Source organism: Castor canadensis, chromosome 2 (assembly GCF_047511655.1).
Source record: "Castor canadensis chromosome 2, mCasCan1.hap1v2, whole genome shotgun sequence".
In the NCBI taxonomy this organism is placed as follows: Eukaryota; Metazoa; Chordata; class Mammalia; order Rodentia; family Castoridae; genus Castor; species Castor canadensis.
The window spans coordinates 101,974,290-102,118,468 of NC_133387.1; the positions used below are offsets into that span (position 1 = coordinate 101,974,290).

Sequence of the window (144,179 nt, forward strand, 5' to 3'; positions counted from 1 at the left end):
CACCCAGTGCACTTCCTGGGGCTTCTCCACCCTCCTCATGAACACTCCCGTTCTAAGCAGCTGTGGGCTCCAGCTTTTTCCTGGGTATCCTCTCCTCAGGAACACTTCTCAGTAAACCCTTTGCTGGGATTTCAGCCATCTACCCACCTATCCATTCTGCACCTCTTTCATTTCTAACTTATGGTACTGAAATTCATTATCGTGTAAGTTCAGCTCTCAGCCCTCCAGTTTTGTGACCTGGGAAGCACAGAAGTGGTGGCTCTTCCCTGGCTCACTCCCAGATCCTGAGCAGAGGCTAGAACAGTCCTCCACCATCCCCTAGAAAGAGGTAATCAAAATAATTACTCATGTTTTATGTTGATCTTCTCAAACTTTTAAATACTTAAACTAAACCTTAACTAAATTATGAGTTCATTTAAGGTATTTGCTAATGTAAAGGTCTTTCAAATGATCACCTTTTAACTGTGTTCTGTGACTAGGTTTTAAATAGTGTACAAACATTTGCAAACTTAAAAGTGTCAGTTTAATATGTGTTAAATATCTACCTAAAGCTTTCTTTTACCTAAAAGCATTACATTAAAACCTTTGGCATATAAAAAGGTTAATGAAACTTTTGACAGTTGTGCTGTTTGTGATTAGTAACATTCAGAAAAACCCTGCCATTTGGACAATCCTGCTATTTAAAACCTGGCCTATATTTGTCTTAGCCAAATGAGTGTTACTGTTTTTATGAAATGTACTTGTCTATTAGACATTGTCTAACTTGTAGGAGATCTGTAGTTAACAATGCTAGACATTCACAGGGTTTGTGTCCACGTGCTCCTAATTGTAAAAAGGAGCACTTAGTGTAGCTGTTTTAATGCTGTCTGTCATAATTATTTTCCTAAACTGCTGTCTGCAGTTTAGTTTCTGACAATTCTTGAACTACATATCAGTGTTTTAACCATGGCTATTCTAAGTCTTGTCATGCACAGTCTGGGTCCTTCTCTGAAGCATTTGCAATCAAACCCTAAAATGACTATCAGGTACCTATTTTTCAGTTAAGCCAGCCATTTAGATATTTGCTTTTTTTGGCATTTTGTATTCCCCTTGTAAAAGTTTTAACTGTTGTCTGTCAATATTCTGCAGCATTTTAAAGATGTCAGGATATCATCTATAGTTCAGACAGAACTAAAAATGGATGCCAGGTAAACCCACTTCTACAAAACCTCCTTTTTTGCTTATAATTTGTAATAAGACAAGAGCAAGAAGTAAAAGGGATCCAAATAGGGAACGGAGATGTCAAACTGTCCCTATTTACAGATGACATGATTGTATACATAACAGGCACTAAAAACTCTACCCCAAAAGTATTAGAAGTCATAAATTCTTTGGGAAAAGTAGGATATAATGTGAACATTCAGAATTCAGTAGCCTTCCTATATACCAACAAGGAACAGACTGAGAAAGAAATCAGCCAAACAATCCCATGTACAATAGCCTCCAAAAAAATAAAGTAGCTTGGAATAAATTTAACAAAGGAAACCAAAGACCTTTTTAATGAAAAGTATAAACCACTGAAGAGAGAAATTGAAGAAGACATCAGAAGATGGAAAGATTACCAACGCTCATGGACTGGTAGAATCAACATAGTGAAAATGGCTGTACTACCAGAAGAAATCTACATGTTCAACATAATCCCTATCAAAATTTGAATAATATTCTTCAGGAATCAGGAAAGTCAATCCTGAAATAAATATGGAAACACAAAAGAACTCAAGTAGCCAAAGCAATTCTGAGTGAAACATCCAATGCTGGAAGCATCACAATACCTGACTACAAACTACTACAGAGCTATAACAATAAAAACAGCATGGTACTGCACCAAAACAGACAGGAAGACCAATGCGTCAGAATAGAAGAACCAGACATAAATCCATTCATCTACAACCATGTGATCTTCGACAAAGGAGCCCAAATACACGATGGAAAAAGGGCACCCACTTCAACAGATGTTGCATAGAAAAGTGCATATCCACATGTAGAAGTTTGAAACTAGTTCCCTGTGTTTCACCCTGTACCAATATCAACTCAAAGTAGATAAAAGTCCTTAATATAAGGCCTGAAACTTTGAACAAGACCATGAAGTACTAGGAAATATACTGGAACATATAGGTATAGGGAACAACTTCTTAAGTAGGACTCAAAAGTCTCACATCTAAGAGAAAGAATGAACAAATGGGACCTCATCAAACAAAAGAGCTTCTGTACAGCAAAGGAAACAGTCACCAGACTCGAGACAGCCCACAGAATTGGAGAAAATCTTTGCCAGTTACTCATCCAATAAGGAACTAATACCTACAATCTACAGGGAACTCAAAAAACTCAGTCTCCAAAGAATTAACACCTCAATGAAGAAATGGGCACAGGAATTAAACAGGGAATTCTCAAAGGAAGAAGTGTAAACAGCTAGTAAATATATGAAGTGTTCAACTTCCCTGATTATAAAAGAGATACAAATCAATGCTTAGATTTCATCTCACCCCAGTTATAATGGCCATAAACAAGGGTAATAACAACAACAAATGCTGGTGAGGTTATGGCAGAACAGGAACCCTCATACACTGTTGGTGGGAATGCAAATTAGTACAACCACTCTGGAAAGTAGTATGGAGATTCCTCAAAAAGCTAAAGATAGAACTGCCATATGATCCAGTGATACTTCTCCTCAATGTCTGCCCAAAGGAACATAAGACAGGATACAATAGAGACACCTGTATTCCAATGTTCATCACAGTACTATTCATAATAGCCATGTTTTAGAAATAACCCAGGTCCCTACAACTGATGAATGGATCAAGAAAATATGGTACATATACACTGTGGAGTATTACTCAGCCATAAGGAACAATGACATGTGCTTTGAAGGTAAATGGATGCAATTGGAAGACATCACGTTGAGTGAGGTATCCAGGATCAGAAACACAAAAGCTACAAGTTTTCTCTCATATATAGAAGATAGATCCAAAGATAAACATATACACAAAACAAGCATGATCATATACAAACTCAGATGTAGAACATGTTTGCAATAGTGGAAATACTCTATGGAACTTGGGGAAAGAGGAAAAGGAAAAGAGAATAACAGAGCATCAGTAATATTATATAACATAAGATGTGAAGTTAGAGGATATAAGGATGTGTATTGAAAGCTGCTGAAAAAATGGGTGGTGGGAGATAAAGGGGTAAGGGAGAGTAATGGAAGGGGTTGAACAGCCCAAAATAAAGTATACCCATAGTGGGCATACAATGAAATGCCCCTTTGAAAATCAACTTAAAAATTAATAACGAAAACCAGAACTGTAAAATAGGTGCAGTGTTTTGGGGGGGTTACAAGTGGGAGGGTGGAGTGTGAAGATTAAGATTAAAATGCACTTCATATAGCTTTAAGAACCTTCTGCAATTGCTTTAAGTGGGGTAGGGAGGGTGTTGAGGGGGAGACAATGGGGGCAATGTAAATAATGCACAATATAAGTCTTATCAGAATTGCCACTATGGATCCCCCTTATAATGAATATATACTAATGAAAAATTTATAAAGTAAGAAATTAAGTAGTGGGTGGGGCAGAGCTTGGAACCTCGGAGTAGAGGGACTTGGACCTTGGGGGATGGGTCTTAAAAACTAGGCAGGGCTTTGGATCTGGGAGTGGGGCTTAATAAGTTACAATTTACTTTTTTAAACATGTCGAAAAATATTGTCGTATTTGTGTTTTGAACATTATACACAAAAATGTAACACAAAATATCCAAGGTTAACACTGATCTCCCAAACCTGACTCAGATTTAGATGATCAGTATTTTATATCTTATAGAAAGAACATTCAAAATTCTGTCAATGCTTACAGTATGTGCTATTATTCCTTACCAAGATCTTCATGTAATTTAAAAGGTCTGTATTTGAAAAGGTTATTTCTTTTCTTGGATATTCTAAAACATGTCAGTATGGATTAGTCTTCAAGATTCAGGACATGGGTACAAATAGAGTACCTGAGAATATGTTTTAACACAGTTAGGGTCATTTCTAGTTATGCCAGTGATAACTAACTTTTAGATATTTAAAAAAAATACCCTAAGCAAATGTTTTTAAAAAGTCAAACTAGAAATAGGCAGGGTGATGGTTACAGAGGCTGAGGGTGGGAGAGGCAGGGAGCTAGGGAAGGAGGAGGTATGGGTCAAAGGGTCAGACAGCAGGCATCACAGAGCAGTATGAGCATGAATCCTGTTCTGTGTAGTTCAAAGACACTGAGAGGGCTTTTCACACGTGTGTCTACATGTTACAAGCAGAAAGAGAACCCAGGACTCCACAGATCCTGATGTCATGGTGTGTGGGTTAGGCAAAGTATAGTAGAAACACCTCTAGGATGGAGCTAAGCAGAAAGTTGATGCTGCTGTGAACACCCAACCCAGAGGACTCAGTCTTAAGAATGAGGAAGAAGTGCAAATGCACATGGACAAGAGGACATCCCGCTCCAGACTGCCTGGAGATGTGCAGCCCAAACCTCCACCTGGTCTAAAAATAAGGCACTCTTTCCCTTCACACATCTGCTCTGTACTTATAAATTTCTGTTTCTCGTAAGTATAATAAATTGATTTTCCTTAATGATGATCACAGGGACTTCCATTGTCTTGTACTCTCCTCATTCTTGCTTCATTAGAGCAGTGGGTGTCATGCAGTCACAGGATTATCCAGAAGACTAAGAGAAATGTCATTTCAGAGATGATCTCAGTCACCCCAGCAACAGCTAATGATTAAACGGGCTTCTGAACAGACAAGACTCTGGGCTCCCTCAGGGCAGAAACGGAGACCCAGGATTCAGTGACCTTGGGACACTGGTGTCACCAGGCTACCATTTTCAGAAGGACCATCAGGAGTATTAGTTGCATGGTTTTATCCTAATTCTGCCAGAAATCTTCAAACTCATGATGATGTCCTGTGACCACTTTGTGTTGGGAGTCAGAGATGTGACATGGGTCTTGTCCCCAGAACTCTACGGCAGTCTACAAGGAGGTTGCTTTTTACATGGAGACATCTCTCCTTTCAGAGCCAGTCTGAGATTCTAAGGGATGCTGATGAGTCAACCAGATGTCTTGAGTGTCAGAGGAGGATGGGTGGCAAGAAAGAGAAAGCCAGACACCTGGGATCATCATACAGGTCTTACCCTGTCATTAAAACAGACACACACACCTGTGGAACAGACTAGGTGCTCCCACTAAGGCAGAATATTTTACAGCGACCAAGATGTACAATCAACTTCTCATGTACATCCTGGTAAGCCAGGAATCAAAGAGAAAGCTGACGGTAATAACAAGGCACTTCCCTGACCCCTCTTATGCTCTGTCAATAAATGTATTAATCCACTCATGAGGTCAGGACTCTGAAGTCCTAGTCATGTAAGAAAAGCCCCACCTCTGACTCTGCTGCACTGAGTGCCACCCCTTCAATACATGAACGCTTGAAGGCATTTACCATCCACATCATAACACTGAATCCCTTACTTCAAAGGTTCAGGTCTAGCTCACAATGGAAAATGCATTCAGTCCACCTGCAAGATTTCCCACATTCTTAAAAGTCTGAGATTACTCAAAAGTCCACAGTCTCCTCTGAGAACAACACAAACTCTTAGCTGTCAAACCCCTAGAAAACCAAAAAGAAATTTACATCTTGCAGGTATAATGGTTCAAGCGTTAATGTTTTCATTCCAAAAGGGAGGAACAGGAAAATGTAAGGAGAAAGCATACCAGAGCAAGACCAAAAGCAAGCATGGAAAACAATATACCCTATAGCATCAGTTCCAGCATGTGGACACCCGGTGCTGTAATCTGAGCTCCAGAGATTGCAGGCAGTCCTGTCCCTGTGGCATTGACAGGTGCAACCAACATAGCTGCCCTTGGGCAAGCTATGCTCAATGCCTGTGGCCTTCCCTCTGCATTTTGTCCACCTTCCTGGCAACTGACCTCCTGAAGTCTCCATGGCAGCTCAGGTTCACTCTCACAGCTTCACACTTTGGCCTCTCGATAGCTGCTTGCAGATTGTCTGACCCTACTGCATACTGCTTGACCTCTCAGGCTTTCCTTTGAAATCTCAGGGGAAGCCTCTAAGATGCCATATTCTTGCATTCTGCAGACCTAAAAACAAGCATCATGTGGAGGATGCCAGAGTTGACCACCTCCTTGTCAAGTGGACCACAGCCTGGGTCCACATGAGCCTTAGCTTCTGCAGACTCTGAGTGCAAAGATGGCTGACCATGGGAAAATGAATTCCAGGGAAAATAATTTCCTTGAAGGCCCAGGAAAGCAGGAACCTCAGGGCTCTCCTCACACAAAAGTCCATGAAAGAGCTTTGCTTTTGTGGGTCAAACCTGTTACCCCAGGTACTTGGGAAGCTGAGTTCAGGAGAACCATGGCTCAAGGCCAGAAAGGGCAAATAGTTCTCAAGACACCAACTCCAAAATGAGCCAAGCAAAGGGACTGGAGGTATGGCTCAAGCAGTGCCAGGAAGCCCTGAGTTCAAACCCCAGTTCCACCCTCACACACACAAAAAAAAAATCTCTGAAAGGAGTTTACAGTTTTGCACACTGGAGCTGTGTTGCATGGGGTTTTGCTGATTCTTGAGAAGCTCTCAAGGCAACTTTTGAAAATTCTGGTGCAAATAACTTGGCTTACTCTTAAAAACACTATTCTCTGTAGCAAGCATCCCTTGACTACAAATTTACACATGCTTCTTTCCAGAACAAAAGGAAAGTTTTTAAAACTTTTGCCCTGGTCTTTGCTCCCAATTCTCATGTATATGTGGCTAAGAGCAGTCATCCATATCCATGTCCATGTCATAGCCTGAGAGCTGTGCTGCCTTCAACTCTCCTCCACCAGATGAAGAGATTCACCTCCTATAAACTCAGCCTCTCACAAATATCAGGGAATAGACACAATGTAGACAACTTCTTTGCCAGATTGTCATTCACATGGCCTACAGTATGGTTCCCAGCTGAACCTTGTGGCTGAGCTTTATATCTGATTTCCTAGTGACAATCTGGCCTTCTGAGTCCTCATCAGAATTGTCCATTAAGCTCTATATACAGTGTTCTAGGGCCTTTTTAGCCCACATCTCCAACCCTTTGATAACTCCTTCCTCAATACCCTTTAAGCCATCTTCAATAAAATAAATAGTGGTTTCTCTCCAGAAAACAAGGCAGTCCAGAAGGCAGTGGCACAACACATTTAAGATGTGCTGAAAGAAAAAAGCAAACATCCTGAAAGGATGAAGGAGAAATTGAGGAATTTACAGATAAAAAAGGAGAGGATTTTGGTAGCAGTAGCTAGGCCTTATAAGAAATATTAAAGATAGCCTATAGGCTGAAATGAAAATGCACAGACCTTCACCCAAAGCCAAATGAAGAACACTGGTAGAGGCAACTAATAGGTATTAGAAAGGCCAGTACTACTGCACTTTGAACTTATCACTCTTCTCTTTACATTTGATTTTAAAGTTCAATTTATCAAATGAGTGACAAATCCATGTTAAGAGGAACACAATATATATGGATGCAATCTGTGATGTAGAACATATAAAGGGACTGAACGGAGGAGCAGTATAAGAGCAGAGTACTTTAATACCACTGAAACTAAAACTAATATTATTCCAACTAGGTTGCAATGCATTTAAGATATTCATTGTAATCCCAAAGATAAGCAATGAAAAAAAAATAACAAAGACAATCAGAAAAGGAAAGAAAATGGAATCAAAACGGTACAGTACAAAAATTCAACTGAAAGGGCTGTGGTGTAGCTCAGTGGTAGAGTTCTTGCCTAGCTTGCATGAGATCCTAGGGTAAAAGTCTCAGCTTGAAAAATCAAGTAAATCCATAAAAAATGGTGATGCAGCAATGGAAAGAAACAAGCACATAAGACATCCAGAAGCTGAAAGCTGGTGGCTCACATCTGTCATCTTAGCTACTTGGGAGGCTGAGATAGGGAGGTTCAAGTTCAAGGCCAGCCCAGGCAAATATTTCATAATACCCCATCTTCAAAATAACCAGAGAAAAATGGACCAGAGGTGTTGCTCAAGCGGGAGAGTGCCTGGTTTGCAAGTACAAAGCCCTGAGTTCAATCCCCAGTACAAGAAGAAGAAAGAAAAAACTGACATACAGAATACAAATAGCTAAGTGGCAAGAGTTAGACCTTTCCTCACATTTAATTACAAATGGGTTAAACTGTCCAGTTAAAAACAGAGACTAGTAGAATTTGAAAACCATGATCTATATAGGCTGCATTCAGAGAGACTCACTTTGGGTACAAAGATACACAAAGATTGAAAGATGGAAAAACTTGTTCCTTTAAAACAGTATATTTCAATAATGAGTATAGTATCACTCATGATAGATTTTACATCAAAAAGATAGGAAGAAATGTCAGTATATATTGATAAAAGTCTCAGTTCACCAAGATACAATTTTTAAATCATAATATCCCCAAACATATGAATACCCCTGAAATATATGAACCAAGACTAGATGCAATAAAGACTTTAACACATCATATCCAAGATCCATGGGGAAGCAGAAACTTGACCAACACTATAAACCAGTAAGACCTAGCAGGCTGCACAGAACACTGAAATCAACCCCAGGAGGATACACATTCTTTTCAACTGCTCATAGAACATTGTCCAGGACAGATCATGTGTTAGACCACAAGTCTTAATACATGTAAAAAGACTGAAATCATACAGGGCCTTTTTTCAATATAGTGGAATAAAACCAGAAATCAACAACAGAAAGAAAATTGGAAGTTTAATTATGATAACATGTGCAAATCAATATCACACTCTTATACAACCAGTGTCAAAAAATGTCACAAAGGAAAAAAGACACCTAGAGACAATGAAAACAAAAACACAATATACCAAAATTTACTCACACAGTGAAATTAAAAGCACTACTCAGAGGCAAATTTGTGACTCTACAACTGTGTTTTTAAAAAAATGATCTCCTCTCACCAAAAATGAAATCTAGACCCAAATCTAGCCAAAGGAAGGAAATGATAAAGATTATGGCAGAAAAAAAATCAGTAAAAGCAAACATTGGTTTTTCGATAAAAACTAACAAATTGACAAACATTTAGCTAGACTAGCAAAGAAGAAAAGTAGAGGAATCAAGTAATAAAATCTGAAACTGAAGTGGGAAAATTGCTACCAACATTACAGAAATACAAAGGATTGTGAGTACTATACAGCACTGCATGCCAGCACCACACAATTGAGTACTCTTTGGTCATAAGCAGGGATGGACACTGATGGGAGTGAGAATGTGGACAAACCTTGTGGACTATGATTCTACTTATAAGAAACACAATTCATAGATATAAATTAGCAATTCATAGAAGCTGATGGATAGGGAAATGGGGAGTTAGTATTTCATGCAAATAGTTTCTTTCAGGTGATAAAATAATCAATGGTGCTTCCCTTTGGGATGTTGAAAAACTGCTCCCTGGCTGAACATTCTGGAAATTCTTGTGGTTGAAACTCTTCAATACATTCCCCAGCAGTTTATTTAATTCCAAAATACTCTGCCAGGGGCTGGGCATCAGTGCTCACACCTGTAATCCTAGCTACTCAGGAGGCAGAGATCAGGAGGATCCTGGGTCGAAGCCAGCCTGTGCAGAAAAATCAAGAGACCCTATCTTGAAAACACCCATCACAAAAAAGGGCAAACACACAAAAAAACGTAAAAAGCCAAATCCTCTGCCAGAGCTGTCCAGACTGGATCTTTCTACTTCCTCCTCCCTTGTGATCCTCTAAGCCAATGCTATAGTTGCTATAGGCACAGTTAATTCTGAGATCATGAGATTTAGTTTTCGACTGAAATGCAATATGATGTAAAAGTATATCAGAGTGCAGCACAGGTTAACTATTTTCCACTGTTGTGTGGAATTGCCTTCTCCTTTAGTTTCATGTTATACATGCTAAATCTATGAGGTAAGGTGTGCACACACTTAGCATTGTTGTAGCAGCCTGACAGGTGGAATCTTTTACCAATCCTTTATAGATTTGGGACTAGCTCTAAGAATGTTCTTTGATTTAAAGCTAAGTGTGTCTGGAATAAGGGTAGGTAATCTAACTTATTTTTTGTTTGCTTTTCCTTAAAATACACCTAAGCAATTCTTTCCCTTATATGTGTACTCATATTGCTATTTAAAGTCTGTACCTTGTAGTCAGCATTTGGGACATATCACACACTGTAAATAGTGTGGGGAGTCTTCAGTGTGCAGTGGTGGAGGGGACAAAACGATGATTTTGACATCTGTCCTAGGATAGGAATAGGGGCCTGATCAGTTGTAACCAGAACCACCACTACTGTACTTGTAGTCTGATCTCCCAGGAAAGGCCATCCTAACTGGATGAAATGATCCACACCAAGTAGGTACACACTGAGATATACTATCAATGCACATCGACTCAGAATTCAGAACAGGCTTGTGGATGTGTGAAGAAATTAAACACAGATCATAAGGGAAATAATGGATCAATATCATTGATCATAAAAAAATCATTCTAAAACACACTAAAGGAAGTTAAACCCAGTGTAATTTTAAGATGTTAAAAAAAGAAGAGGTCAGACACAGGGCAAATTCAGTCAAGGCAAGATTCAATTACAAAGAGAAGTGACCCAGCTCTACAGACTGGGAGCCAGAGAAAAAAACCACACACTGGAAAAAACAATGCAGTGGTCTTCTATCAATAACATGGGCTGGGCCTCAAGGATGTTCACAAAACCTGGACCTTTTAGTCTTCATGACTCCCTGCTTATGGTTTTTCTGTACCCTATAAACACAGATTCCTCATGGTGTGGGATGCTCCAGGTTCACACACAAATTCAGTGACTACAAGATTTCATAGCCAATGGACACTTACTCCCACCCTGGACGTAAGATCTCCTATGAAGACTGCATATGTAGCAGTATATTATGGTCACACTGGCGGCTTGATACTAAGAACTCTGGGGAAATGATGTTGGGTAGAAGAAAGTAACAGCCACCCCAAATAATCCCGTAAAAACAGAATGGAGATGAATTTCAAATCAGGGGGTATTATGGATAGAATTGTGTGTGAGCCCAGGAACTCAAGGTTGGTAGGTTGAAAACTCTTGAGTCATAGCCCAAGCCTATTTTTTTTAAGTTATTCTTCATGTAGGGTCTCAACTTTTGTCCAGGGAGCCCTGAACACGATCCTTCCACCTATGCCAATCACAGAACTAGGGTTACAGCTGGATATACCTGTGATGACACTGGGTTATTAGCTAAGATGGAGACTTGCTAACTCTGCCCAGAATGGCCTCAAATCATAATTTTCCACCCTCTACCTACCAACTAGCTAGGATTACAGGCACAAGCTACTGCTCCCTGGCCCCCACATTTCTTTCATTCTCTCAAAACCTGACTTGGAAATGAAAGATGACAACACAGTTTTGTGTTTTCTTCTGTATGAATTTTAAGAAAAACATGAACTGGACAAATATCTCAGGAATACCTTCCAAATTCAACAGTGGTTGTGGGTGCTGAAATGCACAGACCAAACATAAAACAGCTCAACAGAGTAGGTTTCATTTCTCACATGCAACAAATGGAGGGTGCTGGGCCAGGGGTGGAAAGTCCTCGGTTCTCTTCATTTCTGTCTGAAAGCACAGTGATTGAAGATACATAGGGCTCAAATCCCAAGTCTTGGAGGACTGCAAGGTCACTGTTACATTTCAGGCCTAGAAGGAATATTCATCTCTTGTGCCTTTATCTCCACAGAGAGCTGTGAACTCTTGGCCACAGAAAAAGGCAGGAAAAAGCTTGCCGTATCATAGAGAAATGTAAATGGCTCTTGGAGGACACATAGCCAGTCTCAGCCATCCAGGATATTCCCTTCGTGTGAATTCTCTAATGTTTCCTGAGGTTTGATTTCTGAGAAAGATCTTCTACCTTCAAGTCTCCTCTTTTGTGAGTGGTCTGATGCCTGCTCAGATGTAATTTCCGGCCAAAGGTTTTTCCACACTGATTACACTGATAGGGCTTCTCGCCAGTGTGAATTAGCTCATGCTTGGTGAGGTTTGATTTCAGGCTAAAGGTTTTCCTACACTGATTACACTGATAGGGCTTTTCCCCAGTGTGAATTATCTCATGCACAGTGAGATATGACTTCCAGGCAAAGGTTTTGCTACACTGACTGCACTGATAGGGTTTCTCCCCAGTGTGAATTCTCTCATGACTGCTGAGTCTTGACTTCCTCCAAAAGGTTTTTCCACACTGATTACACTGATAGGGCTTCTCCCCAGTGTGAATTATCTCATGCTTTGTGAGATTTGACTTTAGGCTAAAGGTTTTCCTACACTGGTTACATTGATAGGGCCTTCCCCTAGTGTGAATTATCTCATGTCTATCAAGGGTTGACTTCAGGTGAAAGGACTTTCCACACTGACTACACTGATAGGGCTTCTCACCAGTGTGAATTATCTCATGCTTGATGAGGTTTGATTTCAGGCTAAAGGTTTTTCCACAATGATTACATTGATACGGCCCTTCCCCAGTGTGAATTATCTCATGACTGCTGAGTCTTGACTTCCTCCAAAAGGTTTTTCCACACTGATTACACTGATAGGGCTTCTCCCAGTGTGAATTATCTCATGCTCGGCAAGGTTTGATTTCCAGCTAAAGGTTTTTCCACACTCATTACATTGATAGGGCCTTTCCCCAGTGTGAATTTTCTCATGTACATCAAGAATATACTTCAGGTGAAAGGATTTTCCACACTGACTACACTGATAGGGCTTTTCTCCCGTGTGAACCATCTTATGCCTATTGAGTTGTGACTTTGAGGCAAAGGTTTTATGACACTGACTACACTTATAGGGTTTCTCCTCAGTGTGAATCATCTGATGTGTGGTGAGGTATGACTTCCAGGCAAAGGTTTTTCCACACTGACTGCACTTGTAGGGCTTGTCCCCAGTGTGAATTATCTCATGCCTGGTGAGATTTGACTTCCGGCGAAAGGTTTTTCCACACTGATTACACTGATAGAGCTTCTCTCTACTTTGAATTCTCTCATGCTTGGTAAGGTGTGACTTCTGGACAAAGGATTTTCCATACTGATTACACTGATAGGGTTTGTCACCCACATACATTCCATTAGGCATACTAGGGCGAAGACTGTTCTGACACACATTCAACTCCTCGGGCTTCACTCCTAAAGAGACTGTATTCTTTACAATTAAATTTGAAATATGGTTGGAACTCAAATGAAAGGCATGTTGTAATATAACTCTCTTCTTGATAGTGACTCCACCTTGCCACAAATGGCTGTCTTGACTTTCCTCACAGCTCTGAATTATGACATCCACTTTCTGGACATCTAAAGTGAGAAAAAAGAAAATAGCCATATACATGATACACATCTAAGCATTTCTATGAAATGTGCATGTGCATATAAAGGAGCTTTTTCCCCTCCTACTGGCATAAGATTGCATAAAAACCACAACAGGTATTGGCTTGTAAATAGTTTTCTTCCTACTAACTTCAAGTAATAAATGATGGTGACAGATTTTGTACTGTTGAAATATTTTCCCTTGCTACTTTCATTTTATTTGCACGTGGTAGTATTTGGTTAAAATATTCACCTATAGCCTAGTCTTAGTTTTCCATGGAGTGCTTCTCCCCTGCCATTTCATTCTTCCGTTCTTTTCCTCTATTGTGGTGACAATGCTGGTGTCTCCCACTGCTGTTCTTCTCATTATTCTACTTTGAAGGGTGCTGGTATTTTCAGGACCAGAAAGTTGCTTAATACAAGTGGAATAAAAATGACTGCCACCTGAGCAGGAACATGGATTTGGTACAGCATTTGCATCTATATTTGTTTAGCTTTCATTCTTACCTGGTGAAAAACTGTATGTATCTAGGAAGTTTTTCCAATAAAAAATATCTTTCCCACAACTTCCTACAAAGCCCTAACTTAACCTCATGACTCTGTTTCTCAGAAATGTTAATTTTTTTCTTCATCCCACCACACTGGACACCCATACGTGAAGCCTACCATGTTTATACAATGATTTTCTGGCTCCTTCTAAGATCAAAAGCCCCAGCACCTTCCCACAATTCCTGGTACAAGCACCCATGCTTCACAATCGATTTCTCCTGAATGATATTATCTTGTGCACTGGACTGTCAGCTTTCTCCTACTTTCATAGAAAATGGAGTCTTCTGAACATCTCTCCTTTTCTTGTTTATAATTATATCCACTAAGAGAAGGCAGAAGAAGTGCAAACTTCAAACTCCACTCCCAAACAAAGATCTGTGAGTTTCAACAAGTACTCTTAGGATTGGCATCATGAATGTCCTGGCTCTTCCACAAATGCAGACCCATATATGTTGGATCCTCCATTTTCATGATGTCTGACCCCATGTTTAACAAGGCTAACTCTGGACTTTTCTCATTTTCTTATCAACTCCCTAGGGGAACTGCTCGTAACTTTAAATACCAGCTTAAAGCTACCAACTTCCAAATTTGTGCTTCCAAGGGTGATGTAGACAATCAAATACAGATCTTCATATTCACCTATTATGTGTAGAATTTTGAAAAAAATGTATGCCAGACAGCCCTCCTTTGAGATTATAATGCACTGTCCTCAGGTGTGCAACCTGGATGATAGCCTGGTGAAGTCACTGCAACATAGCTAACATCTGCTGGGCTCCTCTCTAATAGCCTCCCTACCCAGAATGCACTGACTCACCTGGTGGGCTCTGACTTGGGCGTTCTTTTCCCATCCAAAGTTCTGCTCCTTGCTCTAGCTTGATGATCAGCTCAGGTTTGGTCATGCATTGCCCTGTTCATGGTAAATGACGTAAGATTATGTCAAATGATTAAGTCAGTATATTTTCCCTCACTATCCCTTTCTGCAATGAAGGACATGCTCTGTATCTGTGCTGCCAGCAAGGGAGCTGATAGCCACAGTGGAGCTCAAACACTTGAACTAGGACTAGTCACACTGAGGATTCTCCATTTAAAATTTCATGTAATTTATTTTTTATTTTATTGATGTGTCAGCATATTATAGTTGTACTGGGGATAACTGTGATGTTCACAAAGTTGTTATAATAAATCCTCCCTTCCCCCCATTCTTAGAACAGTTTCAGTAGGACTCATTGTCCCATTTTCATACAGAATACGTAATACTCCCATCATATTCACCCTCCTTCACCCTTTCCTAATGCAATACCAAACCATGGACTTCTTTTACCTTCTTTCCTTCATTTTTGGAAAAAGAAATTGTTTATGATGGTTATACAGGGAGTTTCATTGTAATATTTCCATATGTATTTATGTATATGCCCTGAATTGGTTCAACCTCTCCATTTTAAGTCAGGTTCTAGGAAGCAACACAAACCCCAGGTGTGAAACTGTGCAATTAGGCAGCACATGTGATGTTTCATCAGACAGAGGTGAACAACTGAGTTCTTCATGGGCTGGAACTGTGCACCTAAATATCCTTCATATATGTACTAAGAAGTCAGCACTTGCTCCTGAGTGGTACAGGGCAGTTTCACTCACCCAAGGAAACCAGGCTGCTGTAGGTCTCCAGCATCACTTCGCTATATAGGGTCCTCTGAGCATCATCCAGATCCTGCCACTCCTCCCAGGTAAAGTCCACAGCCACGTCCTCAAAAGACACCAAAACCTGGAATGCCATATTTCTTCTCAACTCACTAGCCATTGGAAAACGGAAGTTCTGCTTCTGTATGTGGAGATGGGAGAAGGGGGAATGTTTATCTATATTTTGCAAAAAATCCCTTTTGTTTTGCATTCTGGATGGTAAAGAAAAGTCACAGGAATATACTGCCATTGTAATAATTTATTAAGTACTAAATAGTATTAAAATATTATAACCAAGTTTACCTCACATACCTAAAACCATTCTTATACCTAGGGAATATATTATGAGCAAAAACAGCCAGTGGTAAATGGCTATAATCTCAACACTGAAGAAGATGAGATAGGAGTATTTTGAGTTCAAGGCCAACCTGGGCTACATAACAAGTTACACTGTATTAAATAAATAAATAAATAAATAAATAAATAAATAAATAAATAAAATTTTACTCCTTCAAGGAACTTATGACGTGATATGAAGAAGCTATTAAATATGAATAAAAATCCACAATCTGCTAGAGGAACTGATTTACAGCTTCAGTATAAATGATGCAAGGAAGGAGAACATATACTTCTATTTTGCATGATGGCTCTACACTTCACTGAGAAGGCTAGGATGTTTAGCCATCCATTTGCAAAAAACATGTTCTCATGGACATGAGGCTACAGGAGAAGTCCACTCACAACCACACAAACACCATCCACCACATTAATGAAACTACACATGGTACCATGTTCAGGTGAATGAAACTGAACCATGATGAGAAATAAACACAATAATGAAGACACAGATTAATAATTTTATTTGTGTAAACAACCTCCAACAAGAAATTTTATGCAGTTATTCTTTTTGAATGACTTATAAACTAAAAGGATGCACACAGGCATCACAATATTTCCTTCCTATCTTCAAAGGATTGTTGGTGTTCACTCCAGGAATCTCTGCTATTTCCCAAACAAGAGGTGGAAAACATGAGGTCATGAGAACAGGCGAGCAAACTGAGCAGATGTACATTTCAACAGTCATCTCTGGGAGGAGAACTGGAAAGGCTTAGGGGAGATAAAGGCTAAGAAACCAGAGTGAGACATCAGATCACAGAGAAATAAGACTGCAGAAAATAGAGGTAACCTTCAAGGAGAAAAGAAGGGCAGGAACAGAAGTTGGTTAAGAGTTTGCTGAATGAAGATAAAAAGAGATTTTACTTCCAGATGATCTGCATGATTGCTGCTACTTAAATACAGTGCTATGACATGAATTTGGAAAATGGAAGAATTCAGTAGCAGGCCTGGCACTGCTGGCTCATGCCTATAATCCTAGTTTCTCTGGAGGCACAGATCAGGAGGATCCAGGTTTGAAGCCACCCCAAAGAGTTCATGAGACACTATCTGAAAAATACTCAATGCAAAGAGACACAAGAAAACACAACCCCCCCCCCAAAAAAAGAAAAGACCTTATATTTAAAAAAAGGACTGGCTGGGAACCCAAATGGTAGAGCACCATCCTAGGAAGCACCAGGCCCTGAGTTCAAACCACAGCACTGCCAAGAAAAAAAAAAATTCAACAAAGTGACACAGACTTGAACACATAACATTTGGAATGTCTGAGACCACATTTATGGGATGCTTAACTACCAATTACATAAATGATTCTAGAGTTCAGGAGAGATGTAAGCTGAAGATAAAAAAAAAATTGGAAAGTTACAGAATTTTAGTTCTGCCTAAAGTTATCACAGTGGAGTGTCTTCTAAAGAGGATAGTAACAAGAAAATATTTTAAGGAAACTAGTATTTCCTGAGAGAGGACAAGAAATAGACTACAAAGAGCAAGAAATAATTTTGTGAGGTTTTCACAAAAGTAAAGAAAATCTCAATGTTAAAAACTCTCAGGCTTTCATGGTGGTGCCTTTTATTGCAAGATTCAGGGGGCTGAGGCAGGAGGATAATGAGTTTGAGGCCAGCCTGGGCTACACAGTGAGATCCTGTCACAGAAACAAAAAAAGAAGCTCCACTGTTGCTGTTCATTGGCAGGACCTGGGTGACCAGAGCAGAAAAAGATGAGGGGACTACTGAGTCTTGCTCAATAGCTACTTTATCAAAGAACACTTCTGCTTTTTTATAAACTCTGTTTTCACACAGAGCATTTGGTCAGAAAAAGCATGCCAAGTATTACATGTCAAGGTTACATTAGTACAAGGAAGCACAGTTAAAATTAACTCTATCTTTGTTATGTCTCTCTTAAAACGGGAACAGAGAAGCAGGAGAAGCACATGGTCAGCATGACCTTCTTATTTACATCTGAAGGACATGAAGCCATCTGGGGAACCTTGAGCACTGTTATTTTTCTGAACATCTAGTCTTGAAAACTTACACAGGCACAGTCTGGTCCTGAGACCTTTGTCTCAGTTCCTTGGAGCTTTCTCACAAGGCCAAATGCCAACCCACACAGGCATGGTCTGGTCCTGAGACTTTTGTCTCAGTTCCTTGGACTTTTCTCACAAGGCCAGATGCCAACTCAAACAGGCAAGGTCCCACTGCTGGCTCCGATATTCCCCTACAAAATTAAGTATATTTATATTCTATGGGGAAAAATTCTTTCAATGGTTCACATCGACATTGAAATGTTCTTTTTCAAATACCACCCTGGGCCTGGTTGTATACACCTGTAATCCAAGCACTAAGGAGGTGGAGACTTGAGAATCCAGAGTTTGAGGCCAGTCTGAGCTATACGAGGTGGATAAGGACAATATGAGGTAAAGAGGAATCCTGCCTCAAAAACATACAATGAATGAAAATACAAGTACCATCAGTACAGGTTTACTTAGGGTATGAAATGTCCTAAAGGACCAGGTGTGAAAGGCTAGGACCCAGCCCATGGTATGATAGGCAGGTGGTAGAATCTTTAAGAGGTCACTGAAGGTGTGCCCTGGATCAGATATTGAGACCTAGCCAATTCTTGTCTTTCTTTTGCTTCCTGGCTATGTGGTAAGCAGCTTCCTCTGCCATCAGCTTCTACCATGATGGCAACAATGTGTATAATAGACAAAGACAAGGATTTAGAATCAATAATCCAAGTTACTCCCTTAGGAAAGAATGGGGGGAAAGGAAAAATTAAAACCAGCAAAAGGAGAAAAATAATAAGAAGAGCTACAAGTGGAATCAATGATATTAAAACAGAAACTCAACAAAGAAAATCAGCAATGGAAAAACAATAGAGGACATGAGCAATTCAGATTATAATAAATACATACATGGAAATGTCACAAGGATACTCCCTGAGTAGATATCTTAAACAAAACTGACACTTTTTAATTCATTTTTAAAGTAGGAGATCCAGAGGGGAGAACAAGTCCTTCCTGGGGGGGTTGGAACCAATAGAAGGAGGGAGGAGGTGGAGAAAGGACATGGGAGGGTGAATATAGTGAAAATACTGTGCACACACGTATGTAAATGGAAAAAGGAGACCTATTGAGTGCTTAAAGGAGAATGGTGGAGGAGAATGAATTCAAATATGATATATTTGATATACTGTAAGAACTTTTGTAAATGCCACAATGCACCCCCACCCAGAACAACAATAAAAAATAAAAAGAAAAAACACTACCTGTATAAAGAAAAACCACCAGCAATAAAGTTCCCAGTTATTGTGCCTCATGCCCAGCTACTTGGGAGACAGAGATGGACAGGACTGCAGTTTGAAGTCAAGCTGGGGGTGGTGGTGTCATGACACCAGCTACTTGCAAGGTTGTAGGTAGGAGGACTGCCATCTCAGGCCAACCCAGCAACCCACAAGACCCTACATGAATAGTACCTATAGCAAAAATGTTTTAGGGGAATGGTTCAAGTGGCAGAGCACATGTTGAGCACAAAGGAGACTCTGAGTTCAAACACAAGAACCATAAAAAAAAAAAAAAATCGATAAAATCCTTCTAGTCAGGTTATGAGAAAATAAAAGAAAAAGGGCACAAAGTACTAATAACAGAAATGAAAAAGGGATATCACTACGTATTCCATGAACATTTAAAGAATAACATAGTGTGTAACTCTATGTCCACATACTCGATGGTCTACATAAAATGCAAGGATTTCATAAAAGACACAATTTATTCAAATTCACAAGTTAAAATCACACAGTGTGAACACATTTCCAATAAAAGAATTGAGAGCTAGAAGGGTGGTTCAAGAACAAGGCCCTGAGATCAAATCCTAACACCACCACACAAAAAAAGGAATTCAAAAAACAATGAATAACCTTTCAAAAACAGGAAGTAGGAGGTCCAGAGGAGTTCACTGGTAAATTCAACCATGCATTACAAAACAAGTTCTCTCAATTCCTATAATCTCTTCTAGAGAACAGAAGCATAATCAGTACTTCCTAATTTGTTCCCTAATGACAGCATTACCCTAACACCCAAACCAAACAAGGCAGGTGGAGTGGCTCAAGTGGTAGAGCACCTGCCTGCAAGCATGAGGCTCTGACTTCAAACCCAATTGCTGCCAGAAAAAAAAAATATCCAGAAAGCCTCAATATTTGAAAATCGAATACTATGCTTTGAAATACCCTCGAGTCAAAGAAGGAAATGACAACGTATTTGTGACAAATGTACACATTGTTACCAATGGCTTTCTGGAAGAGTATAGGGACCACAAGTCCTCTCCAATTCTTCCCTCTGTGTTGGAAACATGAGACTTGAACCTTGCCCAGCCTCAGTGGCTTGGTCACCCAAAGGAACATGGCAAAGGTGATGTTTGTGGACTTCAGAGGTAAGGTTCCAAGAAGTCATGCAGCTTTACTCATGCCTCTTAGAACACTAATTTTGGGGAAAGCCAGTCACCTGGTAGTACATCCTACTATCCTGTGACCTCCTTGGTGCAGAAACAAAGGGAAGAAGATGTGCTTGTGGACAGCTGCAATAAGCCCCAGCAGCACCAACGCAGAAAACAGTGATTCTCCTCAAATGCCAGTGTACACTGGGTTTTCAGATGATCCTCCCCAGTTCTTACTCCACTCCATCTGTGCCTGAGATGAACCAGGCACCAGAGTCTCCCTAAATCATGGAGCAAAGACAATAAGTGTTCCTACTCACCACAATTTGAGCAGATTTTTTTTCTCTGCACTAGGGTTTGAATTCAGGGGCCCATGCTTGTTAGGCAGACACTCTTACTACACTCCAGAAGCACTTTTTTTTTTTTATAGTTGATTGTTTTCAAGATAGGCTCTCAAGAACTATTTGCCAGGGTCTGGTTTCCAAGCTTGATCCTCCTGACCAGCCAGGATTATAGGTGATTTGCATGGGTACCTGGCTGAGCAGAGGTTTTACACACATGGAATAACTAAAATCTGGAAACCAGGAGTGTTGTGGTAATAAAAAGCTACAATGTGCAGCACTGCTAAGAAACAAAGAGGAGGTGCAGCCTGCAAGACTCCTAATGTAGCTGGATGTGAGTCAGGACTCTTGGTGAGGACAAATGTGTCGCTGAACCCTGGAGAAAAAGTCCTGTGGATCACAGACCAGAGAACAGTCAGCAAAACTGCTAACTCTCACAGTGTGGAAGCCTGAGAGAGAGGCTCACTGTCTCAGGGTCTGCCTAAGGAGACTTCTGGGAAGAAGGTGGAAGGGACTACCAGGCTCCTCTCTCTGCCGCTAAGAAAAATGAGAGAGAGATGAAGTGAAGACGACCTTTCAGTGTTCAAACAGAATTTAGACAAAATATGAAGGAACTGAGTTTGAAATAAAACCATTTCTCATCCCAGTTTTTGCCAGCAAAACATTTTAAGAAAAAAAAGGTACAAATTGGCTGCAAGGGTCAAACCAAGCATTTTTTAAAAAAAAGAGCAAAAGGTATTCTTCATTCTAATGTCCTTAGGGTATGACTCACAGATAGTCCCAGTTAAGCTAGTGCCTTAGAGAAAGGGAAGCCAGGGAACAAGAACCTGTCACATAGAGTGTGTTGGGGAGGAGAGGGGATAGCTTCTGTCTAATGCATTTGAATACACAGGAAGCATACCCTTTAAAAAAAGTGATTACACTGTGTCTTTGCCAGTGTTCAAGGAGAATAGAGTCAGAAAAAATGAAAAGTAGGGACAACTAGGGGTGTAGCTCAGTGGTAGATTGTATGCATAGCATTCATGAGTCCCTGAGATCAATATATATAGAGACACACATGCACAAACACACACACACACACACACACACACACACACAATGAAAAGGGAGCCAATGGATACTCAAATTAATGTAAGCAAGCCATAGGTGGAAAAGTTCATCAACTGCAAACTGAGACATTTCTTAAGGAAACATACATCAACTCAGAGAATGGCAAGAGCCCAGAGAGCAGAGTGAAGAGGTTTGAACATCTTTCCCAGGGAATAGGACGAGGCTATAATCAAAAACTGGCACAGGTGCTTGATGGGAATAAACACTCAGATCAGTGTGCGTAGGATGTCTCCTGTAGACCCAAGCCTACCACTGTCATGTCACTGTGTGCTAGGGTCTCTAAATTTACTTTAAAGATTTGGCTAATAACAAACTACTGTAGCCCAAGATAAACTATTAGTAGAGATTACTGAAAACACACTCTAGGGATAAATCTAAAGCCTTCAATATCTAAGAGTGTACTCAGAATTAATATAATTGCTTTGTAGTCATTGTGGTGAATTTTGTGTATGTCTACTGTATGATTAACTTAGTAGAAACAAAAATCTGATAGGTATGACAACACTCTTATTGGAGACTGAGACTGACTCAAAACACCTTCCTAGAATTGACTCTTGCTTCAGCCATCAAGCCACCCCAAATCTGTCCTAAAAGAACTTGATGGGACACATCCCAATCTGCTCCTGAAAATTTTTCAAATAACTGATCAGTGAAAGTTAGGTTATGTTTAGAGGACCTGTAGGCCTCAAGGGAAAGTTCACAGGAAAGGATATAATGTCTGCCAAGTTCCTTGTCCTTGTGTCACATGTGACATCCTAAAAGGCACCAAACTATTATTCCCCTGTGGCCTACCAGAAAATGCCATAGAAATTTTCTCAAGAATCTATGTGTACTCTAGTTACAAATGTCTTCACTATATTTACTTCTAAAAAGCCCTTTGTGACTGAACTTCCCTTTCTGCTCTGCTAAATAGTAAGCAAATGTTCAGATCCAATAATTAACTTAATAAAAGATAACAGCAACAGATAGTTGGGGGTGCTCTCCTAGACGCAGTCCTGAAGGTCACTCAGCATCAAACTGGTGTTAGAGTACTTTGTTTTTCAGCCTGCAAAGGAAAATGTACTTGTGGCCACTTATTTTTTAAATGTTCTTTAGCTCTTGAATCTATGCATGCTTAAACTGACATTTATGGCATGCCTCATGTAGAATGTTTTTTTTTTTTGCATATACATGAATTTGAACATCCTTAGAATGATTCTTATTATAGATGTAATGTAATGAAATGAAAGGATTATGTTCGCTTGTCTCCCCACCTCCTCTGGTACTACTTTTAAGAAAAACCAGTTTTTCAAAGTTTTATATCAATCACGTCTAACTAAAATACAGGCATTATTTTATGGTCAGTAACCTTAATCTGTTTCATTTTGTTGTAAATATAATTTACATTCAATTCTTTCATAAATAGATCTATTAGCAAATGTGTTTTTATAAGTTAGTTATTGTACAGATGAATAGAATAAGATTGCCTTTTTCTATGGTCTCTTGAAAGATTTTCTAGGGTCATGTTGAACTACAACTTGAATCTGTATGTTCACAACAACAAGGCTATTTGAATATTGTTCTGCTCTGTAAGAAACTGTCATAAGGAAAGATATTATCACAATAATTACTCATGTTTTCTGTTGAGCTTGTCAAGTTCTTAATGCTTAACTAAACCTTAATTAAATCAGAGTTCACTCAAGTATTTGCTCATGTAAAGTTCTCTTAAATGACCAACTTATAACTGTATTTTGTGTCTAATCTAAATATTGTACAAAGTTAAAAGTGTCAGTTTAATATATGTGAAATGACCTGTTAGCCCTCTTTTATCCACAAACATTACATCAAAGCCTTTAGCATATAAAATAGTTAATGAAAGTTTTGATAATTGTGCTGTTTGTGATAAGTAACATTCAGAAAAACCCTGTCGTTTGGGCAATCCTGCTATTTAAAACCTGGCCTATACTTGTCTTAGCCAAGTGAGTGTTACTATTTATGTGAAACATACTTGTTATTAGATTTGGTATCACAGGCATTTTCTCTCTAACTTGTAAAAGATCTAAAGTTTATGATGGTAGACTTTCACAGGGTTATGTCCATGTGCTCCCAATAGTAACAAGGAGCATTTAGTGTAGCGGTTTTAAAGCTGTCAGTTATAATTCTTTTCCTACAATGCTGTCTGAAATAGAAATACTTAAATTTTCTAACAATTCCTGTGAGTCCTTCTCTAGAGTATTTGCAATCAAACCCCAAAAATGACTATACCAGTACAATATTTGGGGTACATCTTCAAACCAGGGACATTACAATTGTCCCAGTGAGGACAAAGCCCATTTGTGACCTGAGACCGCTAGGAACCAAACAACAAGTCTGCTTATTCCTGGGGATGGCCAAATTCTACCAACTCTGGGTCACACATTTTGGCCTATAGTCCATCCTCTATATGAGGCAACCCAGGAACCAAAAATGGACCTTCTTGGTTAGACTCAGGAAATAACCCAAACATTTCAGGCCATAAAGAAAATGACCTGACAATGGCACCAGCCATAGAACCTTACAAAACACTTTATCTTGTTTGTGACTGAGAGGAAAGGAGTGGCTGTAGGAGTCCTAATACAAAAACTGGTACCAGAAACCAATCTGTTGCCTATTTATCCCAGACTGGACAGAATGGTCCCAGGGTGGCCTAGGTGCCATCGCTGCTACCAACCTTGTCACCAAGGAAGCTACCAAGATCACTCAGTCAGAGTGGCTTTGACCCCATGTCAGGTAAAGGCAATTTTAGAATTAAAAGGTCATATGTGGATGACCAGAGCAAGACTGACCTGATACTAGGTTATCATGCTGGAAAACCCAGAGGTGACGGTGGACACCTATAGCACCTTAACCTAGCTTCAGTGCTACCCACTGAGCTCTGGGAGATAATCATTCCAGTGAGGAGACAATGTCTTACACAGTCTCAAGGAGACTGGAACTACTTGACATCCCCTGCTGCAGGAGGACCATGAATGGTTTACTGACAGGAGTAGGTATGTGCTGGAGGGATGATGGAGAGTGGGGTATGCAGTGGTCAGTGGTGAACAGGGCATTGAATAAGGACCTCTCCCTCCCCCACCCTTAATCCTCCCCCAACCTCACCTCAAAAAGTGTAAGAAGTGCCTTTGTCCTGAGCCTTGACCTTGGGAAAGGACAAAAGACTTAATATCTAAACAGAGGCAAAGCATGCTTTCCTCATGCTTCATGCACATGCAACCATCTGGAGAGAGAAAGGGCTCTTGACTGGGAAAAAGACCCCCATCAAACATCAGAATCACTCCAACTCCTAGAGGTTGTACAGCTACCCAAGAAAGTGGCAGTAATTCACTGGTGGGTACTGAATTGGCCTGGCTGGTAAGGAAGCAAAGCAGGTTTCCCTTAGGCACTATCATTCAGCACTGCCACTGTTCACCTCTCCACCATCTTTACCAGCTAACTATAGTCCTGAGCAAGAAAAGAATGCAGCCCAAAAAGGAGGGACAAAGCAAGGTGATCTTTGAAAGTGAGGAAACTTATTGTACCACCCACAGCTATCCAGTAAAAGATAGTAAAACTGCTACAAGATTCCTTCCACTTTTGAAGGGATGCGACTCTAGGACTATTCATCTGTGTCTCTGGTCTGCTTCAGAGCAGTGTGGTCAGCTACACAATGTCTCTTGTCCCAGCTGGAAGGTCACTAGTGGCATGAAATTTGCCATCTGGCCAAAAATGACTCACATTTCACCAAACTTCAAAATATACTTGGCTTCTCTCAGTGCCTCCAGAGTTCTTTTCTGTTTTGACACTGGTAAGAAGCTCGATTAAATCAGGTCCTGGTTGTTATCAGGGGCCTTTGTCAGGCCATTGTCTGGGGTCATGGTCAAAGACTGATCTGACAGGCAGGGAGTGCATGGCCAACTTTACTGAAAGTGGAAAATGAAGGTATCTCCATCAAGGCAGAAACTGAGGGTTAGAGCCATGCAGCTCAAGAGCACTGTAGTCTGGGGTCTCCCTGGCTTTTATGTGGTTTGAGCCAGGATGGTGGGAGAAACCTGAGTGTTTCTACAGGTGGGGTTAGGATGATTAACACATTTGATTGATAACTAGATGATAACTGATTTCTGATAGTAAATGTTCCTTCCATAATTCACTGTTACACTTGTATGCATGAAATACAATTATATTCATAAAGCCTTAAGTAGGGAAAAACACCCAAAAGGTTACTACATGTGACAGGTGGGCTACTCTGCACATACCTTCAGAACTGTTTAGAACCGGTTATCACTCCTCCACATTTTGCAGGATTTAGGAGATGACAGGAACTGAAGTATTAAGCCTGAAAGGGGTATATCAGTAGGTCAGGGGGCAGATTGGATTTTATCTCCCCTGACAGTCTTCACATTAACCCTGTAGACCCTGAACTCCTACATCAACTCCCTGCTGAGGGACAAAATTCCCCCAAATCTTTTGGGGATTGTTCAGGGAGAGAAAGTCTCTTTTTTTTTTTTTTTTTTTTTTTTTTTGTAACTTCTTCCATGTTTATCAGAAGCAGTCAACCCTACCTACAGGGGATCCTTGTCCTAAATCTGTCTTAACTTGTGGCCATGGTATACTGGTAGCAGAAGCGTTCTCCAGGCATGTCAAGTTCATTGGGCCCCAGAGCCTGGGCAGCATCTGAAAGCGTACAGCTTGTGGCTTGGGTGAAATGAACCTGGAAACGCAGTTAATAAGATAAGGGCTGATGATCAAAATCAGCGGATTACAAGCAAGTTTCCAAGGAAGGGAGACAACCAAGTTCCTTCCCAAGAGGGCGATCCTTTTGCAGCTCTTTCCCTTAGGTCTCTGGTCTTTTCCAGTATCTGTTTTATGTTGTTTTGTATTTCCCCAGATTTGTTAACATTAAAACAGCATTATTCTCCTAACGTGGCACAAGTCCTACCTTGGGAGGCAGTGATCATATCCAAGGCAGGTCTGTTCTGAAGTACCATGGCTGCTAGACAATCATACTATATTTTTAGGTCTAGGAAAGTCATGGTTATCTTATTTAGGCTTTCAGGTATTTCCAAGAATAGGTTTTTGTATAACCAAGTGGCAGTGGCAATCCCCCAATACCTGTTGAGATTCCCGATTTGACATGCCCCATTTGTAGCAACGAAGGGAACACTGGTATTACCCATGTTCACAATCTTTTCTGGACCTTGGCTTGGAGTTTAAGAGCCTCTCTGGAAGCCAGATGAATAGTCAGGAACAGGTAAGCCAAGGTGCATCCCTATCCAATTGGTAGATAGGTATAGATATGTCTGTCTCCCACATAGGAAATACATCCCTGTGGAGGATGTCACTGAGTTAGCAGGAATACAAGTGCAAATGTGCCCAGCCTCCACTGCTACCCTGGTCCCTCCTGGTGCACAGTACTCTTTTGTACAGTGGCCAGTCAGGACCATGGCAGTTAGGGGACCCAGGCATGCTGAATAGTATCCTGAGTTTTATTTTCTCAAAAGATTGAATGCTTTTGAGGTCAATAAATCTCCAGGCATTGGGTCCCAGCTTACCAGTACCCAGAGTCAGCTTATTACCTCCCAGGGATCGATGGGTTTGAATCAGTAACTCCCTGAGCATTTCTTTTTTGGTATTGGGAAGAAAACTGGGACTCTATGATATCTAGAGTCTTGTCAGAGAAAGTAGTGTTTGGAGTTTTAGTTCTCTTGGTCGCTGCCCAGTAACTGTAGGATCCTCTCCTCTCCTCCCTGTATTCATCCTTGGATGAAGGTTCCAAAACTTCTAACTGCAATGGTCAGATAGCATCTGAAGGGCTCTTGGTGTCTCAGTACACTTTTCCCACTTGCCTGTACAAAAATGGGAGCCTGGCCCTGGCAATCCATGTTTTTGAAGATTGGCCCATTGACAGGAAGTCCTTTATTTTGTAATGCTTGAAACCAACAGGAATGGAGTTGACCATGGATCTCAAAGTTTGGCCTCAGTTGTCACCCAATCCTGTAAGTTTACTGAATAGGCTGTTCACATCCCACCAGGGGAGGAGTCCATACATATCCAAGTGTATCTTATAGGTGAAATTCACTTTTTTTTTAAGTAGGTGGAGGATGGAGGCAGTCACATTTCTGTAAGGATGCCAGGTGGGGACTATGACTGTGGTTGGGGGACCAACATAAAAGGACACAGGAGAATGCTAGGAGGAGGCATTTGAGCACTATAGTGTATAATTCCATCCTTGGGGCTAAACATAGTGTCTACCACAGCAGTCTCAAATCACAAACAAGAGTAACACTCTGAGACATGCCCAAAATAGGGGTGTTTTATAGCAGAGGAGCAAGAGTAGTTTAGCATTACTTAACTGTTTGCTGAAGTTCTGGCTTTTCTCCTATAAAGAAGAATTTCAAATCATCCAGGGGCTCACAGGAATAGTCAGGCTCAGGTTACTGTGCATGAGGGAAGCTTTCCTCTGGCTTGCACTTCACTTAGAGAGGTGAATGCAGTTATCTATTCCCTGGAACTTTATAGCTGTAAGAGTGGACAAGATCACTGGATATGGCCATTTCCATTTAGGCGACAATTGATCCTAGGGTGCTCTCTGCTACCAGGTCCAACTGAGCACCTGATCCCCAGGTCTAACCCGATGTGCTCCCCCTGGTTGAAGACCAGACATGATCTTTTCCCCTAGTTCCATTATGGCCTCCTGGAATTGTCCTAAATGGGTTACATACTTTGTCAATTACCTGACCTCTAAATCCACTGGCCATTATTGGAAAGAAAATAGCCTTTCAAACAGGATTTCATATGGGCTTAAAGCATCTTAGGTTTTGAGGTATTTTTTAGTTTCATGAGGGCTATGGTTAGATTGGTGAGGCATTTCTCTGAAGTTTCCTAGGAGAATATGTTTTAGATTATCCTAGAGTCTGTTTTAGAGACTAATTAGCCCTTTCCACCTTTCCCAAGGCCTGAGGCCTCCAAGAGGTGAATAAATGGTAAGTGATGCCTAGGGCTCTGGTTATTGCCTGAGTGATCTGGGAGGTGAATGCTGTTCCCTTAACACTTTGGAGAGGACTTGGAAGTCCAATCCTAGGAATGATCTCCTTGCAGAGCACCTTAGTTACTACTTTCAAGAAAAGGCCTTTCCTTTCAGGATGGAAAGGTCTCAACCCACTTGGTGAAGGTATCCACTGGTACCTACAAAAGTTTGTAGCCCGCACAAAGAGGCACAGGAATAAAGTCTCTCTGCCAGTCTTCCCCAAGGTAAATTCCAAACCTTAGTATGGGTTCCACCAGCAGTGGGGGATAGGCCCAGGATTATGGTAAGAACACAAAGAACAGGCCTGAAAAGCCTGTAGCACAGTGTTGTTTATTCCTGTTTCAACAAAAGTCACAATGAAACACCAGGACATACCCAACACAAGCCATACTGCTCTGCCTAGTTCCCTGACCCACAAAATTGTGACATGTAATGAAAATTTCTATTTAAGCCAGTAAATTTTCTAACTGGACAACTTAAATATCACTGGAGGCCATAGGAAGTTCCTTAGATTGAAACATGGAGTATGGAGGGTTAAATTTAACTTTAGGCTCCAAATAAGTAAACAGTAAAGCACACTTCAAAAGTATGTTCTATCTCAAAATCAATTGTGAATTTAAAATGTTCAGAGTATTGCACCAGTACCAGATAACCATTTCTACTGCAGAACATTAGAAGTGCTACTTCTAGGTTGATTGTAAAAAAACTCACTACACCATCTAAGAAAGCAGGTAATGTGTTAGCCTTTGGTGAAATTTTTATGACTCATTAGAAGTTAGCATATCCTCTTGTCAAGTAGCATTCACATCATGTAACAGATGTGTCTTCCGCTTGTCATGGCATCATAAAGACTAGAGATGGAACCAGGCATGGTGGCACATACTTACAAGCCTAAATACTCAGGAATCAGAGATAGGAAGATAGTGGTTCAATGGAAGCAGGAGCAAAAAAGTTAGCAGACCTTATCCCAAAAACCAAGCTGGGTGTGTGGAGCACACCTATAATCCCAGCAACAAAGGAGATGGAGGTAGGAGGATTATGGTGCCACAGGAAAACACATGACTCTTCCTGAAAAATAACTAAAGAAAAAAGGAGTGGAGGCATGACTCAAGTGGTAGAGTGCATGTCTAAAAAGCACAAGGAGTTCCAACATCAAAACTGTAATCCCTACCAAAAAAAAAAAGACCCAAGACAAATATGTACTCAACACAAATATTCTTTAGCATCTTAACACCTGCCTATGGCTGGTGCAGTGGCTCACGTGGTAGAGTTTTTGCCCTAACAAGTTTGTGGCCCTGAGTTCAAACTTCAGTAATGATCACCAAAAAAAATAAAATAAGTAAAAACCCTGTGTCTACTTGCCAACTATATTGCATTTATGTGCATTACCAGAATGGTCTCTTATACAAGAAAAGGCAACAAAGACCCCAGTACAGACATACCTGTTAGGGTGAACAAAAGGAAGCCATGTTAGAACTGGACCTCCTCCCTCTTGAAGGTGACTTACTGGAAGCACTGAGCCCTGAGTTCAAACCCCAGTCACATTTAAAAAGAAAAGAAGAAGAAAAAGAGAAAGAATACTTTAAACAAACATTATATCTTTGCTAAAAACGCACTCAGGGCCCCCAGTACAACAAATAAATAAATAAAGCGTACTATTCAAAAATAAATGCATCTGGGGGCTGGATATCTGGGCCTTCAATTCCAGATACACAGGAAGCTGAGTGCATTGTGGGATAAATAGTTTAAAACTTTCAGCTTAAATGTATTGCACCAGTGTGGTGGCTCAAGCCTGTAGTCCTACCTACTCCAGAGAGTGAGATAAGGATCATGGTTGGAGGCCACCCCTTGCAAAAACTCCTACAGACTCCACATTGACCAATGGCTGGGAATAGTGGTACACACTCCTGTCACCCCAGCTAAAAAGAGAAACATAAATAGGAGGATCGCAGTTCGAGCCACAGGCCCCGAGACACCATCTCTAAAATAACTGCAGCATAAAGGGCTGGCAACTTGGTTTAAGTATGGGCTATAGCAAATGTGAGGTCCCGAGTTCGCCTCCCAATGCCACCAAACAAAAAGAAAAAAATAATCCATAGAAAACTAGCAGCTCACCCACGTTCAACTGGGTCACTCAGTTATTAGCCTAATCTTCAGTGCATATTATTCACAGAACAGTGATGTTTTCTCAATGATAACTTTTATTTTGTTTTGCCTTGGCAAAAAGCAAAATTAATTCATGTTAAAATGTATGCTAAATGATCCAAAGAAAATGTTTAATCCTGCTTTATGAATGGAATAGCTTGTACATAGAGATTTACTTCTTTTGCAGAGAACTCAAATTGGCACTTAATTTATAAGTAGACAGGATACCTGTTCCAGCAAACTCTTTAAAAATACCTTCAGGTCAAATTGTCTCTCTCTCCCTCTCTCTTTTTTAACTGTTACATTAAAAATGTAACCAAGTATGAGATTCTTTAGAAACTCTCCATCAGAGAGAAAAAGTTGAGAAGTGTGCCTTTTGTTTTTTTAATGGTGATAGAAATTAAGATCACACTACTATATGATACAGGTTTTAAATGTCATCTATGTGTCGTCCACTTCGCACATCACACTTAAGCTTGTGGTAGCTTTCTTCTTTCTCGTCAGATCAAACTGAACGATGCACATAACACTGCCTGTAAAGTACTTTAAGAAAGCATTTGTATTTACTTAACAGCTTCAACTGACAACCTTGTGTATATAGGTGACCTTGAAATTATTATGTCACATTGAAAAGAAGAAAACCATATAGATAACTATGAATGCTATGAAGAAAAGGTTATTTCTAGTTTTGTACTGAAAATCAATTGGATGAGCTAAATCCACAACGGGACAGGGTAGCAGCAGTTCTAAGTCTTATTTTTTTGTTTAGATATTTGAGTGCTGCTGCACCCCACCAGCCCCATCCTGAGATTTTCAGCTAAGCTTTATTTTTTAGAAAAGACTGTTAACTTTCAAAATTCCTTTTTATTTGCAAAATGGAAGTACTGTGTGAGAAGTGTTCAACTTCCCTGGTTATAAAAGAGATACAAATCAACACTTAGATTTCATCTCAACCTAGTGAGCATGGCCATAATTAAAGGTAATAACAAATGCTAGCAAGGACATGGCAAAACAGGAGCCTTTATGTACTGTTGGTGGGAATGCAAATTAGTACAGCCCCTCTGGAAAACAGTATGGAGATTTCTCAAAAGGCTAAAGATAGTACAGCTATATGATCCAGTGGTACACTCCTGGGCATCCACCCAAAGAACAATAAGACAGGATGCAACAGAGACATCTATACACCAGTGTTCATCACAGCACTATTCACAATAGCCAAGCTTTGGAAACAACCCAAGTGCCCTACAACTGATGAATGAACAAGAATATGTGGCATTTATACACAATGGAGTATTACTCAGCCATAGGAATAATGACATGTGGTTTGAAGGTAAATGGATGCATTTTGAGAACATCATGTTAAGTGAAGTAAGCCAGGAACTGAAACACACAAGCTGCATGTTTTCCCTCATACACGGAAGATAGACCCAAAGATAAACACACACACAAAAACAAGCATGATCATAGACACACTCAGATGTAGAACATGTCTGTAATAGTGGAACTACTCTATGGAACTCAGGGAAAGAGGGAAAGGAAAAGAGAATGGTACAGAGTAATATCACATAACATAAGATGTGAAGGTAGAGGATATAAGGATGTGTATTGAAAGCTGTTGAAAAAATGGGTGGTGGGAGATAAAAGGGTAAGGGAGAGTAATGGAAGGGTTTGAATGGCCCAAAGTAAAGTATACCCACAGTGGGAATAATTTGAACATCAACTTAAATATTAATAATGACAACCAAGACTGTAAAATAGGTACGGTATATGGGGGGGAGGGTACTAGTGGGAGGCAGGAGGGTGAAGGAAGGATATTAAGGTGACGGTAGAAGCTAGAAGGACTTGATACACCTATTAAGACACAGAGCTAAGAAAGCTCTTGGAATTGCATTAATTGGGGTGGGGAGGGGGCTAAGGGGCAAAGATTATGGGGGCAATGTAAATAGTGTACAACATAAGTCTACCCAGAAGTGTCACTATGAATCTTCCCCCCCATATAATGAATATACCATATTAAAAGTTTATAAAATTAAAAAAAAAGAAATATAGCCAGTGGTGGGCCAGGCAGAGCTTGGAACCTCAGAATAGAGGGACTTGGAACCTGGGGGGAGGGAGGAAAGGGCTTCAAACTTGGGTAGGGCTTTGGATATGGAGGGTGCTAAGTTATGATCGAATTTTTAAAAACATTTTGACATATATTAAGTCAAATTTGTATTTTGAACATTGTAACACAAACATGAAACACAAAACATCAAATGTTAACATTGATCATCTAACCTGACTCAGATTTATATGCTGAGTATTTTATATCTTATAGAAAGAACTTTCAAGGTTCTGTCAATGCTTATAGTATATGCTATTATTCCTTACCAAAATCTTCAAGTAATTTAAAAGATCAGTATCAAAAGTAGTTATTTCTTTTCTTGGATATTCTAAAATTTGTCAGTATGGATTAGCATTCGAGACTAAACAGAATACCCAAGAATATGCTTTAACACCATTAGGATCATTTCATGCAGGAAAACCTTTAACTTTTAGATATTTAAAAATAAAATACTCTAAGCTACACTAAAAAAAAAGTTGAACTAGAAATAGGCAGGGTGTTGGTTACAAAGGCTGAGGATGGGAGAGGCAGGGAGCTAGGGAAGGAGGAGGAGTGGGTCAAAGTGTCAGATAGGAGGCATCACAGAGCAGTGTGACCATGAATCCCATCCTGTGCAGTTCAAAGTCATTGAGAGGCCTTTTCACATGTGTCTCTGTATGTTAAGCAGAAAGAGAACCCAGGACTCCATGCATCCTGACATCATGATGTGTGGGATGGGCACAGTGTGACAGAAACACCTCTAGAATAGAGCTAGGCAGAAAGTTGATGCTGCTGTGAACACCTAACCCAGAGCACTCAGTCTTAAGAATGAGGAAGAGCAAATGCACATGGACAAGAGGACATCCAGCTCCAGACTGCCTGGAGATGTGCAGCCCAAGCCTCCAACTGGTCTAAAAATAAGACACTCTATCCCTTCACACATCTGCTCTGTACTTATAAATTTCTGTTTCTCATGAGTATTATAATAAATTGATTTTCCTTGATGATGATCTCTCAGGTCTTCCAATGTCTTGTACTCAATCGATGCAGTAATAGAAATTATCCAAAAGCCTAAGGGAAAAGTAATTTCAGAGATAATCTAGGTTACCCCAGCAGCAGCTAATGATTAAAAGGGCTTCTGTATAGGCAAGGCTCTGAGCGCCTTCACAGCAGAAATGCAGACCCAGTATTCAGTAACCCTGGAACACTGGTGTCACCAGGCTACCATTTTTAGAAGAACTATCAGGAATGTTAGGTGTCAGTGTTCTGTCCTAATTCTACCAGAAATCTTCACTCTTATGATAATGTCCTGTGACCACCTTGTGTTGGGTATTGTCTCCGGAACTCTACTGCATTATACAAGGAGTTTGCTTTTTACATGGAGACATATCTCCTTTTCAGAGCCAGTATAAGACTCTGAGGGATGCTAATGAGTGAGCCAAATGTCTTGGGTCAGAAGGCCAGACACCTGGGATCATCACAGAGGTCCTACTGTCATTACAACAAATGCACCCACCTGTGGAACAGACTAGGCGCTCCCACCAAGGCAGAATATTTGACAAGGACCATAACATACAATAAATTTCTCATGTATGTCCTGGTTGCCCTGAAGCAAAGAGAAAGCTGGTTTTATAACAATGTCCTTCTCTCAAACCCCTTATGCTGAGTCAATAAATGGATTAATCCATTCATGAGGACAGGGTCCTGAAGTCCCAGTCATCTAAGAAAAGCCCCACCTCTGATTTTGCTGCACTGAGTGCCAAGCCCTCAACACATAAATGTTTGAGGGCATTTGCCATCTGCACAACAACACAGAATCCCTGCCTTCAAAGGTTCAGATCCATCTCATAATGGAAAATGTTCACATAGTCAAAATTATTACTCATTTATTCACATGTGCATACATTGTTTGGGTCATTTCTCCCTCCTGCCCCAACCCCCACTCTCTTCCCCCCTTCCCCTCACATAGTCTTAACAGCTCCAGAGTTAGTCAAAAGTCCAGTCTCCTCTGAGACTCAACACCAACTCTTAGCTGTCAAACCCCTAGAAAACCAAAAAGAAATTTACATATTTCAGGTATAATGGTTCAAGTGTTAATGTTTTCATTCCAAAGGGGAGGAACAGAAAAATATAAGGAGAAATCAGACGAAAACAAGACCAAAACCAAGCATGGCAAACAATAAGCCCTAAAGCATCAGGTCCAGCATCCAGACACCTGGTGCTGTGATCTGAGCTCCAAAGATCTCTCAATGGCTATTTGCGGAGACAGTAAACTGCTTGACCTCCCAGGCTTTGTTAAAATCTTGATGGAAGCCTCTATGACCCCATATGTCTTGCATTCTGCAGACCTAAAAACAAGCATCATGTGGAGGATGCCAAAATTGGCCACCTCCTTGTACTGTACAGCCTGGGCCCACTTGAGCCTCAGCTTCAGCAGCCTCTGAGTACATAGATGGTTGACCATGAGGAAATGAATGTCAGGGAGATAATTCCCCAGGTGGCCGGGAAAGCAGAGAACCTCAAGTCTCTTCTCACACAAAAGTTTCTGAAATAGATCAGGGTTTGTGGCTCAAACTTGCAATCCTAGGCACTTGGGAAGCTAGGTTCAGGAGGATCAAGGTTTGAGGCTAGGTGGGGCAAATAGTTCTCAAGACACCAACTCCAATATGAGCAGAGCAAAAGGACTAGAGGTATGGCTCAAGTTGTAAAGCCAGGAAACCCTAAGTTCAAACCACAGTCCCACCTTCTTCCCCTCAAAAGAAACAAGTCTCTGAAAGGAGTTTACAGTTTCACATCCTGGAGATGTGCTGCATGGGTTTTTGCTGATTCATGAGAAGCCTTCAAACTATCTTTCCAAAATCCTGGCACAAATAATTGTCTCACTCTTAAAAACACTCATCTCTGTTGAAAACACCCTTTGACTGCAAATTTACATATGCTTCTTTCCTGAACAAAAGGCAAGTTTTCAAAACCTTTGCCCGATTCTTGCTCTCAATTCTCATGAAAGTGTGGCTAAGAGAAGTCATCCATATCCATGCCATGCCCTGAGTGCTATGCTGCCTTCAACTGTCCTCCATCGGATGAACTAGTCCAAATCTTACAAACTGAGCCTCATACAAATATCAGGGAATATACAAAATATACAAGTTCTTTGCCAGATTGTCATTCTCGAGGACTCACTCCTAAGAGTCCTGGTTCCCATCTAAACCTTGTAGCAGAGCTTTCTGTCTGCTTTCCTATCAGTAATCTGGCTTTCAGGGTCCTGACCAGAATTGCCCATTATGGTCCATTTACACTGTTGTAAGGCTTCTCTGACCCACATCTCCAACCCTTTCCTAACTCCTTCTCCAAACCAATTCTATAAGTTCTGAACCACATTATCAAGTACAGTCACACAAATGACCCAATCTTCCTGTGCCAACTCTCTGTGACACTTAGCTTTCCATACTGTGACAATATACCCAACATCATCAACTTTTAAGGAGGGAAGATGATTTGGGGTCACCATTTCAGAGGCTTAAGTCCATGGTCCGCTGGGTGTATGGATTTTCAACCTGTGGTGAGGAAGAACATTATGGCAGAGAGCATGTAGTAGAACAAACTTCTCACCTCATAGCATCTGAAAAGCAGAGAGCTTACTTTTAAAACCAAGCTCCTTCCTCAATATCCTTTATGCCATCCTCCATAAAATGAACAGTTGGCTTCTCTCCAGAGAACATGGCAGTCCAGAAGGCAGTGGAACAACACATTTAAAATGCTCTGAAAGAGAAAAACAAAACATCCTTAAAGGATGAAGGAGAAACTGAGGCATTCACAGATAAACAAGAAGGAAGGGACTTTGTTAGCAGTAGATGGGCCTTGTAAGAAATGCTAAAGGGAGTCCTACAGACTGGATGAAAATACATAGACAGTATCTCAAAGCCAAATGAAGAACAATGGTAGAGGCAACTAATAAGGTATCGGAAAGGCCAGTACTATTGTACTTTGACTTTATCACTCTTCTCTTTATGTATGATTTTAAAGTTAAATTTATCAAATGAGTGACAAATCCATGTTAAGTGGAACACAATAATATACAGATGTAACCTGTGATGGAGAATATATAAAGGGAAGGAACGGAGCTGTGTAAGAGCAGAGTATTTTCATACCACTGAAACTAAATTAATATTATTCCAACTAAGTTGCAATGCACTTAATATATTCATTTTAATCCCAAAGATAAGCAATGAAAACAAATAACTGAAAGGCGAAAAGAAGAGGAAAGAAAATGGAATCAAAATAGTACAGCACAAAAACTCAACTGAAAGGGCTGTGGTATAACTCAAAGGTACAGTCCTTGTTTAGACTGCATGAGGTCCTAGGGTAAAATCCCCAGCACTGAAAAATCAACTACATCCATAAAAAAGGTGATGCAGAAATTAAAAGAAGCAAACATATAAGAATACAGAAGCTGAAAGTTGGTGGTTCCCATCTGTCATCCTAGCTACTTGGAGACTGACATAGGGAGGATCACAGTTTGAGGCCAGCCCAGGCAAATAATTCATGACACTCCATCTCCAAAATAACCAGAGTAAAATGGATTGGAGGTGTGTCTCAAGTGGTAGAGTGCCTGCCTGAGTGCAAAGGCCTGGGGGGGGGGGGGGCGGGGAGAGGGAAGAGGAAGAGGAGGAGAACGAGGGGGAGGAGGGGAGGGAGGGGGAGGAGGGGGGGAGGAGAAGGAGGAGGGAGGTGGGGAGGAGAAAAGAAGACATACACATACAGAGCACAAATAGGTAAAAGGCAAGGATCAGACCTTCCCTCTCAGGAATTCCTATAAATATAAATGGGTTAAATGGTCCAGTTAAAAGGCAGAGACTGACAGAATGGATTTGAAAACAATGCCTTATATAGGCTGCATTCAGCGAGACTCACTTTGGATACAAAGACTGAAAGATGAAACATTTGTTCCTTTAAAATAGTGTATTTCAGTGATGAGTATATTATCAGGCAAAATAGATTTTACATCAAAAAGGTAGCAAGAGGGAACTTCCACTCATGCATGAGGCAAGCAGTGCCAGAGACAGAGCAGAGACCAAAGTTGGGATCTGACAAGATGGCCGGGCTACCCCGCAGGATCATCAAGGAAACCCAGCGTTTGCTGGCAGAACCAGTACCTGGTATTAAAGCAGAACCAGATGAGAGCAACGCCACTATTTTCAGGTGGTCATTGCTGGTCCCCAGGATTCCCTGTTTGAGGGAGGGACTTTTAAACTTGAACTATTCCTCCCAGAAGAATACCCAATGGCAGCACCTAAAGTACGTTTCATGACCAAAACTTATCATCCTAATGTAGACAAGTTGGGAAGAATATGTTTAGATATTTTCAAAGATAAGTGGTCCCCAGCACTGCAGATCCGCACAGTTCTGCTATGGATCCAGGCTTTGTTAAGTGCTCCTAATCCAGATGATCCATTAGCAAATGATGTAGCGGAGCAGTGGAAGACCAACGAAGCCCAAGCCACAGAAACAGCTAGAGCATGGACTAGGCTGTATACCATGAATAATATTTAAGTCAGTCCGATCATCAAGTGTGCATCACTTCTCCTGTTCTGCCAAGACTTCTTCCCTTTTGTTTGCATTTAATGGACACAGTCTTAGAAACATACAGAATAAAAGCCCAGACATCTTCAGTCCTTTGGTGATTAAATGCACATTAGCAAATCTGTCTTGTCCTGATTCACTGTTGTAAAGCATGAGCAGAGGCTAGAAGTGTCATCTGGATTGTTGTGAAATGTTTAAAAGCAGCAGGTCTCTGCTTTTATTCATTTCCCCCCATCATGGTTTAAGTATAAAGCACTGTGAAAGAAGGTAGTTGTCAGGGTTAGCTGCAGGGGTATGGGTGTTTTTATTTTATTTTTTTAAAGGGGGAAAGTAGTTTTATGGGCTCCTTCCCCCCCCCCCTTTTTATGGGGATCTAATTGTATTGGTTAAAAGCAGCTAACCAGTTCTTTAGAATATGCTCTCTAGCCAAGTCTAACTTTATTTAGATACCGTAGATGGACAAGCTTGATTGTTTGAACCAAAATGGGAACATTAAACAAACACCACAGCCCTCACTAATAACATTGTGACTTTGCTGTCAAGTGTAGATTCCTCCCTTCAAAAAAAACTTGTGAGAATTTTGTATGGCTTGTCTGGAAAATTCTGTAAATCTTACGTTTTAGTAAAATATTTTTTGTTATTCTAAAAAAAAAAAGGTAGCAAGAAAACATCAGTATATATTGATAAAAGTCTCAATTCACCAAGATACAACTTTAATTATAATATCCTCAAATATATGAATACCCCTGAAATATATGAAGCAAAACTCTATGTAATAAAGACTTTAACACATCATATCCAACATCCATGGGGAAACAGAGAACTTGACTGACCCTATAAACCAATCAGGCCTAGCAGACTGTACAGAACACTGAAATTAACCACAGCAGAATACACATTCTTTTCAAGTGCTCACAGAACATCGCTAGGACAGATCATGTGTTAGGCAACAAGCTGTAATACATGTAAAATGACTGAAATCATACAGGGTACTTTTTTCAATTGTTCCCAGAGCCACTTAGCCTGTTGGAGAAGGTTGTTTGTACATTTCTCTACAATACCTGAAGTATTTATATGTGTAACAGGAAGTACTGGAAACGTACATACTCCTCCCTATTCAGCCAAAAGAAAATCTAAGGCTAGGTGGTAATCCATGAGTTCAAGAAAAACCCATTTTTTAAGTCCAAAACTAAAACACCACCTTTAAGTAACACAGGATACGTCTGGAGCAAGTAGAAATACTCACTTTCTATTTAAGTAGAAAGCCCTGGACAAAAATACGACTTTGTGCTTAGAAGGACTTTAATGCCAGGTAGAGACACATGCCTAAGAACCACTCCCTTAAACCTCTTGGCCTTGATTAATTTTTTGAGCGATCTGGCAGGAGTGACTCCATTTGAACTTTGACGGCATTCCTCCTCTGTCTCCAAACTGTTTGTCTCTGAGCAGTCTCCTCAGAAGATTTTTCTGATTGTCATTTTGATCCATTTTTGAGAGGATTAGCTTTTTTTTTTTTGTAAGTGTCCCATGTGTGGGGGGGAGCAACAAGCAGGTCAGGTGGGAGTCAATGTCAGCTAGACCCTTTTGGCCAAATTTAAGCAACACAGAGGCTAAGAATGAGTTGCTCTTATACAGTGGGCTTCTAGATAATGACAATACAAAACAAATCTAGCAAAAGCAGACATCCAAGAAGCTAACCTGGTTGACACATATGTACTTATGCATCATGCTTAAGCTTATGGCAGCTTTCTTTTTTTGCTCCAGATCAAACTGAACAATGTATATAACATAGTCTGTAAAGTACTTTAAGAAAGCATTTATATTTACATGATAGCTTCAATGGACAAAATTGTGTATATGCGTCATCTTGAAGTATTACGTCACATTGAAAACAAAACCATATAGATAACTATGAATGCTATGAAGAAGAGGTTATTTCTAATTTTGTACTAAAAATGAACTGGATGAACTAAATCCATGACAGCACAGGGTAGCAGCAGTTCTAAGTCTTATTCTCCCTGTTTAGATATTTAAGTGCTGCTGCACCCAACCAGCAAAATCTTCAGGTTTTTAGCTAAGCTTTATTTCCTAGAACAGACGGTTAACATTCAAAATTCCTTTTTATTCACAAAATGGAAGTACTGGTTTTCCTTGTGGATGAATATCCACATTTGTAAGTGCTCACTTGTATTTCAGGTTTGCACAAGGTGTGAATAACTGAAGAAAATAACTTGCTGGCTCCACAGGAAAATGCTGTGAAGTATGTGTACATACTTCGGGAAGATTAATCATTTCTTCTGTTAAGCACCATCAGCATAGAGCAATTCCTGGTTCTGTTCAAAATACAGTCTGTTGTGGTCCATTTTCAATGTAAGGCATTTAACCCTGAGTGGACAATTACTGACCACTTGCTTGCTTATCACTAAAAAACAAACAACAAAAAACACCTCCCGTCACTGGCTTAAAACAACTTAACACTTCCCACTAATGTATAACAACTATCTTTTTGAGTTACTAAATTCATGCAAATGCATCCATCTGACCATTTTTCTCCATCAAGTATTCAGCTGAAACCCTTTTTGTACCAAAGCATGGTGTAAACAAAGGGAAGGTAAAGGGTATTTGGACCATGGGAATGTTGCTACTGAAATGGAAGAAGTGATGGCTTGGAAAGTTCTAGGTCAGTTTAGGGATCCTGGGAGGCACTTCAGGCTTAAGGAGTAAGTGGCTTAGAATAGACAAAAAATAGAATTTTGATTGTGCTGTCTTTTACCACTAAACTTCAAAGTATTTTGGTTTTTCTTTTTTTTTTTTTGGTGGAATGCGGATTTGAACTCAGGGCTCTGGGCTTGCAAAAAAGGTGTCTTAGCACAAGTGATAAGAGAACAATTGAAAACCATAGAGAAAAAATGAGCCAGTCACTAAAGTTGACACCTGTACTTCTGATTCCTTGAAGGCTGATTGGGAGAGGATTGAGGTTCAAGGCCAAATAGGTCTTGAAACCCGTTTCCAAAATAACCAGAATAAAATGGACTGAAAGTGTGGCTCAAGGGGTAGAGTGCCTGCTTAGCAAGTGTGGAGCCCTGAGTTCAAATCCATCTCAACCAAAAAACAAAGATATAAACGTTATAGCTTACAAAAAAATTCACTCAAAATATTCCACAAACTTAAAATTAAAAACTGTAACAATGCTAGGAAAGCATAAAAAATTCAATGTGACCTGGTGTTTGGTTGATGAGTTTTAGATTGAACAGTAAATTCAATCCACAAAAGAAAAACATTGATAACTATATCAATAATACAGTTTTTTCCCCTGGCAGTACTAGGGTTTGAACTTAGGGTCTCATGATTATTAGGAAGGTGCTCTAATGCTTGAATCACTTCTCAAGCCCAAGACAATCTTAAGAGAACAAAAAGTCAAGTCATAGGCAGAGAGAAATTATTTAGGAAAATTACTTGTATCCAAAGCATAGTAAGACACTCAAAGGTAAGCTTGGGGGTGTACATGTATAATCCCAGCACTAGGGAGGCTAAGGCAGTAGGATTGCCAAGTCTGAGGCCAGTCTATATTACACAATGCTATAATGTCTCAAAAGAAAAAAAGGAAAAGAAACTCTAAAAGTTAAATGGAGTAAAACCACCAATTTAAAACAAGTATAGATCTCAACAGATACCTTATCCAAGATACACATGAACCAGGCCCAGTGGCTCACTCTGTAATCCGAGCTACTCAGAAGGCAGAGAATGGAAGAATCAATTCTGATTTGATGCCAGCCTGGACCAAAAGTTATCAGGAACCCATCTCAACAAATAAGCCAGGCATGGTGGCACACACCTGCACTCCCAGAGCTACATGGGCAGCCATAGGTAGGAGGATTGCCAGTCTGAGGTCAGCCCAAGACAAAAATGTGAGACCCTTCCTAAAAAGTAACTAAAAGGGCTGGAGGAGTGGCAAGTGGTACAGCACCTGCCCAGCAAGCATGAGGTTTGAGTACAAATCCCAGAACCACCAAAAAATAAAGATATATAAAGGGCACATAAGCATACAAATGATGCTTAACACTTCATGAGGGAAATGCAAATTAAAGTCATGACTAGCACTACCTATCCTAAAGTGGCTGAAATACTTGTTTTCTTTTTTGACAGTGCTGGGTATTAAACCCAGGCCTAAAGCATCACACTTGCACAGTGCTACAACCTGAGTCCTGAAATCTTTTTCTAAAAGAGCAGTATTGAGGTGTGATGGCACACACCTGCAATCCCAACACTTGGGAGGTGGAGAGTCTGTACCTCAACCTTCAGCTGCGTGCACCATTTCTCACCACAATGGCCAATATGTTAACAGATGACTGAGTAACCAAACTGGGATATAAGTCGGCAGTGGAATGCAAGTCAACGAGGGGGTGTATGGCCACCACAGCAAAGAGAGCTTACGGGAGATAAGAGGCATTATTTCTGAGTAAAAGGAGCCAGTCTAAGGAAGATGCAGACTGTGTGACCCCATTGAATGAGATTGTGGAAAAGGGAAACTATCAAGAGCAAACAGATCTGTGATGAAAATAATGTATAGAGGGCAGGGAGTGAGCTGAACAGGAAACAGTGATGCAAGATGTGTAATGGACCACATCCCAGTGGTTTCAATAAAAAAAAAAAAATTGTCATCAATTGTACCAGGCCTGGTGGTACATGTATGCCTGTGATCCCAGTTTCCAGGTTGGTAGAGATGGATCTCAGTTCAAGGTCAGCCCAGACAAAAAAAGCAAAACTGTCAGTAAAACTCCCATCTCAAAAAACCAGACAGGAGCAGTGGAATGGCTCAAGCAGTAGAGCACTGGCCTAGCAACAAGTGTGTTACTGAGTTCAAACCCCAGAGACACACACATGCAAAAAAAAAACAAACCAAACAAAAAACAATATGGAGGCACACATGGTAGTACATGCCTTCCTGTAACCCCAGTGATGAGGAAAGAAGAGATAGAAAGATCACAGTCCAATGCCAACCCTGCCCAAAAACACAAGACCCAATATAAAAAACTAAACTAAAGTAGCAGGCATAGGACCTAACAGTATGTACTGAAAGCTGTTGAATAATGGGGGGCAAGAGGGAAGGGTAAGGAGAGAAACAGAGGGGAATGAACTGACCAAAGTAAAGTATACTCACATCTGGGATACATCAAGAAACCCCTCCAAACACTGACTTTGGAATTAAAATTAATGACAGAACTGTAAAATAGGCACAGTGTGCGGAGGTATTTGTGGGAGTGGGAGGGAGAATGGAGGAGATGAAGGTGCGGGAATATGGTTGATGGACTTCATGTGTATCTATGAAATAGAACAAAGAAACCTCTTGTAATTGCTTTAAGTGGGGCTGGGAGGTGGCTAAGGGGGAGAGACAGTAGAGGTGACCTAACTAATGTACAATATAAACCTATATGGAATTGTCACAATGAATCACCCTGTACAATGAATATATGCTAAAAAATGAAAAACACAATAAAAAACAAAAAACCACATAAGAACAAAAGAGCTAGGGACATGGATCAAGATGAAGACAATCTACTAGGCAAGCATGAAGCCTTCAGTACTGCCAAATAAAAGACATCAATGACTTTACTATTCCCAGAAAGGAACCTTATCATTTTGAAAGAAAACAAGGCACTTTAGGTAAAGTGCCTGGTAATGGCTGAAGGGCAGCCATTGGTAAACTTCAACTAGTGTTTTCCCTGTAAGCCCTGAAACCCCAGAAGAAACTACTCACCAGAGGGTAAAGACACAGAGGCAAAGCAGCATGAGGGTCTTTATTCAACAGAACTGATGCCTTCTTCCTGAGGCCGCTCACAGGCCGCTTCACTCCTTTCCTCTGTGACAGAAAGTGTCCTGTGCAGGCTTCTCTCATGGGAGGAGGGCCTCCTCCTAGATGTACTTTTCACAACCTTCGTGGGCACAGTCTGGAGGTGGAGCTGCACAGGACACTTGTAAAAGTGGGACAGCAGAGTCTCGCCATAGCCCACAAGGAAGTAGAACTCATGCAGGCAGCTGCTGCAGGACCACCGCCAAAATGTCCACTTGCTTGGTCCCAGACTTCAGGACCAGCTAGTCGGCCAGGCAGCCTGGGGAGGTGCCTCACATGAGCTTCAGAAGGAAGACGTCCTCCACCGTCTGCTCTGCAGCATGGTCTTCCCTGTGCAGGTTCCCTGAAGAGGAGGCACCACCTAATATGAGCCCTGTGACTCAGTGCCTCGTCAAGAGTCCAGTGCTACCATCTGGGAGGACTGGGCACTCGACCACCCCTCTTCTTCTATAAACAGAATTATTTTCCAAACCATCGCTTTGGAGCAAGCACCACCATTATCCTCACTTTACAAAGTTTTATAAAAATGTATGCATAAACCAAGGCACAAAACCCAGATGACACCTCCCTATCTTGTCCTCTACCTTCCCCAGTCTTTCTAGCTGCCTTCCAGGAGCACAAGCCATCCCATGGGCCAGGTGAGGCCACCACCTAGCCTTGAAATTAGGGACACCAGCTTCTCATATCCAGGGTCATGGCTCCCACCAGTGGTTCTTAGTTGGGGCCTGAAAGCCTTCAGGCTTTACAGTGTGTCAAGAGTCTCCACACCCACACCCAGACCGCCGAGCAACAACAAGAAGTGTTGGGACACCAGAAGTGTATTTTACTTTATTGTACTTTTATATGTTGGACTGGGACAGAATCCAAGAACTAAGTTCCCTAGGTGCATCAAAAAATTCCAAGTGGAGAACTTGCATACTGAACAAAATACGGTTTGCTTTTCATTAGTTCACAGCAGTCAAGTTCTATAATGTCCCCACAAACACGGAACTAGTGAACTGTGAAGCCCTGCTCCGAGGGTGATACGGGGTTAGGTTTGCGCAGCCTCCAGTCACCATGTTCCATCAATCCATCAAGATCAATCTACTTTCATGTGCCCTTCTGTCTCGACACTGTTTAATATGACTGATTCACTGATACCAAACTTTAAGCCAACAGCACTCTCGTGCTCCTGCTCATTACCCTACCTTTCAGGGTCATTTTACACAGCCAAATCCCCCAAAAAATGCACAGTCTAGGCTGTGAACAAGGCACTTTTTATGGTATGAGAACTTGTTCTACCTCAGCTGGGAACAGGCATGTGGGCATTGACTTCATGTCCCTGAATGACCTTGAAAGTGCCAGAGTATTGATTTGGAAGTTGCAAATAAATTTTAGTCAGTATAAGAATATGCAAAAGCTGAGGATTCAATACATGGGTGTGTTAAAAACAAAAAAAAAAGGAGGGGGGCAGGAGTAATAAGAATTTCTCTAATCCCAGCACTGGAGGCTAGGGCAGGAGAAGTGGGACTCTGAGGACAGCCTAGGCTACACTGCAAGACCTTTCCTCAAAAAATAAAATAAGGACTGGAAGTGTGGCCCAAGTGGTATAGTGCTTGTTTGCGTAGGAAGTGCAAAGCCCTGAGTTCAAACCCAAGTCCCAACAAACAAAATAAACAAAACTAAATGAATACCAGCAACTATGATATCCATGAATAATGAGAATTAGCTATAGATACCTATAGAGAAAAATGTGGTTTGGTGGAATATTACCTTATTTAGGGCACACACTTCCAGGCTGCAGGATTCTAAAGGGGTTTCACTCCCTTACTTGCGGCTGAGCCACCTGACATCTCTGTAAATTAGATGACTGACGGCAAAGCAAAACTTAACTCTGTAGATACGCAAATAATCTGTTCATAAGCGGCTTAATCAAAAGAGGCTTGTGGCCCCACTGCAGGAATTTAGTTTTGCATTCATGTTCAAATTCAACTTCTTGTCTATGCGTCCTTTTTTTTTTGGTGGGACTGGGGTATGAACTCAGGACAACGCACTTCCACTGCACGTGCTCTACCATCCTCCAGATCTCAGCCTCCCACGTAGCTAGCATTACAGGCAGGAGGCACAGCGCCCGGCTGCAACCTTGCTTTTTCATGTCCTTCTTGAACTGACCTAACAAATGTGGGATCCTGGCCGTTACCAACCGACTCGGAGGACATCTGTGACATGGTCCACCTTGTCCGTGTGACTGTCTCCCTGCGAGTCCTTCAGTGGTCCAAAGTCCCCTCACCTGTGTGCAGCGACAGCCAGCCCTTCCGGTGGGCGATGTAGTGCGGCGCGTGCGCCTCCTCGTAGCTCACCGGCTTGTCCCCCTTGCCCACGCGGACTGGGGCCGCCCGGTTCTAGGACAAAGGAGCCATCACTCCGCACGCCCCACCTCGGCCCCACCCCCGACCCGCGGGCCCCCCGCCCGGCCGCGCTCACCTTGGCGCACACAGCGGAGGTGTGCAGGGCGTGCCAGGCGCAAGGCAGGTCCCGGCTCCAGGACAGCACCTGCGGGAGAGAGGGCGTGAGGAGGAAACCCGAGACCCACCCCGACCCTCGCTGACCCGCGTCGCGCACTCACCCTCTTCAGGCGGACGCCCATGTTGCTCTGGCGGAGCGTGGAATGTACCACTGCGTGGGGCGTGGCCGGGGTTGGCGACGGCGGGCGATACCAAGTCGGATCCAGTGCGAGGGGTGTGAGCCTCGGAAGAGTGGGGCTGCAAATCTTGGGGGCGGGAGGAGGCATCAAACTCCAAAGGGGCGGGGCTTCTAATGTCAGGGGGCGGAGCTTCGCACCTCAGGAGGGCTGCCTTTCCTACTTTCTTGGGGCTTTGTTTGAAACTTGCTGACCAGTATTTGTAATCTTGGGAGCGGGACTGTGAATCATTGGAAAGCAGAGCTTCAAATTTCGGCGGGGAGGGGTTTGAACCAGTGCCGGAGGGAGGAGGGGTCTTCAATTTTCGGGAGGCAGGGCTTTGGCTAAAATAGTTTCCTCTGCCCCAGTGCATCCCTGTGGTTACTGGCGAGGCAATGGTGTCTTTTTTTTTTTTTTTTAGCTACAGTAACAATTTTGTTTTATTTATTTAGTTATTTTTATTCATTCACATGTGCATACATTGTTTGGGTCATTGCTCTGCCCCTCGCGCCCCCCCCTCCCCCGCCCTCCCTCACTTCCAGGCAGAATCTGTTCTGCCCTTATCTCTAATTTTGTTGAAGAGAAGACATAAGCATAATAAGAAAGACAAAGCGATTTTTGCTAGTTGTGATAAGGATAGCTATACAGTTTCCTAGCATTGCTTCCATGTACAAATGTGTTACAATCCACGTTGATTCATCTCTAACTGATCTTTTCACTAGTTCCTGATTCCCTTCTCATGTTGACCTCTGTGGCTTTAAGGTTTTTGTATTAGTTCCTCTGCAGTGGGGACATCAAACACTTTCATGTTTTGGGTTTTCCACCTATCCCCATACCTCCCATATGTGCTCTCCCCTTGTCATGTGACCCAGGTCCAACAACATTGCTGTATTTACTCTAGGTCTAACGTCTGCATATGAGGCAGAACATATGATTTTTGGTCTTCTCAGCCTGGCTAACCTGGCTCAGAATGATGTTCTCCAGTTCCATCCATTTACTTCCGAATGATAAGATTTAATTCTTCATACCTGAGTAAAATTCCATTGTGTATAAATACCACATTTTCTTGATCCATTCGTCAGTACTGGGGCATCTTGTCTGTTTCCTAACTTGGCTATTGTGAATAGCACTGCAATAAACATGGGTGTGCAGGTGCCTTTGGAGTAACCTGTGTTGTATTCCTTTGGGTATATCCCCAGGAGTGGGATTGATGGAGCATATGGCAGATCTATGTTTAGATTTTTAAGAAGCCTCCAAATGTTTTTCCAGAGTGGCTGCACCAGCTTGCATTCCCACCAGCAGTGTACGAGAGTTCCTTTTTCCCCAACATCCTTGCCAACACCTGTTGTTAGTGGTGTTGCTAATGATGGCTATTCTAACAGGGGTGAGGTGGAATCTTAGCGTGGTTTTAATTTGCATTTCCTTTATTGCTAGAGATGGTGAGCATTTTTTCATGTGCTTTTTTGGCCATTTGAATTTCTTCTTTTGAGAAAGTTCTGTTTAGTTCAGTTGCCCATTTCTTTATTGGTTCATTGATTTTGGGAGAATTTAGTTTTTTAAGTTCCCTGTATATTCTGTTTATCAGTCCTTTGTCTGATGTGTAGCTGGCAAATATTTTCTCCCACTCTGTGGGTGTTCTCTTCAGTTTAGAGACCATTTCTTTTGTTGTGCAGAGCTTTTTAATTTTATGAAGTCCTATTATTCCATCCTTTCTCTTAGTTGTTGAGCTGCTGGGGTTGTATTGAGGAAGTCCTTGCCTTTACCTATTAGTTCCAGAATGTTTCCTGCTCATTCCTGTACTAACTTCAGAGTTTTGGGTGTGATATTAAGGTCCTTGATCCATTTTGAGTTGATATTAGTACAGGGTGATAAACATAAATCTTGTTTCATTTCTTGCAGATGGTTAACCACTTTCCCAGCAACATTTGTTGAAGAGGCTGTCTTTTCTCTATCATGTATTTTTGGCACCTTTGTCAAAAATAAGGTGGGATATAGTGTATAGTTTTGTGGATTCATATCCAAGTCCTCTATTCTATTCCACTGGTCTTCATGTCTGTTTTTGTGCCAATATCATGCTGTTTTTATTGCTAGGCAAAAAAAGAGGGAGGAAAAATGCTCCTCCCTCTCCAGGTGGGCCTTGGATCCCAGAGATTAAATTGCTGTCTCCAAAGAATCTTTTAAAATAAGGGGGAGAAAGGAGAGGTGCTGGGGCAGAGCCTGGCCACTGGAAAAGGAAAATTTTAAGTAGCAAGGAAATTCATGAGGATCTCGCAGGGCTTGAAATGCTTCAGGCAGAGTGGTGCCAATGTCATTGGTATCCAGTAATTATGAATGTCAGAAGGAAAACTAGCAACACTGTATATCTTATTTTAGGACTCACTGCAGAAGACAACATGTAGGCTCTAGAGTCAGAATCTTGTCTTACAGTCTTTGAACAGATGAGCCTTAATGCTGGTTTGAATAAAATAGGCTTTAATGGTAGTCACAACTCCTAAAAGCTGTTAGGATCAATACAATATTTAGTAAATGATAGCTGCTATTGGTTGTGTTAGACTCAATCTGGTGAAATTTAAAATATTTGGCTGGGACCTGCATTGTTCACCTAATGGTACTGAGGCAGGGTAAGAAGGGAGAGACCAGGACTCTTCTGACTTAATATTACATTTCAGGTTGAACATTTTTCTCCTTCTCTCTGAGCCTTCCTTTCCATTGCAAATATGTGCAGATTGTTCATGCCTTAGCTCAAACCACCACCCTAGGCCAATGACCACCCAAAGCCTCCCTACTCATTGATTTTTGGTGATCAAGAATCACCCAGGTTTTTCCTCTCCCATAGGTTAGCACAGGTTTTAAAAGCACCTGGAAACAGGAAGAGCTCCCTGTGCTTCTGCCTTATAGCTGGCCCACATGGCCTCTTGTAACTTGATCCCTAACCTTTCAAAAACCTTTATGATCACCCTCACTATGTCTACATATCCTGCCTGGAAGCACCCATGTGGGATATAAGGACCTGTATCTTCTGTTTATCAGCCCATACAACCTATGGCGAGCCTGTCTACTAGGTACTCCTCTATGGGAGGGAAATGGAAGCAGAGGAGGACTGAGAGTTTCCTGCATTGATGGTGGGGCAGAGGCAGACAGCTAGCCAGACTGCGGGCTCTTGGCTTCAGTCCCATCTGTTTCATGTCCAAAATTCCTCTGGCCACTTGAATCTGGGTCTTTAATGAAAGGGACTTCATCGCCACCTCACTAGAAATGTTTTATTCATAACTTTTCAAACTGCATCCTCCAACTGTTCCAGATATTGGGAAGGGAACATTCTCCAAAATCCACAAAACCATGCAAATATAAGAACTTTCAATTTTTCCTAGAGGACTCTTATACTCTTCTTCACCAGGGGAGCAGGAAATGTATCTCTCCCCCTTTCCTGTTTTTCCCTACTTTATTTGGTTATGCTAAAATAAATCCTTGCTAAACTTCAAAAATATCCTTTTTAAGTAAGTGATGTTTTTTCATTTTTTGTTTTTGTAATGTTTAATTTTATAATCTGATAAGTTACATAAATGTGCCCCAAGCTGGTGAGGAACATGGGATCTTTCACTTGAACTACCTAGACCCAAATCCTGGACCCACTTCCTGACTGTGTAATGTGGGCACTGACAACCTTCCTAAGCCCAAGTTCTCTCATCCATAAAATGGGACAGTAATGGCTATTGTTGGCTTGTGGTGTAGCTCAGCATAGCATGCATGCTTAGCATGTGTAAGGCCTTGGGTTCAATTCCCAGCACTGATAGGTAGCAGGTAGACACTCTGGGAGATGGAGAATCCTTGGCTCTGTGTGAACCTGCTGAGAGTTGTGTTCTCTATCATTGCCTGCTTGCTTACATTCTGCAAGCTAAATATTTCTAGACCTAGTTTTCTGGCTTCCACATACTTGTGAAATGCCTGTGAAACCTGGATGTCACCAGGAGGGGGAAGACTTGGTGTGAAATGATAACACAAGGCCTGATATTGTTCCTGTTTGCAATGGGGTTGAGAACTAGTGTCTTTGATGCATGGCTCAAGTGGTAGCAAGCACAAAGTCCTGAGGTCAAACTCTACTACCTCCAACAACATAAAACATAGAACTAGCATTTTAAACTGTTTATTTGTGGGGCTCTAAAGCCTATATCCACAGAGACTCCTTTGTAGAAGACTATGACAGTTCTCTGAAGGACTGGCTGTAGCCTAGGTCCACCACTCTTGGCCCACCAGGCAGAGGAGGGGCCTGGTAGTGGTCAGGATGTAGAGATGGTCTCTCCAGCTGGATCCAATGCAGCCATCACAGTCTGACCAGTGCTCAGGAGCTGGCCCTGGAAGTGACTCTGGGATTTTTGTTATTATTGTTGTGTGTTTTTTTTTTCCCACAGTATTGGTGTTTGAAGTCAATGTCCTGTGCTTATAGGCAAGTGCTGAACCACAGCACCAGTCCTGAGAAGTGACTCTGTATAAGAGGGACCCTCTCAGCTGGGCTCAGTGACTCAAGCCTATAATTCCAGGTAATCAGGAGGTGGAGATCTGGAGGATCACAGTTCAAGACTAGCCTGGACAAAATGTTCCCAAAAACTCATCTCAACCAGTAAAAGCTGGGTGTGGTGTGTACCTGCCATCCCAGCTACCAGAGAAGTGTAACTGGAGGATGGTGGTCCAGGCTAGTCTGGACATGAAGTGAGAGCCTACCTCAAAAATAACTACAGCTAAAGGGCTGGGAGCATGGCTCAGCTGGTAGAGAAACTTTCCAGCAAGCTGGAGGCCCTGAATTAAATCCACAATCTGCCAAAAAAAAAAAAAAAAGATGAACACTCTGCTTATCTGGACTTCAGGGCAACATGGTCCAGCCTGGAACCCTGTTTATTTCCTAGAACTCACTGAATCCAGCAGGGGGGTTAGCCAAGGAAACTCCACTCCCAATGGCTCCTATCTGCCACACTTTTTAAAAAAAGTTGGGGAGTTTTGTATTTTGTATTTTTTTTTTTTTGTTTCCTCCTAATAACCAACTCATTCACCAAGAGGAATCCCAGCAGCTCTCCATTCTGAAAAGCCAATTGTTAGGGTGAACAAAAGGAAGCCATGTTTGAACTAGATCCCTTACCACTGAAAGGTGACTTACTGTAAGCTCTCCAACTGGCCCTAAAGAAAAATAGACATCCACCTTAAGCCATTTACTAGAAACTCCCCAACTGGCCTAGAAGCAATTATCTTGGGAGGGTCAGAGGGCCATTGAGGATTATCCCACCCAGTAACCTTCCTGGGGCTTCTCCACCCACCTCATGAATTCTCCCAGTCTATAAGTGGATGTGGGCTCCGGATCTCTTTCTGGGGTCCTCCCCTGCAGGAGCACTTCTTCTCAATAAGCCCTGTGCTGGTTTTTGAGCCATCTAGCCCCCTATCCATTCCTCACCTCTTTTATTTCTAACAGATGGTGCCAAAACACAGGAAGGGCATGTAAGTTTGGCTCTCAGCTCTCCATGCTTCCGAACTGGGAGGCAATGGATAAGTGGCAGCTCTTCCCAGGCTCACTCGCAGATCTGGAGTGGAGGCTAGAACTATCCTCCCTTGTCTGTTGGTATCTCTCTCTCTCTTTCTATCACTTGTTCTCTCAAACTCTTTCCCTTCTTCCTTTCTTAGATGGCTTTACTAAGGACCAGCTGCCTGTTGCTGGACTTCCAGTGATGGAAGTCCATCATCAGCCTTCAAATTTGGTGAGATTTCCCGTCCATTTGGGTTTCTCTCTCTCTCTTAATGTGGACCACATCAAAGCCCCAGCTGGGGGAGAGACTTCCTCCATCCACCAACTGGGTGGATTCACCTGCTATTTTCAGGGGATGCCTAGAAAGTACAGGTGTACGCACATATAGGCTGTCACTTGGCAGTGAGGATGCTCCTGCCCTCTGATATATCTGTCTGACCAGGTGGAAAGGTGGGGATTACTTTCCACCTTACCCTCAGTCCCACAGGAATCATCTCCATTTCAGATCCTGGGTCCCACAGGAATTGTCTCAAATTTGGACCCTTGGTCGCACTGGAACTTTCTCAATTTTGGACCCTTGGTCTGTAATCCACAAATATGGGTCAGAAATCTCCAAGACCCTGAGGGACAGTCCATTGGCCTGTCTTCTCTGAAACCTTCAGACTCTGAGGCTCACATAGACCATTAAACCCAAATGGCAAATTTTCTATGGTAATACAGTTTGGCTCCCATATAAATTGGACAATGATAACTGTTGGCCCAAACAGGGCACTTTCAATATCCCAATTCAGCACAATCTCAGAACCTTCCAATGCAATGGGACATGGTCAGAATCACCCTATATCTACACTTCTATTTATCTACACTCTAGACTCTCCCTTTCTCTGTTCTCCTCTAAGCAAATATCCCCCCACCCAGGTTTCTCTGACTTCCATTAAAAACGTCCTCCTCCTCCTCTGAGACCCTGTTCTATGTCATCCTTTCCTCCTCCTTCATCTCACAAGGTATCAAAAGAGTTTAACTTGAAACTCTTAACTCTAAATCTGTCTCAGCCATCATGGGAGCATTCTTTTACCCCTCATACTCCACAACCTGCTCCTGTCTCCCAGACTGGCCATATGAATGAGGACAACAGAGACAAATGAATGAGGAGAAAAGGAAAGAAAAGTGCTGCTCAAGTCACATTGTCAGTTAAAATACATGTGCCTGATGATTGGAATTGCTTTTCTGTCCTGACCTCCTGATCCTCCACTTAAAACTAAAACTCTAAATCTACCTAAACAGATTTCTCCTTTAAGTCTTGCTTTTGAGATGGGCCATTTTTCCCATTGCAGTATGTCAAGACCAGGAGAAGGAACAGGCCACATTCAGGATGCTGTGGATGGCAACCCAGGGCTACCCATTCTCTTTCCTGGCCAAAGTTAGGATTATGGACCCACACCCTCAGCCTCAAGTGCACACAGGCTGGAGGGACCAAAGACAGAAATCCAATTCTCTGTCTAAGCTTTTCTTTATTTCCATCAAATGCCCCATATATACAAAATTAAAATCTCAGTTTTCCAGGTTATGGAATTAGTTAAAAGGCAACAAGGCAGCCTTCTTGAGTTCTGCTATGGATACAATAAGGCATTTGGATATAAATTTTGAGGGGCTAATTCATTCAACTTTTTCCATGCTTACTAAGATAGCCAGATATCACCAATTTCAATGGAGACATAATCATTTTTACCACAACAGTCTGACCCTTTACCAGTCTGTCATACAAACTCTAATTTAAGAACAAGTTTTTGGTATCAAATAAAAGCATGGACTCATGCTCCTGTATCCTTTGTCCAGATGAAGATATGGGATGCCAACCCTATACCCAAAACTAGGTTCCTAAATTTATGTTAAAGGTTTGGCTAAAAACAAAGCTACTGTAGCCCAAGGTAAACTATTAAAAACATTATTAAAAAACACCCTCTAGAGTAAATCTAAAGCCTTTAATACCCAAGAGTGCACTCAGAATACATGTAATTGCTTTGTAGTCATTTTGTGAATTTTGTGTATGTCTATTGTATGATTATCTCATCCAAGAAAAAAAGTTTGATAGCTATGACAACAGTCTTATTGGAGACTGAGACTGACTCAAAACACTTTCCTAGAATTGACTTGCTTCAGCTACCAAGCCACCCAATATAGTCCTAAAAGAACAGAATGGAACACATCACAATCTGCTCCTAAAATTTTTTCGAATAACTGATCAATATACTTGTGGCCACTTAGTTATTTTTAACATGTTCTTGAGCTCTTGAATCTATGCAGGCTTAAACTGACATTTGTGGCATGCCTCATGTAGAACTATTTTTTGCCTATAAGGGTGAACATATTTCGGATGATTCTTATTATAGACTTAATGTAAAGAAATGAAAGGCTTCTGTTCTCTTGTCTCCCCATCCCCCTTTTCTGGTGTTACTTCTAAGAAAAAGCAGTTTTTCCATTATATGTCAAAAAGATCTAACTAAAATACAGGCATTATTTTATGGACAATAACCTTAATCTGTTTCATTTTGTCAAAAGTGTAATTTACATTCAATTCTTTCATAATTAGATCTATTAAGAAATGTGTCTTTACACCTTAGTTATTGTTTAGACAAACAGTTTAAGATTGCCTTTTTTTGTGGTCTCCTGAAAGATTTTCAGGGGTCATATTGTACTAGAACCTGAATCTCTACATCCATAACAACAAGGCTATGTTAATATTGTTCTGTTCTGTGTAATATTTGTAAGACTGCTGCTGAAATGAAAGATTTTATCAAAATAGTTACTCATGTTTTCTGTTGATCTTGTCAATCTTTTAAATACTTAAACAACTTTAACTAAATCAGAGTTCACTTAAGTATTTGCTCAGGTAAAGTTCTCTTAAATGACCACCTTATAACTGTGATCTGTGTCTAGACCTTAAATATTGTACAAACATTTGCAAAGTTAAAAGTGTCAGTTTAATATATGTGAAATGACCAGCTAAGCTTCTCTTTTACCCAAAAGGATTACATCTAAATTTTTGGCACATAAAATAGTTAAGGAAACATTTGATAGTTGTGTTGTTTGTGATCAGCACCTGGAGTGAGATTTCTTTCACTCCTGGTTATTACTGAACGTAACTGGGGCTAACTGGGGGTGACGAGAGTTGGGGACAGGGGTATCGGGCACTTGGGTGGAGATATACAACAAACGCATTGCTTCTTATCTCTATTAATCTCTTCTCTTTCCTCTGCTTCTTTTCTCTATCTTTTCTTTAAGTTCTTACTCCTTTACAGTTCTTTAAAACCTTGCTTCTAAAAGTCTTCTTTTCCATTCTTTAAAGTCTCTTTCCTTAGCTTCACTCTGTCCCATGCTTTCTTTTAACTTTTCTTTAGCATAGTCTCTCTTAGAGTCTTTGCCCTCAGACTTGCACTGTCCCATGTTCTCTCTTTAGCTATCTTCAAGTCTCAGCCCTCAGACTTGCAATCAACAGCACAGTTCCCTGGCAAGCTGCCAACCAATTCTATTAACCCCTCTATAGCAATTCTCCTTCAGCAATTCTTTTCCCTTCAGAAATCCTTTTCCCTTTAGCAATTTTTTCTCCCTTCAGCAATCCATTTTCCCCCTTCAGCAACCTCTCTCCCGCATTTTCCCTTCAGCCAAAAACCACTTCAGCAATCCTCCCTTTATCAAAAAGCCTCTCATCTTCCTTCAGCAAGTCTTTTAAACCCAATGGTAAACAAGGAGGTGGAGCAATGGTTCCCAGGGAGGGGCGTGACATTGTAACAGAAGAAACCTGCGTTCCTGCTTCTCTGAAAGTAAAAACCTCAGGAAAAGCAGCTGAGCTGCATACTGACTTCTCACTCTCTTCTGCAGCTGGGGCTGTGCCAAATCTCAGCCAGCAAATTATTTGACATAAAAACATCTTGGGAAAAGCAGCTGCTCACATCTTATGTCCTCATAGGCTTCTCCTACTCCATTCCCCACAATTAACAGTCAGCAAACCCCTGCCATTTGGGCAATATTGCTATTTAAAACCTGGCCTATGTTTGTCTTAGCCAAATGAGTGTTACAGTATATATGAAATTTACTTCTGTATTAGATTTGGTATAACAGGCATTGTCCCCCTAACTTCTAAGATATCTAAAGTTAATGATGCTAGACTTTCACAGGGTTGTGTCCTCATTGTAACAAGGAGCACTTAGTATTGCTGTTTTAATGCTGTCAGTCATAATTCTTTTCCTAAAATGCTGCCTGCAACAGAAATAACTAAATGTTCTGACAATTCCTAAACTACTTTCCAGTGTTTTAACCATGGCTATTCTAAGTCTTGTCATTCTGGTCTGAGTTGTTCACTGGAGCATTTGCAATCAAATCCCAAAAATGACTAACAAGTATCTATTTTTCAATTGAGTCAGCTTTTTTAGATATTTGCTTTTTTTGGCTTTTTGTAGTCTTGTAAAACTTAACTGTTGTCTGGTGATATTCTGCAGCATTAAGATGTCAGGATATCATCTATAGTCAAAACAGAATGATAAATGGATGCAAGGTAAGCCCTCTTCTTCTAAACCTCTTTTCTTGCTTACAACTTTGTCAAACAGGTCTTCATTGGCACTGATTACCACATGACCTGCCCCATGCTTCCCCTCCAACATGGAAAACATATGGAAAAAGTTATTCCTGCAAAAGGGACTTTTATTAACCAGAATGGTTAATTGTCAAAAATCTTCAGAGGAGACTCTTCAGAGAAAAACATCATACAAAGAATTTGTTTTCACCATGATGACATCTTTCCTTTTTGGAGCCAGTCTGAGATTTTGAGGGGTCCTGATAAATGAGCCAGATGTCTTGGGGGCCAGAGGAGGATGGGTGGCATGAGAGAAAAGACCAGTGGGGGAGTAGGGGGAGGTGGCGAGGGGCAGGCGGGAGAGGTGGCCCAAACAATGGATGCACATATTAATAAATACATAAGTAAACCAAAAAGGAGAGAGAAGACTAGATACTGGCATCATCACAGAGATATTGCCCTATTATTACAGGCACCACAGATGCACCCACCTCTGGAACAGGCTAGATAAACCTACTGAGGTAGGCTCATGATGTAGAATAAACTTCACATGTACATCCTGGTAGCCAGGAACCGAAGAGAAGCAGAGTATCATAACAAGGCCCCTCCCGCAAACCCCTTATGCTCTGAATCAGTAAGTGGATTAACCTTTTCTCAAGGTCAGGGGCCTGATGTCCCAATCATGTAACAAAAGCCCCAACTTTGAATCTGCTGCATGGAGGGCAAAGCCTTCAACACATGATTGTTTGTGGTCATTTACCATCCATACCATAACACTGAATCCCTGCCTTCAAAGGTTCAGGTCCATCTCACAATGGAAAATACTTCCAGTTAATCTGCAAGAGTTCCCATAATTCTAACAGTCCTAGAGTTGCTCAAAAGTCCAGAGTCTCCTCTTACTGATGAAACCCCAGAAAATCAAAAAGAAAGTTACATATGTCAAGGTATAGTGCTTCAAGGGTAAACATTTTCAAACTAAAAGGGAGGAAAAGAAGAAAGTAAGGTGAAATCAGACCAAAGCAAGATCAAAAGCAAGAATAGCAAACAATAAACTCTATAGTGCCAGGTCTAGCATCCAGAACACCTGGTACTGTGATCTGAGCTCCAAAGGTCTCAGGTAGTCCTGTCCCTTGACAGGTGCAACCAACATGGCTGCTCTTAGGCTGGCTGTGCTCACTGCCTCTGCATATCATCTATCATCCTGGCAACTGTCCTCTGGTAGCCTCAATGGCAGCTTGCGTTCACTCTCACAGCTTCACACCTTGACCTCTCAATGGCTGCTTGCGAGACTCTGGCCCTACTGTATACTGATTGTCCTCCTAAGCTTTCCTTTGAAATCTCCATGGAATCCTCTATGACCCCATATTTCTTGCATTCTGCAGACCTAAAAACAAGCATCATGTGAAAGATACCAAATTTGGCCTTCTACTTGTACTGTACAGTCTGGGCCCACTTGAGCCTTAGTTTCAGCATTCTCTGAGTGCCTAGATGGCTGACCATGGGGAAATGAATTCCATGGAGATAATTCCCCCAAGAGGCCTGGGGAACCTCAGGGCTATTCTCACTCAAAAGTCTCTGACAGAGCAGGGTGACTATGACTCACTCCTGTAATCCTAGCTACTTGGGAGGCTGAGATCAGGTGGATCATGGTTTGAGGCAAGCTCAGGCAAATAGTTCTCAAGACCCCATTTCCAAAATGCCCAGAGCAAAATTGACTGTAGGTGTGGCTCAAGCAGTAAAGCTTTAGGTGTAGGGCATCTGGGTTATTTCCATAGCTTGGCTATTGTGAATGTTTCTGTGATGATCATTGGTGTGCAGGTATCTCTATTTGTATCCTGACTGACATTCATTTGGGAAGATGTCCAGGAGTGGTATTAATGGATCATTTGGCAGTTCTACCTCTAGCTTTCTGAAGAATCTCCATGATGCATCCCATAGAGGTTGTACTAATTTGCATTCCCACAGTGTATAAGGTTTCCTGTTTTGCCACATCATTGCCAGCATTTGTTGTTGTTATTGCCCTTGAATATGGCCATTCTAACTAGGGCTTGATGAAATCTAAGTGTTGTTTTGATTTGTATCTCTTTTACAACCAGGGAAGTTGAACACTTTTTCACATATTTACTGGCCATTTTTACACTTCTTTTGAGAATTCCCTATTTAATTCATGTGCTCATTTCTTCATTGGGATGTTAATTCATTGGGGGTGGAATTTATTGAGTTTCCTGTACATAATGGAATTTAGTCCCTTATTGGATGAGTAGCTGGAAAAGATTTTCTCCCATTCTGGGGGCTGTCTCTTGAGTCTAGTGAATGTTTCTTTTTCTGTGCAGAAGCTCCTTAGTTTGATTCAGACCTTTTTGTTCATTCTTTCTCTTAGATGGTGAGCCTTTTGAGTTCTACTTAGGAAGTCATTCCCTACACATATATGTTCTAGTATATTTCCAAGTCATTCCTGGAGTTCTTTCCAATTATAATGCCTTATATTAAGGTCTTCAATCCACTTTGAGTTGATTTGGGTATAGGATGAAACACAGGGATCTAGTTTCAGTTTTCTATATGTGGATATCCACTTCTCCCAGCAATATCTGTTGAAGAGGGTTTCTTTTCTCCATCATGTATTTGGGCTCCTTTATCAAAGATCGGGTGGCTGTAGATAAGTGCATTTATGTCTAGGTCTTCTATTCTGATCCTTTGGCCTTCCTGCCTGTTTTTGTACCATGCTGTTTTTATTGTTATGGCTCTATAGTATAGTTTGAAGTCAGGTACTATGATGCCTCCAGCATTGGACGTTTTGCTCAGAATTACTTTGGCTATTTGAGGTCTTTTGAGTTTTGAGGTCTTTTGAGTTTCCATATGTATTTCAGGATTGAGTTTCCTAATTCTTGCAGAATATCATTCAAATTTTGATAGGGAGTACGTTGAACATGTAGGTTGCTTCTGGTAGTATGGCCATTTCCACAATGTTGATTCTACCAATCTACGAGCATGGGAGATCTTTCCATCTTCTGATGTCTTCTTCAATCTCTCTCTTCAGTAATTTATGGTTTTCATTTAAAAAGGTCTTTGGTTTCATTACATTTATTGTTTTAGAGGCTATTGTACATGGGATTGTTTCCCTGTTTTCTTTCTCAGTGTCTTTGTTGTTGGTTTATAGGAAGGCTACTGAATTCTGCATCTAGTATTGTATCCTGCTACTTTGCCCAAAATTTATGATTTCTAACAGTTTTGGGGTAGAGTTTTTATGGCCTTTTATGTATACAACCATATCTTCTGCAAATAGGGATAGTTTGACATCTTCATTACCTCTTTGAATCCTTTTTTTTTCCTTGCTCTTGTCGTATTGCTCTGGCTAGGAATTCCAAAACTATATTGAATAGGAGGGTCAAATGATCCACCTGGACTTTGTCTGTTTGTATCCCTTGTATTTTGGGGATTGAAGTTTTTCATTAGACTGGCCAAATTTTTCAAGTGCCAGGGTGAAAGGGATTGTCAATTGAACCAAAGTACAGGCTTTGTTTTTAATTTTGTAGGAAGATCTCCATGGTACAAAGTCCTTCCACAGTACCATCATACATCTGCTCAGGCTTTGAAAAATGCTTTATGATTACTTATCCCAATGAAGAATTGACTTTCATCACAGCCAGTCAAGTTACCCACAACCATCAGTGACTCCCCATTCATAGGAAGGCACAAAGTATAATTGGCATCCCAGGAGGGAGGCCTGATGGTCCAAGGGGGCTTTGGACCTGGGTTTTTTACTGTTGGAGACAGTAATGATAAAGTCATGTAGGACATATTTCCCCAGGTGGACTCCTGATACAGAGATATCCTGAGCTGCCATACCATTAGGGTCTCAGAGCAGAATGGGATCACCTGAATCTTCTGTCAACCTGCAGTGCAAGTTTAAGTGCTCACAGAATATTTTATCCATTTTAACCAGGCATTTGTTTTTCCATATCCAGGCTCAGTTTTTTACGGTCTGTCTTAAGTCTTTTGTATTAATTACCTGTACTCTTTTGGGATCCTTAATGGAGTCATAGTTGCCTCTCAAATTACAGTTTGGAGTGGGTGCAATTCCAGGGAAGGAAATACTTTTTTTTTTTAAGGTGTAAAGTCATTCTACTCAAGGGGTCAGTTTCTGTGATTGAGAATTTTATTTTTATACATACCGGGGGTTACTTTTGGTGTTTTCATCTATGTGGTGGGATTAATTATGGTTATTAAAAGAGGATTAACCTAGCTTATTACAGCCCACTGTGGTTTTGTTCTTCCTGAAGGTAAAGGAGGTTGGGGCTCTCGTTCAGGAGGAGTGAGTCCAACACCATTCAGTAGTTCAAATTGCCATCTCTGGTGAGTAGCACTTGGAAAGGTCCTTCCTAGGCAAGTTTATCCTCAGTTGTACTCAAAGGACATAAGATGTTCCTCCTTTTCATTTTTGCATTAGAGTAAATAAATTTTAAACCAATTAAAATATGCTTTATTACAGATATGCTTTATGATTGACCAATGTCCAATCCTTATTTCCCTTCTATGTGTATTCATACTGGTATTTAATGTCTGCATTTTGTGGTCAGCATTTGGGATATATCAGGGAGTGTGACCAGAGCATGGGCTGTCCCCAGGGGGCAGTGGATGTGGCAAAAGCATTAATTGCCATCTGTCCTAGGAAGGAAATTGGGGCCTGATCAGTTGTAGCCAGGAACCTCATTACTGTATTTGTAGTCTGGTCTCCCAGGAAGACCGGTGAAACTTGGTGATGTGATCCAATTTGCATTGGATCAATGCAAATCCAATTATATTTCAGAAAAGGCTTCTGGATGTAAGAAGGAAGTCAACACAGATTTTGGAATTTTTTTTCCTTTTTGGTGGTGCTGGGAGTTGAACTCAGGGCCTTGTGCATGCCAGGCAAGCACTCTACCACTGAGCTATATCTCCAGCTCAACACAGATTTTAAATGAAATTATGAATCAATGTCAGTGGTCATCTATCAATCATGTAGGCTGAGCCTACATCATGCAGGCTGGGCCTCAGAGATGTTCGGAATGCTTGGGCCTTCAGCTCACAGTTTCTCTATACACTAAAAACACACACTCCTGATGATGTGGGCAGCTCCAGGCTCACACACCAAGTACGTGATTACCAAGGTTTCAGGATCAATAGATACTTACTCTTCACCCTGGACACAAGACCTGCTATGAAGACTGTATTTGCAGCATTATGTTATGGTCATACTGGTGGCTTGTGACTAATATATGGTGTGGAAGAAGTTTTGGGTAGATGAAAGCAAGAGCTTTCACCCCAAATAATACTCGGAAATAGGACAGAGATGGAATTTCATGTCAGGGGGTGTTATGGACATAATGCATGTATCTTCCCTAAATTTCTGTGCAGAAGCCCTAATCCCCAATGAGACTGCATTGTACACAGGGTATTTAAGGAGATGATTCAGGTCAAATGAGGTCACAGTATAGGGGTCTAGAACCACAGGACTGCTGTTCTTTTAAAAGGAAAACACCAGAGCTTTCTCTCTCATCAGTACAGTGGGAAGGCCACAGAAAGGCACAGGGGGAAAAAAAGATGGCTGCCTGGGTGAAAGACCTTTCCAGAAATACACCTGTCAGTCTCTGGATTGTGTAGTTTCAGCATCTGACCTGTGAGAACATATACATCTCATTTGGGCTGGGGGGTAGGGGGGAAGATGTAGCTAGTGTTGAAAAACCTGCCTGAACATGGGAGGCCCTGAGTTCATCTGTACCCATAGTTTAAATCGTCCAGGTTCTGTTCTACTGGGCTTTCAGTTGCTCATCACACACACACACTGTCACACACTGGATAAACTATAAAGGAGAGTTTATTTTGGTACTTTTAGTGCAAGATGGAGGGAGACATGTGGTGGTGGCCTCCTTACTGTCAGTCTGAGGCAGAGCACCACATCACAAGAAAAAGGGAGACTGTGTGTGTATGTGTAAGTGTGTCTCCTGTAGTCTCTCTCCTCCCTATAACTCCATCAGGATGCAATCATGGGGGCTATTCCTCAATGACTTCATCTAATTCCAAGTCACTTTCCAAGGGTTCCACCTCTAAGCACCATAGTTGGGCTAAGTTTCGATTATCTTACAAAGATGATAAATTTCAACACAACAAAATATTGGGGAATCACAGAATGTTATTTTATTTGGCAATCTGAGCAGCAAAGCACAGTGGGTGAGGAGTAAATTGGACCCTAAGAAGTAATATAGGGAATAAAGATTTGAAAAAAAAGCTAGGTGCTCAACTCACACCAAATTTTGTCAAACAACACCACACAGAGCTATCAGTGGATTTTATTTTGTTTTTCAATACTGGTGTTTTAACTCAGGGCCTACACCTTGAGGCACTACACCAGTCCTTTTTTTGTCATGGGTTTTTTTTCAAGATAGGGACTCATGAACCATTTTCCCAGGATGGCTTCAAACCTCAATCCTCCTGATCTCTGCTTCCTGAGTAGCTAGGACTTGAGGCATGAGCCACCAGTACCCAGAATGTTAAATCTCTCCTTTTTTGGACATTTCAATTTCAAAGATATACAATTAAAACAGTTTAACACTTAATATCTATGTTCCAAAAAGAATGTTCTCTGAATATAAAATACATAAGAATACTAACACATTTAGGGTTAGAGGCTGGATCATGTGATAGAGCACCTGCCTGACAAGCATGAGATCCTGAGGTTAAACCTGAGTACCAACACAAAGAAAAAAAGTGTTCGTATACAAGCAATAGAAAAACGCATTTCTTGCAAACAGTGGAATAACTACCTGGTGTTTGCAGTGACCCTGGATAAAAGAATAGCCATCCTTGAATATGTTCTTAAAAGTAGCATTTCTGCCATGGATGTGCAATCTGTAATATTTGCAAAAGGAATAAATGTTATAAAATTAACCTCACATGAAGATATTAAGAAATATAAACCTACAACTTCACTGTTCTAAGACCAGGAACTATTCTCCATATGCCCTAATGCAAACTCTAATGAATCACACCCTCAAATAAATTCTCTGTTCTAGAGTATGAAAGGGACCAGATATATGGCTCTCAAAAATATGAGAAAAGTGCAGCAATGTGATTTGCAGGATCATGTGAAGTCCAAGCTGTTGCTAGCACACTGAAGTGAAACTGCCCCATGGGTCAGGAGGAAGTGCACAGTTCATGTGCTCTGACTACAGAGAAGGAACTGTGGGCACCTCCAGTCACAACCAGGAAGAAATCAGGCCTTGGACTAGGTCCTCATCCTCAAGGAAACACTTTCTGCCAAAAATTGAATAGGTTTGGAAGTAGTGCTCCTTGATTAGTCTCCAGGTGGCATGTAGCCCAGTTGACAACTTGATTGCATATTTCTGAGATCTGCAGTAGACGACCTGCCTAAGTCATCTTTACTCTCCTGACTCACAGACACAGAGTAAATCCCTGTCATTTTCAGCTACATTGCTGGCTGTTTCTTATGCAACAGGACAAAACCAATACCCACTTAAATATCCCAAGACACAAAACTTCAGGTTCAGTTGCCTTCACATCACCATTCACATTGGCTGTACAGCCCCTCTCACCAGCCACTCTCTGTTCCAAACATGAGGACACAATATGCAACCACAAGAATGTCAACAGTCATACAACAGGAGAGCCATGTGTTACATGTCTACTGTTTTCCTTTGTGAGAACATTCCCAGACATACCCACAAATCCTATTAGATCCCTGAACTGAGCTGAGATATGGATTGAGCACAAAAGGATTCCTAAAGAAAATATTACTCGTTAATCATAAAAAGAGAAATCAAAATAAATCCCTGAATCACTGCGAAGTGGGTAACAAATGATATCAAGACATCAAGCCAGGCATGGTGGGTCACACCTGTAATTCCAGCTACTCAGGAGGTACCAATCAGGATTGAGGTTTGAGCCCAGCACAGGGAAAAGAGCACTCTGTCTCAATTAATAAGCCTGGTGTGGTGGCAGTACCTGTAATCCCAGCTACATGACAGGTAAGAGGATTGTAATGGGAGGCAGTCCTGGGCAAAAAGGCAAGATGCCATCTTAAAAATAACTAAGCCATTCAAAGAACTAGGGGAATGAACCAAATGGTAAAGAATCTGCCCAGCAAGCATGAGGCCATGAATTCAAATCCCAGTACTGCAACAAGAAAAGATTTGGTCAAAACAGTGAAGATGGTTGATGTGAAGTCCAAGATATCTGTTACAGGCTCCTACCACTTATAGTAATTTTATATGTGATGGGAGTTACTGGCTACAGACTGTATGCTATTTATCAAGTGCTAAGAATTATCAGAAGAAGAGACCTAATTTAATCCTCACACTGATCCTTTGATGTAGATTCTATTTTTACTTCTGTTTTCCATATGAAGAAACAGAAGCCTAGACAGAGTGGGGGGGCAGAGGAGGGAAGTCATAGGCTAGGTGGTGGAGCCAGGATTTAGTGTGTGGCCTCTGTTAAATGCAGAGGGTGCTCAAATGCACAGCACTCAGCACACACATGCACAGCTCTGCTTCTACCCCATGGAGAATGGGGAATAAGAACTAAGGGGGAAATTTGCTTGTAGACATTGCTGTTCACCAAATAGAATGAAACCAATATCACTGCTATGCAAGCTGATTCAAGCTTAAGCTGTTAACAATTTTGTGCCTGACTAGTTCAATTCTATGAAAGTAATGTTTCTTTTAGACCCATGGATGGCACTATGTTAGCTGCAGAATCTAGGTGAAAATAATCTTAAAAACTTGGAGGCAGGTGCAGTGGTACATGCCTATAATCCCAGGACGTGGGAAGCTGAGGCTGGAGGTTTGAGGCCAACTTGGGCCACAGACCTGTCTCAAAAAGGATTTTTTAAAAAAGGTAATAATGGTAATATAAATTTATATACACTAGCAGAAAAAAGTATACAATACTTCCTACTTAATATACTTAACATGATAAAAGCTAGAGTGACACTTGAGGAGAAATGACACTGACTGCACTTATAGGGCTTCTCCCCAGTGTGAATTCTCTCATGTGTGGTGAGATGTGACTTTGAGACAAAGGTTTTATGACACTGACTGCACTGATAGCGTTTCTCCGCAGTGTGATTCATTTCATGGTGTGTGAGTCATGACTTTTGGCGAAAGGATTTTCCACACTGATTACACTGATAGGGCTTCTCCTTGGTGTGAATTCTCTCATGCTGGGTGAGATAAGAATTCAAGCCAAAGGTTTTTTCACACTGATTACAATGATAGGGCTTATGCCCAGTGAGCATTTTCTCGTGATCAGTGAGGTGTGACTTCCAGCTAAAGCTTTTTCCACAATGATTACACTGATAGCAGCTCTTCCCAGTGTGAATTATCTCATGTATAGTGAGGCCGGCCTTCTGGCTAAAGGATTTTCCACAATGGCTATACTGATATGGTTTCTCCCCAGTGTGAATTATCTCATGAACAATGAGGTGTGACTTTCATCCAAAGGTTTTACCACAGTGACTACACTTATAGGGCTTCTTCTCAGTGTGAATTATCTCATGCATAGTGAGGCATGACTTAAAGCTAAAGGTTTTTCCACACTGACTACTGGGCTTCTCCCCAGTGTGAATTCTCTCAATGCTGGGTAAGATATGACTTCAAGCCAAAGGTTTTTCCACACTGATTACACTGATAGGGCTTCTCCCCAGTATAAATTTTCCCATGCTGAGTGAGGTGTGACTTCAAGCCAAAGGATTTTCCACATTGATTACACTGATAGGGCTTCTTCCCAGTGTGAATTCTCTCATGAATGGTGAGGTATGACTTCAAGCCAAAAAATTTTTCCACACTGATTACACTGATAGGGTTTATCACAAGCATGCTTCCCCTCAGTCCTACTAGACAGATGTGTGTTCTGACATACATTCAATTCCTTGGACTTCACTCCTACAGAGCCTGCATTCTTTACAATCAAGTTTGAAATGTTGTTGAAACTCAAATGAAAGACATGTCCTAATATAACTTTCTCCTTAGTTGGTGAGTTGTTCATAGTGATTCCATCTTGCCCCAAATGTCTGTCTTGACTTTCCTCACTGGTCTCAATTATGACATCCACTCTCTGAACATCTAAAATGAGAAATAAGAAAATAACCACACAAATGAAATACATCTAAACATTTCTATAAAATATGCATGTCTATGTAAAGGAGGTTCTACTCCTACTGGCCTAAGATTTCATAAAAATCACAACAGGTATCATCTGGCAAGTAAATAGTTTTCTTACCACTGACTTAATGTAATAAATAACACTAACAGATTTTTATATGTTGAACTGTTTTTCCTTCCTTAAGTTTTATGCCATACCATAGTATTTGTATAAAATATTCACCTACAGCCCATTCATGGTTTTCCATAAAGCACTTCTCCCCTGCCATTTCTTTTCCCCTATTGTTTTGACAATGCCAGGTTCTCCTGCTATTGTTCTTCTCATTATTCTGCTTTGTAGGGTGCAAGAATTTTCAGGACCACCTACTTACAGATTACAAGTGAGGTCCAACTGACTGACATCTAAACTGGAAGATGGGTTTGGGACAGAGTTTTGCATTTATGTTTGTTTAGTTTTTATATTACATGAGGGAATAACTATAGGCATCTAGGGAGCTTTTCAAATATAAAATCTCCTCTTTCCCACTGTAGATGAAAACAACCTTCTATAAAGTCATAATTCAAATTCACTTTGCTTCTCAGGCACATAAGTTATTTTCTTCATTTGACCATCCGGGCCACCAACCTTTGAGCCTGCCTTCTCTATAAAGTGCTTTTCTGGCTCATTCTGAGATCAACAGATTGGGCATTTGTCAGAGCCAGCAGTGAGACCTTGCCTGTGTGAGTTGGTATCTGGTCTTGAGAGAAAGCTCCAAGGAACTGAGGCAAAAGTCTCAGACCAGACTGTGCCTGTCTGGCATCTGGCCTTGTGAGAAAGCCAGACATCCAGAAAAACAGTATTCAAGGTTCCCAGATGGCTTCATGTCCTTCAGATGTAAATAAGAAACTTATGCTGACCGTGTGCTTCTCTGTTCCCATTTTAAAAGAGACATAACAAAGAGTTAATTTTAACTGTGCTTCCTTGTACTAATATAACCCTGACACATAATACTTGGCATGCTTTCTCTGACCAAGTGCTCTCTGTGAAAAAGGAGTTTATAAAAAACAGAAATATGCTTCATTAAAGTGGCTATTGAGCAAGACTCAGTAGTCCCGTCATCTTTTATGGCTCTGGTCACCCATGTCCCGCCGGTAAACGGCAACAGGCATTGTCTCCCCAATTCCTGGTACAGACACCCATGCTTGGTAATCCACTTCTCCCAAATGATATTATCTTGTGCAATGGACTGCCAGCTTTCTCCTATTTCACAGAAAATGAAGTCTTCTCAATATTTCTCTTTCTTGTTTATAATGATACCCACTAAGAGAAGACGGAAATGCTAACTTCAAACTCTACTTCCAAACACAGATCTGAGGTCTTGAACATGAAACTGTCGGTTCACTCAGGTTGGGACCAAGAATGTCCTGGTTTTTCCCCAACATGACCCATATGCTGGATCTCTCATTTTCATGGTGTCTGACACCATGATTCACTAGGCTAACTGTGGACTGTTCTCATTTTCTTATCAACTCCCTAGGTGAACTGGCCTGTAAGTTGAAATAAATAATAATAAATAAATAATTGAAGTTCAAGCTACCAATTTCCAAATATGTGCTTCCAAGAGTGATGTAGATCTCAAATGTAGATTGTATTTATCACCTAGTAGGTATAAATTTTTGAAAACAGGAACTGAAACTCAAAATCTGCCAAGGTAAACACTTAATAATCTTATTAATAATCTTACTACAAATATAATCCAGTGGAACACTACTTCTCCAGTGCACTGGAGGCCCTGGCCAGGTTCAATCCCCAGCATAGCAAATTTAAACAAACTCCATGTATACAATCTTCTCTGACCATCCTTCCTAAATGATTACATCTCATGTTTCTTTTTCTCAGTTTGATTAAGTATTCCTCATAGTTATTTGACTACTTCAAATACATTAATTTATTTTTCTCTCAACAGACTGTAAATTGTATGAAAGAAACATTATTTTCATAATTTCTGTCATTAGTACAAGTATACAATTGCCAGTGCTTTAAAATCAGCTACAGTAGGATGAACAGAAGCATAAATAATTTCTAAATAAGTGTCAAACAATATAATCCCTGAGAAGCCAGGCATGGTTGCACGCACCATCACCAATGAGGCAGAAGCAGGAAGATAGAGACTATAAGACCAGGCAGGGAACAAATTAGGAGTCTGTCTCAAAAAAATTTATACACCATGTGCCAGAGGCAAACACCCATAATGTAGCTAAGTGAGAGGGTGGAGATCGGGAAGATAATGGTTTCAAATCAGCCCAGGTAAACAGTTCACAGGACCCCACATCCAAAAAAAACATACCCAAATGATCTGGAGGTGTGGCTAAAGTGGTAGAGCACCTGCTTTGCGAGTACCTGCCTACTTTGGAAGCTCAAAGCCCTGAAGTCAAACCCCACTCCAACAAAAAAAAATTTAATTTTTAAAAAACCATGAGGATAGAGGATAACACAAATAATGACACTGAGAAAGTAAACAGCAAAGAAAAATATCTAAATAGAACAGGGGTTAGATTTGGGATAAAGGTAACAATATATGTGTAAGATCCCTCCCTGCACACTGTAATGCACAACTTTGATGTGTGCAATCCCATTGTCCTTAGGTCTGCAATCTGTATGACAACCTGGTGAAGTTAGCGCAACACAGCCAACATCTGCTAGGCACACTCTCATGGGCTCCCCACCCAGGATGCAGTGACTGACCTGGTGGGCTCTGCTTTAGGGGTTCTTTTCCCATCCATGGCTCTGCTCCTTGCTCCAGCTTGACAATCAGCTCAGGTTTGGTGATGCAATGCCCTGTTCATGCAAAACAACATGGGATTTTGTCATATGATTCACTCAAGATTTTTCCCCCAAGCATATTTTCTGTAAGGAAGGACATGTTCTGAACCTGTGCTGCCAGCAAGGAAGCTGCTAGCCACATTGGTTATCAAACTCTTGAAACAGGACTAGTCTCAATGAGAAGCAACATTTAAAATTTCATTTAATTTGTCTTTTTTCTTTAATTGCTGTGTTAGCATATTATACTTGTACCAGTGGTATATCTTGACATTTACAAAGTGCTTATAATATGTCTTAGTTAGATTAATCCCCTCCATCATTCTTGTTTATATTGCCTCCCCTCATTCTTAGAACAGTTTCAATAGGTCTCATTGTTCCATTTTTACATGTGAACACATAATACTAACACTATTCACCCTCCTTCACCCTTTCCTTATGCTATAAAAACCCCTGGGCTTGTTTTACCTTCCTTCACTTTTTAAAAAAGACATTTTTTAAAATGCAGGGAGTTTCATGGTGACATTTACATATCACATATGTATGTGTGTGTGTGTGTGTGTTATGCTGTGAAATGTTTCATCTCCTCCATTATAAGTTAGGTTCTTTGAAGCAAGAAAAACCCCAGCTTTGGAACTGTGCAATGAAGGGGTACATGCATGAGACTGGGGTGAACAACTGAGTTCTTCATGGGCTGGAACTGTACACCTAAATAGTTTTCATATATTTACTAAGAAGATAGCATTTGTTCCTGAGGGCAACAGGGCAGTTTCACTCACCCAAGGACACCAGGCTGCTGTAGGTCTCCAGCATCACTTCCCTGTACGGGATCCTCTGAGCCTCATCCAGGTCCTGCCACTCCTCCCAGGTAAAGTTCACAGCCACATCCTCAAATGATACCAACTCTTGAAACACCGTATTTCTTCTCAACTCACCAGCCCTCGAATATGGAAATTCTGGCTTCTGTATGTGAAGGTGGAAGTGGAGGGGGGCAGATTCTCATATGTATTTTGTAAAAAATGCAGCTTCTTCTGTACTCCATAGGGTAAAGGAAAGTCATAGAAATGTACTGCCATTAAAATTAAAAAAATTTTTTGTGGTACTGGTCTTGAACTCAGTGCCTACACACTAAGCCACTACCCCAGCCTTTTTCATGTGGGTTTTTTTAGATAGGGTCTGGAGAACATATTTGCCTCACTGGCTTGGAACCATTATCCTCCTGATCTCTGCCCCCTGAGTAGTTAGGATTACAGGTGTGAACCACCAGCTCCTGGCTATAATAATTTATTATGTACTAAAAATACTATAACAAAGTTTAGTATATATCTAAAAGCATTCTTTTTGCTAGGAATTAAAAAAAGAATAAAAAGTGTCCTCGTGGTACACATCTGTAATCCCAGCACTGAAGAGAATGAGACAGAAGTAGTATGAATTCAACATCAACCTGGGCTACATAACAAGTCAACTGTATTTAAAAGAAATATGAATAAAATTGAAGCAGCTAATGATCTAATATGAAAAAGCCATTAAATATAAACAAAAACCCACAATGTGTTAGAGGAATTGATTTATAACTTCAATGTAAATGAAGCAAGGAAGGAGAACAAATACTTCTATTATACATGATGACTCTACACTTCACTGAGAAGGCTAGGATGTTTAGCCTTTCCATAAGCTAAAAATGTGTTCTCATGGCAACAAGTTGACAGCAGACGTCCACTCACAACCACACAAACAACACCCACCACATTAATGGAACTACACAGAGTACTGTGTTGAAGTGAATGAAACTGCACCATGATGAGTGACAAACACAATATCGAAGGCATCAATAATGTATTTTATATGTATAAACAATCTGCAACAGGAAACTTTATGTGCTTGTTCTTTTCTAATGCCTTATAAACTAAAAGTATGCACACAGACATCACAATATTTCCTTCCTACCTCCAAAAGATTACTGGTGTTCACGCCAGGCAACTCTGCTATTTCTCAAACAACACATGTAATATATGAGGAGGTCAGGTAAGACTGGTGAGCAAACTCAGCAGATCTACATTCCAACAAACATCTCTGGGACAAGAACTGGAAAGGCTTAAGAAAGAGATAAAGAGAAAAAAACAAAGTGAGATGTCAGGTCACAGGGAATAACACTGCAGAATAGACAAGAAACCTTCAAAGAAGAAAAAAGAAAAGGGCAGGAACAGAATTTGGGTAAAAATTTCCTGGATGAAGATAAAAAAGATTTTACTTCGAGGTGATCTGCATGATTACTGCTACTTAGATAATGGAACCATTATGTGATCGTTGGAAAATGGAAGAATAAAATAGCAGGCTGTGTGCCACTGGTTCACCCCTGTAATCCTAGTTACTCTGGAGGCAGAGATCAGGAAGATCCTGGTTTGAAGCCAGCAAGGGCAAATAGTTCATGAGACCCTATCTTGTAAACACACAACACACACACACACACACACACACACACACACACACACACACACCCCAATACAAGAAAACAGCAACAACAAAAATAACTGAAAAAAGAAAGAAAATACCAACATTAAAAAAAGGACTGGCAGAGTGGCTCAAATGTTAGAGAATCTACTTAACAAGTGCGTGGTCCTGAGTTCAAACTCAAGCACTGCAAAAAAAAAAATGCAATGGCAGAAGTGAAATAGGCTTAAACATATCAAATTTGGAACATCTGAGAACAGGTATATGGGACACCCAACTACCAATTACATACATGATTCCAGAGTTCACAAGAGAGATGGAAGCTGAAGATTAAAAAAGAAAATTTGCTAAGTAACAGAATTTCAGTGCTGCCTAAAGTTATCACAGTGAGTGAAATGGAGTGTCTTCTAAGGAGGAAAGTAACAAGAAAAGATTTTAAGGTAGCTAATATTTCCTAAGAGAGAAAAGAAATAGACTACAAAGAATATTCAGAGTTTGTGCCCCCCAAAACAAAATAACAACAAAAAAAACCTCAATTGTAAGCCATTTACCAGGGGGACCTGGGTGACCAGAGCTGTAAAAGATGACGGGACTACTGAGTCTTGCTCAATAGCCACTTTAATGAGGCATACTTCTGCTTTTTATAAACTCCTTTTTCACAGACAGCATTTGGTCAGAAAAAGTATGCCAAGTATTATGAGTCAAGGTTACATTAGTACAAGGAAGCACAGTTAAAATTAACTCTTTGTTATGTCTCTTTTAAAACAGGAACAGAGAAGCAGGAGAAGCACACGGTCAGCATAACTTTCTTATTTACATCTGAAGGACATGAAGCTATCTGGGAACCTTGGATACTGTTTTTCTGGACATCTGGCTTTCTCACAAGGCCAGATACCAACTCACACACGCAGTCCCACTGCTGGCTCTGACACTCAATGTTAAGAACTCTGAGACTCTCATGGTAGAGCATGCTTGTAATCCCAAGACTCAGGGAGCTGAGGCAGGAGGGGCATGAGTTTGAGTACACTCTGGGCTACACAGTGAGACTCTGTGTCTGACAGAAAAAAGGAAAAGAAGCCTCACTTGTATAACTAAGTATATTCACATTCTATGGAGATAATTTCTTTCAATGGTTCACATAGACATTGAGAAAGTTCTTTTTCAAATAACACCCTGGGCCAGGCATGGTGGTATACACCTACAATCCAAGCACTCAGTAGGTAGAGACCAGAGGATGCAAGGTTCGAGGCTAGTCAGGGCTGATAATGCAAGCATGAGCTAAAGAGGATTATGCCTCAAAAATTTGTAAATAAATAAACATACAAGTACCATCCTGGTATCAGCTCTGTTTTAGATAGTATATGGAAGACACAAAAGGAACACATTATTTTAATAACTCCAGAAAAATTTAAAAAGAGTATTGCATTAGCACCAGATAACCATTTTCAGTGCAGAACATTAGAAATGCTATTTCCAGGTTGATCGTGAAAAACTCACAACACCATGTATGAAACCAGGTAATGTTTTACCCTTTGATGAAGTTTTTATGTCACATGAGAAGTTAGCATGCTCTCTTGTCAGGGCATCAGAAAGACCAGAGATAGGTCCAGGCATGGTGGCACACACTTGTAACACTAGATAGTCTGGAGTCAGAGAGAGGAAGATTGTGGTTCAAGGCAAGCAAGAGCAGAAAAGTTAACAAGACCTTATCCCAAAAACCAAGCTGAGTGTGGTGGAACACACCTGTAATTCCAGCAACAAAGGAAGTGAAGGTAGGAAGATTATGATGCCCTAGGCAAAAACTCAAGACCCTGCCTGAAAAAAATAATAAAAGGAAAATGGGTTGGAGGCATGGCTGAAATGGTACAGTGCATGTCTAATAAGCAAAAAGTGTTCAAACCTCGTTACTGTACTCCCCATCAACAAAAGTCCAGAGACAAATTTTGCTCAACACAGATTTTTTAGCTTCTTAACACCTGCCTAAGGCTGGATGAAGTAGCTCAAGTGGTAGAGTGTCTGCCTAGCATGTGCACAGCCCTGAGTTCAAACTCCAATACTGGAAAAATAAATAAAAAAGGAAAAACCCTGCCTATGTCTATGTGCCAACTCTATCTTATTTATGTGTATCACCCTGAAACTGTTTTACTCATTTCTACAATATCATTTGTATTTACAGATTTCACAAAGGTCATAAAATACTATGTAAAACAAAGTAAAGAATAAGCAAACAACTCAGTGGAAATTATTTCATTTTTTATGTCTCTTTGAAGCACATTCTGGAGGTGTCACTGGGAGAACAGCAGACACTCTACATATTAGCTGGAAATAAGGGAAAAAAACCACTCTGTAGGAGAATATTCCCTTACACAAGAAAAGGTAACATAGACCACAATTACAGATCTATGTACAAGTCCATTAATTCGTAGTGATTAAACATAAAATTTATTATTGGGCCGGCTGCTGGTGGCTCACACCTGTAATCCTAGGTACTAAGGAGATAGAAATCAGGTAGCAGTTAGATGTAAGTGGTGACCACAAGAGGAGACAGGGAAATTATATTATTTTTATAAAATTTAAAGGGACAGACTCTGACATTGGAACTTGGAGAGCCATAACAGCTAGCCCTCTGCCATGTCATTTTAGATGCTAAGTTACAGGAATAGGGAGACAAAGAGGAACAGCTTGCTTCTTCTTTCCTCTTTGAGTTAACCAGCTACAAGGATCTTTGGAAAATAACCAAAGGAAAGTTCTAAAGCACACTCCTGTCTCTGTGATTTAGGTGGGCTATGGGTGTGACTGGGTATGATTAGGGAGGCTGACCTCTCCCTGTTTTAACAGCCATTTTAGTCACCCATGCCCATTATGTTTCTTTTTGTCCTTCCTGTTTTGCTTATCCTCCAATGCTGGGGATAGAATCTAGGGCCTCATGCACACTAGTCCAATATCCGCAGCCCCTTCAGCTATTTTTTTATTTATTTATGTATGTACATGTTCATTTACATATACATTTATATGTTTATTGGTGCTTGGGTTTGAACTCAGCACCTTTTGCTTGCTACAGAGGCACAATGCCACATGAGCCACAACCCCAATTATGAAGGGGTTTTTACTTACTTTTTTAACATCTTAAACAAAATCCACAAATCCAGAAACCATGAGCTAGGCTCACCAAGCCAAATCCGCTTTTGCAGCAGACCCCTTATCTTTGACCACGTGTATTCACCCATCTCTCCTGTATAACAGTTAAGAAATGGGGACCAATATTTTTGAGTTTTTGCCCCCATTTCCAGCATGGGGTACAGGAAATGTCTCTCTCTCTCCCCGCTGTCTCCCTTGCTCTCAGTCTAGGGAAAACCTGCATTCAGTCTGTTGAAAGTATAATGGTTTCCTAATAAACTGTATTTTTACTTCCACTGAATCTTTGCCTCTTGCTTGAATTCTTCTGCTGGACGCAAGAACTGAAGTAATTTTCAGGACCATTTTTCTGGTAACAGGAGGATTTTGGTGTCAGTCCCAGGCAAATACTTCAAAAGATCCTATTTCAAAAATACCCATCACAACACAAAAAAGAAGGACTAGGAGGTGGCTCAAGGAAAAAGCATGAGGCCCTGAGTTCAAACCTGAACCTACGAATTAAAAAAAGAACCAAAAACCAATTACAATTAGGCTAATAAATACATAATCATTTGACACAGCAATAAATAATGATCACAGTTCGAGGCCAGCTCAGACAAATAGTTCATGAGAACCCATCTCTAAAATAACCAGAGCATGGGCTGGCAGGGTGGCCAAAGTGGTAGAAGTGCCTGCCTAGCAAACATTAGGCCCTGAGTTCAAACCTCACTATTGCCAAAATAAAAAAGAGAAAGAATTTTTTAAACAAAAATTATGTCTGCTAAAAACGCACTTGGGGCCCATAGCACAATAAAAAAAAAGAAAAGAAAAAAAAGCATACTATTAAAAAAAAAAATACACCTGGGGCCTGGATATACTGGTACATGTCTTCAATCCCAGCTTCACAAGGAAGGTGAGGTAGGAGGAAGACCATGGTCTGAGGCTTCCCCCAGGCAAAAGCAAACACAATTTGAGGGTTGGGGCGTGGTTCAAATGGTAAATCTGCTTGCTTCAAGGCCCTGAGTTCAAATCCCACTATACTAAAGAAAGAAATAAAAGGTTATAGTAAAAAAAAGACCCTATCTGAAAAATTAACTAGAAGCAAAAATGGTTGGGAGTGCAGCTCAAGGATGCAGTGCTTGCAAGGCCCTGGGTCCAAACTCCAGTACTGCCAAAAAAAGAAAAAATAAAATTACTTGGGGTGTACAACAAACTAATTACTCCCCCACAGGACTCAGAAGCGCATTTCCACTGTAATTACTCCTCTTTTCATGGAGACATGCATGCTGCAATTCAGTATTTTTCCTGAACCTCATGCATGACATACTTGGGACACCGTCCCTGTGATGGTTCCAAGGAGTCGCCTCCACATACCCACAAGACAAGGATCTGCGCTGTTAGATTTGCCCTGGCCAAGAGGACACCACTTGATATGCCACGACTACGTGAGGAAGGGATTTGCTCCAAGATGTTCCTTCCTGGCCACAGTCACACTTAGCAGTCCCATAACATAAATCAGCCCCATGCAATCTTAGGAATGAGGCGTCCCCACAGCCTGAGAAAAGCAGAGAAACTGACCAGGCAAGAGAAAAATCTGGAAATACAGAAAGCCCCACAAGCACCAAGAACGGACCTAGAGGACTCCACCACATCCTTTTCTTTGTGTTAAGGCAGAAGCCTTACATATATAAATAACTCAGCCCTCTCATGCTTGGGGGCACCAGGTTTCAGGACCTTGCTGTGCATCTCTCAGGTCAGCCTTTCTCTATCAATAAAGTTTCTTTCCTGCCAGTAACTGGTGCTCCAGTCTCTCATTCCTGAGAGTGTTCTGAGAGCAAGAACCCTCTAGCACAGCCGTGGATTCCCCCGTGACAACACTGCAGACCTACAGCCAGGCAGTCACACACATGACTGCTGCGACTTTCCCTCCCAGCCTGGCTTGGCTGTGCCCGCCACCTGTGTCAGAGACCGGCGGGATGATGACTGTGGATCTGCCAACACCTCGTCAGGGTGGCTGTTCCTCCTCCCTAGGATCCCCAAGGCCTCTTTCTCTCACCTTCACATGGACTCTCAGAAATTCTGTGGAAGAACTCAAATTTCCCGCCACAGCTTCCTCAAAACCAACAGGTACCGCAACTTCCCGTGGTAAATTCCTGGCGGAAATCGCTGGGGATGGGTTGGCGCCTGCGCAGAGGAAACCCAGAAGAACTGCACTCCTGACACTGGTGAATGGACTGTGTGAGACTACATTTCCCACAAGCCTCTGCGCAGTTCCTGTAAGTGGAAGGGACGCTTCATTTCCTGGGAGGTCTTATTGCAAATAGACCAGGATGAGATGCTTTAGGATTGGGCCATACCCACGTGATATCCATGTGGACTCCTGCTTCTTTATTAAACATGCTCTCACAATCCAGCGCATTGTGGTATACTTTAAAACATTTGGCTTAAATGTATTGTGCTCACATCGTAGCTCAAGCCTGTAATCCTCCCTACTTCATACCTCGATCTGGATCATGGTTGGAGGCCAGGCAGGGCAAAAAGTTCTAGAGACCTCATTGATAGACCTCTTGTGTCACAGCTCATCCATTTGCTGTCCAGCGGGTCCCTGGGTATTGGATTTCAGACAGGGAAATTCCATGATGCATAATATGAGGTTTTGACATCAAAAGCTCCTGCCAGGAGATCCAATGACTTCTTGAAGAGAGATGGAAAATGCTCTGCCCCACCCAGGTGGGCCTCCAATCACAGAGATTAAATTGTTGTCTCCAAGTAATCTTTTAAAATAAGGGGGAGAAAGGCGAGGCAGAGCCTGGCCTCTGGGAAAGGAAAATTTTAAGTAGCAAGGGAAATTCATAAGGACATAACAGGTCTTGTTATACTGTAGCCAGACTGGTGCCAATATAATTGGTATCCAGTAATTAGAAATGTCAGAGGGAAAACTAGCAACACTGGATATCTTACTTTAGGACTCATTGCAGAAGACAACACGTGGCTTCTGGAGTCAGGCTCTTGTCTTTCAGTCTTTGTACAGATAAGCCTCAGTGCTGCTTTGACTAAAATGGGTTTTAATGTTATTCAGTAGTCCATAGAGCTGTTAGGATCAATACAGTATTTAATAAATGATGGCTGCTATTGGTTGTGTTAGATTAAATCTGATGAAGTTGCCAGTATTTGGCTGGGACCTGCATTGTTCAAGTAATGGTACTGAGGCAGGGTAAGAAGGGAAAGATCCAGATTCTTCTGACTTAATATTATATTTCAGGTTTTAACATTTTTCTCCCTCTCTCTGAGCCTTCCCTTCCATAGCAAATATGTGCAAATTTTTGATGCATTAGCTCAAACCACCACCTTAGCCCAGGGACCACCCAAAGCCTTCCCCACTCATTGATTTCTGTGATTGAGCTCACTCAGGTTTTCCCCTCACATGGGATAGCACAAGTTTTAAAATCACCTGGAAACATGGAGAGCTGTCTTTGCTTCTGCCTAATACCTTATCCACCATGGCCTCCTGTAACATTTCCCCTAACCTTTAATACAACTTTATTATTACCATCAGTAGGACAACATGTCCTGCCTTGATTCGACCACATGGGATATAAGAATCTGGATTTTCTGTTTATCAACCCGTACAACCTCTGGCAGGCACCTATGTTTTTTTGAATCCCCCTTAGCTGGTTCCCATGTGCAGTGGGGTTGAGAACTAGTTTCATGGAGGCATGGTCACACGGAATCACACCTGCCTAGCAAGCATGAAGTGCTGAGTCCAAACCCTAGTACCTCCAACAACATAAAACAGGGAACCAGTGTCTTAAACTCAGTTTATTTGTGGGGCTCCAAAATTGTATCTGCAGAGACAACTTTGTGACAGTTCTCTGAGTTGTAGCCCAAGCCTGCCATTCTCAGGGCCACCAGGCAGAGGAGGGGCGTGTTTATGGTCAGGATGTAGACATGGTTTATCCAGATGGATAAAATACGGTCATCAGAGTCTCACCAGTGCTCAGAGGTTGGGCCCTGGAGTGAGTGATGTTTTTATTGTTGTTATTATCATTGTTGTTGTTGTGTGTGTGTGTGCATTTTTGCAGTACTGGGGTTTGAACTCAGTGTCCTGTGCTTTCTACACAAGTGCTTAACCACTTGAGTCACAGCACCAGCCCTGAGGAGTGACTCTGTACAAGAGGGACTGTCTCAGCTTGGCTCAGTTGCTCAAGCCTGTAATCCCAGACACTCAGGAGTTGGAGATCTGGAGGATCACTGTTCAAGACCAGCCTGGGCAAAATGTTCCCAAGAACTCATCTCAACCAATAACAGCTGGGTATTGTGCTGCACACCTGTCATCCCAGCCACCAGAGAAGTGTAATTGGAAGATGGTGGTCCAGGCTAGCCTGGGCATACAGTGAAACCCTATCTCAAAAAGAAATAAAGCGAACAGTGATGGGGGCATGGCTCAACTGGTAGTGAACCTTTCTAGCAAATGTTAGGCTTTGAATTCAACCCCTAATCCACCAAAAAAAAAAAAAAAGATGCAGACACACATGCTGGCTCTTCCATTTTCATGGTGTCTGACACCACGGTTCAATAGGATAACTCTTGGCATTTCTCATTTTCTTATCAACTCCTTAGATGACCTGCTTTGTAAGTTTAAATATTGGCTTCACGTTAGCAATATCCAAAAAGTGCTTCCAAGCTCTCTCTCAAATGCAGATCTTCATATTTACCTATTACGTGTGAAATTTTGAAAACAGGAATTGAAACTCAAGCTATGCTGAGGGAAACACTTAAAATCTCACTACAAGTGTAGCCCAGGGGAGCACTACCTGACCAGCACACTGAGGTCCTGGTTCCAATCCCTAGTACAGTGAATTCAGACAAATAAACTCCACCTAAGACTGTCTTCTCTGACTATCCTTCCGAGATGATCATAAAGTAACTTCTTGTGATGTTACTTTTTCTCAGTTTGATTAAATACTCCTCGTGGTTCTTTTTTGATTCCTTAAAATACATTACTTTCTTATTTTTCTCACAGCAGACTGTAAATTCAATGAAAGTCATTATTTTTATAATTTTTGTTATCAAAAGAACTATAAAATTGACCATGCTTTAAAACCAGCTCCAGTAGGGTGTGGTGAAGCATAAATAATTTATGAATAAATATCAAAGAATACAAGTCCATGAGAAGCCAGGCATAGTGGCAGACACCATCACTAAGGAGGCAGAAGCAGGAAGACTGAGACTATAAGGCCAGTCAGGGTACATGTCAGTACCCTAGAAGTCTCCATGGAAGCTGAAACCAGGAACCAGAGACTCACATCCGTAATTCTAGCTCAGTGGGAGGCTGAGCTCGGGAAGATACTGTTTCAAAGCCAGCCACAGGCAGACAGTTCTCAGTACCTGCCCTCCTCCAAAATAACCTCAGGGAAATGGACTGGAGGTGTGGTTCATGTGGCAGAGCACCTGCTTTGTAAGTGCTTGCCTGCTTGGGAAGCTCAAATCTCTGATTTCAAACCCCAGACTCACAAAAAATTAATTAAATAATTTAAAATGAATTTTCTTATTTTATTTTTATTTATTTATTTTTATTCATTTATTAACATGTGCATAAAAATGAATTAATTCCTAAAAAAATCCATGAGATTGAAGGGTGAGGCAACTGAGAAAATAAATAGTAAAGAGAAATGTCTAAGAATAGGGTTTAGATTTGGGATAAAAGTAACAACATATGTGTGAGAGCCCTCCTTGGAGACTGCAATGCACAGGTTTGATGTGTGAAAACCCATTGTGCTCAGGTCTGAAATCTTGAAGGTAACCTGAGGAAGACAGTACAACATAGCCAACATCTGACAGGCTCCCCACTCATGGCCTCCCTGCCCAATATGCAATGACTAACCTGGTGGGCTCCGGTTTGGGGTTCCCCCACCCACAGCTCTATTCCTTATTCCAGCTTGAACATCAGCTCAGGTTTGGTGATGCATTGCCCTGTTCATGCAAACAATGTAGGATTTTCTCAAATGACAAGTCAGGATTTTTTTCTTCCAATATCCCTTTCTACAATAATGTACATTCTCTGTACATGTGCTGCCAGCAAGGTTGCTGCAAGCCACAGTGGTTATCAAACACTTGAAATAGGACTAGTCTCACTGAGGAGCTACATTGAACATTTTATTTGATTTTGCTTTCTTTTTTGTGGTGCCTCCTGGCCAAGTGCTGCACCAAGATGAAGTTGAATATGTCCTTCCTGGCCACTGGCTGTCAGAAACTCATTGAAGTGGATGATAAGTGCAAACTTCGTACTTTCTATGAGAAATACGAAGTGCTGCTGCCACTTTCGGTGAAAAATGGAAGGGTATGTGGTCCAAATTAGTGGTGGGAATGACAAACAAGGTTTTCCCATGAAGCAGGGTGTCTTGACACATGGCCGAGTTCACCTGCTACTGAGTAAGGGGCATTTCTGTTACAGACCTAGGAGAACTGGAGAGGGAAAGCACAAATCTTTTCAGGGTTGCATTATGGATGCCAATGTGAGCATTCTCAACTTGGTTATTTAAAAAAAAAAAAAGGACAAGGATATTCCTGGACTGACAGATACTACTGTGCCTCATTGTCTAGGGCCCAAAAGAGCTAGCAGAACCAAAAACTTTTCAATCTCTCTAAAGAAGATGATGTCCGCCTATATGTTGTTAGAAAGCCCTTGAACAAAGAAGATAAGAGGACCAAAGCACCTAAGATACAGCATCTTGTTACTCCACGTGTCCTGCAACACAAATGCTGGCATATTGCTCTGAAGAAACAATATCCTAAGAAAAATAAGGAAGAGGTTGCAGAATACACTAAGTTGTTGGCTAAGAGGATGAAAGAAGCCAAAGCAAAATCCCAGAAACAGATTGCGAAGAGAAGAAGGCTATCTTCTATGAGAGCTTCTACTTCTAAGTCTGAGTCCAGTCAAAAATAAGAATCATTAAGAGTAACAAATAAATGATCAGACCTCAAAAACGTAAAGTAAAATAAAATAAAATTTTATTTGATTTCTTTTTCTTTTATTGATGTATTAGCATATTATAGTTGTACTGGGAGTACACTGTGACATTTACATTGTGCTTATAATATATCTTAGCTTCACTACCTCCATCATTCTCCTTTATCCTCCCTTCCCCCATTCTTTGAACTGTTTCAGTAGGTCTCACTGATCCAACTTCATATGTACATACATAATATTTCTACCATATTCACCCTCCTTTTACCACTTCCTTATGCCATACTAAACTCTAGACTAGCTTTAACTTTTTGTCCTTCATTTTTTTAAAGTCCTTTTTATTTGTTTATGATGGTTATACAAGGAGTTTCACTGTGACATTTCTATCTATCTATCTATCTATCTATCTATCTATCTATCTATCTATCTATTATGTCCTGAATTGGTTCATCCCTCCATTACAAGTCAGATTTTTTGAAGCAAGACAAACTTCAGCTTTGTGACTGTGCAATCAAGAGGCACATGTGAGATTTTCATGAGAGAGGAGAACAATTGAGTTCTTCATGGACTGGAACTGTGCACTAAAATGTCCTTCATATATTTACTAAGAAGACAGTGCTTGCTCCTGAGGGCTACAGTGCATTTCACTCACCCAAGGACACCAGGCTGCTGTAGGTCTCCAGTATCACCTTCCTGTATGGGGTCCTCTGAGAATCATTCAGGTCCTGTCACTCCTCCCAGGGAAAGTCCACAGCCACGTCCTCAAAGGACACCAACTCCTGGAATACCATCTTTCTTTTCAACTCAGAAGCCCTTGGAATATGGCAGTTCTGGCTTCTGTATGTGGGGATGGGAGTGGGGCAGTCAGTGTTTTGCAAAAAAAATGCACCTTGCTTTCTACTGTATTGGTAAAGTCACAGACATGTACTGCCACTGTAATAATTTATTAGTTTTAAAATACTATAACAAAGTTTACCTTGTACATTTAAGAACACTCTTGTTAGCCGGGTGCAAGTGGGTCACTCCTGTAATCCTAGCTACTCAGGAGGCAGAAATCAGGAGGATCATGGTTTGATCCTGCACAAATAGTTCACAACAACATATGTCAAAAAAAAAAAAAAACCTTCACCAAAAAGGGCTGGTGGAGTGGCTCAAGGTGTATGTACTGAGTTCAAACCCCACTAAACACAAAAATTCTTCTTGCTAAGGATTAAAGTATGAGGAAAAACAGGACTGGTGGTACATGGCTATTATCCCAGCACTAAAGATGAGATAGGTGTACTATGAGTTCAGGGTCAATCTGAGATACACAGCAAGTTCCACTCTATTTAAGGGGGAAAAAGGAAAACTATGAATAACATTTTGTTCCTTCAAGGAATTTATGCTCTGAAATGAAGAAACCATTAAATATAAAGACAAACCCACAATTGGTTAGCTGAATTCATTTACAGCTTCAAAGTAAATGAAGCATGGAAGGAGAACATATAGTTATATTATGCATGAGGAGTCTGCCCTTGACTGAGAGGCCTAGAATGTTTGGCCCTTCCATTTGCTAAAAATGTGTTCTCATGGCTACAAGGCAACAGCAGAAGTCCACTCACAAACCACATAAACAACACTTGCCACATTAATGGAACTACCCAGAATACCATGTTGAGTTGAATGCAACTGGACTATGATGAGAGATAAATGTAATATTGAAGGCACTGATTATGTATTTTATATGTATAAATAATTTCTAATAAGAAATTTTATGTGCTTGTTGTTTTCTAATGACTTAATAACTAAAATAACAGGCACCACAATATTTCCTTCCTAGCTCCAAAAGATTGCTGGTGTTCACTCCAGGCATCTCTGCCATTTCCCAAGTAACAGGTATAAAATGAGAGGTCAGATGAGAACAGATGAGCAAACTGATCAGATGTATATTCCAACAGTCATCCCTGGGAGGAGAATTGGAAAGGCTTAAGAGAGAGTTAAAGAGTAAGAAACCAGAGTGAGGCATCAGATCACAGAGAAGTAGGGCTGGAGAACAGAGAGGTAACTTTCAAAAGTAGAAAAAAGAAAAGAAGGGCAGGAACAGAATTTGGGTAAGAATTTGCTAAATAAAGATAAAAAGATATTTCACTTCCAGATGATGTTCATGACTACTGCTACTTAGATACTGGCATGGTGATTTGAAATTTGAAAAATGGAGAACAATACAACAGCAAGTCGGGTACCTTCGGCTCTCAGTTGTAATCCTAGTTACTCTGGAGGCAGAAATCAGGAGGATCCTGGTTCAAAGCCAGGCTGGGCAAATGTTTCAGGAGACCCTATCTCAACAATACCGAGCGCGCATACACACACACACACACACACACACACACAAAACAACAAATAAACTTAAAAAAAAAAGAAAGGAAAGAATAAACCAACATAAAGAAAGGGTTGGTGTAGTGGCCCAAATGGTAGAGCACCTGCTTGGCAATCACATGTCCTTGTGATTTGAATCACACGTTCAAATTGTAGCACAGCATAAAAACCCAAATTCAATGGCAGAAGTGACACAGATTTGAACAAAAAGGAAAAAGGAGCTCCACTAATATAATTAAGTACATTCACTTTATATGGAGAAAAATTCTTTCAATGGTTCACATAGGCATTGAGAAGGTTCTTCTTCAAATAGCATCCTGGGCCAGGCATGGTGGTATACAACTGTATCCAAGCACTCAGAAGGTGGTGACTGGAGGATCCAGAGTTCAAGGCCAGTCTAAGCTACACAGGGAAGATAAGGCCAATATGACCTAAAGAGGAATCGTGCTTCACAAACATATAAATAAATGAAAAGACAAGAACCATTCTGGTATCAGTTCTGCTTTAAGGGACCAGGCGTGAAAGACTAGGACCCAGGCTATGGTGCAGTGGCAGGTGGTGGCATCTCTAAGAGGTCATGGAAGGTGTGCCCTATAGCAGATATGGAGACCTAGCCAATTCTTTTCTTTCTTTCACTTCCTGGCTAAGAGGTAAGCAGCTTCATCTGCCATGAGTTCCTGTCATGATGTAATTTTGGGACTTGCACAGGCCCAAAGGCAATAGAGCCAAGTGATGACACACTGAAAACTCCAAAGCCAACAGGCAGTATCTTTCCTCCATTTAAGTTGATTTTCTCAGGTATTTTGTCATAATGATAAAAAGCTGATAAACATAGGAAACTATCACTCCACCCCAAAATCAAATACAGAGCTGAAGAAAGTCAAAATACAACAACTCTTCCTGTATCCAAAAGGGAGTGGAGAAGACAGAGCACACGGCAGCCAGTTTGTGTCATTTTATTATAGTAGCCTTAACAGAATAACACACCTTGCCTTCCCCTATACCCTACCATATTATTAAGTATTTTATTTCCAACAGTTCCTTTTATTTGGCATGACATGTTAGGCTATGAAGAAAATATTTCAAGGAATATTAAAAAGAAAACACACAATTTGAAGAAGCAGAGGATGAATCAGAAACAGACATGGCATTATCACAAACAAACTTTTTTTTAAAAAACTGACTAAGGCACTAAGGAAGCTAATGAATAAACTGTAGTCAGCATGCAAGGACAGGTGGGCAAAACAAACTCCAACTGGGTATTGGCTATAAGAAGTTCATTTAAACACAAAGACATATGCTGGCCTTTTACCTACTGTAATTCTAGCTACTAAGGAGGCAGAGATCAAAAGGATCAAGGTTCAAGGCCAGCCATGGCAAGTAGTTCTCAAGACCATATCTAGAATATAGTCAACATTAAACGAGGTTGGCAGAGTGTGTCAAGTGGTAGGGTACCTGCCTAACAATCATGAGACCCTGAGTTTAAGCCCCAGTACCACCAAAATAAATAAATAAATACAAACACATATAAATTATAAGTAAATTGATGGAGAGGGGGTGAATATGATCAAAGCTCATGATATACACACACATGTATGGAAATATAAGAACGAAAACTTTAGTGCAAATTAATATACACTAATAAAATGTTAATTAACAAAGTAAATGGAGAAAATTTAACAAGATAACACACCAAAAAAATTAGGAGCTAGGGGCCTAGCTCAGTTGTAGAGCACATGCCTGCAAAGTTACTAGGTAAAGAGATACCAGGTAATAACACAGTGATCAAACTGCAACTTGCAACACTTCTGAGGTATGCATCTAACAACAGATTTTGAAACTATGGGAGAGCAACATTCTCAAAAGTGCAAGAAAAAGATAAACCCACAGCACAACTGGAGACTTCAACAGTCCACTCTCAAAAATAGACAGACCCGCCAGGCATATGAGCAGCAATGACACAGCTCAACTCAGTAACAGTTGGGTTCCAGTGCATGTAATTAGTATCAATAGATCACTGCTTCCAGCAACAGATTACACATTCTTCCCAAGTGCACATGGACAACCACTAACAAGGTCTATAATAATGTATATATATATACACACTATTGCTGCTACCAAACTTTTCACCAAGGAAGGCACCAAGATCATTCTGGGTCAGCCTATGATGGTTTTGACCCTACACCAGGTAAAGGCAGAATTAGAATTTGAAGGTCATATATGGATGACCAAAGAAAGACTGACCAGATACTAGGCTATCCTTCCATCCTGCTATCCTGGGGTGACTGTGAATACCTGTAGCACCCTAAACCCAGCTTCACTGCTACCCACTGAGCTGCTGGGAGATAATCATTCTAGTGAGGAGACAATCTCCTACTCAGTCACTAACAGACTGGACCACTTGACATCCCCTGCTGGAGGTGGACCATGAAAAGTTTACTGATAGGAGTAGGTATGCCTTGGAGGGGTGATGGAGAGCAAGGTATGCAGTGGTCAGTGTTGAAGAGGTTATTAAATCAGGGCCTCTCCCTTCCCCACCCTTTTGCTCCCCAAACCTCAGCCCAAAAAGCAGAGGAAGTGTCTTTGTCCTTGCTGGGAAAGAACAAAAGACTTACTATCTAAACAGGCTCAAAGTATGCCTTCCTCATGCTTCATACACATGAAACCATCTGGAAAGAAAGAGTTCTCCTAACTGGGAAAATGACCCCCATCAAACATCAGAAAGAATTTCTCCAGCTCCTACAGGTCATAGTGTTACCCAAGAAAGTGGCAGTAATTCACAGGTGGGCAACAAATTGGCCTGGCTACTAAGGAAGCAAAGCAGTTGCCCTTCAGCCCTATCCTTCAGCACTGCCACTGTTCTGCTCTCCTCCATCGTTACCAGTTAACTATAGCCCTGAGGAAGAAATAGATGCAGCCCAAAGAGGAGTGACAAAGCCAGGTTATCCTTGAAAGGTAGGAAACAAATTGTACCTCCCATAGCCATCCAGTAAAAGATAATAAAACATGTTCAAGATTCCTTCCTCTTGGGAAGGGATGCTATTCTAGGAGTAATCATCCAGCTCTTGTTGAAATGGGAATAAATAACACTGTGCAGCAGGTTTGTCAGGCCTGATCCTTGTGTTCTTACAATAATCCTGGGCCTATACTCTCCATGCTGGTGGAACCCATCCTAAGGAGAGGAACTGACACCAGGAAGACTGTCATATAGACTTTACTCCTATGCATCCTTGCAGGGGCTACAAATTTTTGTTGGTACTAATGCATATCTTCACCAAGTGGGTTGAGGCCTTTCCATCCCAAAAGGAAAGCTCTCTGAAAGTAACTAAGGTACTCCACAAAGATATCATTCCTAGGAATGGATTTCCAAGGTCTCTTCAAAGTGATAATGGACCTGCATTCACCTCCCAGATCACTCAGGCAATACCAGAGCCCTAGGAATCACTTCCCATTTATTCACCTCTTGGAGGCCTCAGTCCTCAGGAAAGGTAGAAAAGGCTAATTAGTCTCTAAAGCAGACTCTGGACAGACTCTCCTGGGAAGCTTCAGAAAAGTGGCTTACCCTTCTACCCATAACCCTCATGAATCTAAAAAACACCCTCAAACCTAAGACCCTTTAAACCTGTATGAAGGCCATTTTCTTTCCAATAACTGCCAGTGATACAGAGGTCAGGGAATTGACAAGGTATGTAGCCCAGTTAGGAAATTCCAGGAGGCCATACAGGAACTAGGGGGAAAGATCATGTCTGGCCCTCAACCAGGGGGAGCACTTCAGGTAAGGCCAGGAGGTCAGGTGCTCATTTGTACCTGGTGGGAAAGAGCACCCCAGGATCAACTGCTGCCTGAGTAGAAGGGGCCATATCCAGTGATGTCGGCCACTGTTACACGTGTAAAGGTCCAGGGAATAGAAAACTGCATTCACCTCTCTAGGTGAAGTGCAAGCCAGAAGAAAGCTTCCCTGATGCACAGGAACCTGAGTCTGACTATTCCTGTGAGCCCCTGGATGATTTGAAATTCTTCTTCATAGGAGAAAGGCCAGAGCTTCAGCAAACATATAAGTAATGCTGAACTCCTCTGACTCCTCTGCTTTAAAACATGTGAGACACCAAGAGCCCTTTAAATGCCATCTGACCATTACAGTTATAGGCAAGTTTAGGAACCTTCATCCCAGGATAAATACAGGGAGGAGGGGAGAGGTTCTGATAGGTACTGGACAGGGACCAAGAGCACTAAAACTCCAAACACTGCTTTCCCTGATAAGACTCTAGACACCATGGTGTCTCAATTTTGCTCCCAATACGCAAAAAAGGAATGCTCAGGGAGTCACTAGTTTGAACCCCATCGAACCCTGGGATGTAACAAGTTGACTTCTGGTACCAAGAAGCTTGTACCCAAGGCATAGAGATATATTGACCTCAAATGGCATTCAATCCTTTAAGGATATGAGACTCGGGGTGACCTTTACCATGCCCAGGCCCACTAACTGCCATGGCCCTCACTGGCCACTATACTGTACATCAGGAGAGGCTGGGGTAGGAGCAGAGGCTTGGGACATTTGGACATGTGTCCTTTCAAACTCAGTGACATCTCCTCAGGGATGTACTTCCTATGTGGGAGACAGGCATACCTATAACTACCTACCAATTTTACGGGACTAACCTTGGCTTACCTGCTCCCTGCTATTCATCTGGCTCCCAGAGAGGCTCTTGAACACCAAGCCAAGGTCAAGATGAGATTGTGGACACAAGCCATACCACTGGTCCCTTTGCTGCTGTGGGAGTCACATTGGGAATCTCAGTGGATATAGGGGGGATTGCCACTGCAACTTGGTTATACAAAAACCTATTCCAGGAAATATCTGAAAGCCTAAATAAGATAGCCACCACTCTCCTAGATCCCAAAATAGAGGTTGATTGTCTAACAGCCATGCTACTGCAGAACAGACCTGCCTTGGCTATGATCACTGCCTCTCAGGGTGGGACTTGTCCCATGTTAGGAAAAGAATCCTGCTTTAATGTTAACAAATCTGGGGAAATACAAGACAACATAAAACAGATACTTGAAAAGACCAGAGACCTAAGGGAAAAAAGTGCAAAAGTATGGCTCTCTTGGGAAGGAACTTAGTTGTTGCCCTTCCTTGGTCCCTTGCTTATAAGCTGCTGATTTTGCTCATCAGTGCTTATCTTGTTAAATACCTATCCAGGTTCTTCTCACCCAAGTGGCAAGCTGTACACTTTTCGATGTTAGCCTAATGAATTTGACATGACTGGAGAATGCTTCCACTACCTGTATACCCTGGTCCCAAGTTCAGAAAGATTTAGGACAAGGATCTCCTGTAGGTAGGGTTGACTGCTTCTGATAAACATGGAAGAAGTTACAAGAAAAAAAAGACCTTCTCTCCCTAACTATCCCCAAAAGATTTTGGGGATCTTGTCTCTCAGTGGGGATTTGATGTAGGGTAAAGGGCCTACGTGGTTAATGTGAAGACTGGCAGGAAAGATTAAAAATCCATACCTCCACCTGATCTACCAATTACCTCTTTCAAGTTTAAGTTCTTGTGGTCTCCTACATCCTGCAAAATGTGGAGGAACAATAACTGGTTCAAACCAGTTCTAAAGGTATGTGCCGCGTAGCCCACCTGTCACCTGTAGTAACATTTTAGGTGTTTTTCCATACTTAAGGTTTCATGAATATTACTGGGATCTCATGCATACAATTTTATCACAGTGAATTATGGGAAGAAATATGTACAATCAGAAATCAGTTATCGTCTAGCTGTCAAACAAATCAGCTAATCACTGTAACCCAACCTGGTTCAGAACCCCAACACAGGTTTCTGCCACCAGCCTGGCTTAAACCACATAAAAGCCAGCAAGACCCTAGACTTGATCTGCATGGCTCTAGTCCTCAGTTTCTCCTTTGACGGAGATACCTTCACTTTCCACTTTCAATAAGCTTTGCTATGCACTCCTTGTCTCTTAGATCAGTTCTTTGACCATGACCTCAGACAATTTCCTCACATGACCCCCAGGAAACAACCAGGATCTGACTTAATTGAGCTTCTCAGCAATGTCAAAACAGTAAAAGAACTCTGAAGGGCCTGAGAGAGGACAAGCGTATTTTGAACTTTGTCGAAATGTGAGTCATTTGTAGCCAGATGGCAAACTTCATGCTACCAGTGACCTTTCAGCTGGGACAAGAGATATCATGTAGCTGACCACACTGCCCTGAAGCAGACCAGAGACACAAAGAAACACCATGGTATACACAACACAAGCCATACTGCTCTGTCCAGTTTCCTGACCATCAAAATTGTGACAGGTAATGAGAATTTTATTTAAACCAGTAAGTTTTCTAGTTGGAACACCTTAAATGTCACTAGAAACTATGCAAGTACCTTAGATTGAAACCTGGTGTGTGTAGCTTCAGATTTAACTTTAGGCTCTAAATAGGCCTATTATGTTCATTTCACAATTATATTCTGTCTCAAAGTCAATTGTAAATTTAAAATGTTCAGCTAATGAAGTTATCACTCTTTATTCTTAACCAAATAAACTATACTTATAGTCCTTAAACATAGCAATAGCTGGTGCAAGTTTCCATTGTTTTGTCATCCATTCTTAAATAGTTAACTAAAATAGCAGAGAAATTAAGTGCAGTCTCTAAAGGAGTTTGAAAACATGATAGATCCTTTTGAATTAAATACAACTGTATATTAATAAAAAGTACAATTATAATCACTGACAAATTTATATGACTGAGTTAGAAATTATGAAAATTTTTGCTTCTGGTATTTATTCTTTACATATTTTTTCACTGAGCTTTTTTGAAATGTGCCCCACTAACTCCTTAATGCTTTCTTCTAGGGGACCCCTAAGATGACACCACACCTTCTGTATAGATGCACCACTCAGGGCTGGTGGAGTGGCTCAAGTGGTAGAGTGCCTGCCTAGATGCACCACTCTATGCAAACATACTCTTCAGGCTTTTCCAGGAATGATATCTCCAGTTACCATGTTTATTCATGAGCACGATCAGGTCCTCTACCTACATGCGCTGCATGCAAACAATAGGACAAAAGAAAAGAATAAACAAAAGTTGCAAAGGTTGATACAGGATGGGCTTAGACTTGACAAAGAAGTAGGAGTCCAGGAAAAATCCCATTTTTGATGGTTGGATCACTGGCAGAATACCTGTGGTGCTGTATATAAGGAAGTGAACCACAGACAGCTAGATCCATGCATGAGAACCACTGAGTGAGTAGAATGGGTCCCAGGATGGAGCACTTGGTTGAGTTATGTTAAGGAGCAGAAAAAGTAGAAGGATTCAGGCAACAGAGAAGACATCATGAGAAAGGCTATGACGGGGACTAACAAAGAAGAATGTCAAGGAGCACATCACAACAAGTAGCTTCAAATATGGCAAATTGTGATGGATGTGGACTACAATTTAGGATATTAATGGGCTTCTAAACAGCTGAAAAAAGACAACACTGCGCTGGGTAAAGGACCAATGAGCAGTGAGAAGATCTGCCAGGAAACTTAACTTTAAATAGTCTGCACATGGACTGACAGAGAGGTACAGAGTCACTGAACAACCTGTGGTCAACTCAGTCCTCCAGATGTTCCAGTTTTTATCCGCAAATCAAATGTGGCCTTCTGAAAACTGCCTGGTACCACACTATTGTAGCAACTCCAGAAAAATTATATTGAGTAATGCATTAGCACAGGTAACCATTTCCACTGCAGAACATTAGAAGTGCTATTTCCAGGTTTAGTTTTTTAAACTCACTACACCATCTATGAAACAAGGTAAGTTTTTAGCCTTTGGTGATGTTTTTATGACTCATGAGAAGTTAGCATTCTCTCTTCTCAGGTAGCATTCAAATTATGTAACAAATGTGTCTTCCCCTTCTCATGCCATCAGAAAGACCAGAGATCGGGCCAGGCATGGTGGCACACACTTGTAAATCTAGATACTGGGAGATAAGAAGATTTTGGTTCAAGGCAAACAGGTACAAAAAAGTTATCAAGACCTTATCTCAAAAAACAGGCTGGGTATGGTGGATCACACCTATCTATAATCCCAGCAACAAAGGAGATGGAAGTAGGAGGATTATGGTGCACTAGGTAAAAACACAAGACCATGCCTGAAAAATAACTAAAGGAAAAAGGGTGGAGGCATGGCTCAAGTGGTAGAGCACATGTCTAATAAGCACAAGGTGTTCAAACCTCAACACTGTATTCCCCACCAAAAAAAGTCCAGAGACAAATTTGTACACAACACAGATGTTGTTAGCATCTTAAAACCTGCCTATGGCTAGGTAGTGGCTCAAGCAGTTGAGCACCTGCCTAGCAAGTATGCAGCCTGGAGTTCAAACCCCAATAGTGACTACAAAAAAAAAAAAAAAAAGTAAAAACCCTGCCTATGTCTACATGCCAGTTCTATCTTATTTATGTGCAGTATCATAAAGCTGTTTTACTTATTTCTACAATTGTATTTTTATTTACACATTTCACAAAGCTCATAAAATGCTATGTAAAGTAAAGGGAAGAATAAACAAACAACTCACCGGAAATTGGTTCATTTTTTATTTCTCTTAGAAGCACATTCTGGAGGTGTAGCTGAGAGAAGAACAGACTCATGAGTCAATAGGCATTCTTTGGTCCTGATTCTCCTGCTCAAAACTCTTCATGTTAGCTGGAAATAATCACACACACACACACACACACACACACACACACACACACACACACACAACAAAAAACCCCCTCTGTAGGAGAATAGTCCCTTATAGAAGAAAAGGCAACAAAGACCCAGACATACCTGGTGGGGTGAAGTAAAGGAAGGCATGTTAGAACTGGACACACTCCCTCTTGAAAGTGACTTATTGCAAGCATGGAGCCCTGAATTCTAACGTCAGTCCCACTTTTAAACAAAAAAGAAAGAATAATTTAAACAAACATTATGTCTTCACTAAAAATGCACCTGGGGCCCAAAGCACAACAATTAAAAAATAAAAAATAAAAAAGCGTGTTATTCAAAAATAAATGCATGTGGGAGCTGGATTTGGTGGCACAGGCCTTCAATCCCAGCTACACAGGAAGGTGAGGTGGGAGGAAGATCACAGTCTGAGACCTTTCCCAGGCAAAAGCAAGCACTATTTGAGGGCTGGGGCATGGCTCAAGTGCTAAAGCTGCTTGCTTCAAGGCCCTGAGTTCAAATCCCACTACTGCTAAACAAACAAACAAAAAGTTATGGTCAAAAGACCCTACCTGAAAAATTAACTAAAACCAAAAAGGTTGGGGGTATAGCTCAAGTGGTGCAGTGCTTGTGAGGACCTACATCCAAACCCCAGTACTGCCAAAAAAAGAAAACATAAAATCACTTGGGCTGTAAGGAGGAACTAATTACCCACCCATGGGACTCCAGCAGCGCATTTCCACTGAAATTCCTCCTCTTTTCATGGAGGCATGCCTGCTGCAACTCAGCATTTTTGCTGATGCTTGTGCATTACAAATGCACCTGGAACTTGTGGACACTGTATCCATGACAGTGTCATTTCCAAGGAGGCGCCTCCACCTACCCACAAGACAATGGTCTGCGCTGTACCACTTCATGTGCCCTGACCACGACGATGCCACTAGAAGTGACACAACGAACTGAGGGAAGGTTTTGCTGCTAGGTATGCTTTTCTGGCTGCGGTCAGACTGCAGGCACATGGCTGACTCTTCACACACATGGCTGCTGGGACTTTCCTTCCCATCCAGGCTTGGCTCCAACCGCCACCTGTGTACCAACCCACGAGACAATCACCATTCACTGGAAGAACTTAAAGACCCCACCACAGTGTCCTTAGAATCGCAGGTGTGGGAAATCCAGGGGAAACTTCCTGGTTGAAACTGGCGGGCAGGGCAGCGCCTGCGCAAAAGAAACCCAGAAGAGATGCAGTCCTGATGATGTTGGTGACTGGATTGAATGAGACTACATTTCCCACAAGCCTCTGCGCAAGTCCCACAGTACAGGGACACTTCATTTTCCAGGAGGACTTACTGCAAAAAAGACCAGGATGTGATTCTTTAGGATTGGTCTGGACACACGTGATACCAGGAGCAATCTTGCTTCCTTATTAAATGCTACTCTCACAATCCAGCACATTGTGGGATAAATAGTTTAAAACTTTCAGGTTAAATATATTGTGCCAGCGTGGTGGCTTAAGCCTGTAGCCCCACCTACTATGGCAAGTGAGATAGGATCATGGTTGCAGGCCAGCCCTGGTAAAAACTTCTGGAGACCCCATCTTGGCCAATGGCTGGGCATAGTGGTACACTGCTGTCAACCCAGTAACGCAGTGATCACAGTTCAGGACCGTTCAGGACAGAGCAAAAACAGAGACCCTGTCTCTCAAATAACCAGAGCAAAAAGGGCTGGCAGCCTGTCTCAAGTGTGTGCTAGCAAGTGTGAGGCCCTGCGTTCACCTCCCAATCCCACCAAAGAAAAAAAAAAAAACAGAAAAAAAATCCTTAGTGTAGTAGGGAGGAGGGAGTGGCATGTAAGGAAACTGAAATTTAAGGAATCTGGACCTGAAAAGTGTCACATAGAACAGAGGATGAGGTAGCCAATAAAATTGCAGAAAACCATATATGGGTTAAGCTTTTTTTCCCTCGCTTCTGTACTTTGCTTGAAAGGGTATATAAGGCAAGACCCCTTTTTTCTCAGGTCTCAGCCTTTGGATGTGAATCTTTTGAGTCTCTGCCAGCATGCTAATAAACATTGCTTCCCAGAAAAGCTTTGGTGTCTCATTTCCCTGTTTTTTAGTATCCTGCAACATTTCTGGGGCTTTGTTCAGGATTCAAAGATGGTGTTTCTACCTCCTTGTCGCTGTGACTTGGCATACCCAGCTCATAAGGAGAGCTGTCCCCACCAGGCGCCAATGGACCTGTTGATCCAACAGAGGGAGCTCCTTTTCCCAGCACACCAGAGAGCAAGTTTCATTTGCACAAAGGAATGCAGAGAAGGCTCAGGAACTAATTGGGAGCCTGCCTGTCAGACTGGTAAGAACCTGGGTTCGAATAACAGAACTGCCTTTAGGAGGCTGAAGGGGAGCCTGATCACCTAGCAGAGACACTCAAAAAGCCCTGTCTGGGGTGAAACTGTGTCTCTCAGGTTTAGGGAGCCGGGTGAAACCATGTGAGTCTGAGACATAGCCTGGCTATGAGGCAGTGAGGCCTCTGGGTAGGTGTAGACCCTGGCTGGATGACCACATACAGGTCTTTGATAAGTAGCACATATTGTCCTTCCCTGTGTGTCAGAGAAGAGGACCCCTTACCTCTCCTCCAAAACCCCCTATCCCTCTGTTTCTGTCTTAATGTCTGGTAATGAGAGGAAATGGGTGAAAATCAGAGTAAAGGCACCCCCTAGAGTATATGCTTAAATTTTTTAAAAAGGCATTTAATGGAAACAAAGCCACACATGCTGGAGACCTCATCCTGATACCATGGATTCCTTGACAGACCCCCTTCATCTTCTTGGAAGAGACCCTGACTGATTGTCCAGGGACCTCTGGAGTCAATGCCCCCTTTCCTGACAGAAGTCAGAGTTACCTCTGTAGAGGGGGAAATATAAGGAGACAAATGTAAGAAAAATAAAATGACAAAAATGTCCCTGGGAATGTAAATGTAAAGTAACAAATGACAAAAGTAACTTTGTTTTAGATGAAGGATACAAAAAGACATTCTTAAAAGCAGGACATTTAAAAAGACATTAAAAAAAACAGCTTTGCATACAGAAGCTGAGGCACAACAAACTCTCCCAAAATAAACAAAAAGGGGTCTCATCAAAATAATGAGCAGTAGTCCTAAAATATAGTTAACAAGCTTCAAGGATAGATGGACTAAGGAGGCCCTCTTGAATTGTCTAGTCTGATAAGGATAGGGGCAATTAGATAGTCTAGTTTAAACAAAACTCAATTAATACTAGGTAAGTTTGAAGAAAGGAACTGTAAATAAAAGAAAAGGGAGGAATTATGAAAATCAACTAAAGTCAGGTCTTTTCTGTCAAAGTAGTTAATATAAAACTATCATTGTGTAGATGCCAGCTAACCTCCCTGAATTGCTGCCTACATGCTTTATAAAACATTGCTTGATCTTGCAAGGTTCTTGTGGCCAAACAAAGAGCTGTTTATCACATGTCCTAATCTCAGACTGCTTGCTTAAGTATGAATATTGCCCAAAAGAATTTTCTTGTTCTCCCTGCTTGTAGGTCCCCCTTACTCCACATGCCCCCTTTTCTAAGTAACCAATCACAAAGATTGTAAACCCAAACCCATCAATTAGGATGAGGGACACAGAGAGATAAATACTGAGCTAACTGCCCTCTCAGTGTGTTCTGCATATCAGACTCTGGTCTGTGGCTGCATCCATCTGCAGAAGTAAAACTTTTCCTTTTGCCTTACTGAGTGACTCCCATATGTTTCTTTGATCAATGTTTAGAAACAGCATTTCTAACAATTTGACACTCAAACATGGGGCAAACTTTGTTGCCATGTGGATCATGGGGACCCCCTTCTTGGAGGAGACATGTTCCACTGCCTAGTTGCCTTAGCCTCAGAGTGGGGAAATCTCCCATCCCCAGGCTAACAATGAACCCAAGGTTAAGAATCACTCAGCAACACAGGGAAGGGGCCCTTGTAGAAAGCACCACAGCAGTCAAGGAATCCTATGCATAGGGCAAGCATTGGGCAAAATTGAATTTGCTCCTTGAATTTCAGCTCATCTTATGCGTGCTTAAGTTGACATTTTTTTTCTGGCATGCTTAATTTATAAAACTTTTGTGTGTGTGTGTGTGTGTGTGTGTGTGTGTGTGTAAGCATCTTCAAAATGGATCTTAAACTGCTGTTATAAGGTTAGTGTGATATTCAAGGTAACAAAACAGCCAGGGTGTTTGTATTAAAGATCTCTATTATAAATTGCTTAAGCTTTTTGCATATGAATATGTAAACACCTTGAGGATGGTTCTTATTATAGTCAATGTAAAAAATTGCTACTTTTACTCTGTTCTACTGCTACTTTTAAGAAAACCAGTTTTCAAAATTATTTCAATCACATTTCACTAGGATACAGACATTCAGGGGTTTACACCCTGGCTCAGTCCAGAGGGGGAAAAAAAAAAAAAAGAATAGCAAGGCCACAGCCTGCAACAGGAATCTTAAAAATTGGGGTAGTTAAAAAAATAACCTTAGCCTGTTTGTTTCCTTCTGTCATAAATAAAATCTGGGATTTGATTCTATCTTATAATACATGGGTCTATTAACAAATGGGCTTTCTATAAATTGTTTTAATAAAAAAGTAATTTTAAGGTTGCTTTCTTTCTTTTTTTTTCATGCAAATATAAGGCTCTAAGTTCAAAGGACTTATGAGTTATTTTCAACAAGAAATTTAAAATGTATTAAGAATAAAAGTTTACAAAAATACTTTTAGATAAAAAAGGATTATATAAAAAAGATTTTTGCAAGGTCAAAATTTAATGTAGTGATGTATAAAACTTAATTCTCTAAGCTCATAACAACACGCCTCTCTTAAAAATATTGTTTGGTACTTGATAACATTTACAAAAAAAACTGTCTTAAAGAAAAGGTTTTTGTTTTGTCCAGAAAACTGTCGTAAATTTTTAGTGCTGTAGTTTGATCCAAAGATTTATCAAGACAACAAGAGTTTATTAAAACACAGAGAGGCAATAGGCAGCTGAGCACAGGGAATACCGATACACTAATATGGGGGGGGTGGAACAGATTTACTTATGAAAAGCAAAATGAAAAAATAATAAAGCCAAAGTCCACCCTGCAGATAGGATAAAGTAAAAATTCCAAAAAGAGCACTATACTGGAATTCTTGAGACCTCCAGTTTTTATTGGAGTCAACAGAGTGGAAATCTCAGTCCTACTCCTTCCACATGTCAGGTGGAAGGAATTTTTGGCCTGGGATGGCCAGACTGAGCCTGTTAATTTAGCAGGGCTCCATTGACTACAGGTTGATGGGATCCTGCTGTATGTCAGGAGCCATCTGTTAATGCCAACAATCTGGGATGTGATCCCTTATCAACATCTGAGCCATGATTCCTGGCCATTAGGTTTCCTAACTCCACACCATTCATAGTCCCCATGAATATTTACTTGTTCTCTCGTGATTTTTGTCAGGGTTTTGAATACTGAGGTGATTGACTAATAATTAAATAAAAGTTCACTTAAGAGTTGGTTTATGTAAAGTCTTCTAGACAACCCTCACAATTATGGTTAAACTATTGTCTTGGATGATTCTAATGCAGTCAGTACCCTATATGTTTCTGTAACTAGACTATTTGGGGTCACCAACATGCCCCCTAACTAATGGAAAATCTAGTAGTTGTTACTTCAAGAGTAACAACTACATTAATATATACATATATATATAAAACCTCTATAGAGATGTGATGCTGTTGCTGGCTCCTGTATACTAATTAAATGTATTTATGTTTTTCAAGTATATCAAGCCTTCTAAAATACAAAATTTAGATAAACACAGTAACAAAAAGTTAATGGTACTGATATACTGTTCTGTAAGTTACTAAATTGTCAGAATTTTAACCATGGCTCTTTTAAGTTTTTGTCATTACAATTCTGATCCTTCTGGGGCATTTACAATCAAGCCCATGGAAAATGACTCTAATAAGTACTTATGTGTCAACCAGGTTAGCTTTTTAGATGTTTGCTTTTGTTGGATTTTGTTTTGTATTGTCCTTCTCTAGAAGCCCACTGCCTAAGAGCCACTCCTTGTAAGTCTCCTTGTTGCTTAAATTTGCCCAAAAGGGTTTAGTTGACACTGACTCCCAGCTGATCTGCTCGTTACTTTCCTCCTCCCCTGATGTGGGACCAAAACCAACCAACCAAACAGAAATCCAGGAAAGAGCAAATCCTAATGATGAGGGAAGAAAATGACCAATCAAAGAGATCTTCAGTCTATGGCCGTACCACCCAGACCACACCCGATCTTGTCTGATCTCAGAAGCTAAGCACGACTGGGCCTTGGTTAGTACTTGAGTGGGAAAATGGTCTTCAGAAGAGACTGTTCAGAGGCCAGCAATTTGGAGAAGGGGCTATACTATCAAAGTTCAAATGCAGTCACTCATGCCAGACCTCTCAAAAATAACCAAAGCCAAAAGGATTGAGAAAATGGTTGCTGTGCATGAGTGGCTATCTGACATTAAAGCCCTTCCAGGCACAAACTCACATTTTTTAGCCAGGGTCTTATGACTACACTTATTGGCTCTAGACATGCCTTTGATGGTGTTTTTAATTTTTTTTAAATAATGGGTTTTTCTTGGACATATATAAGCCCCTCATTTAGACCATTATGAGACAGGTTAGTTTTACCCTACTGATAATATACTGTTGCCATGGTAATTCTACTCAGTACAGAAAAAACATAGGTTCAGACATTTAAAAAATGTACTATAGCCAACACCTCCTGCTAAAAATATGAAAAAAAAGTTAAATCTTGACTACTATCTCTAACCTGGTTCCTACCTCTACTCAGCCCCTGGTCTCTTAAATCAGCTTGTCAAGTTTGTTCCTTCAAGGTTGGAGACAATCAAGATCCAGATGATGATGGAGACGACTATTAAGAAAATAAACAGCCGCCCAAGTAGTGATGCTATGGAAATATAATCCCCTATACCAAGATGATGCTCTTTGACCCTAGGTGGGTCTGAGCATCAAAGAGAGGAGGGGGCAGCATATAAGGAAACTGAAACTTAAGGAAACTGGACCTGAAAAGTGTCACACAACACAGAGAATGAAGTACCCAATAAAATTGTTGACAACCATATGTGGGTTAAGCTTTGTTTTTCCCTCTGTACTTTGCTTCAAAGGGTATATTAGCCCTTTGTTCTTAGGGCACAGCCTTTGGCTGTGAATCTGCTGAGTCTCTTCCCGGCATGCTAATAAACATTGCTTCATGGAAAAGCCTCCCTTTTCATTTTCCCTGTTCTTGATTATCCTGCAACAGTAGAAAACTAGAAGCTCACACATGTTCTGCTGGGTCACTCAGTTAGTAGCCTAATTTTCAGTTTATATTATACACAGAACACTAAAAAGTTTTCTCAATGATAACTTTTATTTTATTTTGATTTGGTGAAAAGAAAAATTAATTTGTTTTAAAATGTACACTAAACTATCCTAGGAAAGTGTTTAATCCTTCATCATTATGAATGTAATATCTTGTACATAGAAATGTATTTCTTTTGCAGAGCACTCGAATTGGCACCTAATTTATAAAAAAGTAGGATATCTGCTCCAGCAAAGTGTTTAAAGTACCTTTCTGTCAAATTGTCTTTCTCTCACTTTTTTTTCTGTTTCATTAAAACTCTAACCAAGTAAGGGATTCTTTAAGAATATTCCCTTAGAGGCATAAAGTTGAGAAGTGTGCCTTTTGTTTTTTTTTAATGGCTTAAAGTTTCAGAGGTGATAGAAATTAAAATCACACTACCATTTGATGCAGGTTTTAAATGTCATCTATGTGTCATTCACTTCATGCATCACACTTAAGCTTGTGGTAGCTTTCTTCTTTTGCTCCCGATCCAACTGAACTATGTATATAACACTATTTGTAAAATACTTAAAGCATTTATATATATATATACATATATATATATATATATACATATATATATATATATATATACATATATATATATATATATATGTATATATATATATATATGATAGCTTCAAATGACAACTTGTACATATAGGTCATCTTGAAGTATTATGTCACATTGAAAAGAAGAAAACCATACAGATAACTAAGAATGCTATGAAGAAAAGGTTATTTTTGTTTTGTACTAAAAATCAATTGGATGAGCTAAATCCACAACAGGACAGGGTAGCAGCAGTTCTAAGTCTTATTTTTTCCTGTTTAGATATTTCAGTGCTGCTGTACCTGACCAGCTCCATCCTGAGATTTTCAGCTAAGCTTTATTTTCTAGAACAGACGGTTAACTTTTGAAATTCCCTTTTATTTGCAAAATGGAAGTACTGGTTTTCCTTGTGAATGAATACCCACATTTCTAAGTGCTCACTAGTATTTCAGGTTTGCACAAGGTGTGGGTAACTGAAGAAAACAACTTGCTGGTTCTACAGGAAAATGCTGTGAAATGAACTGTGTACATTCAGGTGTACATTCAGGTGTACATTCTGTTAAGAACCATCAGCATAGTACAACTCCTGGTTCTGTCAGAAATAGTCAGTAGTGGGTGTGGCAGAGCTTGGAACCTCTGAGAGTAGGGACTTCAAACCCCTTGGGTGGGGTTTCAAACCTGGGCTGCCTTTGTATCTCAAAAGCAGGGCTTACTAAGTTAGGATTTATTTTTTAAAAGCCTGTCTACAAATATTAAGTCTTATATTTGTATTTTGAATATTGTATCTCAAATATGAAACAAAAAAACATCCAATGTTAACACTGATCTTCCAAGTTCAGATTTAAATGCTGAGTATTTTATATCTTATAGAATGAATTTTCAAAGTTCTGTCAATGCTTATAGTATGTACTATTATTCCTTACCAAATTCTTCATGAAATTGAAATGCCCAGTATTAAAAGTTGTTATTTTTTATCTTGGATATTCTAAAACATATCAGTATGGATTAGCCTTCAAAATTTCAGGGCCTGGATATAAGTGTGCAAGAACATGTTTTAACACAGTTAGGATCATATCATTTCTAGTTATGCCAGGAAAACCTTTAACTTTTAGATATGTAAAAATAAAATAACCTACGTAAACATAAGAAAGACTTGAACTAGAAGTAGGCAGGGTGATGGTTACAGAGGCTGAGGGTGGGAGAGGCAGGGAGCTAGGGAAGGAGGAGGTATGATTCAAAGGGTGAGACAGGAGGCATCACAGAGCAGGGTCACTATGAATCCTGTCCTGTGTGGTTCAAAGTCACTGAGAGGCCTTTTCACATGTTTTTCTGCGTGTTAAGAAAAAGAGAACCAAGGACTCCATGCACCCTGAGGTCATGGTTTGTGGGATGGGCAAAGTGTAACAGAAACACCTATAGGAGGTAGTTAGGCAGAAAGTTGATGCTCCTGTTAACACCCAACAAACAGGACTCAGTCCCAGGCATGAGGGAGGAGTGCAAATGTACACGGACAAGAGGACATCCCACGCCAGGCTGCCTAGTGATAAAAAGTCCAAGTCTTCCTGGGGGAAAAATCAGACACTATTTCCTTCACACATCTGCTCTGCACTTATAAATTTATAAGAAATTGATTTTCCTGAATGAAGATCACGGGTCTTCCACTGTCTTGAACTCTCTTTGGGTGGTTTAAATAGAGCAGTGGGCATGATACAGTAATGGGAATTATCCAAAGCACAAGGGAAAAATCATTTCAGACATAACTAGGTCACCCCACTAGCAGCTAATAATTAAAAGGGCTTCTGAACAGAAAACCATCTAAGCTCCTTCATGGCAGAAATGCACACTCCACGTTCAGTGATCTTCAGACACTGTTGTCAGCAGGCTACTGTTTTTAGAAGGACCATCAGGAACATTAAGTGCCACTGTCCCATCCTAATTCTGCAGAATTCTGCAATCTCAAAATGATGTCTTGTGACCACATTGTGTTGGCAGTCAGAGATGGGACATGGATATTGTCCCCAGAACTCTACTGCAGCATACAAGGGGTTTGCATTTTCCATGTGACATCTCTCCTTCTTAGAGCCAGTCTTAGTCTCTGAGAGGTGCTGATGATTGAACCAGACATCGTATGGGTCACAGGAAGATGGGTGGCAAGAGAGAGAGAGCCAGACACCCAGCATCATCACAGAGGTCTCCCTGTCATTATAGGAACTACAGATGCACCCACCTCTGGAGCAGGCTAGGTGCTCCCACCAAGGCAGAGTATTTGAGACGGACCATGAGGTTGAATAAACTTTTCATGTATGTCTGGTAGCCAGAAAGCAAAGAGAAAGCTGAGTATCATAACAAGGCCCGTCCCTCAAACCCCTTATGCTCAGAATCAGTAAGTGGATTAATTCATTCAGAAGTTCCTAATCATCTGACAAAAGCCCCACCACTGAGTATGCTACATATAGGGCCAAGTCTTCAACACATGAATGTTTGGGGGTATTTACCCTGCACACCATAACACTGAGTCCCTGCCCCCAAAGATTCTGGACCATCTCACAATGGAAAATGCATTCAGTCCATCTGCAAGAGTTCCAGTAGTTTAACAGTTCCAGAGATGCTCCAAAGTCCAGACTATCTGATACCCAAGGCATACTCTCAGCTGTCAAACACCAGGAAATCCAAAAACATTTTACATATTTTGAAGGTACAGTGATTCAAGGGTTAACGTTTTCATTCCAAAAGGAAGGAACAGGAAAAAGTAAGGAGAAATTAGAGCAAAGCAAGAACAAAAGCAAGCATGGCAAAAAATAAATCCTATAGCATCAGGTCCAGCATCTGGACACCTGTGCTGTGATCTGAGTTCCAAAGATCTCAGGCAAAACACAAAAAACAAACAAACAAAAAAAGAGGGCTGACAGAATGGCTCAATTGGTAGAGCACCTGCCTAGCAAGCGTGAGGCCTTGAATTCAAACCACAGTACCACCAAAAACAAAAACAAAACAAAACAAAAAGACACCTACCAAAGATCTCAGGCAGTCTTGTCCCTATATGCTTGACAGGCACAACCAACATGGCTGCTCTTGGGCTGGCTGTGCTCACTGCCTCTGGCCTTCCCTCTACATATCCCCCACCATTCTGGCAACTGACCCCTTAGTCTTGATGATAACATGGGTTCACTATCACAGCTTCACACTGCGACCTCTCAATGGCTGCTGGTAGAGACTCCGGTCCTATTGTATACTGCTTGATCTCCCAGGCTTTCCTTTAAATCTTGATGGACGTCTCTATGACCCCACATTTCTTGCATTCTGCAGACCTGAAAACAAGCATCACATGGAGGATGCCTAAGTTGGCCTCCTACTTGTACTGTACAGCCTGGGCCCACTTGAGCCATAGCTTCAGCAGCCTCTGAGTGCCTAAATGACTGACCATGGGAAATGAATTCCAGGGAAATAATTATCCATAGAAGGCCTAGGAAAGCATAGAACTTCACGTCTCCCCTCACACAAAAGTCTGAAAGAGCTGGACATTTGTGCATCGCAACTGTATTCCTAGCTACTAGGGAGACTGAGAACAAGAGGATGATGGTTCAAGGCCAGGTGGGGCAAATAGATCTTCAGACCCTCCATCTCCAAAATGACCAGAGCAAAAGAACTGGAGATGTGACTCAGGCAGTAAAGCCAGGAATCCCTGAGTTAAAACCCCAGCCTCACCCTCCCCCATAAAAAGAAAAAAGCCTCTGAAAGGAGTTTACACTTTCACACCCTGGAGCTGTGCTGGGTTTTGTGGTGATTCTTGAGATGACCTCAAGGCACCTTTCCAACATCCTGGTGCAAATATCTTGACTAACTTAAAAACACTAGTCTCTATAGCAAGCACCCCTTGACTACAAATTTACATGTACTTCTTTCCTGAACAAAAGGCAAATTTTCAAAACTTTTGCCCAGATTTTTGCTCCCAATTTACATGTATATGTGGCTAAGAGCAGTCACTATATCCATGCCATGCCCTGAGTGCTATGCCGCCTTCACTGTCCTCCACCAGATGAACAGATCCACCTCCTACAAACTCAGCCTCTCACAAATATCAGGGAATAGACAAAATGTACACAAGTTCTTTGCAAGACTGCTATTCACATGACCTGTTGTCTGGTTCCCAAGACAGTCCTAGTTATCTGAAACTTGTAGCAGAGCTTTGTGTCTGCTTTCTTATCAGCAATCTGGCCTTCTTAGTGCTCACCAGAATTACCGATTAAGCTCCATTTACAGTGTCATAGGGCTTTCTAGCCCACATCTCCAAATCTGTGCTAACTCCTTCCCCAAGCCAACTCCAGAGGTTCTGAACCACGTAATCAGGTACAGTCACACCAATGACCCCATCTTCCTATGCTAACTTTCTGTGACACTTAGCTCTCCAATACTGTGACAATATACCCAACATCATCAATTTACAAGCAGGAAAGTTGATTTGGGGATCACCACTTCAGAGGTTTAAGTCCATGGTCAGCTGGCTTTATTGATTTTTGGCGAGGAAGGACATTATAGCGGGGAGCATGTGATGGAACAAACTTCTCACCTCATAGCATCTGAGAAGCAGAGAGCTTGCTGTTATAAACAGTCTCCTTCCCCAATTCCCTTTGTACCATCCTCAATAAAATAAACAGGTGGTTTCTCTCCAGAAAACATGGCAATACAGAAGGCAGTTGAATAACACATTTAAAATGTGCTGAAATTGAGAAGCAAAAACCTCATTTAAGGATGAAGTTGAAATTGAAGCATTCCCAGATAAACCAGAGGGAAGGAAGTTTCTTAGCATTAGATGTGCCTTACAAGAAATACAAAAGAGAATGCTTCAGGCTGAAATGAAAAAGCATAGACAGTGTCTCAAAGCCAAATTAAGAACATTGGTACAGGCAATTAATAAGGTATTAGAAAGGCCAGTACTACTGCACTTTGACTTTATTACTCTTCTCTTTACATATGATTTTAAAGCTAAATTTATGAAATGAATGACAAATCCATGTGAAGTGGAACACAATAAACACAGATGTAAATATATAAAGGGAATATATAAAGAACATATATTCTAAATATGTAGAATATATAAAGGGAAGAATGGTGCTTTATAAGTACAGAGTATTTTCATACCACTGAAACCAAATGGAACTAGGTTGCTGGGAATTTAAGATATTCATTGTAATCCCAATGACAACCAAGAAAAAAAAGTGAAAGGAATACAGAGGAGGAAAGAAAAAGGGAATCAAAATGGTATAGTACGAAAATTCAACTCAAAGGATTGTGATGTAGTTCCTTGTGATGTAGACCCCTTGCCTGGCTTTCATGAGGTCCTAGGGTAAAATCCTCAGCACTTAAAAATGAACTAAATCCATAAAAAATGATGATGCAGGGAACTGAAAGAAATAACCATGTAAGCTAGATGCTGATGGCTCACATATATCATCTTAGCTACTTGGGAGGCTGAGATAGGGAGGATCAGAGTTCAAGAACAGCCAAGGCAAATAATTCATGAGGCCCCATCTCCAAAATAACCAGAGAAAAATGCACTGGAGCTCTGGCTCAAAGATAAAGTGCCTGCTTTGCAAAAACAAACCCCTGATTTCAAACCCCAGTATAAGAAAAAAAAAAAAAAAGACTTATGGAGGATAAATAGCTAAATGGCAAGAGTAAGACCTTCCCCTCAGGAATTTCTATAAATACAAATGGGTTAAACTGTCGAGTTAAAAGGCAGAGACTGGCAGAATGGATTTGAAAATTGTGATCTATGGAGCTGGATTCAGAGAGATTCACTTTGAGTACAAAGAAATACAATGACTGAAAGATGGAAAAAAGTTGCTCCTTGAAAAAAGTATATTTCAATAATGAGTATATTATCATGCAAGGTAGATTTTATTTCAAAAAGGTAGCAAGAAACACCAGTATATAATATTGATAAAATTCTCAATTCACCAAGAAACAATTTTTATCAAAATATCCCCAAATATATGAATACCCCTGAAAAACAGGAAGCAAACTAGATGTAATAAAGAGTTTAACACATCATATCCAAGATCCATGTGGAAACAGAGAATTTGATGAACACTATAAAGCAATCAGCCCAGGAAGAGTACACAGAACACTGAAATCACCCCAGCGAAATACATATTCTTTTCAAGTGCTCACAGAACATTCTCCAGGAACAGATCTGGTGTTAGGCAATGAGTCTTAATACATGTAAAAAGAATGAAATTATAAAGGGTGTTTTTTCAACTACTGTGGAATAAAACCAGAATCAACAGCAGAAGGAAAACTGCAAATTTACCCATGATAATAATATGTGCAAATAAATAACACACTCTTTAACAACCAGAGGGTCAAAAAAGGTGCAAAAAGAAAGAAGGTATCTAGGGACAATGAAAACAAAACCAAAATGTACCAAAATTTATATACACAGTGAACTGAAAAGCACAGCTCAGAGGCAAATTTGTACCATTCCACACCTGTTTCAAATAAGAATGATCTCAATCTCACCGAAAATGAAATCTAAACTCAAACCTAGCAGAAGGAAGCAACAAAAATTATGGTTGAGAATAGTGAAGTAGAGAACAGAAAAGTAGGAGAAAAATTAGTAAAACCAAACCTTTAGCTAGACTAACAAAGAAGAAAAGTAGAGGAGTCAAGTAATAAAATTTGAAATTGAAGTGGGAAAATTGTTATCAATGTTGCAAAATAAAAAGGATTCTGAGTACTATGCAGCACTGCATGCCAGCACCATGCAATTGAGTACTATTCAGCCATGAGCAGGAGTGGACACTGACAGGAGCGAGAACATGGACAAACCTTGTAAGTAGATTATGATTCTACTTACAACAAACATAATTCATAGATACATAGTAGCCATTACTAGGAGCTGATGGATAGGGAAATGGGGAGTTAGCATTTCATCCAGAGTTTCTTTGTGGGTGATAAAATAATCAAGGATGCTTCTCTTTGGGGTGTTGAAAATCTGCTCCCTGGCTGCAGAATGTTCTGGAAAGTCTCATGGTTGAAACCTTTAAATACATTCCCCAGCCCTTTATTTCATTCCCAAAATATGCTGCCAGAGGTTGGGTACCAGTGGCTCACGCCTATAATCCTTGCTACTCAGGAGGCAGAGATCAGTAGGATCTTGGTTCAAAGCCAGCCTGGGCAAATAGATCATGAGATCTTATCTCGAAATACCCATCACAAAAAAGAGCTCACACACACACAAAAAACCCATAAAAAGCCAAATCCTCTGCCAGAGCTGTCCAGACAGGTCTTTCTACTTCCTCCTCCCCTGTGCTCCTCTAAGGCAGTGCTACAGTTGCTACAGATACAGTTAATTCAGAGAATATTATGAGATTTATTTGTTGATTGAAATGCAATATGATGTAGGCGCATATCTGAGTGTAGCAGACAATGACAATTTTCCACTGCTGTGTGGAATTGCCTTCTCCTTTAGGTTCACTTTATACATGCTAAACCTGTGATGTAAGGTGCACACACACTTTTTTTTTCTTTTATTATTCATATGTGCTTACAAGGCTTGGGTCATTTCTCCCCCCTGCCCCCACCCCCTCCCTTACAACCCACTCTGCCCCCTCCCTCTCCCCCCCCCAATACCCAGCAGAAACTATTTTGCCCTTATTTCTAATTTTGTTGTAGAGAGAGTATAAGCAATAATAGGAAGGACCAAGGGTTTTTGCTGGTTGAGATAAGGATAGCTATACAGGGCATTGACTCACATTGATTTCCTGTGCGTGGGTGTTACCTTCTAGGTTAATTCTTTTTGATCTAACCTTTTCTCTAGTTCTTGGTCCCCTTTTCCTATTGGCCTCAGTTGCTTTTAAGGTATTTGCTTTAGTTTCTCTGCGTTAAGGGCAACAAATGCTAACTAATTTTTTAGGTGTCTTACCTATCCTCACCCCTCCCTTGTGTGCTAAAGCTTTTATCATGTGCTCAAAGTCCAATCCCCTTGTTGTGTTTGCCCTTGATCTAATGTCCACATATGATGGAGAACACATGGTTTTTGGTCTTTTGGGCCAGGCTAACCTCACTCAGAATGATGTTCTCCAATTCCATCCATTTACCAGCGAATGATAACATTTCGTTCTTCTTCATGGCTGCATAAAATTCCATTGTGTATAGATACCACATTTTCTTAATCCATTCGTCAGTGCTGGGGCATCTTGGCATAACTTGGCTATTGTGAATAGTGCTGCAATAAACATGGGTGTGCAGGTGCCTCTGGAGTAACCTGTGTCACAGTCTTTTGGGTATATCCCCAAGAGTGGTATTGCTGGATCAAATGGTAGATCAATGTCTAGCTTTTTAAGTAGCCTCCAAATTTTTTTCCGGAGTGGTTGTACTAGGTTACATTCCCACCAACGGGGTAAGAGGGTTCCTTTTTCCCCGCATCCTCGCCAACACCTGTTGTTCGTGGGTGCACACACACTTAACACACTTAGAATTGTTATTGTAGCCTGACAGGTGGAATCTTTTACCATTCCTTTATAGATTTGGGACAAGCTCTAAAATTGGTTTTGGATTTAATGCCAAGTGTGTCTGTAATAAGGATAGGTATTCTAACATCTTATTTTTGGTTTTCATAAAGATACATGTAGGCATTTCTTCCCCTTATATGTGTACTCACACACTATTTAAAGTCTGTACCTTGTGGTCAGCATTTGGGACATATCAGGGAGTGTAAACAGAGTGTGGGGAGTCCCAAGCAAGCTTTGATGGAGGTGGCAAAAGCATGACTTTGACATCTGTTCTAGGATGGGAATTGGGGCTTTATCAGTTGTAGCCAGAACCACGACTACTGTACTTGTAGTCTGGTCTCCCAGCAAAGGCTATGCTACCTGGGTGAAGTGATCTACTCCAAGGGAGTACACACTGAGATCTAAGATCAATGCAAATCCACTCAGAATTCAGAAAAATCTTGTGGTTGTGTGATGGAAGTCAACACAGGTCATAAGTGAAATTATGGGTCATTATGAGTGGTCATAAGGAAGAAAACATTCACTCTACAACATACTAAAGGTAAACTTACTGTAATTTTAAGATATTAAAAAGAAGAGGTCTGACACAGGGAAAAATTAGTCAAAGCAGGACTCAATTACAAATAGAAGTGACCCACCTCTTCAGACTGGGAGTCAAAGAAAAAAAACCACACACTGAAAAAAAAAAAAAGAGAGATACTGTGGTCTTCTATCTATCACATTGACTGCATCTCAGAGACGTTAGAATACCTGGACCTATAAGTCTTCAGTACACACTGCTCTAGCCTCTCTGTCCCATATAAACACAAACTCCTGATGGTATGGGAAGCTCCAGGCTCCCACACAGTCAATGGTTACCAAGATTTCAGGGCCACTGGACACTTACTCCCCACCTTGGACAAAAGACCTGCTATGAAGACAGTATGTGAAGTATTATATTATGGTCACATTGGTGGCTTGTTACTAAAATACTGAGGGAAAGAAATGTTGGGTAGAAGAAAGTAACAGCCACCCCAAATAATTGTCTAAAAGAATATGGAAATAAAGTTCAAATCAGGAGGTTCAATAGTCAGAATGTGTGTGATCTCAGGACTTCAAGCTTGGTAGGTTGACAGTTACCACTTACATATCCCAAGCCTTTTTTTAAAACATATTTGTCATATGGTCTCAGTTTTTGCCCAGGGAGGCCTGGAACACAATCCTTCTACCTATGCCAATCACAGAACTAGGGTTACAGCGGGGTATAGCTGTGGCAATAAATACCTGGATTGTTAGTTGAGGTGGGATCTTGCTAACTCTGCCAAGGATGGCCTTACTACAATTCTCCAACCCCCACCTTCCAAATTGCTGGGATTACAGGCATGAGCCACTTCTTCCAGGCCCCCATGTTTCTCTGATTCTCTGAAAACCTGACTTGGAGATAAAAGATGACAACACAGTTTTCTCTTCTGTATGAGTTTTCTGATAAACATGAACTGGGTGAGTCTCTCAGGAACTCCACCCATGTCTATAAAGTTACAACAGTGACTGTGGATGCTGAAATGCACAGAACACACATTAAAATAGCTGAACAGAGTAGGTTTCATTTCTCACATTTAACAAATGGAAGGTGCTGTGCCAATGATGGAAAGTCCTCTGTTCTCTTCATTTCTGTCTTAAATCACAGTGATTATAGACACCTAGGGCTCCCATCCCAAGTCCGGGAGTCTGTAAGGTCATTGTTACATTACAGGCCTGGAATTAATGTTCACCATGTGTGTCCATCTCTCCACAGAGAGCTGTGAACTATTGGCCAAGGACGTGGAAGCAGAGAAAAGCTTGCTGTGTGCTAGAGGAAAGAAAGTGGCTTTTGGAGGACAGAGACCTCGTCTCTCATACAAGATTTTTCCCACCATGTAAATTCTCTGTTTCCTGAGGTTTGATTACTAAAAAAGTTCTTCCACCTTCAAAAGACTCCTCTTTTGAGTGGTCTAATGACTGCTGAGGTGTGAAGTCTGGCCAGAGGATTTTTCACATTGGTTACACTGACAGGGCTTCTTCTTAGTGTGAATACTCTCATGCTGTGTGAGTTCTGAATTCTGACAAAAGGTTTTTCCACATTTATTAAACTTGTAGGGCTTGTCCTGAGTTAATTACTCATGAATAGTGAGGTGTGACATCCTCAGTATTCAAAGGTTTTTCCACATTGATTTCACCTCCCCTAGTGTGAATTACCTCATGTCTATTGAGGGTTGACTTCTGGTGAAAGGATTTTCCACACTGACTACACTAACAGGGCTTTTCCCCAGTGTGAATTATCTTATGCTTGGTGAGGTGTGACTTCTGGACAAAGAATATTCCATACTGATTACACTGATAGGATTTCTCACCAGTATACATCCCCTCAGGCTTACATGGAGATGGTTATTCTTACATACATTCAACTCCTCCAGATTCACTCATAAAGAGCCTGCATTCTTTACAATCAAATTTGAAATACAGTTTGAACTCAAATGAAGGCATGTCCTTTTATAATTCTTTCCTTAGTTGGTGTGTGTTGTTTATAGTGATAGAAGCTTGCCCAAATATCTGTCTTGACTTTAATCACTGGTCTCAATTATCACATCCACATTCTGGACTTCTAAAATGAGAAAAAGGAAAATAACCATATACATGAAACACAACTAAGCATTTCTATGAAATGTGCATGTGTATACAAAGGAGGTTTTTCTCCTACTGGCATAAGATTTCATAAAAATCACAACAGGCACTGGCTTGTAAGTAAATGCTTTTCTTCCTTCTGACTTCAAGTAATAAGTGACACTAACAGATTTTGTATTTTTGAATTGTTTTCCCTTACTTCTTTCATTTTATTTCCATGAGGATGTATTTGGTTAAAATACTCACCTATAGCTTAGTCATGGGTTTTCCATGTAGTGTTTCTCCCCTGCCATTTCTTTTCCCCATTCTTTTACTCTTGTTTTGGCAATACCATTGTCTCCTACTGCTGTTCTTTTCATTATTCTACTTTGAAGGTTGCAAGAATATTCAGGACCAGCACCTTGCATAATACAAGTGAAGTTCAATGGACTGCCACCTGAATAGAAACATAGCTTTGGGACAGAGTTTGCATCTATATTTGTTTAGTTTTCATTCTTACTGGGGAATAACTATATGCATCTAGGGAGTTTTTCAAATTTAAAATATCTTCTTTCCCATTGTAGGAAAAAAAACAACTTCCTACAAAGTCCTAATTCAACCTCACTGACTCTGCTTCTCAGAAACATATGGTTTTTCTTCATTCCACCACTCTGGACACCCATCTTTGATGCCCACCATTTTTTTAAAGCGCTTTTCTGGCTTCTTCTGAGATCAACAGCCTCAGAATTCTCCCCTCAATTCCTGGTTCAGGCACCCATGCTCGATAATCAACTTCTCCCGAATGATGTTATATTGTGCACTGGACAGTCAGCTTTCTCCTACTCTAATAGAAAATGGGGTCTTCTGAACATTTCTCCTTCTCTTTCACGTTTACAATGATATCCACTAAGAGAAGATGGATATGCTAATTTCAAACTTCATTCCCAAGGTTCTGTGTTCTTAACCTGAAAGCCTTGGTTTACTTGGGCTTGGGATCAGGAAAGTCTTGGCTCTTATCCAAGTGCAGACCCATATGCTGCATCCTCCATTTTAATGGTGTTGGAAACCATGATTCACAAGACTAACTCTAGATTTTTCTCATTTTCTTATCAACTGCCTGGGGGAACTGCTCTGTAAGTTTAAATAACATCTTTAAGCTACCAATTTCCAAATTTGTGCTTCGAGAGTTATGTAGACTCTCAAAATGTTCATCTTGATATTCACTTATCATGTGTAAAATTTTGAAAGCAGGAAATGAAACTCAAGCTCTGCCAAGTTAAACACTTGATAATACTACTGCAAATGTAGCCAGTGGTACAATACTTGAACAGCACATTCGAGGCCCTGGGTTCAATCCCGACCACAGCAAATACAAACAAACAACCTTCGACTGTCTTCTCTGACCATCCTTCCTAAATGATCACATACCAAGTTTCTTTTTCTCACGTTGATGAAATATTGCTCATTGTTCCTATATGACTACTTAAAATACATTACTTTCTTGTTTTTCTCTCAACACACTCTAAATTTGATGAAAGAGACATTATTTTGATAGTGTCATTAATACAACTATAAAATTGCCAGTGCTTCAAAATCAACTCCAGTAGGGTGTGCTGAAGCATAAATAATTTTTTAATAAATGTCACACAATAGACGTCCATGAGAAGCCAGGCCTGGTGGCAGGAACTATCACTAAGGAGGCAGAAGCAAGAAAGTCAAGACTACAATGCCAGCCAGGGTACATATCAGGAGACTGTCTCAAAAAAAAAAAATCATAAACCAGGTGCCAGAGGCTCACACCTATAATTCTAGCTAAGTATGAGGGTGAAACTGGGAAGATATTGGTTCAAAGCCAGCCCCAGACAGATAGTTCACAGGACTCCCCCTCTATACACAAAATAACCACAGCCAAAAGGAATGGAGGTATGGCTCAATTTTTAGAGCACCTGCTTTGCAAGTGACTACCTGCTTTGAAAGCTCAAAAGCCTGAATTCAACTTCAGTCCCACAATATATTAATTAATTAAAATAAATTGATTTTAAAAAGTCCTTGAGAATGGAGGGTGAAGGTATTGAGAACACTGAGAAAACAAATACTAAAGAAAAATATCTAAGAAGAACAGGGTTTAGATTTGGGGAAAAGGTAACAATATATTTGTGAGAGCCTTCCTTGGAGACTGCAATGCATAGGTTTTATGTGTGCAAGCCCACTGCAATCTGGAAGATAACCTGGTGAAATCAGAACACCACAGGCAATATCTCTGGGCTCCACTCTCATGGTCTCCCTATCCAGTATGCAGTGACTGACCTGGAGGGCTCTGGTTTGGTGGTTCTCTCATTCATGGCTCTGCTCCTTGTGAGAGCTTGAAGATCAGCTCAGGTTTGGTATGCCTTGTCCTATTCATGGGAAACATGACAAAAAATTCTTTTTGTTAAAGAATTAAGACAGAATTTCCCCCCCACTATCCCTTTCAGCAATGATGGATGTGTTCTATACCTGTGCTACCAGAAAGAGAGATGCTAGCCAGAGTGATTATCAAATACTTGAAATAGGACTACTCTCACTGAGGAGCTACATTGAAAATTTTATTTAATTTCTTTTTCTTGTTTCTTTTATTGATGTATTAGCATAATATAGTTGAACCAGGGATACACTGTGACATTACAAAGTACGTACAATATATTTCAGTTAGATTTATGCCCTGCATCATTCTCCTTTATTCTCTCACCCCATTCTTAGAATAGTATCAATAGATCTCATTGTTCCATTTTCATTCATGAATACATAATACTTAAACCATATTCACCCTATTTTAGATTTCCTTTCCTCATTTCATACCAACCCTTGGATTTGTTTTCATTCCTATCCTTCATTTTTTTTAAAAAGAATTTTTGTTTATGATGGTTATACAGGGAGTTTCCCTGTGACATTTCCTTATATACATATATGTATCATACCTTGAAGTGGTTTATCCCTTCATTAAAAATCAGATTCTTTGAAGCAAGACAAAACCTCAGCTTTGGAACTGTGCAATGAAGGGCACATGTGAATTTTTCATGACAGAGGGTGAACAAATGAGTTCTTCAAGGGCTAGAATTGTGCACCTAAATAGTTTCTACATTCATTAAGAAAACAACGCTTGCTCCTCGGGGCTATAGCACAGTTTCACTCACCCAGGGATACTAGGCTGCTGTAGATCTCCAGCATCACCTCCCTGTACAGGACCATCTGAGTATCATCCAGGTCCCACCATTCCTCTCAGGGAAAGTCCACAGCCATGTCCTCAAATGACACCAACTCCTGGAATGCCACAGTTCTTCTCAACTCACCCAGCCCTTGGAATATGGAATTTTGGGCTTCTATATGTGGGGATGGCGGGGGGGGGGGGGGGGGGGGCGAGGATTCTTATATGTATTTTGCTAAAAATGCAGCTTGTTTTTACTCTGTATGGTAAAGGAAAGTCACAGAAATGTACTGCCAATGTAATAATTAAATACTAAATAGTATTAAAATATTATAACAAAGCCTACCTCACACATCTAAAAACATATTTTACCTAGGGCATAATAAGTAAATAAGTAAGCAAGTAATAAATGAATGAATAAAAACAGGCCTGGTGGTACATGACTGTAATACCAGCACTGAAGAGAAATGAGATAGGAGCACTGTGACTTAAAGGCCAATCTGGGCTACATCCAAGTTCAACTTTAGTTTTAAAAAAAGACAAAACAATGAAAAAAATTTTGTTCCTTCAAGGAGCTTATGATCTGATATGAAGAAGTCATTAAATGTAAATAAAAATCCACAATCTGTTAGAGGAATTGATTTGCAGCTTCAATGTAAATGAAGCAAGGAAGGAGAACAAATACTTCTATTTTACATGATGAGTCTGCACTTCACTGAGAATCTTAGGATGTTTACCCCTACAAGCATGTTGTCATGCTACAAGGCAACAAAAGTCCACTCACAACCCCTGAAACAACATCCACCACGTTAATAGGACTACACATACTACCTTGTTGAGCTGAATGAAACTGGACCATGATGAGAGATAAACACAGTATTGAAGGCACTGATCCCAGCTACTTGCAAGGCTGTTGGTAGGAGGATCACAGTCTCAGACCATCCCAGCAAAAACATGAGACCTTATCTCGTGGTTTGGGGGCATGAAGGGGAAGCTGTTTCTTGCACTCCCTTCCTTGCTGGAGCGAGGTTTTCTCTCTTGGTCCTTGGTTATTACTGGACCTAACTGGGCTTAATGGGGGGCAACTGGAGATTTTAGAGAAGATATAGGATAGACAGACAGAAATTTGGGGTCAGGTGTGTTGTACGCTTGGCTGGCAACGCACAACACTCATTGCTTCTTTTCTCTATCTTGATTCTTTAAGGTCTACTCCTTATAGTTCTTTAAACCTTGCTTAAAACCTCTTTTCTTAGGCTCCCACTGTCCCATGTTTGCTCTCAGCTTATCTTTAGCTTAATTTTTCTTAAAGTCTTTTGCCCCCAGGTTGCACTGTCTCATCTCTCTTTTGCTCTTTTAAAGCCTCAGTGCTACAAACTTGCAAACAGCGCACCTACAACCTGCTTGTGTGTTAACTCTCAAGGTCTTGGTCCTTACTCAGACTTGCACTGTGCACTGTCCCATGTTCTCTTTGGCTTTTCTTTAGCTTTAGCTTTCCTAAGGCCTGTGTATGAAGTTATTTCTTAGCTTTGCATTCTGAAGCCTATGTTAAAGTTCTCGGTGCAGACTTTCTATCAACCCCTCTTTAGCGTTTTCCCTTCAGCAATTTTTCCCTTTTACAATTCTTTTCCCTTCCAAAAGCTTCCCATACAAAAAGGCTCAAAGTAAAGCCCCAAAAGGCAAAAGCAAAAAACCCAAAAAGCAAAAGCCCCTCTTCCATATTCAGGGGTCTTTTATAGCAGCAAACAGGGTGGAGCCACTGGGAGAGGCGTGACATTGTAACAGGAAAAACCTGCTTTCCTCCTTCTCTAGGAGACACAGCTTTCAGACTTTCCCTGTTTCTTGGTGGAGGGCTGTGCCTATCTCGGCCTACAGGTAAAAGTAATTAACTGCATCTCACCTTGCTTGTATCCAGTTCTCATAGGCTTTAATTCATTCCCCACAGGGGCATGGTTCAAATGGCAGAGCACCTGCCTAGCAGAAAGAAGGCTCTGAGTTCAAACACAAGTACAGGGACTGGGGCATGGCTCAAGTGTTGGAATGCCTGCATAGCAACCATAAGACCCTGAGTTCAAATCCCAGTGTTGCAAAAAGAACAACAGGAAGAAAAAGGAGATCTGTGAGAACCTACTTCAATGTGGTCACCCTCCTTGGAAATTGAAACACAAGTACAACCAAAATAATCAATAAAATCCTTAAGCATATAGTCAGGTTATAAGAAAATAAAGGACAAAATCCATAAAGTGCTAAGAACAGAAATGAAAAAGAGATGTCACTACTTATTCTATGAACATTAAAAGAATAACATAGGAATACTATAAACAACTCTATGTCCACACATTTGATAGGCTATGTAAAAATGGAGCAATTCCTCAAAACACTCAATTTATCTAAATTCACAAGCTAGAGACACACAGTCCAAACACATTTCTATTAAAGGAATTGAGGGCTAAGAAGGTGGCTCAAGAGGTACAGTGCCTGCCTGGCAAGAACAAGGCCCTGAGTTCAAACTCTAGCACCACCACACAAAAAAGGAAGGAATTAAAAAAAAATAACCTTTCAAAAACATAAAGTATGAGGTCTAGAGGAGTTCACTGGTAAATTCAACCATGCATTACAGAATAAATTCTATCAATTCCCTATAATCTCTTCTAGAGAACAGAAGCATAATCAGTACTTCCTAATTAATCCTCTAATGACAGCATTACACAAACACCAAAACCAAACAAGTCTGGTGGAGTGGCTCAAGTGATAGAGCACATGCCTGAAAGTGTGAGGCCCTGAGTTCAAACCCCAATCAAAAAAAAAAAAAAAAAAGAAAGAAAGAAAACTGCCAAAAAAGTCTCAATATTTGAAAATCAAATACTATGCTTTGAAATATCTATGAGTCAAAGAAATATTCACAAGGGAAATGACAATATATTTGTCACAAATACACACATCGTTAGCAATAGCTTTCTGGAAGATTATAGGAACCACGAGTAATCATCAATTCTTCCCTCTGTGTGGAAATGTGAACTTTGCCCAGCCTCAGTGACTTGGTTGGCCAATAGAACATAGCAAGGGTGTCATTTGGGGACATCAGAGATAAGGGTGCAAGAAGTCATGCTGTTTCACTCATGTCTCTTGGAACATTAATTTTTGGGGAAGCCAGTCACCAGCGAGGACAAACAACTATCTTGTGACCTCCTCGGTACAGAATGACATGGAAGTAGGTGTGCTTGTGGATAGCCCAACAAGCCTTCAGCAGCACCAGTGAGTCACTTCATCTGTGCCTGAGATGAGCCAGGCACCAGACGCTCCCTAAATGATGGAGCCTGAGGCAATAAGTGTTTCTAGTTGCTAAAATTTGAGCTGGTTCTTTGGTTTTGTTTTGTTTTGTTGCACTAGAGTTTGAACTCAGGGCCTCATTTGTCCTAGGCAAGCACTCTTACTACCGCTTTGAGCCACTCTACCAGCACTTTTTTGTGAGGGATTTTTTTCAAGATATGGTCTCAGGAACTATTTGCCCAAGAATGGTTTCAAACAGTGATCCTCCTGATCTCTGCTTACTGTAGCTGGATTACAGGTGTGAGTGAACCACGGGTACGCTCTTGATCAGGGCTTTTACACAGAAGGGATAACTAAAACAGAACATGATATATGGAAATGAGGACTGTTGTGGTAATAAAAAGCTACAATGTGCAGCACTGCTGGGAAACCAAGCAGAGGTGTGGCCTAATGCAAGCAAGAAGTGAGTCAAGACTCTTGCTGAGGATAAATGTGTCAATGAAACCTGGATAGAAAGTCTTGTGGATCACAGACTGGAGAATAGTCCGTAAAACTACTACCTATCACAGCATAGAAAGCTGAAAGGGAGGCTCACCATCTCAGGGTCTACCTAAGCAGACTTCTGGGAAGAAATATACAACAGAAGCCATACTGCTCTGTCCAGTTCCCTGACCCTCAAAATTGGGACAGGTAATGAGAAGTTCTATTTAAACCAGTAAGTTTTCTAGATGGAACACCTTAAATGTCACTAGAGACCATAGCAAGTACCTTAGAATGAAACATGGAGTTGGGAAGGTAAGATTTAACTTACTCTCAAAATAAGTGAATGGTAAAGCACATTTCACAATTATGTTCTGTCTCAAAATACAATTGTGAATTAAAATGTTCAGCTAATGAAGCTATCACTTTTTATTCTTAACCAATATAAACTACAGTTAAAGTCCATAACCATAGCCATGGCTGGTGAAACATCCATTTTTTAAATTCATTATTAAATAGCTAAAATAGCAGAGAATTTAAGTGTGGTCTTTAAAGGAGTTTGTAAACATAACAGATCCTTTTGAATTACATACAATTGTATATTAATAAAAAGTACAAATATAGTCACTGACATTTATATAAACAAGTTTGAAATTATGAAAATTTGTGTTTCTGGTTTTTATTCTTTGCATATTTTTTCATTGACCTTTTCGCAAATGTGTCTCACTAACTCCTGACTGCTTTCTTTTAAGGGACTCCTGAGGATGTCACCACATGTTCTGTTTAGAGACACTGTTCTGTGCAAACACACTTTTCAGGTTTTGCCAGGAATGACATCTGCAGTTACCATGTTTATTCATGAGCATGACCTGATCCTCTCCCTCCATGCACTGCGTGCAAACAGTAGAACAAAATGAAAATGATAAACAAAAGTTGCAGAAGTTGACACCAGATGAGATGAGACCTGACAGTAAGGGAGGAGTCCAGCAAAAATCCCATTTTTGAGGGTTGGATCACTGGCGGGATGGCTGTGATGCTATATGTAAGGAAGTGTGAACCACAGACAGCTAGATCCATGCATGAGATCCACTGAGTGAGTAGAATGGGACTCAGGATGGAGTAGTTGGTTGAATTACTTTAAGGAGCAGAAAATGCAGAATTCAGGAACAGAGACGACATCATAAGAAATGCTGTGACAGGGACTAAGAAATAATGTCAGGAAGCACATAACAAGCAATAGCTTCAAATATAGCAAATGATGGTGGTAAAGGACAAATGAACAGTAAGAAGATGTACCAGAAAATTAAACTTTGAACACTGTGCACATGTACATCTGGGCTGACAGTAAGGTACAGAGTAACTGACAACCTGTGGTCAACTCAGTCCTCCAGATATTCCAGGTTTTATCCACAAATCAAAAATGGCCTTCCAAAAGCTGTGTGGGACCACACTATTTTAACAACACCAGAAAAATTTATTAAGAGAGTATTGCATTAGCACCAGAAAACCATTTCCTCTACAGGACATTACAAGTGCTATTTCCAGGTTGGTCATGAAAAACTCACACCACCACTAATAAAAGCAGGTAATGTTTTAGCCTTTGGTGAGGTTTGTATGTCCCATGAGAAGTTAACATGCTCTCTTCTCAGGTAGCATTCAAATCACGTGACAAATATGTCTTCCCCTTGTCATGGCAGTAGATAGATCAGAGTTGGGTCAGGCAGGGTGGCACACACTTGTAACTCTAGACACTCTGGAGCCAGAGATACAAGGACTGTGGTTCAAGGCAAGCAGGAGCAAAAGAGTTAGCAAGACCTTATCTCAAAAACCAAGCTGGGTGAGGTAGGAGGATTATGGTGACCCATGCAAAAACAAATGACCCTGCCTGAAAAAGAACTAAAGGAAAAAGGGCTGGAGGCATGGCTCAAATGGTAGAGCACATGTCTAATAAGAACAAGGTGTTCAAATGTCAGTACTGTACTCCCCACCAAAAAAAGTCCAGAGACAAATTTGTGCTCAACATAGATGTTTTTAGCATCTTAAAACCTGCCTATGGCTGGTGTAGTGGCTCATGTGTTAAGAGTGTCAGCCTAGCAAGTTCGAGGCCCTGAGTTCAAACTCTGATACTGAAAAAAAAAAGTTACAATTGGACTTATTAACACATAATCAACTGACTCAGCAATAAATAATGATCACAGTTGGAGACCAGTCTGGGCAAATAGTCTATGAGACCTCAAACTAACCATCTCCAAACTAACCAGAGCATAGGCTGCCAGGGTGGCTGAAGTGGTAGGAGAGCTTGCCTGGCAATCATGAGGCCCTGAGTTCAAATCCACTGTTGATTAAAAAAATAAGCGAAAGAATACTTTAAACGCACATTATGTCTTCACTAAAAATGTGCCCACAGCACAACAATTTAAAAAATGTTTTAAAAGCATACTATTAACAAAAAATGCACCTCGGGGCTGGATGTGGTGGCACAGGTCTTCAATCACAGCTACGATAGGAGGGTGAGGTGGGAAGATCATGGTCTAAGGCCTTTCCCAGGCAAAAGCAAGCACTATTTGAGGGCTGGGGTATGCCTCAAGTGGTAAAGCTGCTTGCTTCAAGGCCTGAGTTCAAATCCCACTACTGCTAAACAAACAAATGGTTATAATAAAAAAATATCCTATCTGATAAATTAAATACAAGCAAAAAGGGTTGAGGGTGTAGCTCACGGGTGCAGTGCTTGCGAGGCTCTTCGTCCAAACCCCATACTGCCAAATAAAGAAAAAAATAAAATCACTTGTATTCTCCCACGGGACTACACAAGCACAATCCCAATGTAATTCCTCCTCTTTTCATGACAGACATTCATGCTGCAACTCAGCATTTTTGCTGATGTTGGTGCATAACAAATGTACTTGGAACTTGGGGACACTGTCCCCATGACGTTCCAAGGAGGCGCCTCCACATACCCGCAAGACAATGATCCGCGAGATGCCACTCACCTACCCTGGCCAGGAGGACGCCACTGGATGTGACAGGACTAAGTGAGGAAAGGCTTTGCTCCAAAGGCCGAGAAGTCACACATACAGCTTCTGCGACTTTACCTCCCAGTGAGGCGTGGCCCCCACTAGTGTCACAGAAGAAGGACTCCACTAGATGTTACACGACCAACTGAGGAAAGGCTTTGCTACAAGGTGCCTCTTACTGGCACAGTCACACTGCAGAACCACAGCTGAGCACTCACACATGTGGCTGCTGTGACTTTCCCTTCCAGCCCGGCTCGGCTCCGCCCCCAGGATCCGTGGGACAACCACCTGCGGTTCTGCCAACACCTTGTCAGAGCCACCACTCCTGCACCACAGGGTCCCCCAAGCCGCTTTCTCTCTCATCTTCGCACGGACCTTCAGGAATCCCATGGAAGACTCAAAGTCCCTAATACAGCATCCTCAGAGCCCCAGGTCTTGAAACTTCCCGCTGACGGGGAGGGGGTGGGGCAGCGACTGCGCAGAAGGAACCCAAAAGAGCTGCGCACCTGATAGTGCAGGTCACTGGATTAGGTGAGACTGCATTTCCCACAAGCCTCTGCGCAGGTGCAACAAGGGCAAGGGACTCTTCACTTCCTAGATGGTCTTATTGCAAATAGACCAGGATGAGATGTTTTAGGATTGGTCCAGCCCCACGTGATAGCCATGTGGATTCCTGCTTTATTAAATCCTGCTGGCACAATCCAGCGCATTGTGGGACAAATAATTTAAAACTTTCAGCTTAAATGCATTGAGCCAGTGCGGTGGCTCAACCCGGTAATCCTAGCTACTCCAGAGAGCAAGATACGGATCATGGTTGGAGGCCGGCACTGACAAAAAATTCTAGAGACCCCATTGTTGGACTCTCCAGTACCCCAGATCATCCCTCTGTTGTCCATGGGGTTTCCGGGGTTACTGGCGTTGGATTTTAGTCTGGAATAGTCCATGATGCACAATGTGAGGTTTTGATCTCAAAGAGCTCCTGCCTAGCAATGCTTCCTGAAGAGAGAGGAAAAATGCACTGCCCAGCCCACCTGCGTCTTGGATCTCAGGGATTAAATTGCTGTCTCCAAACAATGTTTTAAAATAAGGGGTGGGTGGGGGAAGGAGGAGGAAGGCAAGGTGCTGGTGCAGAGCCTGGCCTCTGGGAAAGGAAAATTTTAAGTAGCAAGAAAATTCATGAGGATATCTCAGGACCTGTCATACTGCAGCCAGAGCAGTGCCAATGTAATTAGTATCCAGAAATTATGAATGTCAGAGGGAAAACTAGCAACACTGGATATATTATTTTAGGACTCACTACAGAAGACAACACGTGGGCACTGGAGTCAGACTCTTGTCTGACAGTCTTTGTACAGATAAGCCTCAGTGCCAGGATGAATAAAATGGGCTTTAATGGAAGTCACTACTCTTTAGATCTGTTAGGATCAATACAGTGTTTAACAAATGATAGCTGCTATTGGTTGTGTTAGACTGAATCTGGTGAAGTTGCCAGTATTTGGATGAGACCTGCATTTTTCACCTAATGGTACAGAGGCAGGCTAAGATAGGTAGGCACTAAGACTCTTCTGACTTAATATTATATTTCAGGATGAGCATTTTTCTCCCTCTCCCTGAGCCATCCTTTCCATAGCAAATATGTGCAGATTGTTCATGTCTTAGCTATCCCAGAGACCACCCAAAGCCTTCCCAACTCATTGATTATTGGTAATCAAGAATCACCAAGGTTGTTCCTCTCCCATAGTATAGCAGAGGTTTTAAAATCACCTGGAAACATGGAGAGCTCTCTGTGCTTCTGCTTCATACCTAGTCCACACTGCTCTTGTAACTTTTTCCCTAACCTTTCATGAACCTTCATTATTACCCTCACTATGTTTATATATCCTGCCTGATGCATCCATGTGGGATAAAAGGATCTGTACCTTCTGATTATCAATCCATACAACCTATGGCAATCCTGTCTACCAGATACTCCTCTATAGGAGAGAAATGGAAGCACACATGTACTTTGAATTTCCTGCAATGATGGCGGGGCAGAGGTAGAGATTCAGCCAGACTGCAGTTTTTCTCCTTCAGTCCCATCTGTTTCAAGTCCAAAATTCCTCTGGTCAGTTGAATCTGTGTCCTTACTTCTACCTTTTCCATGCTTACTAAAATAGCCAGATATCACCAGATTCAATGGAGACAATCCTTTTTACCACAATAGTCTGCTTCTTTCCCAGCCTGTGATACAAATTCTAATTTAAAAACAAATTTTTGATATAAAATAAAAGTGTGGACTCATGCATCCTGTATCCTCTGTCCAGACAGGATACAGAATGCCAACCCTATACCCAAGACTAGGGTCTCTAAATAACTAATAACAGGGTTTGTCTAAAGCTACTGTGGCCCAAGATAAATTATTAATAGAGATTATTGAAAACACCCTCTAGTAGAAAATCTAAAGCCTTCAATATCTAAGAGTGCACTCAGAATTAATGTAATTGTTTTGTAGTCATTATGTTAATTTTGTATATGTCTATTATGTCATTAACTTAGTAGACACAAAAATCTGATTAACTTAGTAGAAACAACAGTCCTATTGGAGACTAAGATGGACTCAAAACACTTTCCTAGAATTGACTCTTGCTTCAGCTATCAAGCCACCCCAAATCTGTCCTAAAAGAACAGAATGGAACACATCCCAATTTGCTCCTAAAAATTTTCAAATAACTGATCAGTGAATGTTGGGATATGCTTAAAGGACCTGTAGGCCTCAGGGGAAAGTTCACAGAAAAAGCTGTAATGTCAGCCAAGTTCCTTGACCTTGGGATGTCACATGTGACATCCTAAAATGCACTGAACTATTATTCCCCTGTGGCCTCCAGTAAATGCCATAGAAATTTTCTCAAGAAACTATATGTACTCTATTTACAAACATCTTTCCTATATTTACTTATAAAAAGCCCTTTGTTACTGAACTTGCCTTTCTGCTCTGCTAAATAACAAATAAATGTTAAGCTCCAATAATTCACTAAATAAAAGATGACAACAGCCAATAGTCAAGGATGCTCTTCTATAGATGCAGTCACGCAGGTTGCTCAGCATCAAGCTGGTGTGTGAGTAATTTGTTTTTCAGTGCACCAAAGCAAATGTACTTGTGACCACTTAATTATTTTTCACATGTTCTTGAGCTGTTGAATCTATGCATGTTAAATTGATATTTATGGCATGCCTCATTTAGAATTTTTTTTGGCATATACGTGTGTTTGAACATCTTTGGGATGATTCTTATTACAGACTTTATGAAAAGAGATGAAAGGCATCTATTCTCTTGTCTTTCTCCCTCTTTTGGTATTAAAGTTAGTATCACAAACATTGCCCCCTAACTTTTGTAAGAGATCTAAAGTTAATGATGCTAGACTTTCACAAGGGTGTGTCCTAACCATGGTTATTCTAAATCTTGTCATTCACAGTCTATTATTCACAGATAGCTGAACATGTGGAAATGAATTCCAGGGAGATAATTCCTTGGGTGGCCTGGGAAAGCAGAGAATTTCAGGGCTTTTTTCACACAAAAGTCTCTGAAAGAGACTAGTAACTATGGCTCACACCTGTAATCCTAGCTACTTGGGAGGCTGAGATCAGGTCAATCATGGTTTGAGGCCTGTTGGGGAAAGTAGTTCTCAAGACCCCATTCCCAAAATATCTAGAGAAAATGGACTGGAGGTATAATTCAAGCCATAAGCGTTAGGTGTAGGGCACCTGGGTTGTTTCCACAGCTTGGCTACTGTGAATAATGCTGTGATGAACATTGATGTACAGGTGTCTCTACTGGATCCTGACTTATGTTCCTTTGGGTAGATTCCAGGAGCAGTATCACTGGAGAATATGGCAGTTCTATCTTTAGCTTTTAGAGCAATCTCCATGCTGATTTCCATAGTGGTTGTACTAATTTTAATTTGCATTCCCACCAGCAGTGTATAAGTGTTCCTGTTTTTCAGCATCTTCACCAGCATTTGTTGTTGTTATTGCCCTGGAATATGGCCATTCTAAGTGGGGTGAGACAAAATCTAAGTGCTGCTTTAATTTTCATCTCTTTTATAACTAGCGAAGTTGAATACTTCTTCATGTATTTACTGGCCATTTGTAATTCTTCCTTTGAAAACTCCCTGTTTAATTCATGTGCTCATTTCTTCATTAGGATGTTGGTTCTTTGTGGGTTGAGTTTATTGAGTTCCCTATAGATTCTACAAATTAGAGTGGAGCAAGTTGAAAATAGAGTATCAGGAACAGAAGACAAAGTAGAGAAATTAGATCAAACAGTAATTAGATCACAAAAAAAATGCTACAATGAATGGGAGAATCCAAGGCATCTGGGACACCATGAAAAGACCAAACCTACGAATCATGGTTATAGAAGAAGGAGAAGGGAAATGAACCAAAGTCATAGACAACCTATTCTATAGAATAATAGCTGAAAATTACCCTAATCTCGAGAAAGAGAGAGTCATCCAGATGCAGGAAACTTACAGAACATCAAACGATCAAAACAAAAATAAACATCCCCAGACATATCCTAATCAAAACTATCAGAACAGAGAACAAAGAAAGAATACTGAAAGCTGCAAAGGAGAAAAGACAAGTCGCATATAAAGGCAAACCCATTATAATAACAGCAAATTTCCCGACACAATCTGTAAACACAAGGAAGTCATGAAAAGACATAATTCAGGCCTTGAAAAAAAAGCAACTGTCAACCTAGACTAGTCTATTCAACATAACTATTGTTCTTAATTGAAAGAGAATGAAAGCCTTCCACAACAAGGAAAAACTAAAGGAATTCATGACTACCAAGCCAGCACTGCAAGATACCTCAAGGTCTTTTACACACAGAAGAAACAAGAGTGAGACAGGAAGATTCAAGAGAGAATAAACCCTTATAATCCAACAGGACAATAAACAATGACAGGTAAAAGTAAAAAAACATGGGAATAAAAATGACTAGAAACAACACACACTTTTTGCCATTCTTTTAATCTATTTTATTGACAATGCTGGGGTCTCCTGCTACTGTTCTTTTAAAAATTCTACTTTGAAGGGTGCAAGAATTTTAAGGACCAGCAAATTGCAGAATATAAAAAAGGTCCAAGTGACTGCCACCTAAACAGGAACATCATTTTGGAACAGCAGTTTGCATCCATGTTTGCTTAGTTTTCATTCTTATCTGGGAAATAATTATAGGCATCTAGGGAGTTTTTCAAATATAAAATCTCTTTTTTCCTACTCTAGATGAAAACACCTTCCTACAAATGTCTCATCTTACCTCACATACTCTGCTTCTCAGAAACATGTTTTACTTCATCCCACCACACTGGAGGCACATCTTTGAAACCCACCATCTTTATAAAGTGCTTTTCTAGCTCCTTCTAAGATGAACCACCTCAGCATGCTCTCCCCAATTCCTGGTACATGCACACATGTCCTGGCTCCTCCCCAAATGCAGACCCATATGCTGGACCTCCATTTTCATGGTGTTTGACGCCATGGTTCATTAGGCTAACTCTGGACATTTCTCATTTTCATATCAACTCCCTAACAACTGCTCAGTAAGTTTAAATAGCTTCAGGATTCCAAATTTGTGCTACCAAAAGTGATATAAACTCTCAAATGTAGATCTTCATATTCACAATTATGTGTAAAATTTTGAAAACAAAACTAAAATCAATCTATGCCAAGATGAACACTTAGTAATCCCACTATGAATATAGCCCAGTGGTACAGTACTTGAGTAGCACACTTGAGACCCTGTGTTCAATCCATAACCCAGAAAACTCAAGCAAAGAAACTCTACCTAAAGCTGTCTTCTCTGACCATCCTTCCTAAATGATCACATCTCGTGTTTCTTTTACTCATTTTGGTTAAATATTCTTCATGGTTCTCATCTGATTACTAAAAATACATTATCTTCTTGTTTTGCTCTCATCAGACTGTAAATTCTATAAAAGACATACTTTTGACTCTTTCCCTCATTAAGAGAACCATAAAATTGCCAGTGCTTAAAACTGGCTCCAGTGGGATGTTCTGAGGAGAAAATAATATGAGTAAGTATCAGACAATACAAGTGCATGAGAAGCCAGTTGTAGTGGCAGGCACCTGTAATCCCACCAGTAAGGAGACAGGAGCAGGAAGATCAAGAGTAGAAGGCCAGCACAAGCTGTATAACAAGAGTCTGTTTCAAAAAGAATTTTAAACCAGGCACAGGCTTTGCAAATGTCTCCCTGCTTTGCAAGCTCAAAACCCTGAAATCTAGTGCCAGACACACAAATTAATTAATTAATTAATTAAGCAACAAATTCATTAAAAAAAAACATGAGAATGGAGGGTGAGGCAACTGAGAACACTGAGAAAGTAAACAGCAAAGAAATACATGTAAGAATAGGGTTTAGATTTCGGATAAAGGTAACAGTAGATGTGTGAGAGTCCTCTTTGGAGACTGTAATGCACAGGATTGATGTGTGCAAGTCCACTGTTCTCAGGTCTGCATTTGGATGAAAACCTGGTGAAATCAGTGCAACACAGCCAACATTGTTTGGGTGTCCCTCTCATGGTCTTACTACCCAGCATGCACTGACTGACCTGGTGGGCTCTGGTTTGGGTTTCTCCCATCCATGGCTCTGCTCCTTGCTCCAGCTTGAAGATCAGTTCATGTTTGGTGATGCATTGCCCTGTTCATACAAAAAAATATAAGTTTGTGTCAAATTATTAAGTCAGTCTCAGGTATATTCACCCCCTCCATTATTCCCCTTTATCCCTCCTCCTCTCATTTTCAGAACTATTACAATAGGTCTCATTGTTCCATTTTCATATGTGAATACATAGTTCTTCCATCATATTCACCCTCCTTCAACCTTTCCTTCTGGCATACCAATTCCTGGACTTATACCGTCCTGTCCTTCATGTTTTTATAAAAGTCATTTTTTTTGTTTATGATGGTTATACAAAGAATTTCACTGTGACATTTCCATATACATATATATGTATGTATTATGATGTATTATGTCCTGAATTTATTCTTCCCCTCTATTGTAAATCAAATTCTTTGAGGTAAGACAAAATCTAGCTTTGGAATATTGTAATGAAGGGACACATGTGACTTTTCATGAGAGATAGTGAACAATTGAGTTCTTCATGGACTGGAACTGTGCACCTAAATAGTTTTCATATATTTACTAAGAAGACAGCACTTGCTCCTGAGGGCTACAGGGCAATTTCACTCACCCAAGGACACAGGCTGCTGTAGGTCTCCAGCATCACCTCCTTGTACAGGGTCCTCTGAGTATGTTCCAGGTCCCACCACTCCTCCCAGGCAAAGTCTACAGCCACATCCTCAAAGGACACAAACTCCTGGAACACCATATTTCTTCTCAACTCACCATCCCTTGGAATATGGAAGTTGTGGCTTCTGTATATAGGGGTGGAAGTGGGGAGATTCTTATATGTATTTTCCTTGTTTTGTACTGTATTGATAAAGAAAAGTAACAGAAATGTACTGCCATTATAATAGTTTTAAAATACTATTAAAAAGTTTACCTTATATATGTAAAAAACATTTTTATTAGCTGGGCACCAGTGGCTCACTCCTGTGGTCATGGCTACACAGGAGGCAGAGATCACGAGGATCCTGATTTGCTGCCAGCCCAGGTAAATAAATAGTTCAGGAGACCATCAGGCAAAAATATCCATCACAAAAAAAAACAAACTGTTGGTGGAGTGGTTCAAGATATAGCACTCAGTTCTAATGCCAATATGGAAAAAAAAAGGAAGAAAGAAAAATTCTTCTTGCTGGGGATTAATATATGGGTAAATACAGGCCTGGTGGTACATGGCTGTAATTCCAGCACCGAATAGTATGAAGTAGGAGTACTGTGAGTTCAAGACCAACCTTATCTACATAGCAAGTCCCACTCTGTTTAAAAAAAATTCTGTGAATAAAATTTTGCAAAAGGAGAAAAAAAAACAAGTATCACAAGTGTAATCAGTGAAATTGAACAGAAACTCAACAACAACAACAACAAACAATAATAGAGAAAAATAAGTCTTTAAAAAAATCAATACAGAAGAAAACTAGAGGACATGAACCAATGTGGGTTATAACACACAGGTGCTCTATGACTTGAGCCACAACTCCAGTACATTTTGCTATGGTTATTTGGAGGTGGGGTCGCGGGAACTATTTGCCAAGAGCTGGGTTCAAAGCAATATTTTTCTGATTTCAGACTCCCACTTAGCTAGAATTACAGGTGTGAGCCTCTGGCACCCTGGTTTATAAAATTTTTTTTGAGACAGACTCCTGATTTATATCCTGGCTGATTTTGTAATCTCGATCTTCCTGTTTTGCCTCCTTAGTCATGGTGTCTACCACCATGCCTGGCTTCTCATGGACTTGTATTGTCTGACATTTATTCATAAATTATTTATGCTTTAGCACATCTTACTAGAGCTGATTTTGAAGCACTGGCAATTTTATAGATGTATTGATGACAGAAAGTATCAAAATAATGTCTTTCTAATTGAATTTATAGTCTGCTGAGAGAAAAACAAGAAGTAATGAATTTTGGATGGTCAGAGAAGACAGTCTGAGGTAGAGTTTTGTTTTTTTTTTAATTCCCTGTGCTGGGGATTGAAACTGGGCCTCCAATGTGTTGGTCAAGTAGTATTCCACTAGGATACATTCCTAGTGGAATTATTAAGTGTTCACTTTGGCAGAGCTTGAGTTTCACTTCCTGTTTTCAATATTTCACACATAATACATGAATATGAAGATCTGCATTTGAGAGTCTACATCACTCTTGAAAGCAAAAATTTGGAAATTGGTAGCTTGAAGCTGGTATTTAAACTTACAGAGTAGTTATCCTAGGGAGCCGGTAAGAAAATGAGAAAAGTCCAGAGTTAGCCTTATGAACCATCGTGTCAGACACAAGGAAAATGGAGGACCAGTATATGGGTCTACATTTGAAGAAGAGCCAGGAAATTCTTGGTTCCAAGTCCAAGTGAGCCAAGATTTTCATGTTCAAGAACACAAATTTCTGTTGGGCAGTAATTTGAAGTTAGTTTTCTCTTTGTGGATATCTGCATAAACAAGAAAGAAGAGGAGAAATGTCCAAAAGACTCCATTTTCTATGAAAGTAGGAGAAAGCTGACAGTCCAGTACACAAGATAACATAATTCGGGAGAAGTTGATTATCAAGCATGGGTATCTGCACCAGGAATTGAGGGGAGAATGCCATGTCTGTTGACCTTAGAAATAACCAGAAAAGCACTTTATAAAAATGGTGGGCTTCAAAAGTGGGTGTTCAGTGTTGGGATATGAAAAAAATATGTCAAGGTATATTAAAAAGCAAAGCACAATTTGAAGTGGCAGAGGAGGCACTGGAATGGCATTATCACAGAGTAAACTTTTAAAAAAAACTCTGGTTAAGGCACTAAAGAGCTAATGGATAAACTATAGACAGCATGCAAGGACAGGTGAGCAAAACAAACTCCAACTGTGTATTGGCTACCAAAAGTTCATTAAATACAAACACATAGGATGGCTTATACCTGTAATTCTAGCTACTCAGGAGGCAGAGATCCAGAGGATCAAGTGTCAAGGCCAGCCCAGGCAAATAGTTCTCAAGACCCTACCTTGAAAATACTCCACACAAAAGAAGGCTGGCAAAGTGGCTCAAGTGTTAGAGTACCTATCTAGCAACCATGAGGCCCTGAGTTCAAACCCCAGTACCACCAATAAATGAATAAATAAATAAATACAAACACATGTGAATTAAAAGTAAATGGATGGAGAGGGGTGGACATGATAAAATGACATTATATACACATACATATATGGAAATATCAGAACGAAACACTTTAGTGTAATTAATATGCACTAATAAAATGTTAATTTAAAAACAGAAATGGAGAAAATATATCATGCTAACACTAATCAAAGGAAATTTTGGGCTAACCACATAGCTAAGTTGTAGAGCAGGAGCCTGGAAAGTTACCAAGAAATGGGTCATTGCGTAATAACACAGTGATAAGTTCTCCAACATGTAATAATTCTTAATGTATGCATCTAACAACAGTTTCAGAAACAATGTGAGAGCAAAGCTGTTAGAAGTGCAAGAAAAATATGAACCCACAAACATAACTGGAAAATTCACAATCCACTCTCAAAATGGACAGACCTGCCAGGCATATGATCAGTAATGACACAGGTCAAATTAACAACAGGATTGTTCCAATGCATGTAATTAACATCAATAGATCACTGCTTCCAGCAACAGATTCTGCATTCTTCCCAAGTGCATGTGGACAACCACCAACACAGGCCACCTTCTTAGACATAATTCATACCTGCACAGATTTAAAAGACTAGAAAGCATACAATGTCTGCCTATGAGCCCTAGCTGCCACCAACCTTTTCAACAAGGAAGCCATCAAGATCACTCTGGGTCAGCCTATGATGGTTTTGACCCCACACCAGGTAATAGTGGTTGTAGAATTAAAAAGTCACATATGAATGACTGGGGAAAGAATGACCAGATACTAGCCTATCCTGGTAGAAAGCCCTGAGATGACTGTGAACACTGATAGCACTATAACCCAGCTTCATTGCTACCCACTGAGTTGCTGGGAGATAATCATTCCCGTGAGGAGACAAACTCTAGCAGACTGGACCTACTTGACAATCTCCTGCTTGAGGTGGACCGTGAATGGTTTACTGACAGGAGTAGGTATGGACTGGAGGGGTGGTGGACAGCAGGGTATACAGTGGTCAGTGATGAAGAGGTCATTGAATCAGAACCTTTTCCTCCTCAACCCTTTTTCCTCCCCCAACTTCAGCCCAAAAGCACAGGAAGTGTCTTCGTCCTGAGCCTTGACCTTAGGAAAGGACAAAATACTTAATATCTAAGACTTCATATCTAAATGTACGTCACTGGTTCAAACCTCCACTGATCCCTGGGATTTATTAAGTTGATTCTGGGTTCCAGTAAGTTGGGACCCAAAGCCCAGATATATATTGACCTCAAATGACATTCAGTCTTTTGAGAAAATAAGACTTGAAGTGCTCTTCACCATGCCTGGGCACTCTAAAAGCCATGGCCCTCACTGGCCGCTACATGATAGAGTACTGTGCAACAGGAGGGGCCAGGGCAGGAGCAGAGCTTGGCACTTTCAGACATGTGTCCTTTCAATCTTAGTGACATCCTTCTCAGGGATGTGCTTCCTATGTGGGAGACAGGCATAGCTATAACTACCTACCAATTGGACAGGGATAAAGCATGACTTACCTGTTCCCTGCTAATTCATATGACTCCAAGAGAAGCTCTCTAACCCCAAGCCAAGGTCAAGATGAGATTGTGAACACAAGTCATACCACTGGTTCCTTTGCTGCTGGGACTGTGGGGGGGGTCACATTGGGAATCTCAGTGGATATTGGGGGAATTGCCATTGCAACTTGGTTGGTTATACAAAAATCTATTCTGAAAAATATCTGAAAGCCTCAATAAGATAGCCACCACTCTCCTAAACCTCAAAATACATGTTGATTGTCTAGCAGCCATGGTGCTTCAGAACAGATATGCCTTGGATTATGATCACTGCCTCCCAGGGTGGATCTTGTCCCATGTTAGGAGATAAATGCTGCTTTAATGTTAACAAATCTGAGGAAGCACAAAACAACATAAAACAGATACTGGAAAAGACCAGAGACCTAAATGAAAGAGCTACAAAAGGATGGCTCTCTTGGGAAGGAACTTGGTTGTCTCCCTTCCTTGGAACTTTGCTTATAATCCACTGATTTTTCTCATCAGTCCTATCTTGTGAAATACCTTTCCATGTTTGTCTCATCCAGATGGCAAACTGTGCTGTGAGATGCTAGCCCAGGCTCTGGGACCCAATGAAATAGACCTGACTGGAGAATGCTTATACTACCCGTATACCCTGGCCCCAAATTCAAACAGATTTAGGATGAAGATCCACTGTAGGTAGGGTTGACTGCTCCTGATAAACAGGTCAAAAAAAGAGAGACAGGTCTTTGATGTAAGGATTCAGGGCCTACAGGGTTAATGTGAAGACTGGCAGGAGAGATAAAATCCACACCTCCCTCTTAGCTACAGATAAAAGCCTCTTAGGATTAATACTTCAGTTGTTGTGGTCTCCTGCATCCTGCAAAGTGGGGAGGAGAGATAAATGTTTCCAACCAGTTCTGAAGGCATGTGCAGTGTAGTGAACCTGTCACCTGTAGTGAACTTTTAGGTGTTTTTCCCTACTTAAGGGAATATTCATAAATATTGAATATTTCTGGCATCTCATGCATATAATTTTAACATGGTGAATTATGGAAAGAAACATGCACAAATGGAAATCAGTTATCTTCTAGCTATCAATCAAATCTGTTAATCGTCCTAACTGCCCCTGCAGAAAAACCCAGGTTTCTCCCACCAATCTGGCTCAAACCACATAAAAGTCAGTGAGACCCCAGACTACAGCCTGTGGTTTCTCCCTTCTTGGCATCACTTTCACTTTCCACTTCCAATAAGCTTTGCCACACATTCCTTGTCTCTCAGATCAATTCTTTGACCCAGATAATGGCCTCACATGACCCCCTAGCCCCTGAAACAACCAGGATCTGATTAATTGAGGTTCCCACCAGTATCAAAACAGGAAAAGAACTCTGGAGGACCTGAGAGAGGCCAAGTTTGTTGAAATGTGAGTCATTTGTGGCAAACTTTGTGCCAATAGTGACCTTCCAGCTGGGACAAGAGACATCTTAAAGCTGATCATACTGCCCTGAAGCAGACTAGAGACACAGTGAAACACTATGACATGCAAAACACAAGCCATACTGCTCTGTCCAGTTCCCTGAACCTCAAAATTGTGACATATAATGAGAATTTTATTTAAACCAGTAAGTTTTGTACTTAAAACACCTAAAATGTCATTATAGACCATAGCAAATACCTTAGATTGAAATATGGAATGTAGAGCTTTAGATTAAACTTTAGGCTCCAAATAAGTGAAAGGTAAGCACATTTCACAATTATGATCTGTCTCAAAATCAACTGTGAATTTAAAATGTTCAGCTATTCTTATCCAACTATAAAAAACATTTACAATCCATAAACATAGCTATAGCTTGTGCAAACAACCATTTTTTGTTATTCATTCTTAAATAGTTGGCTAAAATAGCGGAGAAACTAAAAGCAATTTTTTTTTAATTTTTATTTTATTCATATGTGCATACAATGTTTGGGTCATTTCTCCCCCCTTCCCCCGCCCCCTCCCTCTCCCCCCTACCCCCTCGCTACTTGGCAGAAACTATTTTGCCCTTATCTCTAATTTTGTTGAAGAAAGAGTATAAGTAATAATAGGAAGGAAAAAGGGTTTTTGCTAGTTTAGATAAGGATAGCTATACAGGGAGTTGACTCACCTTGATTTTCTGTGCATGTGTGTTACCTTTTAGGTTAATTCTTTTTGATCTAACCTTTTCTCTAGTTCCTGGTCCCCTTCTCCTATTGGCCTCAGTTGCTTTAAAGTATCTGCTTTAGTTTCTCTGCATTGAGGGCAACAAATGCTATCTAGATTTTTAGGTGTCTTACCTATCCTCACCCCTCCCTTGTGTGCTTTCGCTTTATCATGTGATCAAAGTCCAATCCCCTTGTTGTGTTTGCCCTTGATCTAATGTCCGCATATGAGGGAGAACATATGATTTTTGGTCTTTTGGGCCAGGTTAACCTCACTCAGAATGATATTCTCCAATTCCATCCATTTACCAGCAAATGATAACATTTCGTTCTTCTTCATGGCTCCATAAAATTCCATTGTGTACAAATACCACATTTTCTTAATCCACTTGTCAGTAGGGGGGCATCTTGGCTATTTCCATAACTTGGCTATTGTGAATAGTACTGCAATAAACATGGGTGTGCAGGTGTCTCTAGAGTAACCTGTGTCACATTCTTTTGGGTATATCCCCAAGAGTGGTAATGCTGGATCATATGGTAGATCAATGTTCAGATTTTTAAGTAGCCTCCAAATTTTTTTTCCAGAGTGATTGTACTAGTTTACATTCCCACCAGCAGCGTAAGAGGGCTCCTTTTTCCCCGAATCCTCGCCAACACCTGTTGTTAGTGGTGTTGCTAATGATGGCTATTCTAACATGGGTGAGGTGGAATCTTAGCATGGTTTTAATTTGCATTTCCTTTATTGCTAGAGATGGTGAGCATTTTTTCATGTGTTTTTGGGCCATTTGAATTTCTTCTTTTGAGAAAGTTCTGTTTAGTTCACTTGCCCATTTCTTTATTGGTTCATTAGTTTTGGGAGAATTTAGTTTTTTAAGTTCCCTACATATTCTGGTTATCAGTCCTTTGTCTGATGTGTAGCTGGCAAATATTTTCTCCCACTCTGTGGGTGTTCTCTTCAGTTTAGAGACCATTTCTTTTGTTGAGCAGAAGCTTTTTAGTTTTATGAAGTCCCATTTATCTATGCTATCTCTTAGTTGCTGTGCTGCTGGGGTTCCATTGAGAAAGTTCTTACCTATACCTATTAATTCCAGAGTATGTCCTACTCTTCCTGTACCAAATTTAGAGTTTGTGGTCTAATATTAAGTTCCTTGATCAATTTTGAGTTAATATTGGTATAGGGTGATATACATGGATCTAGTTTCAGTTTTTTGCAGACTGCTAACCAGTTTTCCCAGCAGTTTTGGTTGAAGAGACTGTCTTTTCTCCATCGTATATTTTTAGCGCCTTTGTCAAAGACAAGTTGGTTATAGTTGTGTGGCTTCATATCTGGATCCTCTATTCTGTTCCACTGGTCTTCATGTCTGTTTTTGTGCCAGTACCATGCTGTTTTTATTGTTATTGCTTTGTAATATAGTTTGAAGTCAGGCATCATGATACCTCCAGCATTGTTGTATTCACTGAAAATTGCTTTTGCTATTCGTGGCCTCTTGTGTTTCCATATAAATTTAATGGTAGATTTTTCAATCTCTTTAATGAATGTCATTGGAATTTTGATGGGAATTGCATTAAACATGTAGATTACTTTTGGGAGTATCGACATTTTTACTATGTTGATTCTACCAATCCATGAGCATGGGAGATCTCTCCACTTTCTATAGTCTTCCTCAATCTCTTTCTTCAGAAGTTTATAGTTTTCCTTGTAGAGGTCATTCACATCTTTTGTTAGGTTTACACCTAGGTATTTAATTTTTTTTGAGGCTATTGTAAATGGAACTGTTTTCATATATTCTTTCTCAGTTTGTTCATTATTAGTGTATAGAAATGTTAATGAATTTTCTATGTTGATTTTATATTCTGCTACCTTGCTATAGCTATTGATGGAGTCTAGGAGCTTTTGAGTAGAGTTTTTTGGGTCTTTAAGGTATAGGATCATATTGTCCACAAATAGGGATATTTTGACAGTTTCTTTACCTATTTGTATTCCTTTTATTCCTTCTTCTTGCCTAATTGCTCTGGCTAGGAATTCCAGTACTATGTTGAATAGGAGTGGAGATGGTGGGCATCCTTGTCTGGTTCCTGATTTTAGAGGGAATGGTTTCAGTTTTTCTCCGTTAAGTATAATGCTGGCTGTAGGTTTGTCATATATAGCTTTTATAATGTTGAGGAACTTTCCTTCTAGTCCTAGTTTTCTTAGAGCTTTTATCATGAAATGGTGTTGGATCTTATCAAAGGCTTTTTCTGCATCTATTGAGATGATCAAGTGGTTTTTGTCTTTGCTTCTGTTAATGTGGTTTATTAGGTTTATTGATTTTCGTATGTTGAACCACCCCTGCATTCCTGGGATGAAGCCTACTTGGTCGTGGTGAATGATCTTTTTGATGTATTGTTGAATTCGGCTTGCCATTATTTTATTGAGGATTTTTGCATCAATGTTCATTAAGGAGATTGGCCTATAGTTCTCTTTTTTGGAGAAGTCTTGCTTGGTTTTGGGATAAGTGTAATACTGGCTTCATAAAATGTGTTAGGCAGTTTTCCTTCCCTTTCTATTTCATGGAACAGTTTAAAGCGAGCTGGTATACGTTCTTCTTTAAAGGTCTGATAGAATTTAGCAGAGAATTCATCACATCCTGGACTTTTCTTTTTGGGGAGACTCTTGATTGCTGCTTCAATTTCTGTTTGTGTTATAGATCTAGTCAGATGATTAATATCCTCTTGGTTCAGTTTTAGATGATCATATGTATCTAGAAATCTGTCCATTTCTTTTAGATTTTCGATTTTATTTGAATATAAGTTCTCGAAGTAGTCTCTGATGATTTCCTGGACTTCCATGGTGTTTGTTGTTATCTCCCCTTTTGCATTCCTGATTCTACTAATTTGGATTTTTTCTCTCCTCATTTTAGTCAGGTTTGCCAGGGGTCTTTCAATCTTGTTTATTTTTTCAAACAACCAACTTTTTGTTTCATTAATTCTTTATATGGTTTTTTGGTTTCTATTTCATTGATTTCAGCTCTTATTTTTATTATTTCTCTCCTATTTGTTTTGGGATTTTCTTGTTCTTGTTTTTCTAGGAGTTTGAGATGTATCATTAGGTCATTGATTTGGGATCTTTCAGTCTTTTTAATATATGCACTCATGGCTATAAACTTTCCTTTCAGGACTGCCTTTGCTGTGTCCTGTAGGTTCTGTTAGGTTGTGTTTTCATTTTCATTGCTTTCCAGGAACTTTTTAATTTCCTGTTTTATTTCATCAATGACCCATTGTTAATTAAGCAATGAGTTATTCAGTTTAGCTGTCTGCATGTTTTTTGTCTTTACTTTTGTTGTTGAGTTCTAGTTTTATTGCATTGTGATCAGATAGAATGCATGGTATAATTTCTATTTTCTTATATTTGCTGAGGCTTGCTTTGTACCCTAGGATATGATCTATTTTGGAGAAGGTTCCATGGGCTGCTGAGAAAAATGTATATTGTATAGAAGTTGGATGAAATGTTCTGTAGACAACAACCAGGTCCCTTTGATCTATTGTATATTTTAGATCTAGGATTTCTTTATTGATTTTTTTATTTGGATGACCTATTTATTGATGATAATGGGGTGTTAAAGTCTCCCATGACTACTGTGTTGAAGTTAATATATGCTTTTAGGTCCTTCAGGGTATGTTTGATGAATTTGGGTGCATTGACATTGGGTGTATGTAGGTTGATAATTGTGATTTCCTTTTGGTCTATTTCCCCTTTTATTAGTATGGAATGTCCTTCTTTATCTCATTTGATCAATGTAGGTTTGAAGTCTACTATGTCAGAGATAAGTATTGCTACTCCTGCCTGTTTTTGGGGTCCATTGGCTTGGTAAATCTTCTTCCAGCCTTTCATCCTATGCTGATGCTTATTTCTGTTGGTGAAATGGGTCTCCTGTAAGCAATAAATTGCTGGATCTTCCTTTTTAATCCAGTTCATCAAACAGTGCCTTTTGATGGGGGAATTAAGTCTATTAACATTAAACGTTAGTACTGATAGGTATGTGGTGATTCCTATCATTTAGTTGTTTTAGTTGTTTGAAGGTTTGATTGTGTGTACCTAAGTTGAGGTTACTCTCTACTTTCTTGCTTTTTCTTTTCCTGTGGTTTGGTGCTGCCTGTCTTTTCATGGTTAAGTTGGGTTTCACTTTCTGTGTGCAGAATCCCTTGAAGAATCTTTTGTAGTGATGGCTTTGTGGTCACATATTGTTTTAGTTTCTGCTTATCATGGAAGACTTTTATTGCTCCATCTATTTTGAATGATAGTTTTGCTGGGTAGAGTATCCTGGGGTTGAAGTTATTTTCATTCAGTGCCTGGAAGATCTCACCCCACGCTCTTCTTGCTTTTAATGTTTCTGTTGAAACATCTGCTGTGATTTTGATGGGTTTACCTTTGTATGTTACTTGTTTTTTCTCTCTTACAGCCTTCAATATTCTTTCCTTAGTTTCTGAACTTGTTGTTTTAATGATGATATGTCGTGGAGGAGTTCTATTTTGATCTGGTCTGTTTGGTATCCTGGAGGCCGCTTGCATCTGTATGGGAATATCTTTCTCTAGATTTGGGAAATTTTCCGTTATTATTTTGTTGAATATATTATGCATTCCCTTTGCTTGCACCTCTTCTCCTTCTTCGATGCCCATGATTCTCAAGTTTGGTCTTTTGATGGAGTCAGTGAGTTCTTGCATTTTCTTTTCACAGGTCTTGAGTTGTTTAATTAATAATTCTTCGGTTTTTCCTTTAATTACCATTTCATCTTCAAGGTCTGAGATTCTGTCTTCTGTTTGTTCTATTCTGCTGGATTGGCCTTCTGTTTTGTTTTGCAGTTCTGTTTCGTTCTTTTTTCTGAGGTTTTCCATATCCTGGCTGTTTTCCTCTTTAATGTTGTCTATTTTTGTCCTGAGTTCATTTTTCCATTTATTCATTGTGTTCTCGCTTTCATTTTGGTGTTTATACAGTGCTTCTATGGTTTCCTTTATTTCTTCTTTTGCTTTTTCAAATTCTCTATTTTTGTTGTCTTGGAATTTCTTGAGTGTCTCCTGTACATTTTGGTTGACCATATCCAGTATCATCTCTATAAAATTCTCATTGAGTACCTGTAGTATGTCTTCTTTGAAATTATTCTTGTGGGCTTCATTGGGTCCTTTGGCATAGTTTATCTTCATTTTGTGGAGTCTGGATCTGAGTTTCTGTTCTCTTCATTCCCCTCTGGCTCCTGTACTAATTTTTTTGCTGTGGGGAAACTGGTTTCCCTCTTTTTTCTGTCTTCCTGTCATTGTCTTTGGTGTTGTTACTGTCCCTGTACTGTGTGTAATTAAGTATTTTCTAGCTTGTAATAATGACAATGGTAATATTTAGAATGGAAGGATGAGCTGAGATGGAAAGCAAGAAGTTAAAGAAAAGAGGAAAACAAATACACACACAAGAGGGAGAAAACAGAACAAGATTTCAGACAAGTAAGTTTCAAAGGTATAAACAGGGAGTGTTAGTGTACTAATTGACAGTAAGCTAAACAGACATTAGAAAGACAGAGAGAGGATTGAAAATCAAAGATAAAAAAATAAAAAATAAGTAAATGAAAGAAATATCTATATATAAAAATGAATTAAAATAAAATGGAAAATAGAAAATTAAAAAAAAAACCCAAAAAACCAAAAAAACCAAAAAACCTCCAAGTTTATATGCAATGCAGTTTCAGTCTTAATAATTTGGGTGTCCATCTCAGTCTTCAGTCCTGGAGATGGTGCCTCAGATGTTGTTCTGTAGTTGTCTCATCAAAGGGGACTCATAAAGTAGAACAAAACTACACACACACACACACACACAAAGGCCCCACCAAGTGTCCCAAGTTCAAATGCAATACAGTTTCAGTAAGTTTTTCAGCTTGCAGGTGTTATTCGGTTGTTTTCTCATCAAAGATAGGGAGAAAAAGAAAAAAAATAGTCTGGAGACAGTTCTGAGAGTGGTATCTGCAACTGTGGCTTGCCTGCCTGCTGCTCTCAGCCTGTAGCTGGCGGCGTTATTTATGCAGATCTCTGGGGTGAGCTAGCACTCACCTGGTCCCACAGGCTTTGTTTGCTCAGAGTTCTCCTGTGCGGGAGCCTCTGCTACAAGCTTTCCCCTTTCCAAGCACTGGGAAAGGTGACACTGTACCCATGTTGTCAGGCCTGCGTGTTTATTTACAGTTCAGTGGGAGGTGGGTCTTCCCCCCTCTCCTGTGCAGTTTTCCTCCCACTGCCACTTTCACAAGCTCTCCTGCTCCTGATTACTGGGCAATGCTGCTGCTCCTGCCAGCCGCCGTGTTTGTTTACAGTTCACGTGGGAAGTGGGTCTTCCCTCCTCTCCTGTGGAGTTTTCCTCCCTCCACCACTCTCACCAGCTTTCCCTGTTCCTGGTTGCTGGCGTGTGCCACGCCCCCGCTCCCGCCAGAGCCTCTCCGGCCAGGCCAGCTTGTTTATTTACAGTCCCGGGAAGGATTCCCTTCCCCCAATCTTCAGTGCTCAGGGTGCCCCACCCTCTTTCCCGCGTGTCTTTATTGTTCTTATTGCTTATTACTCAGTTTCTCTTTTTTCCCCAGATGGAGGTCTGTCTGTCCAGCTGGCTATGCTGCTCTGGCCCAGGCTTGTCTGTGGGAGTACTGTGGTACCGTGAAGCTCACCTGGTCCGCGTCTTCCCAAGCTGTCTGGGCGTGGGCAACTGGCAGCCCGGGGGCCCTCCTGGTTTCTCTGTTTAACATGAAGTGGAGATTTTCTGCACCGGCTGGAGGTGTGGAGGGGTCAAAGTTATGCCTCTTCTCAGTGATTATGCCTGCAAAGTGCGTCTCCAGTGTCTCTCCAAGATTTCACTATAGGAGGCTCGCTTTCTGCTTCCTCCCTCTAGCTGCCATCTTGGAATCCTCCTTCTGTATTGTAAAATTAAAAACAGTGCCATTCAATTAAGGATTTAACATTGGTCACCCATAGAGTATATTTGTAATAAAAAACATTGCAACTTATTTAAAATTCTCTAAAGGCAAATTTACTCTAAAGGAAAAATTTATTCTATTAATAAAATGTCACCTTTTTACACTAAAATATGGTGCTAATTAATGCTGTTCATTATAATTATTATTCTAAAATATGACATTCAATAAACATTTGAAAACATTCTAGCTTTAACTGTTCTCTGCTGATAAAATTAGGTTTATACTTAGCCAAGAGATTAAAAAAGTGGGTCCTTATGTGTGGATCTTTTAAATAGGCAATTTAACTAGAGGTTTTATTCTTAACTATTGATTATTTTTAAAAAATTAATAAAACTCTATTCTCTTATCTCAATGTAGTATGTTAGATTCTAAACTTGTTTAAGGTCCTTTCCAAATTGTACATCTGTAAATGCCTGGGTTCGACAGGGTTTGGATTCTTGGCTTTCTAGGTTAAAAAAAAGCCCCTTATGAGGAAATCCACAATCTAATTATAAACTAGATAATAACAAAGCCCTTCAAAGCTTAGAGGTTTGCTGATATTTGCCAAGACTTAGTAATCCAGAATTTAAATAAGCTTTTAAAACTAAAAGGACATTATATTCAAAGAGAAAAAAATCTACAACCTATGACTAATTGTCCAAAACTATCAAGTGATGTCACATCCAAGGAGGCTCACAAAACCTTTTCAATTTCACCTTAACTTGCTTCAATTTGATCTTTTCATTTGCATATCTAACACATATGGACACCTGTCTCTCAGGGAAGATGTCCTTTAC

At 40.6% G+C, this 144,179-nt stretch overlaps 2 protein-coding genes and 3 pseudogenes across 2 annotated transcripts; 2 read left to right on the forward strand and 3 right to left on the reverse strand.

The window, feature by feature from the left end:
- Positions 1-8,812: 8,812 nt before the first annotated feature.
- On the reverse strand, positions 8,813-44,567 carry LOC109676329 (uncharacterized). The gene is given in 9 exon segments (XM_020152769.2): positions 8,813-12,680; positions 12,683-13,423; positions 14,799-14,891; positions 15,617-15,800; positions 26,180-26,259; positions 28,277-28,442; positions 30,393-30,472; positions 36,788-36,937; positions 44,517-44,567. Coding segments are annotated over 4 exon segments (1,722 nt in total). The 5' UTR covers positions 15,780-15,800; positions 26,180-26,259; positions 28,277-28,442; positions 30,393-30,472; positions 36,788-36,937; positions 44,517-44,567; the 3' UTR covers positions 8,813-11,955.
- LOC109676330 (ubiquitin-conjugating enzyme E2 N-like) lies at positions 38,227-39,092 on the forward strand (annotated as a pseudogene).
- LOC109676325 (small ribosomal subunit protein uS3m-like) lies at positions 44,557-47,683 on the reverse strand (annotated as a pseudogene).
- Positions 47,684-63,498: 15,815 nt separating this feature from the next.
- On the reverse strand, positions 63,499-78,285 carry LOC109676326 (zinc finger protein 717-like). The gene is made up of 5 exons (XM_074058126.1): positions 78,228-78,285; positions 77,923-78,140; positions 71,081-71,264; positions 70,227-70,319; positions 63,499-67,462 (listed from the first exon to the last, which is right to left on the reverse strand). Exons 1-5 carry the CDS (start codon positions 78,283-78,285, stop codon positions 67,140-67,142), a joined length of 876 nt encoding a protein of 291 aa, XP_073914227.1. The 3' UTR covers positions 63,499-67,139.
- Positions 78,286-82,077: 3,792 nt separating this feature from the next.
- Positions 82,078-82,812, forward strand: LOC109676328 (small ribosomal subunit protein eS6-like; annotated as a pseudogene).
- Positions 82,813-144,179: the final 61,367 nt, after the last annotated feature.

Coding starts and splice junctions, on each gene's coding strand:
- LOC109676326 (XM_074058126.1), bottom strand. CDS start 78,285: ATGCGCTGGATTGTGAGAGCATGTTTAATAAAGAAGCAGGAGTCCACA. Junction 78,141..78,227: donor GGAGTCCACATGGATATCAC/GTGGGTATGGCC, acceptor TTCCACTTACAG/GAACTGCGCAGAGGCTTGTG. Junction 70,320..71,080: donor CAGCAGCCTGGTGTCCTTGG/GTGAGTGAAACT, acceptor TTGCATGAACAG/GGCATTGCATCACCAAACCT.